We start from the raw sequence: 144179 nt of genomic DNA, 5'->3' as shown, positions 1-144179 counted from the left end.
TGCACATGAATGTCTACAGAAACTTTATTCATAGTTACAAAAAACTAAAAGCAACCAAGATGTCCCTCAATTGGTTATTGGGTAAACAAGTTGTGGTTTGTTCTTTAATGGAATAGCAATCAACTATTACTAATTAATTTTATTATTAATCAGTAATGTTTAATATTATTAATGCTGATGTATTAATATTAATATTAGTGATTAACTTTTATTAATAAAAAGAAATGAGCTATCAAACAATGCAAAGAAATGGATGAATCTTAAATACATATCACAACATGGAAGAAGAGTGTCTGAAAAGTCTATATACTGTATGATGACAGTTACATGACATTGCAGAAAAAAATAGACCATAAGAAGATTAGTAGTTGTCAGGCAAAGGCAGAAGATCAAATAAGTGAAACATGGGAATTTTTTAGAGACACATATTCTGCATGGTAATTGAAATCATGAATACATGATATTACATTTGTAAACAGAACTTTATAGCACAAAGAGCAAATGTAAATTTTAAAAAAATCATTTACAAGGTTTGGAAATCCAGAGATGGAATGCAGGCTATGAACAAAACCATTCTAATTGTGTTACTAATGTATGGAATAAGCTCACTGAAGAATAGGTGTTGACCTAATTAACTTTGGAAATGAGTGGAATCTGACGCTAAAGTAAAAGAAACTGCATAGAAGGACTGTAGTCTAGTTGGTAATATTTCCCACCAGGACACAGGTTAACAGTCCTGGTGCCACTACACATGAATTCCGGAATTCAGTAATTGAGTAAATAGATGGCAGATAATGGGAGCCATGTTTCTCCCTTGGGAATTCACAAATAACCAGAAAGGAGGCTACACTGATCCACATGTCAGTAGATTTTAATTGAACATCAGTATGAATGCATTTGGATAAATATAGATGCACATGAAAAGCATATACTTATATCTATATGCAAACTCGGAGATATAAATGGATTGGTATAATACATATCTCCTTCCTCTGTTGGCTGAGAGAACCTAAAAGCAATGATAATTTAGTAACACTGAGCAAACCTAGTACCCAGGTGTTGGTTTTCAATGCCATTCTCCAATAAAACCCACCAGGGTTCCTTTGAGAGATGGCTGATTCTAGCATGGGGGAAGAAATATCCAAGATGAGACAGGACTTAAATATAGTTATATATTGCATAAACAAGTCATGGTCAATAACAGGCTGCATATATTGGTGGTTCCATAATATTATAGTGGAGCTGAAAAATTACTAGTCAATGTATTTGCTATACTATAGTTTTTATACTGAGAGTCTACTCCATTTATAATAAAAGTTAACAGCCTCAGGCAAACCCTTCAGGAGTCATTCCAGAAGAATGCATTGTTATCATAGGAGATGATGCCTCTATACATGTTATTGCCTTTGAAGACTTTCCAGTGAAGCAAGATACAGAGATGAAAAAAGTGAAACTGATTACTCTGACCTATGAAGGCCTCAGATAATGTGTTTTCATGTAAGTTTTTTTTAAAAAGTTTGAGCCAGTCGTGATGGTGCATATGGGTAATCCCAGCTATTCAGGAGGCAAAGATAGGAAGATCATAGTTCATAGCCAGCCCAGGAAAAGTTTGTAAGATCCAGCCTCATAAACAAGCCAATAATCCAGCCTCAGAAAGACAAATACTATGTTTTTTCTCATATACAGAAGCTAGAACTAATGAAAAAAAAATGGACATGACCATCAATAGAGGACTATTTAGAGGATGTACCAGAGAGAGGTGCGGAGGGAAGAGAGGTGGGAGGGGAAAAGAGAGGGTGAGGGGAAGAACATAATTGAAGTACATTGTATGCATGTATGAGGAGGTCCTAATGATACCCATTTTAAAAAATTGCAATAAATATATAAAAGGTGAGATGGGGGGATAGGAATGAGTAATGGGTGGTGAATATGATCAAAATGTATTACATTTGTATATGGAAATAGCACCATGAGATCCCCCATATTGTACATTTAATAAGTGCTAATAAAAAAGTGTGAGAAAAAAAGCATGCGTAGTGAGACATACCTGTAATCCCAGCAACTCGGGAGGTGGAGGTAGGAGGATCATGATCCAAGTCTGGCCTTAGGAAACAGTGAGAGAACCTATCTGAGAAACAAACTAAAAGCAAAAGAACTAGGAAGGCAGCTTTAAGTGGTAGAGTGCTTGCCTAGCAAGTGCAAGGCTCTGAATTCAATCCCCAGTACCACCAAAAACTTAAAAAAGTAAAAGCAAAATAAAGATTTTTAGAAATAGAAAAATAGCTTATAGAATAAGTAAATAAGGAAAATATTTTTGTATAGTTGTATAATGTGTTTATATTTTAAGCTGTTATTACAAGTCAAAAAAATTTTTAAGTTTATAAAGTAAAAAATATAGTAAGCTAAGGTTAATTTATTATTAAAGAAAGAATATTCATATACAAATTTATCATAGCCTAGGTGTGCAGTATTTATAAATTCTAACAGTGTACATTAATATACTAGACCATCACATTCATATACCACTCACTCACTAACTCATCCAGAATAAACCCCTATCCTGCAAAATCCATTCTTGGTAAGTAACCTGTACAGATGTGCCATTTTAAAAAAAAATTATATCATATTTTGTTTATCTTATCTGTATTTAGATACACAAATACCATTGTGTTACAATTTCTTACAGTCTTCAGTGCAGTAACATACTGTGTAGACTTGTAGCCTAGAAGTGATAGGCTGTACCATATAACCTAGGTGTATAATAGAGGTTATGCCATCTATGTTTTCACAATGATGAAATTGTTTAATGAAAGAGCTCTCCGAATATATCCCCATTGTTAAGAGTTGCATAACTGCATAAAATATAAAACTGTGAAACTTTTAGGCAAACAAGTAGGAAAAAGTCTTTGAATACTATGGATAAACAAATAGTTCTTTCGTTTGACATTAAAAGCATGATCCATAAAAGGAAAGCATTATAATGGGATTCATCTACATTTAAAAGTTTTGCCTTATCAAAGAGAGAATTTTCTTTGTTAGAAGAATGAAGATAATCTACAGACTAATAAAATATATTTGTAAACCTTGAATCCGGAAGACTAGTATCCTGAATGTTAAAACTCAACAGTAAAAAAGCAAAAAATTCAATAAAGTAATGAACAGATACCTTATCCAAGAGGGCATACAGATAACAAATAAGCCTGTGAGAAGATGCCTGACATTACAGGCCATCAGGGAAATGGCAAACTTAAACCACAATGTGCTATTACTGCACACCAATCAGAATGATTACAATAAAAAATAATGACAGCACAAAATACAGGTGAGGATTTGGAAAAACTGGATCACTGTAAATTGCTGATGGAAATGTCAGGTGATACAGCCGCTCTGGAAAATAGTGTGGCAATCTTTTTTAAAACATGCAACTGCCATGCACCTGAGCAATTGCACCCCTAAGCATTTCCCCATATGAATGATATTTTATAGTCATACAAAAACTTATACAGTAACATAGTGGCTTTATTAATAATAGCCAAAACTGGAAACAACCCAGATATACTTTGACAGATGAATGGATAAGTAAATTGTAATACTTCCATATCACAGAACACTACTCAGCATTAAAAATGAACCAATGTTGCCACATACAACAGTCTGAATCAATCTCCAGAAAGTGATGCTCAGTTTTTAAATCCAATCCAAAAAGGCTACATACTGTATGGTTCTATTCATATAGCCTCCTTTAAATGACATGTCATACAAATAGAGAACAACTCAGTAGTTCCCAGGGGATAAGTGGGAAGTTGAGGAAAGTGGATGTGGCTTCAAAAGGTCAACATGTTATGATATGGTAATTGTCTTTACCTTGACCATATAAATTGTCTTTATCTTGACTATATCAATATAAATATCCTATTGACAATATTGTACCACAGTTTTGCAAGATGTTAGCACTGGGGTACACTGGGTAAAGGGGTACATTGAATCTCTGTGTGCTATTTCCTATGATTGCATGCAAGAATCTATAATTATCTCAAAAGTGTAATTGGATTTTAAAAACTTATTGGAGTTTTATTATGAATACAATTAATTTTGATGAGGCCACTACATTATTCAAAAACTATGGAAGAAGTATGGTATTGTTAGCCTTGTAATGGAAAGATTATGGTTTTGTCATTAGAAACCTTGGGTCGAATACAGCCTAACACGTATCAGCTACATGGCCTTGGACAATCTGAGCCTCAGTGTCCTCATGTATAAAATATTAGATTTCTTTTAAGATTTAAATGAAATAGTACTTAAATTTGGTAATGAAAACACTGTGTATTCCAAATCCTTAGCACTGTGCCTAGCATTTAGCACATTCTCAAATGTTAGCTGTCATGAAGAACAATCTTAGCAAGCAACTGTCTCCTCTGTCCTCTGCATTATATGTGATAGGTGATGACTGAACCTTCTAGAACAAGGTATAAAAATGAAAGAGCACCAAGCAGATATCCACAGAGTGTATATATATATATATATATATATATAATAAAAATGATTTAATAAATTTTTCTTATTTTTAAAATAGTATATGGTGATTGAGCCATTGGAAAATTAAAAAAAGAAGTACAGAAAATGGGACAATCAAACAGAATAACTTGCTAACATAATAATTAATTTGGCTTTTGGTATGTACATATTTTTAGGACACTGAAATTATGCTATTTACACAATTTCAGACCTACTTTTTGGTTGCCTGAGTGGTTTTCCATGTCATTAAATATCTTAAAACATCTTTTTCAATATTGCCTAAATAAGAACCCATATATGCAATGGAATATTAACTATTTACCACTGGACATGCTTGTTGATTTCAATTATTTTTCTATTATAGAAACTAATAGAAAAATCTATTTATGTTAAACTTGGTCTGAATTGACTTTAATATCGGGATGTTTTATATAGAGGGAATATTGAGAAAAAGAATATACTCCAAAATTCTTGATTTGCCTGACAAATCCTTCTGAAAACAGGGAAGCACAATTTTTAAGAAGCTGGGTTTTTTTCTCTTTTGGAAGAAAGTATGCGTTCCCTTTGAACAAATTTCACTCAGACCATAAAGTAGTGCCTTTTGAAGGAGAAGTAATAGAAACTTTAAGAGAAAATGAAAACACCTTGAAATGTATTACAACTAAGGAAAAGAATGTCAAGCACATTGTGAAAAATGTGCCAGGTATTAATAAGGTTTATTTCAAAACATTCTATGTTTTTAAATGCCAGGAAGTTTATTATTGTGAAAGATAGTTTAAGCCTTATGGGAGGCTCAGACTAAACTCTGGCACCAGAATCACTTAAGAGGCAACGGAGGACAGGAAAGAAAAACATGTAGGTAAACAATTCAGTGTATAGTATAAGGAAACTAGCTATAATCAAAAGCAATAAAGTATTGCATCAGAAGACAAAACTAGATTTGCAGAAGAAGACAGCAAAAAAGACATGTTAGACCTCACTGCTTGAAGAATAAGATTTTTTAAAATCATCAAGTGAAAGAAGGCAGAATGACTTAACTTTGGTTTGATTTCTTTTTTCATAAAGGAGAAAAATCTTTACTGTGAGGTAAGATAGTATTAATAAGAAGTCAAAGCTCAAGATGGATGGAGAAAAGTGATAGCTAAGGGAGGGAAATTCACACTGCAAAATGTCACAGGGCAGTGTAGTTAATCCCAAAAGCAGTATTCATGACAGAGAAAGTAGTTGTGATTTCTTATCTATAGCAACAAGATTCAAGATAGAAGCAGCAACTTTTCCAGGAGGATGATATAACTCCTAGCTGCACTTCAGAATCAACTGCAGAGATTTTAAACATGTAGTTGTACAGGCTCCATCTAAATACCTTAAATCAAGTGTGTTTTTGTTGGTGGGGAATGGGCATCTGCAGCAGAAGCACAATTGTAGAGCAAACCAGGTTTCAGTAGACAAAGTCAATTTCATGACATGTTTAATAAGACTGATATAGCCTAGTAGAGTCAAACATCAAATGTTCATTTGGGTACTGAGAAAGCTTAATTCTCAGTTAATTACACCAACTTCAGAACCTACAAAATAAGAGGAATGCAGGAAAGTAAAGGTATAATCTTACCAATCATCAAGAACAAAAGGCCCAAGTCCAATAATTAGCTTATGTACAAGGTAAGCCTATTGATTTATTAAGTCAATAATAAAAGCATGGATTGGTAGAAAAGATGTTCGTCTAATTTCAATGTATCTTTATAAAATTCTGCGAATTTCTTAAATTACTGAGTAATGCAAATTGTCACAGGCAATATCAAAATTATTAATAACTGGTATCTACTGCCTCCCAAGACTAAAATGAGGATTTTATTTTTACTGATTAGCCAAAGCTAAATTTCCAGTAAGGATTTCATTTGTTATATAGCTTTGTGCTGAGTTTTAGCTAGTCCCTGAACCAATTTATTTTAAATGGTGGATTTTCTTATCTTCCTAACTAATTTTACTTTGGAAAAACTGGCTTTACTCTGATACCTCTGAATTCTCCAAACAATATCACAAATTAGCTAGCTCTTCAAGTATAAATCACATGGAGATTAAACAAACTGAAGTATAATTTGACACACAGTCATAAGATGTATTTTGGTTTGTCTCATTCATTTTCCTTTGTTTCTTCTGTTTCTTTGCATTTTAACCACTGTGGAGACAAATTAAATACTTCAATACATTTTATTATCTCATGTTCATTTATATTTTGATGAGATTTTTAAAGGGAGATTTTACTTAAAAATTGTCTGAAGAATTGTTCTTAGTGTCCTTCAGGACAAAGGCTATCATTCTTCCCAGTTCTCTTGAGATGTTAGCACATTGCTCTTGAATTGAGGAAGCCCTTATGAAACCATAAGTTACCTATTGAAGGCCATTTAATTGCTTTTGGATAAGAGCTCAGCTCCCTAGTTCCCATTTCAGAAAGGCCATTTCAGGAAGTAAGTTTAGGTTTTATTATTTTGGAATTATATGTCAGACTATACTTGAAATGTTAATCAACCACCTCAGAAGAAAAAAGGACCCTGAAATTGCTTCCTATAATTTATTTGGATAATTACTGGATTTAATTCAGTTGAGAAATAAAAGCAAGTTACCTTATGATACTACCTGAATAATGTGAACTTTTAATTTTATTATACTAAAATGTATGCTATCATATATAAGTTAGTTTTATGTCTATAGTAGTTTTAATGGAAGAAGAACAACTAATTAAGTATCTATGTACTAGGTACAGCAGAACAAGGAAGACTGAACCAGAATTAAATAGGCAATTAAAATACCAATTGAAGAGTGTTATGATTGGTAGATATCCAGAAAGTTACTAATGACAGCAGAACTGTGAATCAACAAAGGAAAGACACTCTATACCTAATGAATTATGTGTACAAGTTAGCAGAAGTCAGGGAATTATTTCTGAGAGTAGATTTCAAAGTGGCTTGATCAAGAGGGTGAGGATATAAAATTGAATAAGCAAGAACTCATTGACTTGAAGGTATGTTCTCAAGACTCAGGATTTAATGCCTTAGCAAGAACTCCATGAGATGGGTAAGCGTACAGCTGTGGAAGTTCCTAGAAACTTGTCTATTCTTGATAAAGTGGAAATATCCCAGGTACCCTAGCAGAAGATAGAGGAAGAAGTTAAGTGTCCAGAGTATACACTCTTTGCCAAGGTCATCAGGAATGCACTAGTGAAAGAAGCATTATCACCACTAAGAAATTCTGTGTTGTTTTCTTCTACAGGCCCAGGATGGTGATATACTAGAAGCAGTCACATACATAGCTGGGTTGATTCAAGTCCATGAAGATGATGGGGTTTTCAAATAATATCAACCAGATGTCAGCACTTATTCTTCATGATCCAGAAGGTTGCAATTACCATAATTACTGGCAAGCCTAGAGGGCTCAACCTACAGGGAGTTGTACAGATGGTTAGTAGAGCATATCTCTAGGGACAAAACAGATGTGTAGCTAACAAGTCTGCTGCTTTACAATACAACCAAATGAAGATAAGAATGGAGGAACAGGACAATGAGAATTGTTGACCAATAAAGTCATAGTCACTTGCTCAGTTTTCAGACCACAAAAAAATTTTCACATCTGTAACCCCCTAGCAAAAGAAGAAGCTGCAGCTTAGGAAGAAGGGTGCTACCCCATCATGGCAACCATGTACCATGACAATACAGTCCCTGTATGCATGATTAGAATTGATATAATTGACAGGTGCAATAATCTCTACACTATATCCTCTAACTGTTGAGTAGGAGCTCTGATAATGAGAACAGCAAAATGGAAATCTCAAAAGTGTTCCTCCAAGATTGCATATAAAAAGCAATCTAGTGCCCCATGGAAGGATGTGGTGAAAATGTGTGCTGGCAGTAAATATCTGAAGGATGCAGGAATAGTAGTTCCTGTCACATATGCATTTAATGTGCTACTCTAGCCCCTTCAAAAACCAAGCTGATCCTGGAAAATGAATTTACTCTACAAAGTCAAGAAGTATTGTAGATTCTTAGAGATTGTTATAGATGCAAAACCAAGAAGTATTGTAGATTGCAGCTGCTATGACAGGCATGGTATGGTTGGTAGAAAAATCATATGGCCTCAGATACACAATATACCACCATGGATATAGTTAATGCATTCTATTCAACCTCAATCAGAAAAAAGGATCAGAAACAATTTGAATTTACATGAATGGAAAACAATATTCATTTAAACTTTTCTCTCAGAGATAACTGTCCTATTGTAATATCACAAAGAGATATGGACTCCAGAACATCACATCAGTCAATTCCATCCATGACAATGCTGATTGAGTGATGAGCAGTATACTGGAGGCCTTGTTAAAATGCCTGCACTTGGCCAGACATGGTTGCCCATGCTTGTAATACTAACTACTCAGGAGGCAGATATAGGAGGATTGCAGTTCAAGCCCAGCACTGGAAAAAAGCTCAAGACCCTATCTGGAAAATAAACTGGAGCATAAGAACTGAGGCATGATTCAAGTGTTAGAGTGCTTGCCTAGCAAGTGTGAGGCTCTAAGTTCAAATCCCAGTACCAAACATGATGCGTGCACTCTAGAGGGTGAGAGATCAATCCTACAAAAATTTAGATGTCAGTGACTTCAGTTAAGTTTTGAGGATCCAATGATTAGGGGCATGCTGGAATGACTCCTCCAAAGTAAGAGACAATTTTCTGTGTCTTACATCCCCTACACAAAGAAGGAGGCACAACATTTGGAAGGCCTCTTTGACTTTTGGAGACAATGCATTCCAAACCTAGGTATATTAATCTAGCACACATGCAGGACAGCTTTAAGTGGGGATGTTGGCCTGTATGCCACTGCACAGTGAGTGCTTCCACCCAACAGTCCTTCCTTTTATTCTTCACTTGGCATCAGTCTTGCAGTTCCAGCCATTGCCAACTCTTTTCCCATTTTCAATCCCAGGCATACAGACTAATAAAATTCATATACGTGCGATCTCATTTTGGCCTCTCTTTCTTGGAGGACCTAGACTAACATAAATATTTTGGAAAAAGATCCCGGGAGAAATAAGGAATCATGCTCATTAACAGAGAGAGAGAGAGAGTGTTGGGGCCAGGGAGAGAGAAAGAGAGAGACTGACTACAGAGGAAACAAAAAGGGAAGACTGGAATTTACAGAATGAAGAGGATGATTACATAGAGAAGGAAAAATGGTGACAGAGTATGTGTAGCAGTTCCTACTGTTACATAATCTCTAGTCTCTATGGGGGTTGAAATCAGACTCTCTGTCTGGTGTGAGGAGGTTAACCATAGGTGCTGTCAGCATGATCTTAATTATGCTAACTACAGAGCCAGGCGATGGTGTAAGAGATACAGAATCCAATCAGCCACCATTAAAATATTGCTAAGAGCTGAGCTGTGGCTCAGCAGGACAGGAAAATTACTACACTGATATTTCAACCAGATAGTGAAGGGTTAATGAAGGAAGTTAGTTGTTAGCTGAATTGCAATCTTAAAGCACAGAGAGGTAATTTAACTATTTTTATTTAAGAAATATGAGGGTCAAATTGGAACCTATTTTAAAACAATGTAGTTTGAAAACTGTAGGCCTAACATCCACCTTATGGTAAACTATAAGAAAGGCTCAGTATGTCTCTTTCTTGTGAGGAAGAATCATCCCGCCATATGAAACCACCTTGAGTCTTAATTCTTGTCAGAGAGCTCAGAACTATCAGCAACTTTAGCTTGTTGGTAGTTACCTTATCCTAGTCATAATTTATTTATCTGGTAACCTCAACTCATTTGAAGTGATTAAACAATTCCCTTAATAGGAGCAGATATGCCAGGAGATTAGTGGAATGCATGCTCCAGAGAGGATCATTTGCATGACACCTTCTAAGACCCTATAGCTGGATTTGAATTCAAATTTTATTACTTTTTCCTCATGAAAAATGCCCCCCTCCCCAGTTGCAGAAATTTCAGTCCTCACAAAGCCCCAATATGTCCCTGGAAGCTTGTATGGCAAGCTAAAAAATTTGAATGCGGTCCAGAATAAGGGAACCATGTAAGGATGTCAGGTATGATGATAACATGTCCATAGTTGCATTTTTAGAAAAACTACTTTGGAAGCAATGGAGACAAAAGACAAATGAGATCTGCAGGGAAAACTCTAAGGAAGTCATCATTGTATTTCAAGCAAGAATAATGACCTTTTTCTTCTTAGTTTACACAAGAAGCTAGTGATTCCTTTGACAGAACAAGATCTTCTGAGGCATTTTTAATTGTACGTATAAAAGTTCCCATTTCAGAAGTACTATTCCTCCTCCAAGAAGCTGAGCAGATTAAAATTTTTCAGTGTAATGGTCTGTCCTTACCTTCTCAAAATAAAATATGAAGTTTTCATATTCAACAATGCTAACTTATTACATGATAAGAAAAATAGCAAGAGTTCCCATTTTAAAATGAACTGTCAGTTTAAAAATAGAAAACAAGGTAATTTTTCAGGAACCTTCAAAAAGAGAGTATGTGCTGTGTTTCTGAATGGTAAAGTCAATATTTTTAAAACCATATGTAGAGTATATATTTTAACATTCAGTAAATTTGGAGTCTATCTGGACAAATAAATGTTTGTTAATTAAGAATACAGAAAACTGAAGAGGTGACTGTTCAATTAGAGCTTTAATCTTATTTTAAAGCCACAAAAACAGCTTTATAGGCATGATAAAAAGCCAAGAGATCCACTGAAGTTGGTATGAAGTTTGAAGTCTAGAAAAGTAAACATTTAACAGTAATAGAAGAAGACGGGTTTGTAGATGGTTAGCCATTTTTTCATAACTATGAGGTGAAGGGAAAACCATCAATCCCCATTCTAAGGTGAATTATGTGGAAAACTTCCCTTCTTCCTGTGGGCTTAGCAACCACATGGTCTATGTACAGTTCATTGTTTACTCTTCTTCAGATAGTTACTCTTCTCTAGGGTACTGGGGAAAAGGAAGAAGTCTGAGGCAAAGCTTGTGAGTAGTGCTCTGAAGTCTTTGTTTACAATTTTCTCTCTTTTTTTTTTTTTTGGTAGGATCAGGGTTTGAACTCAGGGCTTTGCACTTGCAAAGCAGGTGCTCTTCCTCTTGAGCCACACCTCCAGTTCATTTAGCTCTGGTTATTTTTGGAGTTGGGGTCTCACAAACTCAAAAACTAGTTGCCTGGGCTGGCCTTGAACCATGATCCTCCCAATCTCAGCCTCCCAAATAGCTAGGATTACAGTCATGATCCACAAGCACCAGGTTCAATTTACTATTTTTTTTAACAAATGTAAATGTATACTAGGTATGCAGATCAAACAAAAGACCTAGTAAGAAAGACAAGTTGTTAGAGAGTTATAAAAAGAGATGTCAACTTATGCTCTTAATTTATGGCAGTTTTAAAGTGAGTTCTTTAGAATGTACTTAAACGCATTCCAATTTGAATTCTTAGTGGCTGAGCCACAGGTACATTTTATTTTTAGATTCAGGAAATATCTAAGTAGATATGTCAGATCCCTTACTAAAGTTTCTAGGTAAACATGGTCAACTCATGCCCCTGCACATCTAACCAAAGGCACCAGCCCCGCAATGGACAGGATATATGGGAGGAAGAGATCTGCCTCAGATATATTGCTTCTCATATTAATTTCCCCTAATTCTTCCTGACCCTTTGGAGCCAAGGAGGGAAATGAGAGTTCTGAAGAGATAGTATCACAGGATATGGGGTACAAAGAGGAACAACCAACTCTTTTGTGGAGAGTTGGGAAAAAAGATGCATAGAGAACCTTTTCCCAAACCTATTTTACTTCTGTATTTACCAGTGTAGTTGAACTTTCCAAGTTCATTTGTTTACACATTAGAGCATAAGCTATTTAGGCACAAAGACCAGGCTCATAAGACTTTGTATTGCAGAAGCACACTACCCAACACATTATATGTACTCAAATATTATGAAAAAAAACTTAGAAAACTATTCTTTATCAGTATCAAAAAAGCAAAACAGCAATCCCAAAATCTACAGCTTGGACTTTCATGTCCACATCTTCAGAATGAAAAAAGAAAATTTAGCTAAATGCAAAGGCAGATATGTTAATTTTTCTTTTAATGAAGCAAAACATATAACTATGGAATAAGACTTTATCTCCACTAAAGGACAAGAATAAAAATAAAGCATTTGGATTTAACATTTTATTGCTGTGTAATGGTTTTGGCAATAGATTCAAAAACTCAAGACAAGGTGCCAATAACCATTTGTGAAACAATTGGAAAGTCTGGCATACTGAGCACTGAGATAGAATTGTACCATGAAGGTAGGATAATTCCACTTTAGGTAGCATCTATGGGATTTTTCTCTTATTAGGCTGTTGGGTCCCCCATTAACAGAGCTTTCTCCTATGGCATTAATTGTTTATTCTTCAATTTTAATTTTTCTCTAGGGGCAGAATGCTGTCCCAGACTGTAAAGTAAATTGAATCTTTTTTAATCTAGCCCTTGAAAAATAAACCAATTTCTATTTAACCTTCAAAACTCTGACAGGTCAGATCAGTCCTTCTTGTTGTACCCAATATGTACCAAATCAAAGTGTTACATAACTAATACATATAATGAAAAGAAGTCTTATCAGGAAATTATGTTGAATGTTTGGGCATTAGTTGAAAATTACTTACATACTATTTTTCCTGCCTGACAGTTTATACAGTTTATGTCTGTAGCAGATTTGTCTTTTCTTAAAACCTACCTTGGCACACAGTCTATTTAAAGAAACTCAGAAGAGATGCACTTTAATATCAACTACTGTAGCAAAAGTTGCTGATACCTATCCATATCCTTCTTTCCTCAGGTTGATGTAGCCATCCCCCAGCTGTTATGAATGTTGCATGTTCATTCAAAGGTGCGTCTTTCTCCAGAAAATTATCCTTGACCAATGAGTCATCTCACCCATAGATGAATGGGGGGGAGGCTCACAGTTTCCAGTGAGACAAAGACATAAAAGCCCTGGAACAACTTTGTAGTACTATTCATGTCTAGACTGTATCTCATGGTACTAGCTACTAAATTCTGCTAAATCTACTTTCTAAAATTTACTGTCATTTTTTTTCACCATTCTAATTGCCACATATCCCAATTTAGGACCATCTTTCACCTACTTTTAAATTGTCTTCTACATCAATTTTCCCCATCCTGTATTTCCTTCTCTGCATTATTGCCCAAACACTAAGATGCAAATTTCAACATGATCCACCATATACCCATCTCCCCAACACACATGCCTACTTGAATTCCTTAAATAATCATCTCATCACCTATGCAGGGGCTGTAATCTTAAATCAGTTCACAAATGTACTTTATTTCTCCTCCAAAATTTAGGTCATGGAGCTAATCAAAGTCTTGAAACATGTACTATAATTGAAGAGCATTTATGTATCTTGAAAATCAAAGTCAGCAGATAAGAATTAACTATAATCTTCGTGGCATTAGAACACATCCAGTAGTAAAAATAATTGAAGGATGACATAAACCCAGGGCAATAGATTATAAAACCACTCCTTTTTCTAAGTTAGGGAATTAGTTATAGAAAGTTAGGACTTAGTGTGTCCCATTGGTGTTTTGGAAGAATTTCTTTTAAATCTGTGCCTGGAATCTCTTGGCACATTTGATGGGAAACTTCATAGTCTCAGCTTAGAATAGTGATTATTTTCCACATTGGGCATATTTTAATTCTTGAAAGTTGTGACACAAAGTACAATAATGATGAAAGTTAAACCCATGGGTAATCTTTATGTTAAAGAGTAATTTGTGCATATTTGGTACTTAAGTATCTAATGTTTGAAATTTTGGCTTGATAGGAAAACAGACTAATTTGTGATTACAGTTTATAAGGTGTAATTGTCTTATGTCTGTTCTGTGCTGCTATAACAGAATCCTGAGATTGGGTAGTTTATTTTAAAAATGATTTATTTCTTATGGTCTGAAGACTGGAAAGACCACACCAAGGAATCCACATTTGAATGGGCCTTTATATGCTGCATTATCCTATGGTAAGAGGCAAAATAGTAAGAGCACATTCCAGATTTGAATTCTCTTTTATAATGGGCATTAATCCATTTGTGAAGGTGGAGCTCTTATAATTGAAACACTTTCCACTTGGTCTCCCTCCAAATCTGCTGCATTGGGGGATCAAGTTTCTGATGCATGTTTTTTGGGGAACACATTCAAACCATACCAATAATTGAGCATCTTATTTAAACTTTTGGTTTTATATTGAAATCTACATTTGTGTATTGAAACACTTTGTAGAACTTCTCTCTCCTTCATTTTTATATTTTTTAATTTAGGAGATTTATCAGTGTCAGGACTGGTTTGTCAGATACATTTAAGCAAATATAGCAAGTTCATGAAAAATTAAAAATATCTATAGAGATTTAATTTGTAAATCCTCCCTTATACTTGATGGTAAATTTGCATTAATAAATTGAATAAGATTTGAATACTAAGTTAAACTCAAATGTGAAGAACAAGTCTCAATTTTGAACCTTAATTCACTAATAAATCAAGCATATTTAATAACTAAAGTGGCCCCTGACATATCTTCTGTGCTGAAGTAAGTGAAGAAAGTAAAGAAGGTGAATATGGAGCTGGCAGAGTGGCTCAAGTGGTAGAGTGCCTGCCTAGCAAGTATGTGGCCCTGAGTTCAAACTCCGGTACTGCCAATTAAAAAAGAAGGTGAATATGGACCATTTGATCCTGCTGAAATCACCATACGAAGAGGACTAAGGTGGAAAGGGGAATAATGAAGGGGATGAACCAATTTGGGGTATAATACATATAAATCTAGATATAGATATGGAAATGTCAAGGTGAAACTCCCTGTATAACTATCATAAACAAAAATGTATTTAAAAAAAAAAATGAAGGACAAGTAAGTAAAACAATCCTTGTCTAGTGGTTGGTACCAGTGGGGGACACAAGGAAAGGGTGAAGGAGGGTGAATATGATGGAAGTACTATGCATTCATGTATGAAAATGGAACAATGAAACCTCCCAAAGTGTTCTAAGAAGTGGGGGAGCAGCGATAAAGGAGAAAGATGGAGGGGTAAATCTAAGATATACTTTAAACACTTTTGTTAATGTCACAGTGTATCCCCAGTACAACTATAATATGCTAATAAATAAAGAACATTTTAAAAAGCATTAGAAGGGCAAGGTATGGTGGTACATGCCTGTAATAACAGCTATTGGGGGGGGATGAGACAGGAGAATCATAATTTGATGCCAGCCAGGGCAAAAGTTAGCAAGATCCTATCTCAAAAATGAGTAAGGAGTGGTGGTACACACCTGCTGTCACAGCTTCTGGGAAGGTTGTAAGTGAGAGGATTGAGATTTGAGGACAGCCCAGGCAAAGTTAACTTGACACCTTATCTGAAGAACAAATTAAAAGCAAAAGGACTGGGAGTGTGGCTTAAGTGGTTGAGAACAAGGCACTGAGTTCAATCCCCAGTACTGCAAAATTTAAAAACAACAACAACAAAAAAAATTAAGATCTCAAATTACATGAAAGGCCAGGTTTGGATCCTTAAAAATCAGAATACACGGCAAAGTTGTGCTGCTATGCTGTATTCTTACATGACAAAAATGCCCCCCTTTTGAAATGATGAGTTTTCTAATTCCCCCAATTACCTCACATACTTCACTCATATATCTTTACATATCTGGTCTTTTTAAAGTCATTTGCAAGTTCAAGTAATGAATTTAGAATAGTGGGTCTCAACCCTAGTTGATTCTACCCCCAAAGGCCATTAGATAATGTCTGGAGACATTGTTTACTGTCACATCTGAAGGTGGGTACCACTGCCATCAATGGGTAATGTCCTAGGATGTTGCTAAACATCCTAAATTGCACAGTTCTCACCTCACTGCAAAACAATTATCCAGCCTAAAATGTCTGTGGTGCTGAGTCCAAGACACCCAAACTTATAAAACACCTAACATTCTCAAAACAGATTTTTTTAATTTTTATTTTTTTATTAATCATACGTGCATACAATGGTTGGGTCATTTCTCCCCCCTGCCCCCACTCCCTCCCTTACCACCCATTCCGCCCCCTCCCTCTCCCCCCACCCCCTCAATACCCAGCAGAAACTATTTTGCCCTTATCTCTAATTTTGTTGAAGAGAGAGTATAAGCCATAATAGGAAGGAACAAGTGTTCCTGGTTGAGATAAGGATAGCTATACAGGGAGTTGACTCAAATTAATTTCCTGTGCGTGTGTGTTACCTTCTAGGTTAATTCTTCTTTTTTTTTTTAACCAGGTCAAAAGCTTTATTAATTGTCTATCCAAACATAAGAAAAACTCATAAACCAAGCTCATCTGACTGTCTTCATCTGGATCACAAACATAGAGTCAAATGTTTCGCCTAAACAAAATTTTTGATAATTTTTTCTCTCTCTGGAAGTCAATTCTGGCCCATAAAGAGCAATTCACATAAGTCATATATATGTCCTCTGAAGGTCTTTAAGGCACATTGCTTCTAACAAAATGCTGTTGTATAATTATGTGATACCATCAAAGAATTCCTCTGAAAGGCTTGTCATCAGCACTCACGGGCTGTCTCTGTCCTTAACAGAGAATTGTGTCCTAGTCTTCTCCAGTGTTGCATAATCACAGCTTAATTCTTCTTGATCTAACCTTTTCTCTAGTTCCTGGTCCCCTTCTCCTATTGGCCTCAGTTGCTTTTAAGGTATCTGCTTTAGTTTCTCTGCGTTGAGGGCAACAAATGTTAGCTAATTTTTTAGGTGTCTTACCTATCCTCATACCTCCCTTGTGTGCACTCACTTTTATCTTGTGATCAAAGTTCAATCCCCTTGTTGTGTTTGCCCTTGATCTAATGTCTGCATATGAGAGAGAACATACGATTTTTGGTCTTTTGGGCCAGGCTAACCACACTCAGAATGATGTTCTCCAACTCCATCCATTTACCAGTGAATGACAACATTTCGTTCTTCTTCATGGCTGCATAAAATTCCATTGTGTATAAATACCACATTTTCTTGATCCATTCATCAGTAGTGGGGCATCTTGGCTGTTTCCATAACTTGGCTATTGTGAATAGTGCTGCAATAAACATGGGTGTGCAGGTGCCTCTGGAGTAACCTGTGTCACAGTCTTTTGGGTATATCCCCAAGAGTGGTATTGCTGGATCAAATGGTAGATCAATGTTTAGCTTTTTAAATAGCCTCCAAATTTTTTTTCAGAGTGGTTGTACTAGTTTACATTCCCACCAACAGTGTAAGAGGGTTCCTTTTTCCCCTGCATCCTTGCCAACACCTGTTGTTGGTAGTGTTGCTAATGATGGCTATTCTAACAGGGGTGAGGTGGAATCTTAGCGTGGTTTTAATTTGCATTTCCTTTATTGCTAGAGATGGTGAGCATTTTTTCATGTGTTTTTTGGCCATTTGAATTTCTTCTTTTCTTGAGAAAGTTCTGTTTAGTTCACTTGCCCATTTCTTTATTGGTTCATTAGTTTTGGGAGAATTTAGTTTTTTAAGTTCCCTATATATTCTGGTTATTAGTCCTTTGTCTGATGTGTAGCTGCTGGCAAATATTTTCTCCCACACTGTGGGTGTTCTCTTCAGTTTAGAGACCATTTCTTTTGATGAGCAGAAGCTTTTTAGTTTTATGAGGTCCCATTTATCTATGCTATCTCTTAGTTGCTGTGCTGCTGGGGTTTCGTTGAGAAAGTTCTTACTTATACCTACTAACTCCAGAGTATTTCCTACTCTTTCCTGTATCAACTTTAGAGTTTGTGGTCTGATATTAAGATCCTTGATCCATTTTGAGTTAATCTTGGTATAGGGTGATATACATGGATCTAGTTTCAGTTTTTTGCAGACTGCTAACCAGTTTTCCCAGCAGTTTTTGTTGAAGAGGCTGCTTTTTCTCCATTGTATATTTTTAGCTCCTTTGTCAAAGACAAGTTGGTTAGAGTTGTGTGGCTTCATATCTGGGTCCTCTACTCTGTTCCACTGGTCTTCGTGTCTGTTTTTGTGCCAGTACCATGCTGTTTTTATTGTTATTGCTTTGTAATATAGTTTGAAGTCAGGTATTGTGATACCTCCTGTATTGTTCTTTTGACTGAGTATTGCCTTGGCTATTCGTGGCCTCTTGTGTTTCCATATAAATTTAATGGTAGATTTTTCAATCTCTTTAATGAATATCATTGGAATTTTGATGGGAACTGCATTAAATATGTAGATTACTTTTGGGAGTATAGACATTTTTACTATGTTGATTCTACCAATCCATGAGCATGGGAGATCTCTCCACTTTCTATAGTCTTCCTCAATCTCTTTCTTCAGAATCAAAACAGATTTTTAATGATCTATTTATGTGTACTACTGAAGGACAGATTGCAGGAGGTCCCAAAAGGTGATAATTAGCCAGGGAGACACTTCTTCTCAGGAAACTTCTGTTTGCACCTGAGCGACATCTTCGCCCTCAGGCAATACAAAAAGGCTATAAAAACCAAATTTCCAACCTGACCCACAGGACCACCAGTTTCTGCGTCCCCCTGCATGCCTCCTCCCATGCAGCCTTTCTATTCTCTTCTCTACAAATAAAATCTTTCTGACCTCTGCTGCTGGAGTCCACCTGTGGTTTCATTCTCAGAGTGGACTCAAGAACCGTGAACACCTGAAATTCCTGCACGTGCATCATCTACAACTGACATTGTATGCTCATAAATATCTTCTTTCTACACTGTTTATTACCTAGCCCTGTTTTGTACCTGGGTTCCTAAATTTTGATGAGTTCATCTTTTAAATTTTTCTATTTGTTTCTTTTATAAAATCCTTTACTGAAGTTAAAGATACTTTGTTTTCCTCTAAGTACATTGCACATATTTCACAATATTGTCTTTAATCCATCTGGAATTTATGTGATGGGAATCAGAAATATAATTTTATTTCCATATGGATAGCCCAAAGCTTCATAGCATATTGTAAATGGTTCATGTTTCTCCACTAATTGGTAATGTCAACTCTCTTGTATACTCTTTCCATATAAATTCTCATCTATTTCCAGCCCATTTCCTATTTATTCCTGTGATATAACTAAGTTGCACTTTTATTAGGAATCTTGCTATATTATATTTATTCCTTATATTTCCTTAAAATTTACTTTTACATATAAATTTTAGCATCAGCAGTTTTTTAATTTTAGTTGAAACTACACTTAGCTTCTAAATTGGGCAAAGATATTGATTTTTCTCATTCATGAAAATTGTACCATTTGGATTTTCTATAACTTACAGAGAAATTTAACAATTTCTCCATAAAGGTAATGATAGATTTATTCCCAGGTGTTACAGTTTGTTACTGAGTTCATTGTTTAGTTTTCTAACTATCTCCAGTAGCTTTAGTTTGGATAGGATATATGGAAAACTTGCTGAGCTATTTTAATAGCTTATTTCTAGATTCCCTTAGGTTTTGTAGTTACTCATATCACTTTCAAGACTTATTCTTATAGCTTTGTCTCAGTGTACTGGCTAGATATTTTCACCTTGCTTTAAAAGGCATTCTTCTAATGCTCCACATTTTAATATGACATTTTTCTTTGTAGAATTTTGGCAGGTACTTTTATTAGAATGAAAGGGTTTAAAACATGACAACCAGAATATACTGCTGTAGCATATTGTTGGTGGTACTTGAGAAATAGAAGATATGGGAAAGACTTTCTCTGATCTCCCCCTTTTTACTTAAAAGCAGGTCATAAAATTTCCCATGAGAAAAATTACTTCCTTGTACCAAGAAGAGAATATTATTTTTATCATTGGACTTGGAGTGGATGCCAATGAGTCTGTTCAAACAAACCTATTAAAATAACCCTATCTTCCATTAGTTTCAAACACATAATACCTAGTCATTTTCCTACAATTTATCACTCTTAGGAACTTAAACCATTTTTCCTTTATCTTGTCACTTCTCTATAAATGTGTCATTCTTTGTATTTAAAAGAAAAAAAAGGCATATATGCTCTTGATCCTAATAACTTGTTTGGGTTTTTATGTTTCCTATGAAGGCTTGCATGTGCATATAAAATTAGTGTTAAACTCTCCTGATAAATTAACTCATATCAATTTAATTCTCAGGACCAGAGGCTAAAAGAAATGCTTTTCTTCCTTATAGTTTCCAGGAAGATTTATTTAGTTCATGTTTTTCCAAGTTTTTTACATCCCAAGTGAGTGGGACTAACACATTTATAACACAAAGCAGGTACCTTAGTTTCTGTTGTGATAACAGAATAGCTGGGAATGGGAATTTAAAAACAAGGATTATGGTTCTGGATGCTGGAAGTCCAATAAAATGGCCCTGGCATCTAGCTTTTAGTGAGGGCCTCATGCTACATCAAAAAGCAGAAAGCAGAACAGATGTGGAGCATATAGAAGAGAAAAAAGTGGGCCAAACTTGCACTGTACCTTGCCTATTCCCATGAAAAAACAACATTAATACATTCATGTGAGCTCTGTCCCCATGATCCAAACACCTTCCACTTGGCCCCATTCCTAACACTGCAACATTGGAGAACAAACTTCAACGTGAGCTTCTGGTGGCAACAAACTATATTCAAACTGTAGCAGCAGTTTATTCTTTAAGCCTGCCCAGTCTTCTTGCAGGACTTGCTCTTATATTTGGAGATGCAGCTAGAAAGCCTTCCTCCATTTTTGAACTTGCCTTCTTTTCATCCCTAGCCTTGCTAAGCACCTTTCAGGAAAATCCATTTAGATTAAATCAGATGGAAACGATGTCAACGTCAGAAATCCTGGTACAAATAGTGGTCAGTTAGTATTGCCTTAAGATTCTTTGTGGGAGGTATGAATATACCTCAGCATTCCATTCTCTTCAAGATTGAATTTCTTTGTCAACAAATGAGCTAGCTATTCCTTAAAAAATACCCAAAACAATAACAACAACAAAAAAAAACTATTGCAAATGTACTGCAAGCTTCCAAGTGGCTGAGATAACTAGAAGAGGATTTAAGGGTATTCCTTCTCACACATTACAGAATAGACCTTTTGGTGTGTTACCAACTGTTATGGGTAAATAAGGCAACAGCAAAAACAATTCCTGAGACTTATAAAATGAATGGCATTTCAGTGTTCTTTACCATTTTTCCCCCCTGTGGGAAAACATACAAGTGTCAAACAGTTGACTTTTCTTTCATTCTCTTTGTGCCAAAGTTACTGGGGGAACTTTATATTCTAAGTCTTTTCTTTCTTCTCCATACTTACAGGGGAAAAACTAATTCTTTATAATGTTTTCAAGCCAGGCTGAAAGGAAAGGGCTGAGTTCTGGGAGTTTGTATTTCTCCTTAAGTCAAAATACATAAATTAACAGAGGATTTCTTGTCAGTCAAAAAACAATGTCTATTTCATACTGTATTATAAAACTTTCTGAACATGTCAAAATGTCTTATGTAGGCAGCATGCCCTGTATGTACATCTATCTCTCTGGGTGTAACCAATTCATCTCTATAGTCTGAAAGCCTTTTGAGAATCATTTAAAAAGCCACAGGTTGCTTGTTGGTTAATAAAGTACCCATACTCCAAAACATACATCTGAATTTTCTTTCTATTTTAATCCTAGACTCTTATATATCTATCTTGTGCTTGAAAGTTACATAGAAAGTGTGCTTTCTCATTTTTCAAACAAAAACAAAGATCTCCCAGGTACATTTCCAATTTCAGTTGTGTCAACATGACTCCTATTTTAATAGCAGACACAAGAGACCAGAGATTCCTTAAAAGTTTCATTCTAAACACATATTCAACCTCTTAATTATCTTCTTCCAGGAAATGGCCAGGCACCTACCACTTACATCATTTTTTAACTCAGATGTTAGGAAAATTGCTTGATACACTAGTTTTTTGAGAACTGTAAAGCTGGGTCACATCTGTGGCCCGATATGTCCCTTTTCTTGCATTTTCTGGGCCAAAACTGCAGCACACATAGTAAAACCCTGTCTTTAGCCACACTTAAAAGCACAGTGAAATTATTTTCAAGGTAGTCTCTGTTTTGTTGGATTTGACTAGGTATCCCCAAAAACTTTATTGTGCATATGATGTGCTTGGAACAGATGAAGCAGCAGGAGGTTATTTAGTATTCTGGTTTTCCATCCAGAACAAATCTTCACCAAAGGCTGGCCTTTCACTCAGCCTTGGTCTTTCCCCTCCATCCTCTTCCAATCAATCTTTTTGCTAGCACTGGAGTAGGAGGGCTCTGTACTACTTCCAGCTTTATAGTAGCCTGTTAAAAACAGCATTGCCTAATGATTAAGTTCAAAAGGTAAAGTGAAACTGATGGTATCAGCTATCACAACAAATTCGACAACTTTCAACTTTGAAAAATGAAAAAGGAACCGCTGGGCGAGCACAGCCTCCAGTACTGCGCGTTTCGCCTTCCAAACATCTTCTGAGCCGCTACCAGGTGATGCAGATGCCGGATGCGCGCATTAGTAACCACGCGGTCTCGCACGCCCCTCGCCAGCACCCGCAACCAGCGCGGAGCCGCCGGACGCCCTCCCACGCCGCGGTGGGAGGCGTCGCGGAGGATGCTGGACGCAGGACGCCACGCCCCCACGAGGGGGGGCTGCTTCCTAGCCCCCCTTCAGAGGAGAGGAAAGGGGCGGGCACCATGTTACGTCATGCATTAAGCCCATCCTGGTTGGAGGAAGTTCAGAATCGACGTGGAAAGCGGGAAGGAGGCGGAGTCTAGTTTCCCGGGTGACCGGTTGCCCCGCGGTCGCCTGGTAACGCGTCGCGGTGGTGCTGGCTGCTGCCGCGCAGGCGGCACAGGCCGTGGAGGTCTGTGGGCCCGAGCCTAGGTCGATCGGGCTCTTTCTGTCTGGCCGGCAATGGCTGCCGCTGCAGCAGTGGTCTCGCCGTCGGGTTTGGAGGATGGGGTGTCTCGGTCGCGCGGCGAAGGGGCAGGGGAGGCGGTGGTGGAGCGCGGGCCGGGTGCGGCCTACCACATGTTCGTGGTGATGGAGGACTTGGTGGAGAAGCTGAAGCTGCTCCGCTACGAGGAGGAACTCCTCCGCAAGAGCAACCTGAAGCCCCCGTCCAGGTGGGTGCCGTCGCCCTGGAGCGCCCGGAGACCGCCTGGGCCCCGGGGACAGGCCTTCCTCGGTCTGGCTGGGAACACCAAGCGCCCATTAGTGAATCTCACCTCCGCTTCCCAGCCCGAGAAGGGCCCTCCACCCAAACTCGGCCCTGAGGGCCCTGGAGCTCCCGGAGCTTACACTTGGTAATTTTGTAGGGAAAGTAAAGTTTTGGAACTGCAGAGAGGACTGGAAGACAGCCTATCCATTTAAAGCACACACGCTTGCCACAAAATACAAACTATGTTATAAAGGTAATAAAAATACCCACTGTAGAAAACACAACAAAGTCTGATCGCTAGAGATGTAATCCGTTATCATAGTTTAGATCTGCTTTTACTTTATGTTTTCTTTTGCTAGATCTTGTCCCTTTAAACTGGCAATCATGGGTACCTAGTGCTCCTTGCTGAGGAGCACGATATGCATTTAGTAAACTTGTGAACTAATTACTATGGTAGACATCTGCCTTTACAGTAACGGTACCCTTAGAAACAAAAGTGGAAAAGACAAATCAAATGACAACTTTTGGAACTGTCCCTTTTATAGAACCTAAAGTCCTGTGCTTGTTCTAGTGGAAAAGGTTCCTAATATCCTGAAGTCAGTGCCATTAGTTGCTGAAGTTGTAATGGACAGCTAGCACTCTTCCTAATTACTGTAGCATAGTGATAGCCAGATAAATAAGTTTTATTTTATTACTTTTCTTCATTTTAATACTTACATTTGTTAATTTTATTCTGTAAAGCAATAGAGTACCTACTCTCAATGTCAACAGGCAAATCCATATAATTCTCTTTGATCTCATTCCTCTGCTTTCTTCTGATAACTTGAACTGAAAGACATGTAGGCTTTATGTGAACCATCCATATGGCTACGTTATAGTCTATAATAGTAAAAATGTTAGAGGGAATTCTAATTCAACTTGATCCAAGATAAAAATATTAGGATTGTAATTATTACTTAAAATGAGTTGATCATGATGATGGAGACAACCAACATTTTCAGTGTTAATCAAATTGAATTATTTTTCCAAGTGTGTTTGTCAAACTAAGAGAAAGTGGCCTTAAGGTTCTGTTCATTTCATCCTTGTACTATTTCCTCAGAGTTTGAGCAAGATACTTGAGTTATGGATTTGTGTGGAGATAATCCTATTCCAGTGGTTCTCAAAGTATGATCAGCAGGCCAGTAGCATCAGCATCCACTTGGAAATTTAGAAATTCCTCAGACCCTTGCCCAGGTTTATGTTTTCGGAAATTCTAGGGATGAGATCAGGAGTCTTGTGTTTAATCAAGCCCTCTGAATGATTCTGATGCACATTAATTTTGGAGAACCACTGTCCTAAGTCTCAGTACTTACAGTACCTATTCCTCTGTGTTTGAGAAGTACTAGTTGAAAAGGAAAAAATGAGTCATTGGTGGGTGGCTCTTTAAAAGTGTTTTAAGCTTACACTTGGAAGGACTTCATAAACGTTTTTTTCTTCCCAACTTTCTATTATCTTCCTGGACATTTACATTTGTGAAAAGGAAAAAGTTTGGAAAACATGACATATAAACTCTAGCCTTAAATACATTATAAACATAATAATGATAGCTACACAAAGAAAATAAAGCAAGATCTTTGACCAAACTGATTGGAATGTTGTTGCTTACAAGTTTTATTGCTGTCATGTTTTGGTATAAATCATACTGATCCTCATAGAAGTGTTTACATAGTAGAGTAAAGGGTTAGCAAAAGCCAACAAGTGTTTGTTAGACTGGGAATGTAACAGAAGGTCTTAATCCTGGCTGCATCCTAGGATCATCTAGGTAGGAAGCTTTTGAAATATACTAATACTGGGCTTGCATTTCCAGGAGCTGATTTTATCCATCTATGAGGGAAGTAGTATTGTGTGGCTATGTAGCAGTATTTTTAAGGGCCCCTCAGCTGAATTAAACATGCAGCCAAGATGAAAACTACTGTTTAACATAGCTGATAGGTTAGAAACAGTACAGATGCACAGTGGATAATTTTTAAGGTTCTTTTAAACTCTGAGATTCTCCTAGTTCCAATTTACCATTTTAGGGGATGGTCACTTATTATTAATCACTTAAGTGATTTTTGGCAAGTTTCACATGCTGTGTTTTCTAATATAGACTACCTTTCCTGAATGTAAAGTCTTTGATCTAATATTTTCTGTACAGTAGTAATTACTCTACTTCTGGTGGTTCAAAATTTTAATGTGAGTACTGTGGATTACTGCACTTCAAATAGTGATGTATTTTGATTTGAAGGCCAATGGGGGAGCAGATTCTTTGGCAATTTTGGACTTGGCCCCATTGGTTATTACAGATTTATTTGCATTTTTCACATACCCCTTCCCTCCCTTGTTTTGAAACAGACACTATTTTGCTCTGCCTACCAACCCTGGTGAACAGTTCTACATGTTTTGCACTTTTGCTGCTTGGTTGATTAACAAAACAGGACGTCCCTTTGAGCAGCCTCAAGAATATGATGACCCTAATGCAACAATATCTAGCATATTATCTGAGCTTCGGTCATTTGTAAGTGTAAACAGTCTTTTCTTTCTGCATGTTCTCAAGCTATAGATTGTAATATTGGTAATTCAGTAACAAATAATAGCCTTTCAGATGATTCCTCTGTGAATATGTAAATAATCTCTGAATTTGTTTACAAGTAAAACCTTCTCAGAATGGGTGATATTATAACATTAATACTACTTCTGAAAATGTTTAGTATATACTCTTTATAGCCCAAAGTAATAATCTTAGTCAGTCTAAAAGATAAATTTATATGTGGTTAGTTCTTTCTCTAAAACTATGATTAAAAACTACAAAGTTAAAACACAGTGTATTTTGAAAGAGAATTTGATTTATTAAACCATAATAGTTATAATTTTCATTTCTGGCTTTTCCTGAGGACAGGCAGTACGACACTTTTGGTACACATTACTAATTTTTGACAGGTGAATCACTGTGCCCTTCACATACTTGTTTAAACAATACTTGACCAAGCCACTAGTTTTACTGATTTTTTTTCCTCAATATGATCAATGATTTGTTCTGCTACTATGATGTAATTGGCTTTTAATTTGTTAGTTGTAACCATAAAATATCTTTATTTTCCTTCAGCTTTTTATGTATCAAGTCTTAAAAAGACTGAAGATATGGATTTGTAAGAAGCAATGTAATTAGTTACTTTAAATCATTTCAAAAATAGAAAAGTGATACTCATCTTCAGCAGTTTTTGCTTAAAATATTTTGACATTTAGAATATAACTAACAAATAATACCTACCCTGTTTATGTTTTGCTTTTCAGGGGAGAACTGCAGATTTTCCCCCTTCAAAGCTGAAGTCAGGTTATGGAGAACATGTATGCTATGTTCTTGATTGTTTAGCTGAAGAAGCATTAAAATATGTTGGTTTCACCTGGAAAAGGTAACTCTTACCCAACTTGGCAATATTAATTTTATGTGTGTAGCATTTTTCTCTAAGGTGCAGAGCTGTTTAATTGAATGAATAAGAATTGGGTCTTCAAAACAGAAAATACCACAGAAGATTTAAAAAAAGTCAGTATACCCAAAATTTGAATGTCTGCCTTCAAAATCACTTTTGAAGTAATGTTAGATATTATTGTGCCTTCCCTGTTCATTATGGAATTATTAAAGGTTTAACTGTAACTATATATTTTTGTCAATATAGGAGAAATTTATAAGTCTCTTTGTGCATATGTTTTTTTATACATATAACCATAGTATATGGATGGAGGTAACTGATAGCTACATACTTAAAGAAAAATGTAAATTAATGTGGTAATATAAATGGATTTTCCTCCTTTGCTTAGTAGTTGGACAAACATAATGTTGAAGAAACCACCTGACATTCTTCTATACATTGTTTGTTGTTTCTTTCTGTGACCAGGAAGCACTTTATATTTTTCTGATGATACTGTGTTTACCTTATGGTACTAAAATCATTTATTTATAGGCTTTCTTACTAGAAATCCTGTAGTCTTCATATGCACTCTATGGTATTAGCATAGCACTTGGTATAACATATGCTCAAGATGCGAGCATATAAATGAAGAAATAAAATCAGAAACTGTCAATTTATATAAGTTGTAATTTTAAAATATATAAATTTCATCTTTTGAAAATTAAGACTACTGATAGGTTAGAATGTGGAAGATACTATGCAAATCACCAAGCAGTGATTTTGGGATAAGAACTAACTTCTGTAGAAACAAGTATATATTATTCCCTGTTAATATGGTAATATATATTCAATTATATTCTTTTATGTAAATAATCTATTTATTCAGTACTGCTAAAAAATTTCCTTGATATAGATTACTGAGTTGAATCACATTAAATTACTGATATTCATCTACTTTTAAACTAAAACATGGCAATTTCATTCTCTTCAAACATTTCCATCTGGTACAATAAAGGAAATGACTACATAACCATAATGCTTTATTAGACTTTAAGAAAAGATAAGTTATAAGATATAGGCTGTGTTTGGCATTTTTTTTAATTACTAAATCTACAATCTTATGTATTCTAACTTCATCAGAAGCTGTTAGTATCTCAACCACTAGTCAGTTTGCATTTCCTTTGTTTCAACACACATCTGTGTGTTGTAACTTGGATAATTTGTAGGTACTGTATTTACATGGAGAAGAAAAGAGGGAAATTTTAAAAGTAATAAATGTTAGAGAATAAATTGCCTATATCATATAGAAATTACATATTTATAAGTGATTATTTTTATATCTGAAGATACTAAAAAAGTCCTAGAACATTTCTTTTGAGATAATTATCTAATTATAATAATGAAAAATTTAGAAATTTATCCTTTAAGAAGATTAATTTTGCTCACAATACTTTCCTTGCTTACTACTAAGTGTTAATTTTTATATTTTGCTAACATGACTAAGATACAGATTTTCAAAAAAAAGTTATCATAAATGAACCCAAGCATACTTGAATGTTTTTAATATGGGAAATACATGTCATTACAGAGAGTTGATTATTTAATACTTACTGTTAGGACCACTAATCAGATTATTGGAAATAAGAATCAAGGCCATTATCTATATAAAAATAAACTGCAGACCAATCAAAGATATAAATGTGAAAAATAAAACTATAGAAATACTAAAAGAACAAAGGGATATAGGGGATGTGTTTTGAGAGAGCTTTATATATGTATAATGTTTGATTTAGGAACTGTGCAAGAAAATATCACCAAATCTATCTCATTAGAACTGTAACAATATTTAGTAGCCAAAATTATAAGTAATAAAGTAAGGAAATAATTTATTTTCCTTAAGCAAAGGCTTAATATTCTTAATTTGCAAAAAGCCACAGAGCAAAGAGCATAAATGGGCATTGCACTAAAAAAGAAACACAAATTACCAATTAAACTATGCAAAGATGCTCAACCACTCTCATGCCAAAGAAATTCCATTAAGAAAAAGAATGAGATTTTTCTCACTTGGTTAAAATAGCAAAGAGTAAAGTGTAAATATCATCAGACAATGCATGAAAAAGAGATACCATCCTTCACTATTATTGGGAGTATAAATTAGGGTAACATTTTGGAAGCCAATATTTGGCAAGATCTACCAAAACAATAATGTACAATTTGTTGATTCAGCTATTCACTTGTGTAAATTTATTCTAAATAATATGCATAATACAAAGATGATCTGCCCAATATTATCTAGCAAAACCTATAAACATTCTCAATGGTTAGTCATTGGCTACCAGTTTAATTGTAGTACTGCTATTCTGTGGAATATAGTACAAGTGTGTTTAAAAAAAAAATGAGGAAGAGGGCTGGAGGCATGGCTCAGACAGTAGAGCACCTGCTTCACAAGCATGAAGCCTGAGTTCAAACACCAATACTGCAAAAAAAAAAAAGAGGCAGATGTATATGTAGTTAAGTTTGGTATATTGGTAAGGAATGTAGGTTAGGTAACACTATGCATAGTATCATCTCATTCTTGTAAATGTATTCTTTAAACTTGGAGATAAATATTTTTGCATTTCTACACAGAAAATATCAGGAAGAATACATGAAACATTTAGTGATTAAGGGAGAAGGACAAAATGGATAAGATCTGATGTAGAGGGGATCCTTAATATTTCCATTATACTTTTATAACTTCCTAAAATTTTTAAACTCTTATGTTAAGTCTTATTATTTTAGGCCATCATACCCAGTGGAAGAATTAGAAGAAGAAACTGTTCCAGAAGATGATGTAGAATTAACATTAAGTAAAGTGGATGAAGAATTTGTGGTATGTGTGTTGCTGGATTTCCTGATTCTTTTCCTCTTTGGGTTCCTTCCCTTCTCATAATTGTCTCAGACTTACATTTCCTTGGCTGCATTTTATTTCATTGTTTCTAGAAAAGAAAAGTTTATAAATACAGTGCCTAGTATCAGTCCTTTAGGCCTTTGGTTAAGCTAATGTTGGTGTTCTTTAATGAAATTTAGCAGAGATTCTTTAACTGTAAAGAATCTCTTATATGAGTAAATATTGTATTAACACCAAGATCAGTCAAGTTCTTGAATAGACCATGACTAGCTAAGAATTTAGAACAGAAGAGAATTTAGAATTAAGCTAAGCATGGTTAGTACACCCCTGTAATCCCAGTACTTGAGAGGTTGAGGCAGAAAGGTTGCAAGTTCAAGGCCAGCCTGGGCTATATAGTGAGACCCTTGTCTCAAAACAACAAAAACAAGACCTATAAACAAACACCAATAAAACAAGAATTTAGGATTAATACATTCTCATATGATTTCTAAGGAATTACTTTATGTTTCTCAAATTAGAGTGAATACTACAGGAATTTTTAAGTTTTAAAATCACATTATTTAAGTTGTTTGTAGCCTGTGTACCTTTTTTTTTTTTTTCATGTTTAACATCCTATCCATAGTGTGAAGCTAAATGATAAGTCTCTACAACAGATTAGGCTAGTAAGATGACAGAAACCAAAAAGCTTTTTCTTAAGATAATTCTTTCCAGAATTGGAAATGGGTTGCCTCTAGTGTTTTAGAAAGTATGCGTGTGATCTGAAACAGACATGGTGTAAAAACAATTTTATATAGTATTTTTCTGTCATGAATCAATTAAAGTTTTTAGACGATTTTTTAAAATTAATAGAAAATAAACATATTCTTTATTTCACCTTACATAAGTTAATATACACCAAAAAGTGTAAGTTGTTGAGTTATTTTATCATCAGATGCTAAAAAGTAACTATTAAATAAAGAGTATACCAAAATAGAATATTGTATGGCTATTGCAAGTTATTTAAAAACAAGTAGAGGAGGGAAGAGACAAGGGGATGGGATAAGAGGAGGGGAGAGGTGGAGAGGAGAGCATGGTGGCTAATACTAAAATATAGTAGGCAGAGATCGGGAGGTGTAATTTGAGGCCAGCCCAGTTAAAAAGTTAGTGAGCCCCATCTCAACAAAAAATCAAGGCATGATGGTACATGCCTGTCATCTCAGCTAAACAGGAGGCATAGTAGGAGGTTTGCCATTCAAGCTAAAACAGACAAGAAACCTGAGACCCTTCTTGAAAAGTAACTAAAAGCAAAAAGGGATGGAGGCATGTCTCAAATGGTCTAGTGACTGCCTAGCCAGTGCAAGCCCTGAATTCAAATCCTAGTACTGCCAAAAAAAAAAAAGTAGTGACATGGGGATGGTAACTTATACTATACTGTATTTTCCATTATAAAATTAACTGAGAAAATTTTTTGTCATTGTGAATATGTGGAAAAAGAAAAATATCTATGTTAACATTAGTTATAAATGGATAGAAGGATTATAGATTATTCTTTTCACTAGTTCTTGTATCTTCAAAATTTTTACCATTCTATCAGCTGTGTAAATGCACATTTTTAACCATATGGAAAAAAAGATGACTGATACTAACAGAAGGGAAAAGACTATTAAAAACTTAGTTGGTTTAAAAGATATATTTTTAATGTCATAAATTTAAAAATATATTCGTTCATTCTACGTGTATTTATTGAGCAACTGTTATATAGCAGCAGGCCTTTCACTCACTAGGTAAGCACTCTAACATTTGTTCATGCCCACAGCCCTGCTTTTTCTTTTTTTTAATAACTACTTAATAGTTATTCATAGTTTATAATTTCATTATAGATAACTCACCCTAGTTCAATAAAATTCAATCTTAAGAATGATATGTAACTCAAAAGTGCTAGTCAGGAGATGAAAAAAACCCTATTCTTCAGGGGGAAAATGAATCTATAAGGACAGAAACCATGTATAATTTCATTGTTATATTTCCAGCTTATTGTGCATGGCCTGATACATAGTAAGTTTTCATTAAATATATGACAAAATCTGTCAGCACATTGTTATGTAACTTTTAGAAATTAAAGCTAATTCTTTCTATAGGAATTCTTTAAAATTCAAAGCCACATTATTGGGTTTATGAATTTAGAGAAACAAGCTAGACAGCAGCCTCTTCACACATTTCTTCCAGCCACCAGGTAAAGACCTTCCACTATAGTAAGACCAAACTGAAGGAAGGCCTTCTTCCGAGGAGTTGCCTCTGAAGCTCTTTGTCCCATGTGTCATGTCTTGAAATTTTTTTTCCTTTCTTCCTGTTGTCCTCATATTAGATACTCTAAAGGATCTGGTTTTCAAATATAATTTCTTTACCTCCATTATAAAATAGTAGTTCAGTTTCCTCTTGGTAGTCAGGATGGATTATGCCAGCCAGCACAGTAACCCCAACTATTCCTTCCGCCCTTTTTTTTTTTTGGTAGTCTGGGGTTTGAACTCATGCTTGCTATGCAAGCATTCTAGTGCTTGAGCCTCTCCTCCAGCCCGTTTTGCTCTGGTTATTCTGGAGATAGAGTCTTACTTTTTGCCCATGTGAGCCTGGACCATAATTCTCCTGTTTTATGCTTCTCGCCATTGCTGGAATGACAGGTGTGTTCCACCACACCCAACTTTTTTTTCCTTTCAAAAAGTCTTGCAAACTTTTTTCACCAGCTGGCCTAGAACTTTGATCATCCTCCCAGTCTCAGCGTCCTGCATGGATTGGGATGACAGGTGCATGCCTCCATGGCCAGCTATTGGTTGAGATGGGGGTTTTGCAAATTCCTTGCCTGGGCTGACCTTGAACCACAGTCCTCTCTATCTCAGCCTCCCAAGCCAATCCAGCTAGGGTTAAAGGTATGAGCCACTGGCACCCATTGCCTGTTGATTCAGAAGTGTGAGAAGTCCAAAGTAGCCAGGTAGCAGTCTTAACATCTAATTTGTAAAGTCACCTTTGTTTCTCACATTCTTCCATTTGGAACCAAGATGTCTAAGCCAGCAGAGAATAAGGTCATAGGAACCAGGAGCAAAAATTTTACTAGTGGGCTACTAGGAGAAATGAGTGGTGCCATTCCCTTTTCTACCCCTTGGCTCCTGAACTACTGAATCCTGGCTATGGCATAAACAGTTCTACATTTTGGGCACTGGTTCATTCTAGTACTTACTATGAAAGCTTTTTGTTTATTAGTATTCAATCTAGTACAAGTATTTATTGATCACCTGTGTAAACAGCACTGTTAGGTTATTGTAAGAGCATTATAAACTTGTTTCTTCTCCCATGGGTATTAAGCCATTGACATTTTAATTATTTATTCAGGTTTTTAAGTAGAACAAACAGAATGCACTAAGCTGCTTTTCAAAAATGTGCCTCCATACTTCAGACTTAACATAAAAACAGATCAGTTTTGTCTCTATCTCTGTGCCCTAAGAAAAATAAATGTTACTTCTGTATATAGGATCTGCATTTATAGTGTTTCATATTTTACCCAAACTTTTTCAGTTCTCTAAGTTAGTTCACATATCTTACCTTAGAGGTTCTACTCCCAGAGTTTTTGAGTAGATTAGGGTAGAACCTTAGAATTTGCATTCTGACATGTTCCCAGGTGATATTGGTAACTGAGAATCTCAGAGCCACATTTTGAGAACCACTCACTGTCTTACATGTTTCTAAATGTACCATTGCAGCTTTGAATAATTCTCTATGTGGAAGTGTTTACCAGCTAACACTTGTTAGTTTTGCTGGTTTCTTTACAAGATCATGTGACTTGAGGAACCAAGCTCTACTGGCTTTATTCCCAGGTCCTTAAAATTAGGATATTCTTGTTCAATTTGTTTCATGTAGTATGTCTCTTAGCACCATTAAGACATTTAAAAAAAAAAAAGGGAAGCTCATAGAACCTGCTTCACAATTACTGTATATTAGAGAAGGAATTGCCTCTCAAAGGGTCACTTCCAGCCTGCACTGTCTACAACCATTTGGTCTACAGTTTGGAATCCATCTGAATTATCCTTTTAAAAAGACTTAAGGGCCATAGACCAACCAGTACTGATAACCACTACCTTATCAGGCTTGAGCACCCAAGAGATATAAAAAATATGTCAGAGGCATTAGTCCCTGGAACAATTGAGACTGTTTTGTGTCTGTCAGCCTTTGTTTTTGTCTGTTCCCGCCATGTTGCTAAAGATTTCCATAAACTCCCGCCACTATGTATTCCAGTTTTTATGTTTATCCATAATTTGCAGCATTGGCTCCTTTTCATCCACTCCCTTTTTTTTAATTCATTGACTGTGAAAAGATGGTACCATTAAAACTTCAAAGAACATATGAGCTGTTAATAATATTGTGCCCTACTTTATGCATATGTTTTAAATATGCTTTACTGAGTTAGTCTTTATATCACGCTTAGTATACCTAAGTATATTATGTATGTGAAAGCTGAAAATACATTTTTTAAGTTACAATATTTAAAAAATTGTTAATATTTTTATTCTTCTAAGGAAGAGGAGACAGATAATGAAGAAAACTTTATTGATCTCAACGTTTTAAAGGCTCAGACCTATCGCTTGGTAAGTTTCATTGACTATATACAACACCAACAAGCAGTCAGTGTGTGTATTCCCTAGAAATCTAAATGAGTGGAAATCATTGTCAGACATTATTTATATGTCATTTGAAAACTAGTTCTGAAAATTGTTTTCCTATATATAAAATGTTGCATGCAATTATAGCAAGTATAAAATCCAAAGGAGCAAGCAAGGCAGCTTCCCATTTGAACCATGGAAAAATTAACACAGTGTTGCTCTTGCGAACAGAAAATAATTCATTTTCCTGATGGCATTTTTAATTATGGAAAGACATAAATTATTTTATTTCAAGTTATTTTCCATTGAAATAGGTCAGGAATGAATGATCTTGTTTGTAGGAAAATACTTAAATTGCAATTCTTTGAAATAAATTACATTAAGACTGGTATATGGATAGGTAGGCAGACATTCCTTTAAGGCAGTTTTTTTGCTCTGTTTTAATTATGAAATCTATAAAAGAGTACAATATCAATGAGATTTCATATGTACCTATGGGATTTTTGTATTTTTTCTGTATGTATATTGTATTTAAATAAAGTACATGCTTATGTACTCTCAAAAAAGTACATATGTAATATAGTCTTATTTGCCTTTTATTTAAGTTTTCTCATCTGAATCCTCAAGTTTGGACCTGATTTTGGTTTTACGTCAAGGTAATTTCCTTGGCCTACTCTAAGATGATCTCTTTATGCCCCTTATTACCTTTGTATTGCTAGTTTTTATTAGTTGTTATTAATGATATGTTTGTGTATATCCATTGCCTATCTCAAGATGGAATATACAATTGTGGTTAAGTTGCCAGATGTACAACTTGACTTTAGTACTTACTAGGATTCTAACCTTGGGCAAGTTTCCAAACTTCTTGTGTTTCATCTTCTTTATCTGTAAAATGAAAATATTTACCTTTTCATGAGATTTGTAAACCTTAAAAAAGTATTTCATGTAAACCATTATAACAATATCTGTCATATAGAAAGTGGTGGCAAAAACGAAATCCTTTGTCTTTTCCCCATATTCCTGCTCTCCAATCTGGTTTGTAAGTTCCGTCATAATGAGGATAATAACTGTCCTTTTCTATGTTCCTCTTGGTGTAAACACAAGGTACTGAATAAAAATTCTGAAAGTAATGAAGATTTTTTAATTGATCAATTAAAAATTATATGAAAATAATATTAACATGTATCCAAACAAATAAACAACAGATGTAACAGTATCTTACATTTGCTTATCATTTTCATTTTCTTTGTTGGGCATGGTTATATATCTGTTATCCCAGCTACTCAGGAGGTGGAAGCACGATTGTGGTTTGAGGCCAGCCTGGACAAAGTTAGTGAAACCCTATCTCAGAAACAAGATATAAACAAAAGTGCAGAAGGCACAATTCAGCTGGTAGCATGCCAAGTATGAAGCCCTGGGTTTAATCTCCAGAACCACAAAACAACTATAACAAAGCACTTCCTTTTCTTGACCTTGTGAAATACTTGGGTAAATGCTATTATCACCTTTTTATAAATTTAAATACTAAGATTCATATGTTTGGGGCACTTTAATTGTTTAAAAAGCTAATAAGTTCTAGTATCTGAATTTGGACTATTTCTCCAAACTCCAAGATATCCATATTTATGCTAAAAAAAAACCTGTCATTTGTGTTGATTTTTCTATTAATGGTGTAAACAGGTCTGTGAAGGCTGGGGATTCCATCTGGACAAGGTAGCTTGGGTATTGGGAAGAAGGCAAGTAATTCAAGTTGCATCTACCACTATATCCGAATCCCTATTGCTACTAATTTCAATTTGTCATCTCAATTAAGATATATTAGGAAAAGTTTTCTTCATATATGTGCCTTTATAGATATTCTAAGTATTAGATTCTATGGAAAAAATTACATAATGTATATCCTTTAGAGTTAAAATTATGTTTGTTATATTTTCACAAGAGGAAGAAACCTGAACACCAGGTGTTGGTGGATGGTCAACCATGAAGTACTAATGAGATGAAAACCCTTTCATATTTTAAAAAAGCTGGCAGGCTTATACTAAAGCCATCTGCCTGAGACAGCTGTGTCTCACTCCAGCTTATGATGGCTCAGGCTGTTCTTCTCCAAGACAGAATTGCTAGATGAGTTAGTTAGATTTAAGATTTTATGTTTCATGCAGCAGGAGGACTCAAAAAACAGAAGAAATTCCATTTTAGTGAACTTGAGCATGATGAATTCTTCACTAATACAAGAACAATATATACATACTGCTGAGAGAACTGATACAAGCCCAATAATGTATGGATTGCAGTTAGCCTTCGCTGCGCAGGGCTTTAAGATAGATGCTTCTATAGTCATGCCCTGTCCTCACTCTGTTTTGCTTTTCATTGACCCTGGCATTGTATTAATTGTCTCAACCACTAGAATACAAAATGTTCTAGAGCAGTAGTTTTTTAACTGCCTTTTTTCCTGTACCTGGTGTATATAAGTTACTCAGTTACTCATCAATATTTGAATGAATACATGCCTGATTATATGTTATATTTGTAATTTCATAGGCAAGGTATAGTTTAATCTTCATAAAGAAAGAACTTTTCAATAATAATTGCTGTTTCTGTGTACCATATAAGATATGTAGGGAGAAACCTATGTATATTCCTTTGTTTCTTTCATTAAATTAAGTGAAGTCTAGACCCTGAAAAGTATTCTTAAAATGTCATGATAATTCCAGGAGTTGGACAAATGTCAGCATTTTCCTCATGAAAAATGATAAGGTTCATTCTATGGATGATTAATGCTTGCAATGATGAAATTGATTTGTTTTGCAAGTAGATGATTTCCAGAACATTTATTTACTTTGAGATTTAAGAAATATGTTTAAAGCCACTCTTATTATGTGAGCTTCCCCTATAATTTCCTTACCCCCAATTATGACTTTGCCAAGCATAATACTTTTCAAGAAACAACTGCAATTAATAAGGGATTGCATTATATTCCAAAATATCATCTGTAGGTTAATTATTTAAATTTTGAGATATTCTTTCCTAGAAGGAAATATTATGAATAGATAATAAGGGTAGCCCACAAAGTTCTACATTCTCCATATCTCTAAGTTCTTTTGAAATCTAAAATTTAGCAAAAGTCACCCTGAGAATGACCCCGGGGAAGACAGTGGTGCTGTATTAAAACTCTTAACAGTTGGGCAAGACCTGTAGAAGGTTCAGGGCTGTGGGTGGGTGGAAGTAGGGAAGGAGGCTCTGGTGACAAGGTATTAGTGAGGCGTCTGGTTGTTTCTATTTCTATGCCAAGTATGTCAGTTGAGGGAACTGCCTGCACATTGGTGGAGGCTATGCTGTACTAGTGGTTTTTGTCTTTCCCCTCTCCTTTGTAGCTCTCAACAAAATCACAGCAACAGTATTCTGGCATCATAATGCAGATGTGTCACTCTCCTCCCCCAGTGAAAAAAGATGAGAGAGAGCTATGTGCCTCTCTAAATTCTATTTTTAAATGTCCATCTCTTCATTTCAAAACATTTTTTTCAAATATGCCATAGATACTATTCTTCCTTGAGATGCTAAATTTGAGGTTTTAGAAACCAAATCCTGAGTTACACAGTATAATAAAACCAAGTATCTCAAAAGGCTTAAACACAATTGGTTTTTAATTACTTAGCAAAAAAACTCATTGTACCAAGAATGAGAGACTTTTTAGCTTAAAAAGCAAAAACTGAAAGGAAGTAAAAATATGGACTTAGAATAAAAACTTCGTTTTAGTTTCAAAGTCATTCTAGGCAAGGCTGCAATATTGTAATCAAAGAAGAGAGGAAGATGGATCTGCTTTAATTAATACCATCTTAAATACTTCAAATTTTCTTCATTTTACACATGATTTACACCTTCCTTCTGGACAAAACATCCTTTTTGAATGATGCAGGGGGAAAAAAAACTTTACAACATAGCTTTCCTTATAGACTACCATTATTCTGATTCTTGCTTCAGGAAAATATTTTTCCTTCTTTCCTAAAACATTTGAATGGAAGGCATCTTGTGCATGATGAGAGAAGTCTATGGTTGGTATTTCATAAGAGAAATTATTAAAAAGCCCCACATTTGAGTGTGATGGAATACTTTGTGACTGAATAAATGCTTTTATTTCTCTGGTAACTAACTTGCTCCAGCTCCTCCAGTTTTTACCTGAAGGTACATAGGAAATGGCTAGAGAAAAAAGCTGGGCTTCTCACTGCTTAGAGGAGATTCAAAAGGCAGATCTTTGTGGGTGTAAAGGACAGAGTTTTGCTTGATCTTTAGTGTAGAGTTTGAATGTACACTTGAAACAAGAGAGATCCTTATTTCCATCTTGGTTTCATTGTAGGTTTAGCAAGGAAAAGAAGGCAAGGGCTTTTTAAGGTCCCTTCTAAACCTGAGTCCAGAACTTCAAGATACATGTCATAAGTACAATCCTGATTGTCACTAGCCATATAACCATAGCAAGTTAATTAACCTCTCTGTGACTGCTTGTTTATCTGTAATGTAAGAACACAAGTAATTCTTCCCAGGCTTGTTTTGGGGTTAATACAACGTAATTAGTGACCACACTTGGTCTTGTACTGGCATAGAGTATGCATTTGATATATTTCTTATTTTGTACAATTTTTCACCTTTCCTAGAGGTTGGAATTAGTTACTGATCATCCTTTATGTGCATTAGGAGAACAGAAACAGCATTAATCCTTCAATACAAGTAAGTCCTTAGATTGCCATGAGTATTTTTGTGTAAGAAGCTTACATAGGATACAGGTTATCAAGAAGCTTGCATTTCAGTGTAAATTAGGAAGTCCTGGTGATGCCATAGCTTTATTTTCATAGTCTGTCATGTGGATTATTACTGAAGGGCCACTAGCCCAAATTTTCTGTTGTACAGTTTCTCCTCAGAAATGACTAAGAAGAATCTGATAAAAAGTAATCTTTTTTTTCATTTATCATCTGAGAGCTGTCATTCTGTAAATGGTTAGGTTACATTTCCTGAATCAGCACTAATAGCAAATATTTATTACCTAATGCAGTATATTGGATAGATATTCAGAATATAAGCATGGCTTTAGTTGTCTATGACCCTATATTTCTTAAATTTACCCCATCCACTCTTCATCCCCAGTAAGGGTTACTGCTTTGATTATCTGACTGATTCATTCTCATCAAGGACTTCTAGGTCATCACCAAGACCTAGAAATGATGCCATTAGGTCTTGCATTCATCTCTTCAGCTATCTTTCTATCCATCACCCTTCTGGACTAGATCAAAGAAATGTCCTAAATGGTATTCCTTCCTCATTCTTTTTCAAAATATTTTCACCCTGGTCCTCTATCCAAAACATGACTTCTACAAGCCATTCTAAATTCAATAATTTTTAAGGTTTTTTGCCTAATGAACTTGTACTGTACAGGTAAGTCCATGTACATAGATTATAAAACAATATAATTGTGGTCATGCTTTCTTTTAGCAATTTGACAATTGTCTACATAGCCAACTTTGTTTTCTTCCACACTCTTTAACTCCAGTTAAATGAGTCCTCTCCTAGACTTTTAAAGATCTTGTGAGCATATCTCCCTTCTCTTATCATTTGCCTTTTATCTAAAGTACCCTTCACCCTCTCTACCTGAGTCTTAAATGTTCAAGGTTCAGCTCAGATTCTGCCTCCTCAGTGACTCCATCCCTTATTACTCCAACCCTATTGAATTCTATGACCCACAAACCAATACCCATAAATCTTGATGAAACCTAAGTAGAATGTTTTTTTGCGTGAGGATTTTTTGCCATTCACTGTTCCTGGACTAGAACAGTGTGTGGCACTAGTAGACACTAAATAAATATTTATTGGATGAACAAATGACTTAATTTTACCATGCTCATAACTCTGCTTCTCTGGCCTGGAGGACAAAAATTCATATTCCTTAACCCAAATCTTAAGCCGTTTCACAGTGTATGTAATGGGGAGTTGGAATTTGGAGTTTGAGTTCAGGGCCTCACACTCTACCATTTGAGCCACTCTGACAGCCCCTTTTTGTGTTGGTCTTACTTTTTGAGATAAGTTCTCCCTTTTTTTTTTTTTTTTTTTGTGGCCTGGACTGGCCTCAAACTGTGATCCTCCTGATCTCTGCCTCCTAAGTAGCTGGGATTGCAGCTGTGAGCCACTGGTGATTCTTTGCTCCCCAGTATTCCTCTTTCTTACTCTTATTCATTTCTTACTCGTTTCTTCATTGTGATTTTCATAAGCTGTGTTCATTCTTTCTTTAGTATTTTGGCTTATACTATTTCCTCACTGTAAACACTTAGTTTTTCTCTTTTCTACCTTTCTACATCTCATACAGCTTCATATGACTAAATTAAAATCTCACATTGCGCTGAAATATATTTGTCTCATTCAAAACCTTATGCATTTAGACCACATATAACAGCTAGCTTTTGAAAATTAATCAAACATTTTCACCAGCTTGCTAAAAATTTTTACTCTTTTAAAAAGTGAAGTATGTTCCTTGTTTTTTTTTAATGAAAGCACAAAGAAAAAAATGTGAAAATATCTCCAAATCTCCACATGTAGACATAACCATTGTATCCCTTTATTCTGAAAGCACAAAGAAAAAAATGTGAAAATATCTCCAAATCTCCACATGTAGACATAACCATTGTATCCCTTTATTCCTAATTATCCTCACATTGTATAAGGCACTCACATTTTGGATCCTGTATTAAGGCTGTATGGAATTGTTTTGTAAGTCTGAAAAAAATATAATTCATGAAATAGAATAATGAATTTGTTCAGAGTCCATGCAATAATCCAGATATATGGTGATATTAGTACATGAAAAATTCATATCAATGAAGATTACTAAACTATTCAATTAAATGTTGGTGAGATAATAGGCCATCCATTTGGAGAAAAAATAGATTCTTCCCTCATGCCAAGTAAACACCACATGGATCAACAATTTTAAAAAATAAGGCACAAAGATAAAATACAACATGAATGACAAGTGTTATACTCATGGGTAGAATTAGGCATAATAATGCATGTCAAGACAACAAAAAACAGAACAAAAATACTGATAAATTTGCATAAAAATTGAAACTACATTATCGATTATTGAGGTGGAAAACATCATAAAAGGACAAGTGATAAACTGGAGAAAGTATTGCAATCTGTATGACACACAGTTAATAGAGCATGTATGGTAAGGTGTTTTGGAGCTTGTGTTCTTGAACAACACTGCTAGAACCTGCCACTTACTAGTAACATTGAAAAAATTACCTAGCTGCCCTATACCTCAAGTTCCTTACTTTTTAAAATGAGAATAAGACTTTCCATGGTACTATTATTGGGCATGTAGCCCATGTATGAAACCATCTACTACATTTGGTATCTAATAATAATATCAATAATAACTGCTCAAATGTATTGGGAGCTTACTATATGCCATGTACTGTGCAAATCTTTTAAATACATTATCTCATTTAATCCCCAGGAAACTTTCCAGTGGGAAAAATTCTATTATTTTCCTCATTTTATAGCTAGGGACTCTGAGATTTAGAGGCTAAATAACTTGACCAACTGCTAGTGATAGAGGTGGGATTCAATGGAATTCCAGATCCACCTTCTGTATATTCATACCATTACTATTGTGACTCTTAAGACAACTTCATCCCCTTTTTGTAGAGTCTTGGATTATTTAATATTGATAGTTTCTTGTATTTTCAAGTTCATCTCAGTAGGTATATGACTTGAGCTCTTCAAATCAGTTTGGGTACATATATCCATAAGATTGTCATATTTGTATATGCATATACATATATGTTTATATAACATTCATGTATATACAAAATATAGTCGCTCTTTAGATTTTTAATTATTTATTAATGGTACCTGGAAGTAGGGGTGATTACTAACTGGAGCAAGACTCTGAGAAGACTATTAACATTGCATGTTTGATCCTCGAATTGACTGATCATGTGCCCCAATATTTGAGCCAAAAGTTACTTTATGGGATAATTCAGACTATTATCCTTAGTTTTGCCTTTGACAGTCTCAGGATCAGTTCTCATTCTCATTTCAACTATTTTTTCTTCTACCTACAACCAAATTTTACTCCTATTAACTGGCGTGAAATGCTTCCCAGTAGGCTATAAATTCTTTGTAGGCAAGGATTAAATCCTTTTATCTTTCCAATCCAAACACAATACTTGGATTCTTACCTTGAATGTTGTAGGAGCTCACAAATAACCCATTGGTTAAATCAATTAATTTAAATGAAACTACTAGATACCTTGTGTCTCATTGAGCTTCCGATTATCTCTTCCACAGCAGTAACTGGAAAATGTAATTTCCCAAGAGCTGTGCTTGATCTTAGTTAATGTTTCAGAGAAGGACTTTGTCAAGATAATATAAACATTTGATCAAATGAAAACAGAAGTTTATTTCTATTTTAGTAAGATCCCCACATAAAATACCATTGTTAAATGGAGAACCAATTGAGAAGGGAAGTTTTTTCTCAAAGTGTTATAAACAAGGAAAGTACAGTTTTAAAATACTTCATGTATGCCTTGTATATAGAGCGTGGTCAGTTAATGTTACTAGGCAATAAGAAATTTTGTGTGAGGAATGAGGTTCAAATACATGTATAAACGTAGAAGTAGAAAGAGACAGTACAGTTTGAATAAGTTAATGCTGCTTTAACAAGCCTAATATTTTCTTTTTGCCCTTTCTTCATTTAGTAACTAGGCCATTTCCCCAGCATATTAAATATGGCCTATGCATGAGTAAAACTTTTTCAGCCCTACGTTAACTCATTTTAGGACATTGAAAGTAGGAGTTAGTAAATCATTGCTAAAGAGAACCAAGTAATAAGCTAGTAAGGGCAAATGCAACTTACTAAAGGGTCCAACATTAAAACTAATAGCTTATGCATCTGGCTATCCTAAACTGGTGTTTGACCTTCGTGCACCCTACTGTACTAAAAGATTCTGGGTCTTATTCAAAAGGGCCATCACAAACACATTTGCCTCTGTGAAAATTAGAGAAAGATGCCCTTTCTTGAGTAACAACAAAAATGAGCATATTATTCACAACTGGAATAATCCTATGTCCAGACCTGAAGAAAGTATGACTGTGGATGGGTGTCCTTCTGGCCTCATTTTGCCCTTTTGTAGAAGGAAGTGTGGTAATAATGGAATTAAAATTGGGCAGCATTTGCTCTGGGATTTAATCAACAACATCTAGCTTCAATTGACCTAAATGGTGGCTCTACAAATCAAACAGCCCAGGACAAGTATCCTGGTGTGCCAGTGAGTGTACACGTGCCTGTCTCTTCCAAATGTGTACATGTTATGGGTGCCTATGCATATTTATATGACAGAGAAACTTTCGTAATGCTTTAAGTTTCAACAGGGAAACCCAGTATCTCCTTTCTAGCCATGACACATATTCTCACAGAACTTCATGCATCTACCTTATGAATACCTCCCTCCCCAGGTATGGTGTTCTTGTGCTACCTTGAATTCAGTTTATACATGTATACTATACAGCTTTCTATTAAGTACTCAAAACAATTCAGTTCAGTATTTAAATGAGCACTTTGATGTCTCAAATAGAATCTTAAGCTTTTTCAACTTGCATTTTCCATATTTTACTTAAATTAATGTACTTTTTTGTACTTCAGGGCTTTCTAAATAGAATGTAGCTGAATAAATGCACACTGCATATTATAAAGTATAAGTGCACGCATTAGTGAGGCTAGAAATAGCCTCCTGAATTTCTGAATACAAAGAAATACATGCTTAAGGCTCTTAGCCTATTCAGGACTTGCTTCTTGTGAACTAGAAGGAAGAAGAGACTTTCCTATGTCATCAGAGCCCCAGAATCTCAGGAGTGAGTTCAAAGTCACTAAAGATCTCAAGCTCCCACAAAAATGCAATCCCAAAATAAGGTAATCTATGTGTGAAAAGACTAATCTAGCTCATTTAAGAAATTCTTTTAGTGACGAACTCACATTGAGAATGTAATTTCACTATAATGTTTGTATCAACTTTTTATTTTATGTTTAGTCTTTTATTTTTTAATTTTGTATTGCAAAGCATTTCAAACATAGCAAAATTAAAATAAGATAATGAACATGTATACCACTGCCTGACTTTAAGTTATTAATATTTTATCAGTCATGTTTTATCTAAAGTCACCCCTTTTTCTCTGCCCCAAAGTATATTAAAGTAAATTTCTGACATGTCAGTTTGTCTATAAGTTCTCATCATTTGTTTCTAACTTTTAAGGAATTTTATAGCTGTTATGACATATCATACCTATAAAATTGAGAATAATTTCCTAATATCCAGTACCCTCCCATGTTCACATTTCCCTAATTGTCTCAAAAATATCTTTTTACAGATTATTTGTTAAATAGACTTCATATAAAGTTCATATATTGTATTTGGCTGCTTAGATCTCTTGGCTCTCTTAATTATGTATAAATATTTATGTATGTTTCTTTAGATTTACTTTTAATTTATCAAGGAAGCTTAAAGGGCAAAATTGATACCAAAGCTAATGCCTTAGGCTTTATCTTTAAATCATTAATTTGTATATTCTCTATATTTTCTGACCCATACATATTTAATGCTAAAATGTGAAAGCTGAGAAAGATGGAGGAGATCTCCAGGAGATTTTGAATCATAAATCCTTTTGTGATTCAGAAATAGTCCCGGATAGATTTTTTTTGTACTGAAGGACAGAAACCAAATGAAGAAATTTGGCCCCTACCCTGTTTGAGTTCAGTTATGTCTATATTAAATCACATTTTTAAGACATACTATACTTTGACCTAACCAAAATAACACTTTAAATATGAATATAAAATTTGTAAATATGAGCCCTTCTGATACTGTATCTTTTTTGCCTTTCAATTTTGAGTTTGTGTTTCTGTATAATAATTTCAAACTAAGCAATATTTTCCTACCAAATATGAGTGTTTGTATTTTTCTGTTACCAGTTAACGTACCTAAAAATAGCTTATCCATTTGATAGTTATCTCAAAAGCATTGTCCTTTGCAAAATAATTGAATCATATACTTTCGTCTTTTTGTATACTTATTTATCAGGTTATTGAGTTACATTCTTTCAACATGGGTAAGAAGACAGAAAAGAATTTCTGCTGCCACTACAATTTTAACACTACCATCCTTGATTTAAATTGTGCAGTACTGCTAAAATGCCTCAAGATTTTACCATTTCTTTTTATAAACTCTCAATCTTGTGATATCTTTCCTTTCTTAGGACATGAACGAATCTGCCAAACAAGAAGATATTTTGGAATCCACAACAGATGCTGCAGAATGGAGTCTAGAAGTTGAACGTGTACTGCCACAACTGAAAGTCACGATTAGGACTGACAATAAGGTATCAAAGAGAGAACACATTTTGTTCAAAAAAACATTTATAAAGCACTTTCTCCTAATATAAACTGAAGAAAGGCAATGGGATTCTGTTAACAGCATTTTGTCTTAGTATGGATTCAACAAATTATTGAATGTAATAATGTAATATTGTCCAAAAAAGCAAAGAATGATTTGGAACACATGATGTTTTACTGGGATTAAGGGTATTCTCTCAATTCCTTTAAGGTATTTTCTTGTAAATCATATTTTGTTGAGGAAAATAGGAATTTCGTGACTATACCAACAGATTAGAGTTAGGCGTGGAACTTTGCTAGATTACAAAATTTGTTGCAAACTAGTATTATATTAGATAATCTGTTCAACACTATTCTGTACTCAAGGTCAAGAAAACAATCAAGAAGTATATATATATGTAAATGGAAAAATGATACCTGTTGAAACTATTCCAGGAATTAGGGGAAGGGAGAATAAAGGAGAATGGTGGAGGGGGTGCATTCAAGTACGATAAATTTGATATATAGAGTAAGAACTTTTGTAAATGCCACAACATACTCCTACCCAAGCACAACCATTAAAAAAAGAAGTCATATGTAATAACACTCCGGGATTAGACCAAACAATGTAGCTACTGTATCAAATTTCTGCCTTTTTTTAAACCTGTAATTTTATAAGTAATGACTTCAGGGCAACCAAATAGATGAGTTAGAGTGCTTTTCTCATTGCCAGTCTAATAACTTCTGCAAAAAAGACTAAAGAGAATCTAGATAAAAAGAATCTAGATAAAGAAATCTAGACATAAACCCCCAGAATCATGAAACAAGCCTCTAGGGGCAGCTCATCACTGCGGTCCTGTGTCTGCCTCAAAAGTAGTCCTACAAAGATTACTGTTTCAGAGTGTTTTGAAGCTAATTCATCCTTAGAACATCCCAGAGCCCATAATAAGTAGCTTAGACTCCTAGAAACCTGCGAATAGGGTTGGGTAAAAAAGGTCTTACTAGACAATGAAGAGCTATGGAAAAAACTCTATCGAAGGTAGAAGATTCCTGCAGCCATGTGTTCAGCCAGTCACTGTGGAGGATAGCTGTTCTATGACCATATCAGAGGTGAATGCTTTTTTTGTATATGTTATGTATAAATTTCTGTTCATTGAAGAAGAATTTCTTCACTGATTAGATCTCTGACTAGAAGTCTTAATTTGTAAAAAAAAAAAAATGTGATTCTTGTTTGCAAAATGTAATTTCTGATTCTTTGGTTTTGTCAGCAAATTCACTTCATAAAATTAAAAATCACTATTATTGTGATTTTAGTTAGAACATGTTAAAATAATTGTGTAGTTGGAAACAATGTAATCTCAGAAGGAAGCAAATTTAATTTGTTTGCTCTCAAGCTAAATAAACTTTTGAAGTCAAGCATCTCATTTAGAACCTAATAATTTTTTTAAACAGTCATTGATTTTCATGTAATAGAAATAATAAAAGACAAAGAATATAAATGTAGCTGATAACACAATACTGTTTACAAAACTAAGTACAGGTCAAATTCTAGAATAGACCAATATCAAATAATCAAAATCCTGGGTTTGTGGAGAATAACTGTTCTCCTGATTTAGGGAAGAATTAACCAGTTGAAAATTGGACTGTTACTACTTGCCATGCTATCAGTGTTAATCTTATGATTAATTTTACAATTAAGTGTATGGGTACTAATCAAAAATAGCAAGAAAACTTCTCCTTTTTCAGTATTTTTTAGAATATCTGGATGTTGTTTTGAATTTAGATTTTTATGGTTAAAACATACTGACCTGAAGTCATACTTAATTGCTTTGTCACAATTCTTCTGTAGGTTATTTGGTCTTTGTGTCCAGTTATTTCACAAACTTTTTCCTCTAAGTTTTTCAAATAGGAAAGGCAGTGTTAGGGTTAATTCTTTATTCAGCTTACTTAAGAAAAATAAAATTATACATTGGTTTGAGAAAATAAGGGGCTAGTGAATAGAGAACTGTTTCTTATTTCTTAAAAATAAATGTAAAATAATCTGGTTATGTATGAGTTTTCTTTTCACAGACCCAATGTCTTCCTTCATCAGAGATCAGATGTAGCATTATGGTACATTCCTTTTTTCCTTGACTCCTCACTCTGTCAAAACCACAATCTCTCCTTGACTTTTGGCCATCACAATAAGCTTTCTCTCAACCCAGGCTACTTAGGACATTTAGAGATTTTAAGTTCTTATTTAAAGGGAAAAAAGAAATTAAAGGTCGATATTGGTCACCATTGGATTTATTTTTGAATAGCTTAGAGATTGTGAGAGATACATAATAAAGGGCCATATTATTCAAATGCATTATAAATTTCTTTAAAATTGTCTTATATTAGTATTTAATATTCTATATTCTATATTTATTTGGGACTGATCAAATATTTGTTTCGCTTTTTTCTTTCACAAGCTCAATTTATTCCTTATGCTTTCTACCAGGGAATTACAAAAATAAGAAATCTCCTTGTTTATTCTTTTTATATATTAATATATATGCTGTTTAATTTATTTTTATTATTGTGCTGGGTGAGGATACATTGTGGCATTTACAAAAGTTCTTACAGTATATCAAATGTATCATACTTGAATTCACCCCCTCCACCATTTTCCTTTATCCTTCTTTTCCCCCATTCCTGGAATGAGATCCTATTAGATGCCAATATTCTATTTTGTATCCTCTCCATAATGTTATAATCAGGTTTTTATTGCTAAACTAGCTTATCCTTTTTGTCTGGCACCACTTGCTACTGTTGCTAGTTTTCAAAGAATGCAAACTAATTTTAATATTAGCTTAGACAAAATAGAATTAGGAAAATGAATATGTTGCCAAAAATGCAAATAATATGCTGCACAACTGAAGATAAAGGATTTTTGTTACATGCTGATTTGAATGGACTATATTAGCAGTTCTCTTTTTAGTGTTGGTTATAGAGAATGTTCCTAGACCAAGTCAGATCTGCCTCAAATTGGAATAATGTATCTAAAGACATGATCAGAAGTTCTGCTTAAAGAGTCAATAGTCAACCAAATCCTAGTTCATGCCACTCTGTAAGCCTCAGTTATGACCAACAGGTAAGGCTTGGGAGTCTGAGGATAGCTAATGTAGAGTAGTCATTGGTGCCACCTAAAATCGTCTAAAAATGCTATTGATACATTTTGTATTTTTTGTCCCACCTCTCTTCCCCCACCTTTTTTCCTCATTTCTCTACCCATATCTCTTTGCTAAGATTTTATCCCTTTTTAATTATTAAAATGATAGGGAAGCAGTGTTTCAGTAATGAAGAGGACACACAGTATGCTGTGAACTAGAAGCTAGAGATCACCTCCTTAGTCTACTCTAATTCCTGGGCAAGTTAACTCAACCACCCTGTACTTCATTTTCCTCATCTAGAAAATGAAATTTATTTTAATATCTCTCTTAAGGAGGTAGAAAAGAATCAAATGAATAAGCATATCTATAGCACATAGAATGGGGCTTACTGTATGTTGACCACTGTATCTGTGTGCTTTTATTTATACAATTGAGATCATACCTCTTTTAAAAATATAAAATTACCTCAGGAACATCTCCACACATCATCATTAATTATAAACAGTAACTTTAATGGCTATCTGTTGTTCTTGAAGGTTACCATTGATACATACCCAGCTGAATTCCAGGTAGCAGAGCTCGCTCAGCAGGCTAGAGTCAAACCAGGAGGCCCAGGCTTTGGATGAAAAATGGCAGAGCAGAGTAATATAGAAGCTGGAGGTTAGGATATAGGCAAGCATATGAGCCATAAGGTCTAAAAGCACAGAACAATACCAAGAAATAAATGAATTGTGCCAATGAGTCATTTTAGAAGAACAAGTGGTTATTGAAGGCAAAACATGGAAGGGAGAAAGCAGAAAAAATAAGATTAAATGGAAACTATATTTAGAAATCTATACTACTCACTGCTACAGTAGTGTGCAGTCAGACCAACCTGTAGATCGTAGCTACTGTTACCTGTTTTCATTTTGTGTGTGAGGCTATTTTCCAGAATACTTTATAACAATTATTGAATGATAATATTTTCCTGCATGATTGAAAATTTTTAATTTCATAATAGTAACATATTTTTTTAAAATTTTAAGTGAACCAGTGACAGTTGCTGAATTGAATAGTCGTTGAAGCTGAGTTGACAAGGAATTCTATGTCCCATATTTCTGAGATGTGAATGAATATTTATATTGACTTTTACTTTCTGTGTTATTAATTTTGAATCTCTAAATAAATAATACTGTTTCTTGAGGAAAACTATTCTATTTCCTTGAGTTTTCTTAATGTAAACCTTTATTTGACTTTGTTGAAGCAATGGAGACTCAAATGAGAACAAGCAAAGGCTACTTATTCAGAGCTTGCTATAGCAAGGGAATTAGTCACCATCATTTGCATTTGGCAGAGACTCAAAGGCCAGTGGAGGAATTTAAAAGTTTTTTTAGCAAAACAAATGCATGGCTTCAGATATGTTCAGATATGACTAGAAATCTGGACGTGGGCTAAACCTGAAGCAGACCATCCCATGCAATTTGTTGTAGGGGAGGATACTTGGCTTTGGGTACAGGTTGGTCCTCAGTAGGAACTGGATGCCACCATCATTGAATAAGGTCTGACTTTTCAGTTGATTGCTACAGAGACTGTGGTTTGGCTTCCTGGACTAGTTACTGCATGTTGTGGATCAGAATTCTGATTTTGTACATTGGTTGGTATTGTGTATTATCCATTTATATATTCAATCTCTCAATTTCATTCATTGACCCAAATCAAATTGGCTTCCTGAAATCACCAAACTTATTAGTATTTACCAAGGGAAAGATTTTTTTCAAGTCAGTGTTCTTTTTAACACAATAGAAACAAAGTAAACATTAGTAATATTTGTTATTCCTCAAAACAAGGAAGAACAGAAAGTGTGAAATAATTTTTGACTAAACCTTATCATAGGCTTTTTCTTCAGTTGCGTAGTACTTATTCCTAAAAGGTTGTTCATTACAGTGATTTAAATTTAGGTATTTAATTCAATGAGCAAATACTCTGACATGCTTTAATGCCCTATGAATATTGCAATTAAAATTTTGATTAATGACTTAAATAAATTTTTCCAAATTAAAATTAAATGTTTCCTGCTGTGTTGTTTTAAGTGCTAGCTGGGTAGGTATCCCCTTCATTCTACCAAAATGTCTCTAGTAATTATGTAAATCTTCAGGTTTATTACAAGGAATTTAGATAAAGAGATTATGTTTAAAGGCTTTGGAAGTATTACAGCATATGTTTCTAATTATTTCAAACCTGATTCACTGAACTGCTTTTTTACATCCTTTCCTGTTCTTCAGTATCTGACTTTCTCAGAGTGCAGTTGTAAAAAACCTCAAACTTTAAATTTAAACTTCAAGCAACTGGATTTTGTTCTAACTTAAACAAACCACACAGGTGTTGCCCTAGGTAATTTACAGCAGGAAATCTTTTGGGACCAGTCATTGTGCTAAGAAGAAAATCATTCCAATTGTCTTGAGCCCCTAGGCTCTCCAGTCACTGTGAGAGTTAAAACCTAAGAGGGAGGAGAGGTAGAATTCCATTTAAATGAACCTGGAGGGACCTCAGAATTGCTATATTAGATCTAGTCTCTTTGAATTGGAAGCCAAATCCCACAGAAAGTTACAATGGTAGGCTTTCTCCTTTTACTATTGTAGACAAATCTCTATCTGGAGCAATAGAAGATATTTTTCTCACTCCAAAGCAGCTAAGAGAGTAACTTGCTTTAGCCTGCCATCACAGTGTTTGGAATTGACATAAGGTGTTAATAAAATTTAACTTTTCTAAATATTTCTGACCTGTAAGAATTTATAAGTTGCTATAGTTTGGGAATAAAAGGCATTTCTTAAGACTTATGTTCTGGTTGTTAGACAGGAATTAATAGAATTCTTGCATCCATGAGCCAAGAAGTATAATGTATTCTGTAGGCTGGGATACAGGAATACATTATATATATATATGTAATAGTTATTAAAATGAGCTTCTGCCTGTTACTTGAATAATGGAGAAACTACATTTATAATTTTTACAGATTTTCTGTTAAACCTGTTAAAAATTGTTCACATAACTTAAAGAAAAATAAGACACCAAATAAAAAAAATCAGCTTTTACAATTACAGTAATAAATGTAAATACAGGTGGCAATAAGTTGATCTCCATCAGGCTCCATGCAGGAGTAATAGCTCCAATTACTGTCACAAATGTTTGTAATTGTATCTATTGCTGCCAGACAATAAATGCTTTTCAATATACCAAGGCCATAAATGTATATGCTGCTGTTGTTTAAACAAAATACAATTTTCAGCAAATTTATCCTTGAAACACCTGCTATAATCAAAAAGCGGTGAATGCTATCAAAATAAACTGCCTAAATTAACTAAACACACATTTTTAGAGCAGCCTGCATGATTACTCAACTGCCACATCATCTCAGAGTGAGGGAAAATATTCACTGATGGACTTTTGCAGCAAGCTTTCTTAAAAGAGACCACACAAAACAGAACATTCTTTTGGGCTGTTGTATCATTTTAAACAAGGTGTTACTTTGTGGACTGAAAGTTGTATTTGCAAGGTCAGCCTTTTATTCTTTGCTTTTTTGCATGTGAGTCATGCGGGGTTGCAGGAAAGAATATTGTGCTTAAAATTGTGCTATAAAAACACAGCAACGAGTAGAATAAAACAACTATCCTTAAGCAACTGGAAAAGATTTTTAGTTTTTTCCGTCATCATCTTGTTACATTCAGGATATTCTTTGTTTTAAGATAGTTGATGATGCCTTCCTTTCCATTTACTCTGAGTGTGATAAATGTTTAAATAGGATGGAGGAAAGGGTCCATTTATCACGAGTTAAAATTAAGGAACAAGTATTTTTGCTTTAGAGATTACCATTAGCTGTAACTAAAGAGCATCAACAGTGGTGGCAAATTTTAAGGAAATAAGCAATAAAGTATTTATAAAAAGCATATTTTGTAAATACTGCAGAGGCAAGTAACTAATGCCTCACTGCTGATACACCTCAAATAGACTTTTGTGATTGAGAGCAGTGAATTAATACATATTGATTATAATTAAAATGTCTAGACTGCCTAAATATTTCATTATTGTAAAGTGTGATTTAATGTTTCCTTTGAATTGCTTAATATGAAATATGAATTGAAGCAGAAACCGTTTGTCACACGGACCTTCCTATAAAATGTACTTTTTATTGGATTTACTCATTTTTCAAATCAACCATATTAGTTCTATTACTTTGTTTTATTTCAACTTTCTTCATATTTGGAAAAATTGTATTTTTATGTTTTTTTCCCATTTTATTCTGTTTCATTATACCAAAGTAATAATTTATGCTTCTTGTTTCTTTAAATATGCAGAACATGATTCTATTTTTGTTTGTTTATTTGTTTTTATTTGGATGAGGGATGTTCAGTATCATTATTAGATCCAAGTTTTGGTTAGTAGATGGATGGGACTGTCAAGGTCATAGGTCCAGCTCTTCACAGTAGTTACTCAGCATTCTGTGAAATAATTAAGTTCTGATTTCTGATTTTACTTACAAGTATTTGCCTTGCCATCTTGTAATTCCTAAAGCCTAAAAACCTTATCTGAAATCTGTGTGGCACTGTAAAAGGGGTATGAGTAGAGTGATCATAAATAATAGGTTTGAGTTAACATATGAGAACTCTTTAGTAACAGATGGTAGTCAGTAGAGCAAGATGAAGTGGAGCAGCAAAGATTTTTATCATGTTATTCAGAACAACATACAATTTAAAACTTATGAATCGTTTGTTTCTGCAGTTTTCCATTTAGTATTTTCAGATCTCATTTGGTCATGGGTAAATGAAACTGGAGAGAGTAAATCCATGTATAAGGGGAGACTGCTCTATGCAGTTCTTAACTCGTTTGTTTAATTCCTTGAACGTATAAAAAGAAAAATCATACTTTCACACATCACACAAGGTATACAGCAGAAGACTAAGCTGCTGGCAATGGAAGAAAAATGTCACATTTAAAAATTCAGGACAGTTACATTCTGTAATTATCCTCCAACCCTATGAGCATTTTTCATTAAGAAAGTAATTCAATATCATGAAAAAGTTTTTTAATTGAATGGATAATTTCTCTTTTTTCTCTTTTTTTCTCACACACACATACTCGTATACATACACAAATGTGAGCAGTGATAAAACTGTAAATGATGACAATGAGAACAAGAAGAAACTGCAAATCTCGTGCAAAATGATGAAAAAATACAAATAATTTTCTCTGAATAAGGAAGGGATATACTGTGCTCATATCCTTGAAGAAAGCACGATAGACTTGTTTCAGAAAAATTATCTATGGTGAACTTACCAAACCACCCTCCCAGTCCCTTCACTTAATATGATTTCCTGCTATCAGATTTACAAGAATTCTATTATGGACCATGGATGGGATTTTAAACATGCCACAGGAAATTAATATTCCACATTGAAATTTTTAGAGTGATTATTTTTGAACTGCACCTCACACTTGGCCCTACCTTTCTACTACTGCAGCTACAATTATAATTTTAATAACTAAATCTGTTTCCCTGAGGGAAACAGAGATTTGCTATCCAAATTCCCTTACAAGCAAGGGCTTGCTGCCGAGCTGCAGAAAGTGTGATGAGCAAACAGCCTCTACTGTCCACTCCCTTCATTGGCAGATAATTGGCTAACCCAAGGTCTCATCTTTCCCCCGGATAGCTTATATCTGGGCAGGTGTGAGATGTTTCCAGTTTGGGACCATTATAAACGCTGCTGTGAAAATTCTCTACATGTCTTTTAGTAAACTTATGTACACATTTCTACTGAGTGGAATTGATAGGTCATGGTGCCAGGGGAGATGAATGTCAGGTTCTATCAGGGGCATACACAGGAGTTTTTTTTTATCAGAGCGTATCTATTTAAGCAAAAGCTAGGTTTTATTAAAGCAGAAGTGCTTGCAATGTAGGAAACTGCTTGCAATGTCGGGTAACTTAACCAAACGAACATTGAGCTCTTAGGTCTTAGGCACTTTAGGTATAGGGTTTAATGATTGTATACTAAAGATATGTACGTAATTGTGGAGTTTTCTAAGAAGTGTGAGGGCATTTCCAGTAATTCCGAAACAGGGAATGGTTTAGAATAAGATACCCTTAGAAACAAGATGGCAACTTGAGGGAGTTGCATTCATGTAACTGCAACTACAATGAGATGTACATGAAATCTTTGTCTAACTTCTTGAGTTGGGAAAGTCCCTGTTAGTGTTGTTGCTGGGGTTTGTTGGCTGCTGTACAAGAAGTAGCCTTCAACTGGTCAACCATTACTCGAGGACAATGGTGGAGTTAGGATGTTAGGCAAAATATTCCTGGATATGGTGCTGTACCTGCTCTTTGGATCCTTTGTGTTATTGTTCTTGTTCTACCTGCCTACCTGGTATCAGTGGTGAATGTATATGTTCAACTTTAGTAGATCCTGCCAAATAGTTTTTGTGAATGGTTATCAAAATTTATATCCCTCCAACAGTGTATGAAAGTTCCAATTGCTTCAGATCTTTAGCAGTGTTCATTATTTAGTCTGTCTCATTTTAATCATATGTGTATAGGTATATTATGATATCTTACTATCATTTTAATTTGCATTTCCCTGTTGGCTAAGGAGGTTAGACTCCCTTTAATATGTTTATTTGGCATTCAGACATACTCTTTTGTCTTTTGCTTTTTGGGTTACCCTTTTCACTTTGTTTTATTATGTTTTATTTTGCTTTGCTTTTGAGACAGGGTTTCCCTATGTAGTCCAGGTTAGCCTCCAACTCCCAATCCTTCTGCAACCTCCTAAATGCTGGAATTACAGGTGTGCACCACCACACTCGGCTTACAGACTTACTGCTTTTTTCTTTTCATTTGGAGAAGTTCATTTATATAATCTGAATATGAGTACTTTGTCAGATAAATTGAAAATACCAATTCTTCAGCTTTTTTCATTATCTTATTTGTGTATTATGATAAACATTTGTTTAATTTTAATATGTTGAAGTGACTTTTTTGAGGGGGTGAGTTAGCTAATAGTTTAAGAAATCTTTGTTTACCCCAATGTTGTGAATTAATGTATTTACCTGTATTATTCTTGAAGCTTTATTGTTTTCCCTTTCATATTGAGTTCTACAATTCATCTAAATCTTGATTCTCCTGTATGGTGTGAAGTAGAACTCAAGATACATTCGGTTTTTACATGTCACATAGTTATCTGACTGGATACTTTATTGAAAAAGCTGTCCTTTCTCCAATGCACTATTCTGCCAAAAGTCAAGGGAACATGTATGCGTGGTTCTGCATCTGGACTTTGTTTTATTACATTAGTTATATTTGATATTATTGAAAATGCCATCTTTTAGATTTTATTTCCTGTTTATGTTTTGCTAGTATGTAGAAATCCAGTTCTTTTTTATCTTTGTAACTACAAAGATAAATGTAGCAAACTCACTATATTTAGTTTTTCAATCAAATAGTAGCTCTGTAGATTCATTTGCCTTTTCTGCATGTACAATTATGTCATCTACAAATAATATCAATCTTATCTCTTTCTGTAAAAACATATCTTTTTATTTTGGCTAATATACTGGTTAAAAACTCTAGTCTTACCCTGTATGTAAGTAATATTACCTACTAGAAACCATGCCATATTCCAGTTTCACCATTAAGCGTGATGGTAGTCATGTGGCTTTTATAAATATCACTTAGTAGATTTAGGAAGTTTTCTTTTGTTCCTAGTTTGCTAAGAATTTTTTATAATGAAAGTTTGTTAAATTTTTTCAAATGATTTTTTTCTTCATTTGTTGAGGTGCTCACATAATTAATCTCTTTTTCTCTTGTAAATTATATTGACTGGTGTTTTTATTTTAATTTACATATAATAATTATACATATTTATGGGACATAGTGTGGTAATTTGATACTTATGTAATGTGTAATGATTAAATTAGGAAATCAGCATCTCCATCTCCTTAAACATGTATCATTTCTGTTAGGAACATTTTAGTTCTTGAATTTCTTTACAAAGTATATAGTAAGTTTTTTTAAATTTTTTTAATTCATTTATTTACATGTGCACACATTGTTTGGGCCATTCCTCCTTCCTGCCCCCCAGCCCCTCCCTCTGTTTTACTATATAAAATATATAGAAAGTTATTTATTTTAATAAGTTTTTATTAGGATATATTCATGATACAGGGGGAGTTTCAAAGTGACAATTCCAATTAGACTTATGTTGTACATTATTTGCATTGCCCCCATCATCTCTCCCCCCTGCCCCTCCCCACCCCACTTAAAGCAATTGCAAGAGGTTTTCTAGTTCTGTTTCATATAGAAATATGAAGTCCATCTCCTTAGTTTACCATCCCCCCTTCAACTCTTAAACCACCCCCCACCCTGCACACTGTACCTATTTTACAGTCCTGGTTTGCATAATTAATATTTGAGATAACGTTCAGTGGGGTGTCTCAATGTATGCCCTCTGTGGGTGTGCTTTACTTTGTTCTGTTCAATCCCTTTGAATACTCTTCCTTATCCCTTTACCTCCCACCCCCCCAATTTTCAATATCTTTCAGTACACATTCTTATATCCTCTACCTTCACGTCTTGTGGTATGTGATATTACTGATGCTCTAGTGAATCTTTTCCTTTCTCTCTTTTCCAAGTTCCATAGAGTAGTTTTGTTTTTGTTTTATTGTATATGTTTATGTTTGGATCTGTCTTCCATGTATGAGAGAAAACATGTATTTTTTTGTGTTTCTGATCCTAGCTAACTTCGCTTAACATGGTGTACTCCAATTGCATCCAAACCCCATGTCATTATTCCTTGTGGCTGAGTAATACTCCATTGTGTATATATACCATAATTTCATGATCCACTCATCAGTTATAGGGTATCTGGGTTGTTTCCAGAGTTGCGATGAACATTGGTGTACAGGTGTCTGTACTGTATACTGTTTTACATTCTTTTGGGTAGATGTCCAGGAGTGGTATCACTGGATTGGATGGCAGTTCTATCTTTAATTTTTTGAGGAATATCCATACTGTTTTCCATAATGGTTGTGCAAATTTGCTTTCCCACCAGCAGTGTATGAGGGTTCCTGTGTTTCACCACATCCTTGCCAGCATTTGTTATTGTTATTACCCTTGATTTTGGCCATTCTAACTGGGGTGAGATGAAATCTAAGTGTTGTTTTTATTTGCATCTCTGTTATAACCAGGGAATTTGAACATTTCTTCATGTATTTACTGGCCATTTGTACCTCTTCCTTTGAGAATTCCCTGTTTCATTCATGTGCCCATTTCTTCATTGGAGTATTGATTCTTTGGGGGCTGAGTTTTTGAGTTCCCTGTAGATTCTTGATATTAGACCCTTGTCAGATGAGTAGCTGGCAGAGATTTTCTCCCATACTTGGACTGTCTCTTGAGTCTGGTGATTATTTCTTTTGCTGTGCAGAAGCTCTGTAGTTTAATGCAATCCCATTTATTCATTGCTTCTCTTAGATGATCAGCCTTCGGAGTTCTGTTTAGAAAGTTTTCCCTACACCTATCCGTTCTCGTGTATTTCCTCTTACTGCTTCTTGGAGTTGTTTCAGAGTTTCAGGCCTTATATTAAGGTCTTTGATCCACTTTGAATTGATTTTGGTTCAGGGTGAAAGACAGGGATCTAGTTTCAGTCTTCTGCATGTGGATATCCAGTTTTCCTAGCAGCATTTGCTAAAGAGGCTGTCTTTTCTCCATCATGTGTTTTGAGCACCTTTGTTGAAGATCAGCTGGTTACAGATGTGTGGGCTTATGTCTGGATCTTCTATTCTGATACATTGGTCTTCCTGTCTGTTTTTGTGCCAATACCATACTGTTTTTATTGTTAGGACTTTGTAGTATAGTTTGAGGTCGGGTATTGTGATGCCTCCAGTATTGGACTTTTTGCTCAGAATTGCTTTGGCTATTTGTGGTCTTTTGTGTTTCCACATGTACTTCATGATTGTCTTTTCTAATTCTGTGCAGAATGCATTGGAATTTTGATAGGGATTTTGTTGAACATGTAGATTGCTTTTGGTAATACGGCCATTTTCACAATGTTGATTCTACCAATCTATGAGCATGGAAGGTCTTTCCATCTTCTGAAGTCTTCTTCAATTTCTCTTTTCAGTGGTTTATAGTTTTCATTAAAAACATCTTTGGTTTCTTTTGTTATATTTATTCTGAGGTACTTTATTGTTTTGGAGACTATTGCAAATGGGTTTGTTTCCTTGATTTCTTAGTCTGTGCGTTGTTGGTGTATAGAAAATCTACTGATTTCTGTATGTTAATTTTGTATCCTGCTACTTTGCCAAAAAAGTTTATGATTTCTAGTAGTTCTTTGGTAGAGTTTTTGGGGTTTCTCAGGTATGGGATCATATCATCTGCAAGTATAGTTTGACTTTTCCTTCTGTATTTGAATCCCTTTTATTTCTTGCTCTTGTCATATTGCTCTGGCTAGGAATTCCAAAACTATATTGAATAGGAGTAGAGAAAGTAGACAGCCTTGTCTCATTCCTGACTTTAAAGGGAACTTTCAGTTGTTCTCCATTTAGTATGATGTTGGCTGTAGGTTTGTCATATATAGCCTTTATCACGTTGAGGAACGTTCCTTCTATTTCTAGTTTCTTCAGAGCTTTTATCATGAAAGGGTGTTGATTTTGTCAAAGGCTTTTTCTGCATCTATTGAGAGGATCATGTGGTTTTTGTCCTTGCATCTGCTTATGTACTGTATTACATTTATGGATTTATGTATGCTGAACATCCTTGAATCCTTGAAATGAAACTGACTTGGTCATGGTATATGATCTTTTTGATGTGTTATTGAATTCTGTTTGCCAGTATTTTGTTGAGAATGTTTGCATCTATATTCCTTAAAGATATTGGTCTATAATTCCCTTTTCTGGTTACATCTTTATTGGGTTTTGGAATGAGTGTAATGGTGGCTTCATAGAATGAGTTTGGTAGTGTTCCCTCCCTTTCTATTTCCTGGAAAAGTTTGAGCTGTATTGGTGTTAGTTCTTCTTTTAAGGTTTGGTAAAATTGGGCCATGAATCCATCAGGTCCTGTGCTCTTCTTTGTAGGGAGACCCTTTATTACTGTTTCAATTATATTGCATGTAATAGGACTATTTAGGTAGTTAATACCTTCTTGGTTCAATTTTGGTTGATTGCATGCATTTAGGAATTTATCCATCTTGTCTAGATTTTCCAGTTTACTTGAATATAAGTTTTCAAAGTTCTCTAATTATTTTCTGGATTTCATTGGTATTTGTGGTTATGTCCTTTTTTCATCTCTGATTTTATTAATTTGGGTCTTCTCCCTTCTCTATTTTGTCACATTGGCTAAGAGTTTATCGATCTTGCTAATCTTTTCAAAGAACCAACATTTTATTTCATTGATTCTTTGTATAGTTTGTTTGGTATTGATTTCATTAATCTTGGCCTTGATCTTTGTTGTTTCTCTCTGTCTGCTAGTTTTAGGTTTGTTTTGTTCTTGTTTTTCTAGGAGCTTAAGGTGTATCATTAGATTGTTTATTTTTTAATGTAGACACTTATAGCTATAAGCTTTCCCCTTAGCACAGCCTTTGCTGTGTCCCACAGATTTCTGGTATGTTGTATTTTCATTTTCATTGGATTCTAGGAACTTGAATTCTTCCCTTATTACTTTGGTCACCCATTGGTTTATTAGCAGTGTGTTGTTCAGTTTCCATGTGTTTGAGTATTTTCCGGGGATTCTTTTCTTTTTGAGGTCTAGTTTTATTCCACTGTGATCTGATATGATGCAGGGAGAAAGTTCCATGAGCTGCAGAAAAGAATGTGTATTGCATAGTTGCTGGGTGAAATACTCTTTAGATATCAACCATGTCTATTTGGTCTAAGTGTGCAGTAGCTCTGAAGTTTCTTTTTTATCTTTTGTCTGGATGATCTAGCTATTGGAGACAATGGGGTAACTCTATCACTGTGTTAGTGTCTATCTGTGCTCTCAGGGCCATTAGAGTTTTTTCAATGTAGATGGATGCTCCTGCATTTGGTGCATATATGTCAAGGATAGATACTTCCTTTTGATGAATTATTCCTTTCATTAATATGAAGTGACCTTCTTTGTCTCTTCTGATTGATTTTAGTCTGAAGTCTACTTTGTCAGATATGAGTATAGCTACTCCTGCTTGTTTATGGGGTCCATTTGCTTAGAAAACTTTTTTCCACCCTTTGAATCTGAACCAGTATTTATTTTTTACAGTTAATGAGTCTTTTGTAGGCAACATATGGTTGGGTGTTGTTTTTAATCCAATTTGCTATTCTGTGTCTCTTGATTGGAACATTGAGGTCATTTACATTCAGTATTAGTATTAAGAAGTGCCTGTTGTTTCCAGTCATTTTTGTTTCTATTCCTTGTTTATTGGTCTGCTTGCTCAAAAGAGCTTATTCTTTCTTGAGTCTTCCTGGCTCACTCTAATTTCTTCTTCTATATGTTAAAGTCCTTTAAGTATCTTCTGTAGTGGTGGCTTGGTGGTCACAAATTCCTTTAGTTTTTCCTTGTTGTGGAAGGTTTTAGTTTCTCCTTCAATTAGGAAAGATAGTTTTTCTGGGTTGATAGCAGTTTTCTTCAGGTCCTGGATTATGTCTTTCTATGACTTTCTTGCATTTAGAGTTTGAGTTGAGAAATCTGCTGTTATTCTAATAGGTTTGCCTTTATATGTGACCTGTCTTTTCCTTTTTGCAGCTTTCAGAATTCTTTCTTTGTTCTGTGTGCTGAGTCGTGTCTGGGGGTGTTCCTCTTTTGGTCCTGATGGTTTGGTATTCTATAAGCTTCCTACACCTGGGGGTAACTCTCTTTCTTGAGATTAGGGAAGTTTTCTACTATTATTCTATTAACTAGATTGTCAGTGCCTTTAGCTTGTATCTCCTCTCTTTCTTCTACACCCATGATTCATAGGTTTGGTCTTTTCATGATGTCCTAAATGTCTCACATATTCCATTCATATTTCCTTAGCTTTTTTTTCATAATCTTTTACTATTTCAACTAATTCCTCTACTCTTCTCTTTAGTTCCTGATACTCTGTTTTCAGCTTGCTCCACTCTGTTTGCTAGGCTTTCAATTGAGATATTTATTTGGGATATTGAGTTGTTTATTTTGGATTGATTGTTTTTCAGGGTTTTCATATCTTTCCTCTTTCATATCTTGGATAGTATGCTTAATTTCATTCATCTGTTTGTTTGTATTTTCTATGAGCTCATTTAATGGTTTGTTCATGTTGTCTTTGAGGTCAAATACTAACTTTTGTGTTTCTTCTTTGAGGTTGTTAACCATTTTTACTATTGTTTTTTGGAATTCATTATTTTATAGCTCTTCCTTTACACAGGTTTTTTGATCCTTAGTGGTGGAATTGGCTTTTGATCAAAATATTCTGTGTTAAATTTACACATCTAGAGTTTGTTTTTTGGTTATGGTTTTAATCTCTTGTGCACATGTAGTTGGTGTGTTGAGGTTCTTTTTTCCTCCTGGAGCTTCAGCAGTGTTCAAATAAAATAAGTTACTCCTCTTAGGGTTCTTGTTTTGGTGCCAATTATCTCTTTTCTCCTCTCAGTCAGGGAGCTGGAGATCCTGCTCTTCCTTGTGTTCCACTATTAGAAACATGTTCTACATGAGTTCGTATATGATAATGTTTGATAGAGCATCAGCAATATAATAATAAGTAACATCTGTGAAAGTAGAGGATAATGGGATATGTATTTAAAGCTGCTGAAAAAATGGGGGATGGGAGGAAAGAGGTAAAGGAGAGCAATGAAAGGGGTTGAACTGACCAAAGTAACAGTGGGGATACATCAAGAAACCCCTTGAACATCAACTTAGAAATTAATAATAAAAGACAGGACTATAAAATAGGTCCATTGTGGGGGTACTCAGGGGGCGAGGGTGAACAAAGATTAAAGTGAGAGAATATGGAAGATGGACTTCCTATACTTACAGGAAGTAGAACAATGAAACCTCTTGCAATTGCTTTAAGTGAGGCAGGAGGGAGTTGAGGGTGAGAGATTGTGGGGGGAGAACTAACCAATGTACAGTGCAAGCCTATTCAGAATTGTCACAATGAATCCCCCTGTACAACAAATATATGTTAATAAAAATATTAAATAAATAAATAGTAAGATATCCTCAAAGGCTCATGTGTTGAATGTTGCTCCCCAGCTGGTAACATTGTTGATAGGTGATTGAATCTTGATTGAACTAACTTCATCAATGAATTAACCCATTGAGTTCATAGTTGAATGGACTAGTAGGAGGTGGGTCCTAGTTGGAGGAAGTAGGTCACTAGGAGCATGGCTTTGAGGGTATATCTCTTTTTTGTTTTTTGGGGACAGGGTCTCACTATGTGGCCCAGGCTAGCCTCAAACTCATGATCCTCCTGCCTCAGCCTCCTGAGTACTGGGATTATGTGCATCACCACCATGCCTAGCTGAAGAATATATTTTGTCTCCAACCCCTTGCTCTCTCTGTGCTTCCTGGCTACCATGAAGTAAGCAGCTTTTTTCTACACTGTGAGGTTTCTGCTTTGCCACAGGGCTAAAAACAAAGGAACTAGCCAATTGTGGCTTAAAACCTCTGAAACTGTGAGCCAAAAAGAACCCTTTCTTCCTTTAAGTTGATTTTTCACATGTATTTTGGCACAGTGACAGAAAGCAGATGTGTGTGCTAGCTTATTTTAGTTAATTCAATGTCCTCTATTCTACAATGTTACTGCAGGTATCAAGATTTCTTTCCTTTTAGTTGCTAAATAGCATTCTATTGTGTATATGTACATTTTCTTTATGCAGTCATCCATTGATGAACTCTAAGGTTGATTTAAGATCATTACTACTATAAATAATATTGTAATAAACATGCAGTGCATATGCCTCTTTGACATACTGATTTCATTTCTTTTGGATTCATAGCCACGGGTTGGATTGCTGGGTCATACTTCTAGTTTTTTGAGGAACTTCCATACTGGTTACCATAATGCTGTGCTAATTTACATTTCTTCCACCAATAGCATTTAAGAGTTGCCCTTTCCCTGTACCCTATTTAGCATTTGTTGTTTTCTTTTTTCTTAATAATACCTATACTGCCTGAGCTGAGATATCTGCTGTAATTTGGATCTTAAATGTCCCACAAAGGCTCATGTGTTCAAGACATTGTTGCCATCCTATGACATTTCTAGGAGATGGTGGGAGGAAGGTAGGTCACTGGAGGTCATGCCCTTAAAGGAGTTATTGAGACCCTATCCTTTCCTCATTCCTTTTTGGCTCCTGACTACCATGAGATGAGCGGCTTCCTCTACCAGGCACTTTCGCCATGATAATACTTCCTCACGATAGGCCCAAAAGCAGTGGGTCAATTGATCATGTACTGAAATACCTGAAACTGTGAGCCAAAATAGGCCTTTCCTCCTTATAAGTTGATTTATCTCTGATACTTGTTATAGTAGTGGAAAGCTGACTGACACACTATCTTACTGCAATTTTGATTTGCTTTTCCATAATGATTAGTAATAGTGAACACTTTTTCATATATTTGTTAGCCATATGTACAGCTTATTTTGAGAAATGTTTACTCAGATGATTTGTCAATTTTTAACCATATTATTTGGTTTTATACTGTTGAGTTTTTTGATTACCTTATACATTATGGATATTAATCCCTTGTCAGCTGAATATTTTGCAAATATTTTCTCCCATTCAGTAGGTTCTCTCTTCATTGTTGTTTCCATTGTTTGCAGAAATTTCTTAATTTGATAAAATCCCAGGATGGCTATGTTTGTTTGTGTTACCTGTGCTTCTAGGATCTTATCCAAAAAAAATTATACCTCTACCAGTGTCAAAGTGTTGCCTATATGTTTGCTTATAGTGATTTCATAGCTTTGGGTCTTACATTTAGATCTTTGATTCATTTTGAGTTTAATTTTGTAGAGTGAGAAACAGGAGATCAAGTTTTATTCTTCTGCATATGGATATCCAGTTTTCCCAGCAGTATTATTGAAGATACTGTCCTTTCCTCAAGGTGTGTTTTTAGCAACTTTGTCAAGGACCAGTTGGCTACAAATGTATGGATTTGTTTCTGGGTTCTCTATTATGTTCCATTGGTTTGTGTGCTAGTTTTTATGCCAATAAGATACTGCTTTGTTTGCAATAGCTTTGTAGTATGTTTTGAGGTCATGTGTTTTGATGACTCCAGCTTTGTACTTTCCCTCAAGATTGTTTTGGCTCTGTTAGGGTCTTCTGTGCTTCCATGTGAATGTTTTTACTTATTTTTTCTATTTCTGTGAAGAATGGAAATTGATGTTGTGAAGGAGATTGCATTGCATGTACATAACTTTAGGTAATATGAATATTTAACCATACCTATTCTCCTAATCCATGAACATGGAATGTCTTCTCATTTGTGAGTGTATTTGCTCATGTATGTGTGTGCATGCATGCACACATATCAGTTTCTTTCATCAGTGTTTTGAGATTTTCATCGTAGAGGTCGCTCAATTATTGAATTTTTTGTAGCTATTGAGAATGGGATTGCTTTCTGGACTTCTTTTTCAACAAGTTTGTTATTGGTATACAAAAATGCTACTGATTTTTGTATATTGATTTTGTATCCTATAACTACTGAATTCTAACAGGTTTTGTGTGTGTGTGTGTGTGTGTGTGTGCGTGTATGAAGTGACTACATTTTTCTTTACACAAAATCAGGTCATCGTAAACACAGATAATTTGAGTTCCTCCTTCTATATTTGGAAACCATGTTTCTTTCTCTCATTCAATTGCTCAGGCTAAGACATCTAGTGCTATATTGAATAAGAGTCATGAAAGTAGACATCCTTTGTCTTATTGTAGTTCTGAAATGCTTTCAGTTTTTCTCTATTAAGTATAATGTTGGCTGTGAATTTGTCATAGATAGCCTTTGTCATGTTGAGGAACTTCCTAGTATAATTCATGTGTTGAGATTTTTTTTTATTATGAAGAGATGCTGAATTTTATTAATACTTTTCTGTTCTATTGAGGTGATCATGTGGCTTTTGTCCTTTGTTCTATGTATGTGATATATGACTTTTACTGATTTGCACATGTTGAACTCTTTGTATCCCTAGGATAAATCTTACTTGGTCATGGTGTATAGTTGTTTCTTCTGTGCTGTTAGATGTGGTTTGCTAATATTTTGTTGAGAAGTTTTCAATCTGTGTTTATTAGGGATATCATCTGCAGTTTTCTTTGGAGGGGAGTGTCCTTGACTGGTTTGGGCATCAGGAGAACACTAGTTTTATACAATGACTTTGGAGGAGTTCATTCTCTTTCACTTTGTGGGGGAAGTCCTTTGAGAAGAATTTATGTTAGCTCTTCTTTTAGAAGTTCAGCGATTTAACAATGAAGCCATCCAGTCCTGGACTTTTCATCATTGGTAGACTTTTAGTAACTGATAGAATATTGTTACTTAGTCAAACTTTCTATGTCTTCATTATTTAATTTTGGCAGATTCTATGCTCAAAAATTTATCCATTTCATTTAGGCTTTCTGAATTATTAATGTATAATTTCTCCTTTTTTCATCTCTAATTCTGTTTATTTGGGGGGGTCTCTTTTCTTTCTTAGTCTAGCTAAAGATGTCTTGATTTTGTTTATGTTTTTGAAAAATCAACTTGTTTTGTCTTTTGTACATGTTTTTAGTCTCTGTTTCATTTATTTCTTCTCTGATTTTTATTTCTTTCCTTTTGTGAATTTTGGGCTTGTTCTGCTTTTCTAGCTTTTTGAGTTTCATTATTAGATTTTATTGCTATAAATTACCTTCTTAGTAATGCTTTCGCTGTTTTTTATAGATTTTGGCATATTGTGCTTCTATTTTCAAGAATTTTTAAATTTTTGCTGGGTGCCAGTGGCTCTTGCCTATAATCGTAGTTACTCAAAAGGTAGAGATCGGGAGATCAGGAGGATCACAGTTTGAAGACAGCCTAGGCAAATAGTTTGTGAGACCCTATCTCAAAAAATACCGAAGGAAAAAAAAAAAGATTTGGTGGTGTGGCTCAAGTGATAGAGCACCTGCCTAGCAAGTGTGAGGCCCCAAGTTCAAGCCCCAGTACCACCAACAAAAAAAGAATTTTTTAATTTCTTCTTTTGATTTCTTTGTTGACCTAGTGATAATTCAAGAGCACGTTTAATTAGTATGTACTTATACAGTTTCTAAAGTTGTTCATGTTGTTTCTAGTTTTGTCCCATTGTGGTTAGAAAAGATGCATGGTGTTATTGTTTTTCATTTGTCAAGACCTGTTTTGTGTACTAAAATATGGTCTAACCAAAAGAATGTCCCGTGTGTTGATGAGAAGATTATTCTGTAGCTGTAAATGTCTGCCAGGTCCATTTGGTCTTTAGTAGAACTGAACTCCAATGTTTCTTTCTTGGTTTTTTTGTCTGAATGAGTTGTTCATTGATAAAAGTGGGGTGTTAACATTCTTGACTATTGCTGTATTAGATTACTGTATTAGAGTTTGTCTCCTCTTTTAGAGTTTTAATAATGCTTTATGTAATTCAGTATTCTTGCATTGATTGCATATATATTTATAATTATTATTTCTTTTTACATAGTCTCTATCTCTCTCCTCTTCCCCCCCTCCCCCCCGCCTCTTTTCCTTCCTCCTCCTCTGGTTTTTGACCTAAAATCTATTTTATGTGATATAAGTATACTGACTCCTGTTCACTTTTAGCTTCCCTTTACTTTCCATCTATGTGTCTTTAACTGTGAAGTGAGTTTTTTTATAGGCAGCATATCATTGGGTGGGTGGGTGCATGTGTGTGTGTGTGTGTGTGTATGTATTTTTTAATACAGTCAATTTAAATCTTTTTGTTAATGAGATTAATTCATTTACATTTAAGATTATTATTAATGAGTAAGACAATTTCTGTCATTTTGTTAACTTTCTCTGTTTTGTTGTTGTTGTTGTTGTTGACAGGGTTAACTTTATCTGTTTTGTTGTTGTTTTGAGACAGGGTCTTTGTACGTAATCCAAGCTGTCCTAGAACTTGCTCTGTGACCCAGGCTGACCATTAACTTGCAGTCCTCCTGCCTCAACCTCTGAGTGCTAGAACAACAGGTCTGTACTACCATACTCAGCTTTTCTGAATATATTGTATATCCTTGGTTCCTGACTTCTTGTTTGTGGTTTGGTGGTTTTGTGTACTGATAAGGTTGATTCTTTTCCCTTTCTCTTTTATGTATCTGCTGTCCTGGTAAGCTTTATATTTTCATGTGTTTTAGTAATGGTAGGTGTCAAACTTTCACTCCTAGATCTAGAACTCCATTAAGTATTTATTGTTAGCATTCCCTCAGTTTTTGCCATCTTGGAAGGTCTTCACTTGTCATTGATTTCTGAAGGATAGCTTGCTAGGTATAATATTCTGTTTTAGCAGTTTTGTTTTTTAAGACTTTGACTATATCATTCCTATTCTCTCCTGATATGTAAGGTTTCTGTTGCAAAACTACCGTTAATCTAATGGGGATTCTTATGTGACTTTATGCTTTCTTTCTGCTCTTTATAGAATTCTCTCTTTGTCTTGGGCTTTTCACAATTTAACTATAATTTGCTTCATAGATTACCTTTTTGGTCAGATCTAACTGAGATTCTTTGAACTTTCTGAACCTGAGTGATCATGCTTTTCCTGAGATTTGTAAAGTTTCAAGCTATTATTTCATAAGCAGGTATTCTCTTTCCCTTTTTCTTCTCTTTCTGCAACTCAGTAGTGTGGTGTCCCACAAACAAAATAATTTGTTTGCTTAGTGGTGTCCCATAACTCTTGTTGACCTCCACTTCCTCCTGTTCCTCCTCTTCCTACTCCTCCTTCTTCTCCTTTTCTTCATCATTTATTTATTTTCATCTGACTGGGTTTTTCAAAAGACCTTCATTTAAGCTCAAAGCTTATTTTTTTGTGCTTGATCTTGTCTTTTGTTGAGGCTCTTGACTGCATTTTTTATTTATTTTATTGAGTTCTTTAGCTTCAAGATTTCTGTTTGATTCTTTTTTATGATGTATATCTCTGCTGCATTTCTCAGATTATGAGTTGTTTTTCTAATTTCACTGAATTGTCCATCTATATCTTCTTTTATTTCATTGAGTTTCCTTTAAAGTCATTATTTTGGATTCTTTTTCAGACAAGTATCAATTTTTTTTCTTTGGGGTTCTTTGCTAGAAAGTTATTTTGGTCCATTGGTGGCATTACATTGCCTTCCTGTTTCATGCTTCATGTCTTCATTGATATTTCTGCATATGGGTTGATTATCTCTACTAGATTTATAAGGGGCCTTTCATAGTATAAGACTTTTTTCTTGGTGATGTGTCCTAAGATATTAGTTGTGTTTGGACATATTAGCTTGAGTTTCAGATGGGCATATTAGCATAGCTTCTGTGTATATTCTTTAGCTATAATCAATACCAGTGTCTGTGAGTGTCTCGGTAGCCTAAGCTACAGGAGTATATGTGGGATGGCTCTACTAGCTAGTATGCAGCTCACTTAGATAAGGCCTGTGGCTCTCACCATGATACCCAGCCAGGATGCCCATCAGTTTCTGAAGGCTACACAGAGACAAGGTAGCTTAGGCAGTCTCAAGCAGGCATAGTACAGTAGGTTCAGTAGTGAAAGTGGGGTGTGTATTGGTATCTGAGGGCCCAATGGGGAAGTACAATGTTTCTGGTAGCAAGAATTAAGTGTTCATCAAAGTCTATAAGCCACATAGGGACCAAGCCACAATAGTAGTCCAGAGCCGGGGGAGGGACATGTCAGTATCCAAGGATTGTACAGGTACCTTCTCAAGGGCTGCAGTTGGGTAGGTGGTGCTATGGTTGCTTTCAAGGATCTCTACAGACCAGTTTGTTTGGGGCAGACTACTTCCTGGTGCTAAGGGTGAGCAAGGTCTCAAGATGGCTCTGTGCAGAAGAACCTTGGGAAGGTGTAACATTGTCTGGACTCTTTCTCTGAGCTACTGCAATAATGTACATTCCTCAATAGCTCCCTAAACTGGGCTTAGGACCTCTGAGGGCTACAGGTTTCTTCAGTAGCATGTTTCAGGTGTCCATGATATTAGTGGAGACTTCTGGGGTGCTCTTGCTTACCCAGTTCCTACTATGTGAGTCCCTTATAGTTCAGATTTATCTGGACTAGGGAAATAAAATGGTAGATGCTGTGTACTTTATTCCTTTCTTTCTAAAGCCATTCTGGGTCTCTGTGCTTGGTGGCATCTCTGCTACATTTCTATTGCACCCCAGTAATTTCTCTAAAACATTCCAGTTGAATATCAGTTATTTTTTCCCCTTTGTTTTGGTCCTTTTGTGTGGAGGGAGGCAAGCTAATTTGGTAATATCACTTTTTTATTTTATTGATTTTTACATGTTAACCAACCCTGCATTTTGAAATAAATGCCACTTGAACTTAATTATGATAAATTAGCCTCTTTATATATCACTGCATTTGATTTGCCTAATATTTTCTTTAGAACTTTTATACCTATATTTATAAAAGCCATTGATCTGTTATTTGTTTGTTTTGTTTTTTGGTTTTCAGATATTTCTGTCAGGTTTTGGTATAATGTTACATAGGCCTCATAGAACAAGTTGGCAATTGTTCACCTCCTCCCTCCCCTTTTCCCTATTCTCCAATAGAATCTGTGTAAGGTCATTATTTCCTTCTTAAATGTGTGGGAATATTCACTAATGATGCCATCTGGGTCAGGGTATTTCCTTATGAGAAAAGTTTTAAGTATTCTTATTCTAAGAATGTTTAAACTCATTTTTACTACAACTAATATATAAATTAATTCTTATAAATATTCAAATATTATAAATGATGCTAGCTTTCAGTTATGGTAACAGAAACGACATATTCAACTTACAAAGAGAAAAGGGTTATTTTAGCTCACAATTTTGGAGGCCCCATTGATTTTGGCCTATAGCAAGGCAGCATATCATGATTAGGAATACATGGTAGAGCAAAGCAGTTCACCTTATGTTTGGAACATGGAAAAAAGAGAGAGAGGCTTGAGGTCCTACCTTCTCTGTCAGAGTCATTCCCCTAATGATTAAAAGGTCTCCCATTATGCCCCACTTCTTAAGCTTTCCATCACCTCCCACTAGGGGACCAAGCCTCCAACACAGGGGTCTTAAGGGAAAAGGAAGATCCTTATTATCACACAAATAAAATGAAAGGTATCCTTAACTATTTTCCCTTTAAATTTTTGCTTATATTTTATTGCATTTCACCAGGGAAATGATTTTACAGTCCTTGCAAGTTTGTTCTCTACTATGAATTTACCTGTGTGAGCTTGGAAAATCTACTTAAAAATAGCCAAATCTTAACTGGGCAAATAGTTTGCAAGACTTTATCTCAAAAATACCCAACAGAAAAAAGGGCTTGCAGAGTGGCTTAAGTGGTAGTGCACCTGCCTAGCAACATGAGGCCCTTAGTTCAAACACCATACTACCAAAAAAAAAAAAAAAAAAGAAGAGAAAAAAACCTAAGTCTTAATTTCTTCATCTTTGTAGTTTTTAAAAAGAATTATATGTGATCTGATTTATCAGTAATGCCTAGCATAGAACCTAACACATACTAAGCTGGCTGTGAATGTTGAGGTACTATTCTACACCAAAATGAAGGAGAAAGAAAAGATTTCTGACTAGACAAAATATCACACACACACACACACACAAATGTACTATAAAGTTCATGCATTTTATTTGTAGGTGAGTTCTATAAATCCTTCTTTGGAACTTATTTATCCTTGTTTTCTAAATAGTTCTAGTGAGGTTATCTAAATGTTCATCTGTATCAAATTAGAGGCAGCAAGTTTCTATATTATCAATACCATAAGTAAACAACCAAGAATTGTATTTAAGGTGCAACTTCAAATTGAGAGTTATCAGAATTTCATATGATTCTTACTAAAATTGGGTGACAAGGTAAGAAAATGAAAAGGGCTGCTTGATGTAATGCAAAATCTATAAGTGAGAGAAAGGGTACTTGGTTTCTTATTCTTTTAATGATTGACAGTGTAATAATTATTCATAATGGACTTAGGGGCAGTGAGAATAGAAGAGAAAGGTAGGCCCAATACTCAGGAGGCTAAGGCAGGAGTATTGCATGTGCAAGGCCATCCTGGGTAACATAGCAAGACCCTGTCTCAAAAAAAAAGATAAGGAAGGTGGTGGAAAGTGATTCAAGGTACATCAGAGGTGGAGCACCACCTCTGCTCTACAAGGGGAGAAGCAAAAGGTTCCAATAGATCTGTGAACTGCTAGTATCAACTGCGTGCTGACATGGATTTGTCCTGAGCCTAGGAGAAGCATCCCAGCACACAGCAAGTCCCTTTTTAGGCTTTATTCTATCAAGACTTCTTCAGCAAAATATAATGGAGGGAGTGAACTCATTCAAAGTACATGGTACACATGTATGTAATTATCACAGTGAAATCCTTTTACATTATTAATGTATGCTAATTCAAAAATAAAGTATTTTTTTAAAAAGACTCCTTAGCTTTATGACTCTCCACATGTAAAGAAGCTCACACTTGATATTTTTCTTTAAAAAGGAGGTTTTGACATTTTACAAGTTAGCACATTAATGAAACATGCTTAGATATATATTCCATTTACCATCCCTAGCCCATGATTTAGTCTCTCTTTCTCCTATAGTTTCAGAGAGAAGCTTTAAGCATTGAGTTAGAGATCCAGACAGAGAAACAAAATATATCTGCATATACAAAGGAAACCAGTCAGGTGGTGTTCTATTTAAGTAAAACTCAGAGAACTATATATTACTGATAGTCACCTTAACAGCTGCAACTAGATCTCATACATTTTGATTTTACTGTGTACTATGAATCACCATCTGTAGATACTTCATCACAATTCTCCAGTTTCAGAAAAGGAGAAACATATAATTTAATATAGTGCTGAAGAATTTGGAGTGGGGAGGGGATTATAGTTACAACAGTACCTTTGCTATTTACCTTCACAAGTGACAAAATTATACATGAGATTTTATATGAGAGGATTTTGAAAAATAAAAGGTCTCAGGAGCTGGTGATGTAACTCAGTATTAGAGTATTTGCCTAGCATGCACAAGACCCAGAGTTCAATTCCAAGCACTACAAAAAAATAAAATGTCTAAGGAAATGATATACTGTATCATTATTTTTCTGAATTCCATTGAGAGACAATATGCAAAATTAAGTGAAACACTCACCTTCAATAGAGTGGAGAAATACTTAATGAACACACTCTAGAGCACTTCAGAATAGGTGACCAGTATACTCCAGTGGCTGACATGGTCTCACTTGACATGTAACAAATAGAACTTAGTCTACTTTCTAAACTCTTTAGTAGTCTATTTTATCACAAAGAAAACCATTACATAATATGTGAAAAATGCACAGGTTGGGGAGTGCTTTCCATTTTGCTGACATGAGACTTTGGCAAATTCATATAGACTAGTTTTTCTCACAACCCCAAAATCACATTGGCTTGCAATAACAGTAATGCATTATCCTCACTCAAGATACTTGTCTGCTGATGTGTGATAAGCTGTAACTTTATTCCAGCTGGGTCCCATGTTTCTCACTCCCAGGTGCAGGCTGAAAGTGAAGTAAGCTCCCTATCATGGATGACAGAAAGGATAAGGGATGGATGCTTCTTGCAGCTTCTACACAGTCCTGGCATACATAATGTCCACCATCATTCCACTAAGGAGAATCTTGTATAGCCAAGGTCAGCTTTAATGGAGCAGAGAAGTATATTTCTCCGACAACCAACCAGAAAACCTCAGAACCCTCTTGTTGGGAAGGTAGAAATGGGTAAGAAGGGATGACAATATCTGCTTATCTCACCAAACCTTTGTGAGTCTCAAGTAAAGTTACTTAAAAGCTCATTCTCCACTAATGTTAGAATTGCTAAGGTCACTGAATAAATAGTTCCTTTTAATGTTACTTATTTCAGGAATCCAGGAAGATTTCAAGTCCTTACATACCATTAAGCCCATCGCTTTTCTACTCTTACTAAGAATCTTTGTAAAGCTTTTAACCATCTCAGTTGTAGATTTTCAAAAGCTATGTATTTTGTCTTTTCATTTTTAAATGCACAATTATAATCATTTATATTTATCTCTCACTATAACTATACAAAAATCCTTTGAGAAGTTCTTAGGCATCCTTAAATTTTTTTCTTTTTTGTTCCTAATAATTAAAGTGATAAAATTCCTTTTGTAGGAAATTTAGAAAATTTTGAAAGGATCAAAATAAAATTTAAAAGCCTTCCTATATTCAAATATCTGTGTTAATATCCAAACATCAAGGCATATCCATAACACACACAAACATACACAAATACTAATTTTCACTAAAGCAAACATCTAATGAACATTCTTTTTCTTTATTTCTTTCTATTTGTTTTTCTTTTTTCTTTGTATATATTAATAATACAAAGGGGTTTCATAGTGATCTTTCCATACATGCATGTAATGTACTTTGATCGTGTTCACCCCCTCTATTCTCTCCCTTTTTTATCGTTTTTAATGGGCTTCCATTATTCTAAGGAATATTCTTTCAGAAATAGCATCTTCTACTTTCCTATGTTATTAAGCATAAATTTTTGCTGATCATTAAATATTTTAATGGTATGAATTTAGCATGTTAATATGTAATATTTCACATATGTGTATATCTCCAAATGGTGTAACAGTGAGTTTGCTTGATTTGAGCTTTACAAGAATGGTATCATACTGCATTATTTTAGTAGTAGAATGAACATTACAAAATTAGTTTAAAGTTAATTACCCTATAATTAGATACTTTCGTCTGCTGTTTTACAAAAAACCTGTATACTTCCAATTAATTGGCGGGGGGGGGGATAATTTCTAGAGGTGAAATTGCTGTATCAAAGGGTAAGGAAGGCTTTTAAGGATTATTTAAAAAAATTACTTTCCATCAAGAATTATGTCCATCTAGACTTTTTTTAAATATTAAGTTCTGCCTGTCAGATAATTATAAATCATTATTAGCTTTCCACTAATGGGCTATAAGAATACAGGAATGCCCCATTGAGTTACCAAAGTTAACAAATCCAAAACCAAATTCCTTAATATTTCTGGCTTCCCTGAAAACAGTGGTATTATATCTTATTCATTCCTCAAGCTACAAACCTTAAAGATTTATATTCTCTCTCTCTTTCTGTCTTCTGTCCTCTCCTTCCCACTCCACTTCAGCCATCCCATACTCGCACTTTCCCTTTGGTCTTTAAGTTCTGCTACTTGTACCTCTGAAATGACCCTTGAATGCATCTCCTCCCTTCCATTCTTAGAAGCACGGTTCTAATTCAAACCCTGCTGATCTATGTATCATGGATCACTCCTAACTAGTCTCCTACCTGTCTTCAGTCTCTTGCTTTTGTAATAACTCCTTCACTTTATTACTTTTTCAAAACACAAAGTTGACTTTAAAATTCAAATCAAAAATACTTCATTGTGCTCCATTATCTATTTAACATCCACACTTCTTAGTTGTTATGGGCAAAGCCTTTGCTCTAATTTAATCTATCTCACCAGCTTTATTTCTTCATGTCCATCCTCTTGACCCCACCCCAAGTACTTAGTATTTTATATGTGACCCAGTCTCAGATACATGTTGCCAATGTTTTTTTTAACTGGCATGTATTGTATAACGGATTTCATTATGACATTTTCATACATGTTTATAATATACTTTGATCATATTCATACCCCACTACCCTCTCGTTGCCATCCGTACTCTTACTGATTCCCTTCCTCTTCCCAAATAATTCCCCTTCTACTTTCTTGTCTTTTTTAAATCTCGATTCCATATATGAGAGAAAACGTGGTATTTGTCTGTCTGACTCTGGTTTATTTCACTTAACCTGATGATCTTTGTTGTTCTTGCAAACAACATTTCATTCTTTTTAATGCTGAATAATATTCCCTTGTATACTTATTCCACATTTTCTTTTTTGCAATTTTATTTTTTATTACCATATAATTGTTATACAGGGGATACACTGTGATATTTACATATGTGCTTATAATATATCTTAGACTTACTCCACTCGGTTCTCCCTCCTCCCCCTCCCCATTCGTATAACAATTTCAACAGGTTTCAGTCTTCTATTTTCATATATGAATATGAAATACATCCACCATATTCACCCTTATTCACCCTTCCTGTATGCCCACCTCACCTCCCACTGGTACCCACCCTCAGAAAAGACCTGTTTTACCCCCCTGTCCTTCATAGAATTTTGATAATCCAAAGGGGTTTTGCCTTGATACTTTAGGTCTGTATATATTGTGCTTTAATGAAATTAAATGCCCCATTACTTACTTATTCTCTGTCACTAGACTCCCCTAATGTTCAATAGTTTACAGTGCATTATGTTATTATATTCACATATAATGAGTTCTCTTAACATTTTCTTTCCCTTCCTGCCTCCCATAATCCCTCAGATAGACCCACTAATACTGTCTTGTTCTTTCACCATATATATATATGTACACATGTATGTGTATGTATATACATATATGTGTGATCTATATATGTATTTATAAATACATTAAACCTATAGGTCTAGCTTCTACATATAAGGGAAAACATCACCATTGACTTTTTGAGCCTGGCTCGTTTCACTTAACATGATGTTCTCCAGTTCCATCCTGCAAATAAAATGATTTCATTCTTCTTTATGGCAAAATAAAGCTCCATTGTGTATATATAGCACATTTCCTCAAACCATTCATCATTCATGAGGCATCTGGTCTGTTTACAAAGCTTGGCTGTTGTGAATAGTGCCGCAATAAACATGGGTGTGCGCGTGGCTCTATTGTTTCCTGGAGCACATTCCTTCCATTCATTATATGCCAAGGAATGGTATCACTAGATCATATGGTAGTCCTATTTTTAGTTTTTTGAGGGACCTCCATACTGCTTCCCCTAGTGGTTGTACTAATTTATATTCCCACCAATAGTGTACAAATGTTCCTTTTTCTGCATGTCCTTACCAACATATGTTGTTATATTATTGATAATAGATGTTTTGACTGGGATGAGGTGAAATCTCAATGTTGTCTTGATTGCATTTCGTTTATGGTCAAGGATGTCAAGCATTTCTTCATATATGTATTGGCCTTTTGTACTTCTTTTAAGAATTGTCTTTTTGGTTCACTTGCCCATTTATTCAGTGGGTTGTTGATTCTTTGAGAGGTTAGTTTTGTGAGCTCCCTGTCTGGTTATTAATCCCTTGTCAAATGTATAGCTGGCAAAGATTTTTTCCCATTTTGTAGTCTTATGTCCAGTCTGGTGACCATTTACTTTCCTGTGCAGAAGCTTTTTAGTTTTATGAAGTCCCATTTGTCATTCTTCCCTTAATTGCTAAGCTATTAGGGTTATAATTGTAAAGTTATTACCTATGCCTGTGTGGTCCAGTGTGTTCCCTATTTTTTCCTCAAGTAGTTTCACCACTTTAATCTTTAATCCACTTTGAATTGATGCTAGTACAAGGTGAGAAACTGGAATCTAGTTTCATTCTTCTGCAGGTGGAAATCCAGTTTTCCCAGCACCATTTATTAAAGATGCTGTCTTTTCTCCAACATATGTTTTAGGCTCCTCTGTCAAAGTCAGATGGCTGTAGTTGTGTGGGTTTGTGTCAGAGTCTTCTATTCCTTTGGTCTTCATGTCTCACTTTTTGCCATTACTTTGCTGTTTTTATTGCTATAGCTCTAGTATAGTTTGAAGTTAGGTATTATGATACCCCAGTGTTGCTTTTTTGGCTCAGGATTGCTCTGGCTATTCAAGGTCTTTTGCGCTTTCATATGAACTTTAGTGTTGACTTTTCTAGCTTGGTGAAGAATGTCATTGGAATTTTGATAGTAATTGCATTGAACATACAGATTGCTTTCAGTAGTGTAACCATTTTCATAATACTCCTTCTGCTGATCCATGAGCATGGGGTGTCCTTCCATCTTCTAATGTCTTCATTGATTTCTTTCTTTAGTGATTTGTAATTTTTATTGTATGGGTTGGTTACCTTCATTAAATTTATTCCTAGGTATTTTATTTTTCTGAGGCTATTGTGAATGGTTTTGTTTTCCTAATTTTTTCTCAAACTGCTCATTGTTTATATATAAAAATGCTACTGATATTTGTGTATTTATTTTATATCCGGTTACTTTGTAGAACATATGTATGAGATCTAAGAGTTTTTTGGTTGAGTTTTTAGGGTCTTTCAGGTATAAGATCATATCATATACAAATAGGGACAATTTGTTTTCCTTCCCTATTTGAATCCCTTATGTTTCTTTCTCCTGTCTTACTGCTCTGGCTAGGAATTCCAGTACTAGGTTGAATAAGAGTGGGGAGAATGGATATCCTTGCCTCGTTCTTAATTTTAAAGGAAATAGTTTTGGTTTTTCCCCATTTATGTTGGCTGTAGGTTTGTCATATATAGCCTTTAGAATGTTGAGGAATGTGCCTTATGGTCCTAGTTTCTTCAGAGCTTTTATCATGAAAGGATGTTGAATTTTGTCAAAGGCTTTCTCTACCTCTTTTGTATGAGGATGTGGTTTTTGGCCTTGATTCTGTTTATGTATTGTATTACATTTATTGATTTGCATATGTTATATCATCCTTGCATCCCTAGAATGAAAACCACTTGATCATGGCATATGGTCCTTTTAATTTGTTGTTGAATTGTGTTAACAAGTATTTTACTGAGGAGCTTCATTATGCACATCAGGGATACTGGCTTATAACTTTATTTGACATGTCTTTTTTCCTGACTTTGGTATTAGATATTAGGTATTTGGTATTAGGGTAATGCTGGCTTTGCAGAATGAGTTTCCTTCCTTTTTTTCTTTCATCTTTATTCCACATATAAGAGAAAACATGTGACATTTGTCTTTCTGACTCTGGCTTACTTCACTTAACATGATAATCTTGGGTTCTATCCATTTTCTTGCAAACATGATATCATTTTTCTTTATGGCTGAATAATACTCCATTGTGTATTTTTTCCACATTTTCTTTACCATTCATCTGTTGATGAGCATCTAAACTGATTCCATTACTTGACTATTTTGAATAGTACTATGATAATTATGGGTGTGAAAACTATCTTTACTGTATGCTGACTTTGATTCCTTAAGGTACATTCCCAGGAGTGGTATAGCTAGATCATATGGTATTTCTATTTTCAGTTTTTTAAGAAACCTCCATATTGATTTCTGTAGTGACTGCAGTAATTTACATTCCCACCAAAAATGTATAACAGCTTTTTTCTTCCACATCTTCATCAACATTTGTTGTTGTTTTTTTAATGATGGCCATTCTGACCAGGGTGAGATGGAATCTCATTGTAGTTTTGATTTACATTTCCATAATGGCTGAGGATGTTGAACATTTTTTATGTGTTCATTGGCCATTTGTACTTCTTTAAACACTGTCCATTCCATTCATTTATCCACTTATTGATTGGATTATTTGTTCTTTTGGTGTTTAATTTTCTAGATTTAATTTCCTATCTCATATATGGTGGCAAAAATTATTCTCCCGTTCTGTAGGCTGTCTCTTCACTCTGCTAATTGTTTCTTTTGTGTGCAGAAGTTTGTAATTTGATGTAGTCCTATTTGCCAATTCTTACTATTATTTTCTATTCTACTAGTGTCCTATTCAGAAGGGTATTGCTTATGCCTATGTCTTGAAGTATTTTTCCTATGTTTTCTTTCAGTAGTTTCAGAATTGCAGGTTTTGCAACTTTGATCCATTTTGAATTGATTTTTGTACAGGGTGATAGGTAGGAATCTAGCTTCAGTTTTCTTCCTGTGTTTTTTCCTTGTTCATATTATTCTTTCAGCCTAAAGTTCCTTTCCTCTCCTTCTGTTTTGTACACTATTGCAATGTTACTTATGCTTCAAGTTTCCACAAAAATTCAAACTCCTCCATGAAGTTTTATGACAATGAAAGTTATCATAATTATACATAGAGTCAGGCATGGTGCTTCTCTCAAAATATTTTGAATGTCAGTACATGTAGAATATATTTGTGTGTAACACTGGGTAGAAAAAGGAGACCATGAACTGTGTTAAACATATCAATTATAATAAATAAAATTATATATATGATATATTAATATACTTACATACATGTTTGTTTCTGCATACATATATTTGTAGAGACACAGAGGCGAAGACTGAAACAGAGACTGATAAGAAGAGGGATAAGAAATGTAAAGCTTAAATGTTGATATTTATTAAGCCCTCTGAATTTCTTTTTGGAACCAGGCAGAATGAGTACTTTTTCAAAAAATTAATAATGATACTTGTTTAATTCCTTTCATAAAGATCCTTTACTTGGGCTCAAATAGGTTTCCATTTTGAGGCTTAACCATATTTGACCCACTTGTGCAAGGCCAGCCAGTTGTTTCTCCTCCCTATTTTCCAAGATTAACTAGCTGAGCTAGGAAATACATGTTGTGTGGAAATTAGTACATTTGGCTTCTGATCCACATCTGATATCTTCACAAAATAGTATAATTGTATCAAGATGAAGCATGTAGGTATGGAAACAGATACGAGGGATTAAGAAATATCTTTCTTCCATCTTTTATTTCATTTTACCATATTTTTCTCTTATGATGGGTATCTCTCAAGTCTTTTAAAAAATTTTACTTACAAGTATTGTTAACTAAAATATTTTGAAGTTATTTTCTAAGGAGTTGAACTGTTGGCATAGATTTCAAGTCAGTCTAGTAATATACAGTATTTCAAAATATGTGAACCCTAACAATCATTATAGACTTCCTTTATTAAGGGGGAGATTCAAAAGTCATACTGAATAAGAAGCCCATTTTAATTTCTAACAAAAAAACTGATCTTTGATATTTATTTAAATTTGAGAGTTGAGAATTGTTTGTGGAAAACATAATTGTTACTGCTTAAACAAGTATTTCTTTTCTAGTAATTAGATTTTTTTCATTTTGATGGGTGGTCATAAATATTAACTACCAGCAAGCAGTGCAAGAGAAATCTATATTCAAATTATCAGGAATCATTGTGTGAACCCATAAAATAATTTACATTTTATCCTAAAGTGCTCTACACATTTTTCTTTATAATCTGATTGCAAGATATATAAGATTCTCCCACCTGAAACAGAGTACCAGCCAAAGTAATGAAGACAACTTCACAACAAATAGAGAAAAAAAACAGTGTAGTATGTTTTACTTTGTTCCTATGTACTCTTACACCAATAGGATTGGAGAATCCATATTGACCAAATGCACCAACACAAAAGTGGAATTGAATCTGCTCTAAAGGAGACCAAGGTATGTGAATTACTTCAGAGTATTCAGTGTGTATTTATTCATATGTGGAATATATGGGAGAACATGAAAAGAAGACACAATTCTTGACTTTCAGGAGTTTATTAATGAATGTACCATATTACATTTAAACCAACTAAAGAAAGAAAACTGGTATAAAAGCTAGTTATATTTTAAATATACTACCTACATTAAATATGTAATATATATATAGAATAGATATTTTATAAATATTTCATCACTTTCCCTTCAATCTCTAGGGATAAGAGAATTCTAGGCCAACAATGCAGAGAACTTACAACTTGCCCAGCTTGCCATGGCAGAAATAGGATCATTTCAAGGATGCTACAAAAAAAGTAAAGCTTGAGTGAAAAGTTACAAGTTCCAGGCTAGAGCCCTCAGTTTAGGGAACTACTTCCAAGTAAAATATTCCAGTTATGTTTGAATTTGCAACAGGAAAGTCATGTTATTCCTTATGTACTTTGATTTTAAAGTTTATATGAAGCCAATTATGGCCACATAGATGACAAGTGAATTGACTAATCCTACCAGCTTTTGTTTTAAGACAGGGTCTCACTTTGTAGCCCAGGCTGGCCTCGAACTTTTGATCCTTCTTCCCCAGCCTCCAGAGTTCTGGGATTATAGAAATGCACCACCACACCTGCTTTATTTTTTCTTTTTTCTGCAAAGTATGACTAAAATATTTCTCATCATAATTTCTTTTTGTTATTGAAATTTCATACTGTCTTCTTTTTTTTACATGCGGTTACTCATTTATGGATTGGATTGAATGATATTTAACTAACTTTATTTTCAAAAAAATGTATTTATGAGTTCTTTTATCCACTGAAAAAAATCCCATGAAATTTCTAGGCATTTTTGGACAAACTCCATAATGAAATTAGTAGGACTCTGGAAAAGATTGGCAGCAGAGAAAAGTACATCAACAATCAACTTGAGCACTTTGTTCAAGAATATCGTGCAGCTCAAGCCCAGCTGAGTGAGGTAATTTAAGAATGATTTCCAGAGATTTATTCCAATTCATGAGCCTAATCCCTAAACTTGACACAACACTTTTCATTTAAGAATTGTGAAATGCTTTTCATAAACAGAAACACATTGATTCTCTCCCCTCTTTAGGAAGCCAAGTGAGGTAATAGAATTTATCTCCATTTTACATGTAACAGAAATCATAATCCTCTAGGAGTATTTAAACACACTTCATTTGATTTAAATAAATGAAGGTATATGTTGTTGGGGAACATGACTTAGAACAGGAAGAAGGGTTCAGGGAACCTTGTTTTGTTTCTACTGACTGTTGTTAATTTACTATAAGAGTGAAGGAAGAACAATATGCATATACGTGTGTCAGAGGGAAAAGACAGTCCTGGCTATAATGACTTACCACATAATAAAGAACATGAGAGCAAGGTAGCTACAAAGACAGGCAGTTTAATTAATGAAATGGGACAAGTTTTTGATTCTTTCAAAGGGAGAATTTTAGCCAAAAATAAAACCACTAGCCTTTGAAAGCAGCAGTTCTTTTTCCCAGCAGTAGGAATCCTAGTGGCTTTTCTTGGGGATTTATGCCCCCTATTTCCTGATGTGAAGGCAGACTAGTAAGAATATTTGCAAATGTCAGTAGAAGATATATTTTTTCAGCAGACAAAATTAGAGACAGAAAAAAATGGAAATAAATTTGAGATAACTTCTGTACTTTTAGAAGTTCTCAAAGACCAAATAGAAAGTAATTTTCACTTTTATATTCTTTGTTTAATCTATTATTCCTTCATATACATATATATTATGAATATTTTACTTTAAAATGCTATAAAATTCTCTAATTAAAGCCACCATACATCTGTATAACATTAATATTGAATAATTGATTGTTAGTTTCCAAGAACGTATTCCACTTGATTGTACAGTCATACTGTTTGTTAATCCTTATTAATTGCTGAGCTTGATGCTCTACTTTAATTGATTTTTTTCTTTTTAGAAAAAATTTTTCTCTGCATAGGATGCAAATTAGATTGACCAAGAGCCACTCTCCTAAAGTGTTTCGAAATGACTGAGGACAGTTTTTACCGTGAACTTATCCATGCAAGTCACACAGTCAGCACGTGAAGGTTAAGGTAGTCCATCATGCTGTAGTGCTTTAGTTAAATACATAGTGCCTGTTAGGGACATGAAATAGCTGCAGTTAAATGTCACTTTCATAAATGCATTCGCAAACAAGAAGGGAGTTATAAAATGATATGCAGAAGTTGCAAACACAGGTCATATTTAAGTAATCTTCTATTTTGGATTTGTTATTAAACAAAGTGTTCTTCCTCAGGCAAAGGACCGCTACCAGCAGGGAAATGGTGGAGTGACTGAAAGGACCAGACTCCTGTCGGAGGTACACACCAGCGTTCTTGCTGTACTTCTCAGCCATTCAGAGCCATCATGTGACAGAATACTGCTTACTTTAAGAAGTGCCTCCTCTGGTTTCAAATCATCTTCTTTAGGAGAAAAATTCCTGATTTTCTTATCAGTGAACCAATTATTCATTTTTTTCCTGTTTCCATAAGATGCCTAAAGTTTTACTATAAATTCACATAACACTTTATTAGCAGACTGATAACCTTCCTTAATCTTTATTTTTACACACTCAATATATAGAAGAGCAGGGAAAACACTGACTAAGGACTCTGTAACAAATTTTAATGTTAGTGTGCAAAATACAAGATTTATTTTTTAATTATGCATGATCCTGGGTATATCTGTCTACAACTGAGTGGCTTTTACTGTCTTCATTCTAAACTTCTACAATATTTGCCTATGTCACTGCATTTATTGTCATGTTCTTGCAAGAGAGGTAGGGCCTGATATATATTCTCCTTTTTCACCAAATGCTGATGGGGAAAAAAATCCCGAAGCCAACTTAGGACTAAAATCCAAGACTATCTTTAGTTACAATCTAGAATACTTTTCACAAACTTTACTATTTTGATAGTAGAAAATTAAACTTCTTTTATAGAGATTATTTCAGGAATAGTTATTTTAAAATACTCAGAATATAACATTAGAAATATTTAGACTCTAATACTATGGTGCTTCTAGGCAAATAAAATGTTATGTAGAAGTAAAGTGCTCACTTATGTTAGGTAAATTAACACTTGAAGAGAGTCCAGGGAACCATTTAGTTCTTTTGGAATAGGTAGTTATCTCCAGTTGTAATGTTTCAGGTGCCTGAAAGAAATTAATTTGCTTTACTTGGATGAGCACTTTGTTTCCTGGGAAGGTTTTACTCACCAGTATGATAAAAATAAAATCTACTAAGTTAACAGTAATCATGGCTTAGTTATAGATTATTTAAAATTTTTTCAACTTTTTAAAGATTATATCTCCCACCTATGTTATAAAACTGGTTTGGAATTTTGGTAATACAGCAATAGTACTTATAACCTCAATGGATAGAGAACGAGTATATACAACAGATACATCTAGAACCAATATGACAGCGTCATATGCCTCTTTGGAGTTCATGGTTTGGATAGAACAATAAAATATTTTTATGTAGCCATATGTAAAACATTTTCTTAGTGTCCTAAGAAAAAAAAGGTGACAGTCTCTTCCATAAGCATAGTATTTTAAAAGATACCTTGAAAACCTTTAGAAAGCCAAAATTTCTTTAGGGTGTTTCTACTATTTTATTAACTGATAACTAATTCTTAGAGAGTGGCATGGAAGTGATATGAGATAATTGCATGGTTTGAGGATTTAGTGGCTAAACAACCTGGTTTTTGTTCTATAATTTCACAACATGATAAAACTAAAATAAAAGTAATTTTGTAAAGTTTTACATTACAGGCATTGCTAAAGATGAAAAGCTTTGTATATCTGTATATGTCATCTTATTTGAATTATGTCCATAATTTTCCTAATGATTTCTTTCCTTTCATATCTGATACCTAAATTAATTTTTCTCAATACATCACTGAAAAATCTTGAAAGTTAATTAAAATTCAGCCTCATGAAAACTTTTTTTTTTTCAATGAAAGGTTACAGAAGAATTAGAAAAGGTAAAACAAGAAATGGAAGAAAAGGGCAGCAGTATGACTGATGGTGGTAAGTGCATGTTCATTCAAGAAGAAAAAGTGAGAAAGAGAAAACTGGCTCTTAAGGAGCTTTCTTAAGCTGGGTAAAGCACCTGGCTAGCAAGGGCAGAGCCCTTGAGTTCAAACCCTAGTATTGCCAAAATAAAAAAAGAATGGCAGGAGGGAAGGAAACCTACTTAACAAAGTAGTATTAATAGGGAGTCTTCTTTTTAAAATTTAATATTTGTTACTTATTTCAAAAGAGATACATGATGCAAAAATGACAGCTGATAATTAGTATGCTGTGTGCCTTATAAATCAGCTATGAAGAGTAGAAATTTTTTTACTATTATTTAGGAGATTTTTAAAAATTCAACTGTATTGATTCAAAGATAGAGTGGAAAATATTTAAGTACTTTGTTCTGCCAATTTAAAAAAGATTTTTTCATTTTTATGTACAAAAGGGCATAATGTATATGACCAAGTGACACTAAGTCAATGATATGGTGACCTTTGTGCTGTTTTTGTTTGTTTGTTTTTGTTGTTGTTATTTCCCTCCTTTCTAGAAGACCTGACTTGGCAGAGGTCAAATGCAGAAGAATTAATAATCCCAGTAATTATCATCCATTTTGAGCTATTTACTTTGACATTGGCCAGTGCTTGTTGCTTAAGACTTTTCTATGCCTAGAAAGACTTTCTAGAATTCGAATGGTATATACTGACTTACTTTTTGTAAGGAGATATTTAGGGCTTTTATGCAGTTTTAAATAGCCTCATTCTGTCTCTTAATGAATTCACTCATGTCTGTTCTGACCCTTTTCCTATAGAAAAGAATACAGTTCCATAAAATCATATCAAACACATCCTTAAGTACCCATTTAGTCATTCTTCCACTAGAAAAATTAGAAAGTTCAGCCTCAGTACATCAAATATTGCATTAGTTCCCATCCCAAAAATCTCAGGTGTTTAAAATGCCACAGTAAAACTGTGTGAATGTCAGTGAGTTGTTGGCTGTGTTTTTAACCCTACTTTTGGCTTAAGACAAAGTGAAGAAAACGTCATACAATTCTATCATAAACTGATACTTCAAATGAACATTTTTATTCCATGCTATTTTCATTGTACAGCTCCTTTGGTGAAGATTAAACAGAGCTTAACAAAACTGAAGCAAGAAACTATTCATATGGACATTAGAATCAGTGTTGTGGAACACACCTTACTCCAATCAAAACTGAAGGAGAAGTCCAACATGACTAGAGACATGCATGCCACAGTTATCCCAGAATCCGCAATGGGCTCCTATTAAAGCGTACTGTTTTTCATGCTTCTGATTATTTATTTTTGTATCAAATTCTTTTTCATGTTGCATAGATTTTCAAACACACTAATACCTCTGAAAGCATGTTCAGTGGGCATGTTTGCATATACACACACATATTGTATCATGTTGATTATATTGGTCAAAACCTTAATATTGAATATAATGATTAATAAAGTTATTTAAATCCTCAAGTTCAAAGAAGCTTTCACTAGTGATTATCTATTTCAAAACTTCTACCTAGTAGCTCATTTTTCTTAGCATACCTTATGTAAGCCAATGTATATAACCCATGCTTCCTGTGGATACTGGTGCTGTCACCCCCTGGACTGTTGACCCAAGACTGGTCCCCAGAGCTGGTCTCCTTCTGCAGTGACTGCAAGTGCTTTTGTGCCCAGAGGGTCTGAGAATGGGTGGAGCACTTCTTTATTGGAACCCATATTACCCTTGCCTCCACCTCACAGTAACCTGAAAGTACCACTTTAGGTTAAAAGAAATTCATATCCCTATTAATATTTGAAGACTATTACTTCTCATGAGTAAGGCCTCTGTTTTATTTATTCAGTTATGTTTTATGCAGAAAAGGTGAGAATGTGCCTTTTCTGTGTGTCAGTTGTGCTCCAGAGCCATGTCTGGTAATGGACATCTTCGTTTAAGCATCTTACTGAACACTTTTCTAAACTAGGATTTGTAAACTGGTGAAATAAGGCAATATTAGAGTACCAGCCTTAAACCTGGGAAAAACTAGTCAGAGGAGCAGAAAACAAGAGCTAGCCCATGTTATTTTAAAAAAAAAGCCACCGATGATAAATTTTGATTAAAATGCTTTATGTTTAGGACAACAAAAATAAAATCTCATCATTTTAAATCCTAATACTTTTCTCCCTTGAATTTTATTTTTTTCTCAGCACTTTTTAGACATACCCCCAATACATGTGCACGCACATACACACGTGCACACAAATCTTTCCCTAGAACTCTCACTAATTTAAACTTAGATAAGAGAAGATCAGTATATATAAGCTACTACCCAAGAGGGTGACAATCAATACAGTGACAATCCTGTTTATTTAATTCATAAAGAAGAGCAGGGAAATTCACAGTGGGATACAAGCAGTATGAAAGCCTAAAATTATCTTCTCCTTTATGGTCATTGGGAGGTGCCAGTAGAAAATCTGAAGCATAACCTTTAGTCCTGGGAACTTATTGCATAGGTATTGTCATGGCTGAAGTGTTTGGTTAATTCAATCAAGGAAGAGGGCCCATCTAGATAAATCAGAACTCTGCTTAAAATATTTTTTGCTCAGAAGCAAAGTACACTATTTCATGCAAGCACACAAAAATCTAAGAGCTCTACCAGTATTGAGCAGTCTATTTTTATTTCCCTCTCTAAAATAATCCAATTACTCAGTTTGGGCTATGAACCTCTTCCCATCTTTCTATAGAATGCTGTATGTATCTCAAATAATGAACTCATGCTGCATTGTAATTGTTTTTTTTTCTTTTGTCCTCCCTAATAAACTGAGCTGCTTGAGAGTAGGACAAAATCATTTTCCTTTCCCTATTTCCAAGTGCCTAACACATAGAAAGTGTCCAGTAAGTTATGTTAGTAAGTGGATGGGTAAATGGCCACCGTTACAGAGTTCCAGGATATCTTCTAGCTCCTTTTCTACAGGGTGAAGAATTTACTGACTTCAAGCCTGTGTGCCTGATAGTTTTAAGATAATTTGAAATTATGGGTTTTTTTTTTTTTCCTGTAGGATTAAATTGTGAGGCAGGGTAGGTTAGGGATAGTTGGGACTGCTCCCCCCTCTTGGCTCAAGGGCTCCTCCCCCCTCTTGGCTCAAGGGCTCCTCCCCCAAAGCCCATATGTGAGAGGAGCCAGGTGATGATGTAAAGTCTCCCCACCTCCAAGTTCAAGGTGATATAAAAATGACATATAGAGAGACCCCTGGCTCTCTTTCTTCATCCCTTTCCTCACCTGGCAGAACAGGTGACTCCCTTTTTCTCAATAAAGCTATCCTACCTCATCCCATCCACGTGCTCTGCTTATATTTTTCCATTTGGAGCACAAAAACCAGGATCTAATCACAGACTGTACCTGCACCATTAACATTTGTGGTGAAGACAGGAAAAACTGTCACGTGAGATCCCAACATCCCACACACAGTGTCCCAGCCGCCACTGGCACCTGGGGATGGGCATGCACACAGGGCCTCCTGGGCTACCCCTTAGAGTGGGCACTCATGGTGTGGTACAGGCCGTGTGGTTTCCGGTCTGTTCACTAGAAGGAGCCAAGGACGTGGTTTGCTATGTACTCGCCCGGCTTCCCATTTGGCCACTAGAGACAACCTTGCAAGTAGTTTGGGACAACCATGCACGGCTGTCCATTGGGTCTCTTGAGGAGACCACACCCACGGTTCACGATGCATGTGCATGGTTTCCTGCTTGGTCGGTGAGACAACCATGAGGGCATCCCTGCACACAATGGTGCCCACGCACGTGTGTTGACATGCACGCAGTTCTGTTAGGGTCTCAGTCTGACCCTTGAAGCAGACAGAAGTCATGCACCCGGAAGGCAGAAGTCCCGCCTCCAAAAATCATCCCTCTGGAGAGCTGAAGTCTCTCCTTCAGAGGGCAGAGATTCCAGAGTGAACCCTTGGCACAGACCCCTGGGACGCTCAGCACCATTCAGCCGAGCCTCTGGGCCCATGGCCTCCTGGTGCAATTCTTCAGCCTACACGTGGCACAGGCCCAGGCCCACTTCTCAGTGTGGGCTGGAAGCCTGGTCTAGCCAGCTGCAGGTGATAAAGCACAGCCACCATGACCTCAGGGGCAACAGTGGCAGTAGCATATGTGCTGCAATAGATACAGCCTAGGCTGTACCATGCAAAAGGGGCACCAGTGTATACACATGTGTATGTTTGGGGCACTGTATGGGCCGGCAGACTCCGTCCAGCATCCTCCATGGATAAGGCTCCCAATTCCTAAGTTGGCTGAGAGGGGAAGTGCAAAGGCATGGCATCTCTGCCACCAGTGAAAAGACCAGGGGAGCTTGGGGCACCAGAGACAGGGCAGGTAATGGCCCAGAAGCTCCTCCAGACCACATGTGCTCTCCCCACTAAGCAGCCCAGCCCCCCAGCTCCGTGGCAACAATGGCGACAGGAGGAAGCTACATGTCCCTAAGACTTGGGACTATAGCCCCTGTTCCAGGAACAAAAAACAACAAAAGTGGGGAGAAGAAGGTGGCAACACCTCTGGTGACCAAGGTCCTGCGCCTAACCAAACCTCCTTCTATCTGCGAACTTCTCTGTCTCCCTCCTCTAACCCACTCTCTTACCTGTCTACCTGCCATGACCATCTACCCTAGTCACCCCATCCCAATTCTTGTCCATGCTTACCTTACCCCCATAGCCTACAGGGAATTGAGGAAACACCCATCCAAAGGTCAGATCTCCTTGCTTCAGAGGCACACACCAGGGGCCTACCTACAAGTAGATGGCATTGAGATTAAATCCTAGGTTCTAGTGATGATCCCTTAGTCTCCTTTCTTTAGGGAAACTAATAGGGGCTGACAATAAAATTCTTGCACTGGAAGCCTAACAAAAGTAGGGCCATGGGTTCAAATTCCCCCCAAGTGCATTTCTATTATCTGGCATATTTCTCTCATCTTCATTTTCTCCTCACTAGGATAATAATTGGGTTAGCACACAGGAACCCTCATGCAGGGGTGGACAGACTGACCCTTTAGGGGAACAGTTGACTTAGAAGACAGGGTACCCTGCTACTCACTTGCTCCACAAGAGTGTGATGGAAACAGGTCAAAGGGACCTGTGTTGAGGCTTCCTAGAGACATGGGGGACACTCCAAAAATCTAGAAGTTCTCATATTTCTCTCTCCTAATTGAAAATTTCCCCTTTCCTATTTCTGAATCTCTTCACACAGGCCAACATAGGGTTAGCCAACTCCGTTTCGACAGATTCCCCACCTGGCTGTATCCTTAAACATTGGGAATGCTTTGACCCCGCTAACCTAAAAATGGAATGTTTGCTTTATTACTGTAATGAGATTTTGCCCCAATATCAACTGGGGACTAAAAGGTGGTATGAAAATGGAACTCTTGATTATGACACCATCTTACAGTTAGATCAATATTGTAAAAATCCAAAAAGATGGTCAGAGATACCATGTCTGTAGGCCTTTATGGCCCTATATCAAAACCTAACCCTCTGTAAGGGGCTTGCTAGACCTCAACGAAAACTTAAGGAAAGAGACGTAGATATCCTTGTGATCCTCTGCTATGAGGAGCATCGCATGTCTCACAAAGGGAACTCCCATTACCTCTCCCTTGTGCCCCTAACACTGAGTCAACATCGCCTGCCCCCCAAACTCCTCCCCCAACTCGTTCTCCCTCAGCACCCCCAATGCCAATAAGCCCACCACACAACTTGAAATGGTAAATCTTACTCAGAAACTCCTCAAACAGTGCTCCCATTACTAGAAGTGTCAGGGCCCAAGGGATCAATTCCTGTTCATGTGCCCTTCACTGTAAATGATATCCAACAGTGTAGGGAAATGTTGGGGAGGTATAATGAAGACCCAGATAAATTTACTGTCAAATTCCAGACCCTGGAATTAGGGTTTGATCTTACTTGGAGGGACATTCAGTTCCTCCTGGCCAACTGTTGCACTCCTACAAAAAGGGAAAAAATTCTCACTGCTGCCCATAGGGAGGCAGATGAGGTCTTCACTAAGGATCCCATAGTCACTGTCCCAATGACTGAGCCTCACTGGGATTATAATACCCCAGGAGGAATGCAGAGGAGGGCACACATGTTTGAAGCCATCCTTCATGGAATGAAAACAGAAGGCACAAAGCCTGTGAATTATCCAGAATCAAAAGGAAAACCTACAGCCTATGATAGACTAGATGAAACCTTTAGAAAATATACTACTCTTGATCCTGACTGTTGAAGGGGCTGCCCCGCTAAATCACCATTTTGTCAATCAATCAGCCTCAGACATTAGATGAAAGCTTCAGAAGCTAAACCTGGGGTCCCCTAACCAACAAAACTCAGTTGGTAAATATCACCTTTCAGGTCTTTAACAATTGCAACCTAAAAGAGGAAAGACGGGAACAGAATAAGGAAAGAAGGCAATCCAAACTTATGGCTGCCACAGTTGGGGTCACTTCCAATGCCCAAAAGGCATCTTCAGACAAAAAGGCTGGAAAGCTACCCTGCTTCAAATGCAAGAAGCTGGGGCACATGGTGAGGAATCACTCAGAGGCATCCCCAGGACCCTGTCATGAATGCTCCAAAACAGGAGGTTACCAATGGCACTGGAAAGAGCCTGGGCCAACCAAGACTTTGGGTGTACTGGCTGAAGCTGCACATGACTGAGAAGGCCCAGGGTCCTCTCAACAGCCCTTGCATAAGTTTGCCATCACTTCTGAAGCACCTCAGGTGGCCTTGGAAGTCTTGGGTAAACAAATTCTATTCCTTATTAATATGGAGGTGCATTATTCTGTTCTCCCTGCTTTTGTAGGAAAGCCATTCTCTCAGACTGTGATTGTGATAGGATTTGATGGAAAAAAACAAATTAAAAACTTTACTTTTCCCTTCCTGTGCTGTATTGAAAGTCAGTTTTTTTATGCATAGATTTCTTATAGTCCCTAGTTGCCCCACCCTACTCTTGGGCTGGGACATAATGAAAAAATTGGGTGTGGTACTGGTAATGAGCCATTTGCCAGGACTCCTAATGCTTCATAAAGGACCAAGAGCGTCCATAAAATTCTCTTAGAAGTGGACAAACAAGTAAGCCCCTCCGCTTGATATATGGGATACCTAGAAGGGCAAAAAACAGCTATCCCAGTTAAGATACAGCTCAAAGACCCAAACCACTATCCCAGTTGTAGGCAATATCCTGTTAAGCAAGAGGCTAAAGAGGGACTACAACCAATTATTAAGTTTCTAAAACATGGATTGTTAAAACCTTGCCAATCTCTCTGTAACACTCCTATCTTACCTATAGTAAAACTAACAGGAGAATAGAGGATGGTACAAGGTCTGTGATTGGTAAACATAGTTAATAAATGTGGTTCCCGTTTACCCTCTGGTGACTGATCCATATACCATCCTATCCCAAATACCTGAAGACAGCAAATGGTTCAGTCTTGGACTTAAAAGATGCCTTCTTTACCTATCCCCTTGCACCAAGACTCCCAATACCTTTTTTCTCTTTTGTGTGGGAAGATCCCTTTATGAGGGAAAAGCAACCGTGTATGTGGACAGTACTGCCCCAGGGATTCTGAGATAGCTCTCACCTGTTTGCTGGGGCATTGAGAAAGGATTTGAGAGATCTTCAGACTAAAAAAGGGTGACTTATTCAATATGTAGATGACTTCCTGATCTGTAGTACAACCCAGGATATGTCCAATGCCAACACTGTTTTGGTTCTTAATTTCTTAGCTGATAGGGAATATAAAATCTCAGAGATCAAGGCCCAAATCTCCTTACAGGAAGTCCACTCTCTAGGCTACATCTTTATCCCTGGAGCCTGGAGACTGTACACTGAAAGAATAGGGACCATCTATACCCTATGGGTACCACTGACTACACACCAACTCCATTCATTTTTGGGAATGGCAGAGTTCTGCCAGATCTGGATACCCAACTTTGGAGTCATAGCAAAGCCTGTATATGAGGCCACAAAGGGAACAGATAATGAGCCTTTAAAATGGATTGGAGAAACAAACCATGCTTATAAAACACTTTAAAAGGCCCTCACTGAGGCCCCAGCTTTAGGAATTCCCAATTTAGCAAATCCTTTGTGCTGCATGTATCAGGAAAAAAAGGGAATTTCTGTGGGAGTCTTAACTCAAAAATTAGGAACAAAAACACATCCAGTAGCCTACCTCTCAAAGAAACTAGATGGAACAGCCTTAGGTTGGTCAGGATGTCTAATGGTGATAGCTGCTACTGCCTTGTTAGTGGAGGAAGCAATGAAGACAACCCTGGGCCAGCAACTAGAAGTTCTAACTCCCCAACAGGTTACAGCTAATCTAGAACTAAAATGTCACTGTGGATGTCTGGGGAAAGGCTGACCAAATACCAAGCCATTCTTTTGGAATCCCCAGAAGTGACCAGAAAGACTTGTAATGTCTTAAATCCTGCCTTCTGAACTACTAACTGAACACACTTGTAAGCAGGTGATTATACAGACCTATGACAGCAGGCCAGACCTGACAGATCAGTCACACTGTGAACCTGAGGCTCAATGGTTTACTGATGGAAGTAGTTTTGTACTATGTGGAGAAAGAAAGGTAGGGTATACAGTGGTGAGTCACAAAGAAGTCATAGAGACGCAGCCCTTGCCAGCTGGGACTTCTGCTCAAAAGGTTGAACTAATACCTTTAATCAGGGCTTTAACTCTGGGAAAGGGAAAAAGGCTCAATATCTATAGTGACTCCACATATGCCTTCCTGGTATCATATGCTCATGCAGCCATATGGAAGAAAAGTGTACTCCTCTCCAGGAGAGAATCCCCAACAAAACATGGAAGGGAAATTCTCCAATTAAATTCCATTTACATTTAGCTTACATTACAGAGACCTCAGTCTTCTGGGAAGTTGGAAAGGGCTAATCAAGTAATCAAATGAACCCTGACTAAATTTTACCAAGAGACCTCTGGAAAATGGACCCAGCTTTTGCCTATAGCCTTACTAAGAATTAGAAATGCTCCAAGGACCAAGATTCATCTTATCCCTTTCAAAATGCAATATGGAAGGCTATTTCTCTCCAATGACTTAGTGACTGACCCCAAGACCAACAGTCTTTTAAAGAATAGAATGGTTCTAGGGAAATTTCAACAAGCAATCCAAAAGCTGAGAAACAAGGTCCTACCTGCCCCCAATAAAAGTGGGAAAAACTCCAAATAGAACTGGGAGAAATGTGTTAATAAAATCCTGGAAAGAAAGAGCCCCAGCTAATCAGCACCAGCCCAAATGGAAGGGCCCTTATCCAGTGATCTTGGCCATACCCATGGTTGTCAAAGTACAGGGAATACACTTTTCTAGAGTAAAGTACGCAACAGAAGACTCCACCTCCAACCAAACACAGCCTGGGGACACTTACTCCTGTGAGCCAATAGAAGATTTAAAGCTCATCTTCCAGAGGAACTGAAAGACTTCAACTTAAACAATAAATATAAGCTCTAATATGGACTACTTGGCTATACTTGAACCTCTCACCCCCATCTCCCAAGTGCCACCATTCTGCTTACTGCAGAATCTTGGGATACTTCTTTTGGGCATTCTGTCTTATTCTCCTCTTAGAACTGACATCTGGCTTCAGCCAGCTCCTAGGGGATTCATCAAATCATATCCATCTATTAACTATCCCAAGCCTCATGCCCCTACCTCTAACAAAACCACAGAGGTCATGTTGGCCATAACCTTACCCAAATGGACAAATAAAAACAATGGATTCGCCTACATGCTTTCCATAAAACCCAACTTCTGCCAAAAACCACAAAAAAGCATTTCTCCAGTGCAAAACCAGTTTTATCAATGTATATCTCTGATGCCATCAATCCTTTATTGCCTCAATTACAATGGTAGTTCAAATCAGGAGGGCCATTCAACTTACCAAACTTTTAATTGGGCAAAAAACAGCTACCAAAACAAACACAAAAGAAATAAATCCAAATTCTTCTCTCTTATATTACCAAAGATTATTTTAAAACTTTACCAGTAACCAAAAGAAATTAATAAAAGCTACAGTCACACTTCAAAATCAAATAACCTTTCTAGTGGTTGTTGTTTTTCAAAATAAAGGAAAACTAGATCTTCTATCAGCCAAAGAAACTTCCCAAATCTGGCAACAATCCTTTACTCTCTGGAAAATGTTATTTGAGCCTTGGAATCTGTCCTCCTGGGTAATGCACTTAACAGGGCCCCTTATGGTTTGCCTGTCAGTGTTTATACTTGGGTCATGCCTCTTTGACTCACTAACTAGATTTATTTTTTCCAGAATTAAGTCCTTTAGGGACCAAACCACAACACAATAGGGTTGTCAACTTCTAGAGGTGGACGGGACACTCATGAACAATCTTAATTGGGCTGGGCAAAAATTCAGACAACAAATGTCACTGCTCAAGTCCCCAGGGACACTGATAGGAAAGGGGAAATATTCTTTATAGGTAGGGTCTACAGCCCCTTACCAGCTCGAAGCAGCTACTCCAAAAAAGAAGTGTTAGAATATTGTCCCTTAGGTGAAGTTTGAGGCAGGCTAGGTTAGGAATAGTCTGGGGCTGCTCCCCGTCTTGGTGCAAGGGCTCCTCCCCTTAGCTGACAGGTGAGAGGAGCCAGGTGATGATGTAGCATCTCCCCACCTCCAAGTTCAAGGTGGTATAAAAACAATGAATCAATGAATCAAGAGACCCTGGTCCTTCTTCTTCTTCCCTTTTCTCAAATGGCAGAACAGGTGACTCCCCTTTTCTCAATAAAGCTATCCTACCTCACCCCATCCACGTGATCTGTTTGGGTTTTTCCATTTGGAGCACAAAAACCAGGATCTTCTGTTCACAGACTGCACCAGCACCATTAACAACTGGAATTGGAAGCATGTGTATGAATTCATTTTTTCATACATATAGGCTAGTATAATAAACCTATATAATTTGTAAATAAGAATGTTTGCAAATGGAGAAATAATTACATACACATGTGTTTCCTAGCTCTGTCCTCTGAGAGACCTAGAAGCAACCATAGCCCAACTACAAATATTGCCATACATATAGCCCTCAGATCTTGGTGTCTAAATTTTCTACTTCAAAAAAAATTTTTTTAAGTTATTTAAAAAAATGACTCCTGAGCTGGGGTAGGGAAAGCACAAATGCACGAAAAAAATGTCTGGCTCTGCTAGAAAGTAAGGAAGTACTCAAGAATGAGAGGGGAATGTCTAAAGCACAAAGCCAGATTCTGGAACAACTTGAACATCAAAGTGATTCCTAATAATGAATTACAACCTCTGGAATAAGCATGAGTCCATACATATATAACTGAGTAAGCGGGTAGATGATAATTGTCCTCTTTACTACAGAATGACAGCTATTTAAAAAGGAAGCTGGGCTTAGAAAATTACCAGCTGGCAACTACCCTTGTAGCTAACAGGGCTGAGAATTATCAGTGAATGTTAAACCAGTCCAGGAAAGTTCCATGAGAAACAGGTATTTAACATAGTTTCAGAATGTGAAAGACACTCTACAAAGAGAAAAAAAAAGGTGCAACTTTACGGTATAAAGAGCTGACATACACCACTTTAGGTGATCAAAGTTAATATCACCAATAAGGGGACAGACAGACATCACATGCCTTCTGAAAAGGGCACGCACTTATATGGATCCTACTGAAAATGCATAACCTGAATCTAATCATGGGACATCAGACAAATCCAAATTGAGAGATTTATACAAAATGCCCTTTATTCTTCAAGAAATGATAAGGTCATGAAAAACAAAGACCATGAGCTGTTTCAGACAACTTGGAGACTAAAGAGACAAGGCAGCTAAATGCAACAAGTGATTCTAGCTAGGATTTTGGGCCAGGAAAAAATGTATATTTTGTTCTAAAGGATATTTTCATATAACAGGGAAAGTTTGAATAAGGTCTATAGATTGGATAACAGCATTTTAATTATTGAATTTGATATTTGTGCTGTGGTTACAAAGGAGAATATCCTTGTGTTTAAGAATAGAAATAAGAATTTGGGTAAAAGGGGCCACTGTGAAACAAGCTAAATGATTTAGGGAACAAGAACAAGAATGATAAAGAAATGTGGTCTAAGAGTTAAGTGCTAACTACCCTGGTTTGATTAGTACATGTTGTATGTATGGTGTTGAAATATCACACTGTATTTCATTAATATGTTTAATCAATACATGATAATAAAAAAGATACGTCACTAGTGGAGTGGCTCAAGTTGTAGAGCTCCTGCCTAGCAAGCACAAGACCCTGAGATGAACCCCCAGTACTGCCAAGAATAAAATTAAAAAATGAAAGGAAGAACTAAGAAAGATATGACAACAAAAAAAATCCTCATCTTTTTTTCTAAATGATTTTTATGCTATTTCTCAGTTATTTTGTCAGCAAGTGCCAACATTACCCTTAATAAAAATTAGTGTGACACAATACTAGTGGTTAATCATTAATAGTAATTCACTAAAAATAATAGAAAATGTGGTAAATAAAGTCTTAAGATTTTGGGAGTCTGTGAAAAGGATCTATAGAAATTATACTTTTTTCAACTTTGTATTCTTCTTTTTTAATTGATGGTACAGGGGTTTGAGCTTAGGACCTTGCTTTTGATAGGCAAGTGCTCTACCACTTGAGTTACACCCCAGCCCTTGTGCTTTTTGGTATTTTTAGAATATGGTCTCGCCTTTATATCCAGGCAGGTCTAGTCTGTGCTCTGCCCAGATTGACCTTAAACTGTGATCTTCCAAATATCTTCCTCCTGAGTACCTGGAATTAAAAGCATGAACTACTGCACCTAGCCATACAACTTTTCTCTAAATCTAAAATTACTGCAATATAATAAAGTTATTTAAATACTAGTTATTAGAGAAGACATGCTCTAGATAGAAGTCACCCTCTGAGTAAAAATAGCTGATTTGCTGAAGTATGATCTCCCCCATAAAATTCTGTGGCTCTGTGAACAAAACTTAAAACTTATCATTTTATTTACTGACCAAGTAGAACAAATTTTTTGATCACTCTGAGGAAGTTTTCTATTGTCATCTAACTTGTATAGGTCAGCATTTCCTGAAAAAAAAACATGCTTAGAAATTTGATAAATATTATTTCCTTTAGGATTTCCTGTTTATATTGTAAATCTGCAAGCAGTGAATGTAGTTCCTTTTTTTTAAACAAATATTTGATCATAGTCCCTTTTCTCATAAGAACCCATTGGAAATGTAAGCTTAGGTAAGGGAGTGTGTGAAAATTATGTGTAAATCTTGGATCATTTGCCAGCCCTTCATTAGATTTGTGTAACAAGACAGGGGACATATGCCGCTCTGACTTGTAAAACTCCCATGTAGATGGTTAACAAACCTGCCATGCTCTTTAAATACAACAGAATTTGAGGTTACAGGGCATTTTATAGCAAACCTAGGATTACAGGGCTTAAAACTTTTATACAAATCAAAAAGGTTTGGGGGCACAGCTCAGTGGTAAAGTACATAGCTATGTGGAAGGCCCTGGGTTGGTTCCCCAGCACTCCCTAAATTGTTTTTTCAATTTAAATCAGCCTTTATTATAACATGCGATGTAGTTAGAATGTATGTCCCTATTTGGAGTTAAATGGTAACCAATGTCATAGCTTAATCTTTTTTTAAACTTAATGTGTGTAACAACCAAATCATAAATCTTAAACTTTATATTAAAAGAGAAGATGGCTTCTAAAAGAGTAAAAACAGTTTTGAACTAAAAATTTTATGTTTTTTTAAGAATTTAAATACAGGAGAGAAGACATGAAAGACCATTAATATGTCTAAATAATATATCTCAAGTGTTAGATTTCCATAATTTTGTGCTCTTGCTACAGACATACAAAGTTCAAACCTGAGATTCACTGATTCACCACCAGTGCCTTGTTTCAGCCCTTCCCTGGTCTCCTCCACTGTCCTTACCCTGCTGTGTACTGCACTCACCAACTGGCCATCAGACAGTACCCTACAGCCATCACCAGCCCCTTGAGAAGTTTTTGGATGTGCTTGAAGAGCCTGTGCTCTGCTCCCTTTCTATGATTCAACAGCAGTTAACATCTGGCTACCACCTGCTATCTCCAAAGCATTCTCGGGGCTAGCACCCTCCTAACTCTGCTGATTCATCGAAACCAACCGGACAACCTTTTTAAACTATCTAAGAGCTCTGCCACCTGCTCAATCTTTACTCATAGGCTTGGGTGAGAAGTTGGGGTGGGATGAATATCAGACACAGCTCATCTAAGAACTACTTTAGGGACTATCCATCTAACACATTTCCCTGGTTACAAGTAAACACCATTTTAAATCTGAAGAGATCCTTAAAGATACAAAGCAGTGTTTCTTCAAGAATGACCTGTGAATCACCTTGAGATTAGCCCCACTTTGATAGATATTAATAAATACCCTAGATGACATAGTACACACGCAAATTTGAGACATAATAATATCAAAAACTTATTCAAGGAGCTGATGTGATAGTGTACACCTGTAATTCCAGTTACATGGGAGGCACAGTTTGGAGGATCATGGTCTGAGGCTGCCTCTGAACAGAACCTCATGTGCTTATACAAAAAAACTAATTAAAGCAAAAAAGGTTGGGCCTTGGCTCAAGTAGTAGAGCACCTGCCTAACAAGTGTAAGGCCCTGAGTTCAAACCCCAGTTACCACCAAAATATATATATCAGAAAACCAAAGCCCAGAAAGAATATGTGACTTGCCCATATTCTTGTAAGCCAAAGTTACAAATTTCTATACAGTCTTCCAAATAGTATCTTGGTACAGCCCTGTGAGAACTTCAGGTCCTCAGCTCCTCCCACTCATCCTGTCTCATCCACATGCCATGGCAAGATTGTACACCCTGATTCTAGTGCCAAAACTGCTAATAAAAAGAAAAACCATTTTTAAATTCACAACACTTTTGACACCAAATGCATGGAGATTTTTTTCACACCAAAAACCAGTTTTCCAACTCTCCAAACAACTGAGCGTCCAATTCAATTCTAACATTAACTACACAGAGTTAGTGAAGACTCTATGGGGTAAGGGATCAGTTCCCAAGACTATCCTTAGCTCACATACCAATCAAAAGTCCTTCTGACCATCAGCGATAAACAAGTTCCCCAAACCTCCTTCTTAGGTTCAATAGTTTCCTACAACTAAGGGAAACACTTACATGTACTGATTTATTATAAAGGATATTATGAATAATACAAATGAACATCCAGATGAGGAGTGCTATTCTTTGAATTTCACCTATAAAGCTCATATTGAAGTTTAATTGCAATTGCAATGCTACTAAGAGAAGAGGTAGGACTTTCAGAGATAATTAGGTCAGTTGGCTCTGCCCTATTGAATGGATTAATGTCATTACCATAGGAGTGGGCTCCTTATAAAGGATGATTTTAGCCCAGTTCCCTCTCTGTCTTGCACATGCTTACTTGCCCTTCAGCCATGTTATAACACAGCATGAAGGCCCTTGCCAGATCTTGTTCTTCTCAGCTAGAACCATGAGCTAAATGAACTTTGTTTGTTAGTTACCCAGATTGTGATATTCTATTTTAGCAGCAAAAAAGAGACTAAGATAATGAGGTAAACAGGACAAGGTATCAGAAGGGGTATTGAACTTTGATGTCCTCTTCAGGCACATCTCCACCTTAGCACTTCTGTGTGTTCACCAACCTGAAAGCTGTATGAACCCCTTCATTTAGAGTTTTTATAGGCCTGATTGACTCCAAATTTCAGAAAATCATAAAGGCCTTAGGAGCTCCATTCCAGGATTCAAGGATAAAGACCAAATATGCATTTCTTCTTATATCACAATATCACAGCTAGTAATTTTCTGCAAGAATTTTAGACTCAGTTTAATCTTTCCTTCAGCAACATTATACAGTCATGTTTCCATTCATGCCCAATGAATATTGTTTCTTATACCTTATGTAAAGGCTTCTGTGTAGAATATTATACCAGGAGTTCAAACATGTTTATTTTAATCTTAAATGTGCTAGTAAAAGGAAAAAGCATTTGCAAAGAAAAAGTTCTGTAACGTTAAGTATAGGAATCAAATATTCTGAATTCTTCTAGTCTTAAAATTGCATGATTTTGAATCTTTGCAGGCTCTCTCCACTGTTTACAATTGAACCCACAATGGTGTGCTAGAGTCAACTCTTACTGTCTCTGAAGAGCTGTCAAATGTTCAGAAATTTTGAAAACCAGTTAAACTGTAGATATCTTAAAATCAGTCCATTATGAGTATTTATACCATGGAAATAGGAAAATGCAACAGATCAGGGTTTTAACAGAATCAAAACAAAATAGAGCTACTTTACTACCAATAATGAGTATGATGATTCACAGACCAACACCAAACACCATAAATATATAACAGGATGTTCCACCATATTTTAAGGTAGATTATTATAGTACTAACTGAATTAGGCCAGATTTGTAAATTGTCCTAAAAGATCATTAGTCTACACAAAGCCACTTGGTGTGTCAAATGTGCATCCTCTGCACCATTTTATTGATATTACTTTACTGCCTTCCTGACTATCACCAGTTCCTTTTACTACTTCTCAAATCAATAGGCTAAAGTAGGCCAGGCATCTCCCTACATGATAGATTCAAAGATCCTGCTTATACAACTGAAAGAATGGAGAATGCAAACCAAGTCCAATTATTTGACCATAAAAAAACCTAATTTAGCTCACTGTATCATTGATCCTTTTAATTGTATAGCAGCTTCTATTGATAACAGGAAATGTCACTGACCCAACCGCACTGAAATGAAACTGGCCAGTTTTCCACAACCATAAATTTCAATAAGGATTCTACATTATACATAGGAACTGAAAATCATATCCAGAGTTTATTAGATTGTTCTTAGTCTTACTGACCTATATGTCTTGCATATGATCTGGTTTCTCTTACGCTTTCTGGACTTCATTAGTCAATAAATGTTTGCCTCTGCTTATGTTCATGATGGATATTTTATTTCAGATAGAGATTGTAATAAAATTTAAACCATCTATTCATTCTGCTCTTGGAAGCCATTCAGCAGCCCACAAGCATTGTAGAATGTGCTGTTGACCTGGAAGTGCTACTTTCAGTCATATTTTTGGCCTCTTGGGTTAGGCAGATGCTATTTACCACATCTATGTAGTGCAGATGCAATACACTTTTAGTGGATAACTATTTTGAACGCACAGCATCAGGTGTTAAGAGACTTAAATATGAATATGGCATAATCTTTCCGTCCAAAAGGTCACAGTCCTGTGGGAAAGATATGTGTACATAATTTAAATGTTACAATTAATGGTAAGTTTCAGAATGGAGAGATAATCAGTGTTATTGAAGCTGGGTTGAGAAAAACAATTCTAACTTTAAGGAAACAAAAAAGAATTCATAGAATTGGTCCTTGAAAGTTAAGTAACATTACAGTAGCAACGGAAAAGAGACACTTCAGACAGAGGGCAAGACAATAGTCATGGGGTGTGGAAGTGGTATCATGGATCAAGTAGTAGAGAGAGGTATTAAAGATAAAAGAGAGGGTTTTGAAAGTCAGACTAAGGAATCAAGCAGGAAGAGTAGATTAAAAATGGGCATAAGGCAATAAAATGTGGAAATAAGAGTTATGTGTTCTGGAACACAGTTGAGAAAACATGTGAATCTGGTCTTTGAGAATTTTTCAAAATGGCAAACAAGAGAAGTAGTAGGAAGAGAAACCAACATAAGAAAAGGCACAGTGATAATTATCATCACCGTGTGTGCTAAACATTTGGTTTTTAGTGGCTTTGATCACAAAGGTTCTTCAAATACCACATGTTAAAAGATTGGTCCCTAGCTGATGGTGCTATTGGGAGATGATAAAAACTCTAGGAGGTGGGGCCTACTTGAAGAAATCAGGTCAGCCTCTGAAGGGTGTATTTGTATTCTGGGTCTCTCTCTCTTTCTCAATTTCTGCTTCTCAATTACCATGAGGTAATGGAAGTACTCCTCCATGCACTTTCCACCATAACGTTCAGCCTCATGTCAAGCCCACAGGGCCAAGCAACCATAAACCAAAGTAAATCTTTCCTCCATTAAGTTGTTTTTCTCAGCTATTTTGTCACAGCAAACAAAAACCTGGTGAACATATTTATTTTATCACATTTTACTGTGTAATTGAAGGAGGTATTATTTCCATATACAGATATGAAAATGAGATCCAAAGAAGCTAAGGAATGCACCCAAGGCCACACTAGAGTGGCCTTAGGATGTGAACCCATCACATCTGATACATGATATAAGAGGGCAATAATAAGTCAAGGTTATAATATAAAAAGTTATTTAAAATTATAATTACCTTTTATTGTGTGGCTACTATTTCCCAAGGAACTTTATATGTGTTTTAAATTATCACAACAGTTTGAAGAAAAAAATTGACCGAAGTCACCTAATTACTAGGTAAGCTACAAATTCTTCGCACACAAAAAGAGCAGACAGATCTGGGCAAGGGAGAGAGAGAGAATGTCACACATAACTTTCCAAAGAGGTGTAACTGGAGAAGCAGCTAAGAAGTTTGGGGTTCTGTGGATGACTACTATATTATTCCTGACTTTTCTAATATAATGTCCACAAAAAAGGAACCAGATTTGAGGTCAGGAGGCAGACCCTATTCAATTTGAATGCTGTGAAATTTAAAGTATATTGGAAACACCCACGTGATTACACTAAGCCAGACACCTGCAGATACCTTCAGTCAAGAGTTGGCATTGGATATCTGATAATGAGAGATGGTGGGACAACCTAACCAGAAACTAAAACGGAATATGAGAAGATGGACCAAACTTCATTATCCTTAGATGAGGCCAACAGCAAAGAAAAGTCTGTCCAAGGATATCATGACTAGTTCAGTTCAGAATCAGAAAATAGCATTCCAAGAGTTTCAATCCAGGGATCAGAGCAGAGTTCTTATGATACCAAATGCTGATCTTTAGGTAATGTGAGATCATAGAGACTGAAAGAAAGATAGGGTCTTCCCGGGGTCTGGGAAATAAAAAGTAGCTAGGATACTAGGTAGAATCACCCCCATACATACATTTTGGAGGGTTCAAAAAGTCCATGATACCAGAAAATTCTTCATGGCCCTCGGAAACAATTCAGCAGCCCATGAGCTTTACAGAAGATGCCGTTGGCCAGAAAGTATCACCTTCACTTGTGTTCCTGACCTCTTCATTTAAGCAGCTACTGTTCAGTCCTAATCTCAGTGAGATTCTGAAAGGGTAAAGTGTCTGGCCCCAGCACTCACCAGTTTTCTGTGAGCAATTAGGCTCCACTCACATGTACAGCTGTGAGCAAGCAGGGGTTGCCAAGGTTCTGCAATGGGGTAGAACTAGGATAGAGATGGGATTCGTCTACCTGGAGGCTCACCTCAAGCCTGAAGTGAGTTGAGATTGTTCAGAAATAAAAAGAGAGAAAGGACCAAGGACAGGAAATTCTTACCCTTAAGATTTTGTCAGAGGAAAAATATTAAGAAAGATTCATCAGATAAATTAAAGGCAAGTGAGGAGAATGTAGCTTCTAATGTTCCTTTTCCTATCTTCCCTCATTTCCTATATATCACGTTTATTTTTAGTTTTGATTTGTAATTGGAACAAACCTTTAAAAAAGAAAACTCTTCACTGTAAAATGAAGGTAATGATGCCTCCCTCATGGGGAAGTTGCAAGGATTAAATGGGATAATATATGTAGCTGCACCTGTTAGGTGCTCCATATGTGTTCCTTCTCACCACCCCAGCACTGCTGCCCACCCTCCCCCTTCCCTGGGGTTACATGCCCCGGTTTATTAGTCCTTTGATCTTATCATAAAAACAGAAACAGGTTTGATTAAACTGGGTGTGAGTGATTTCTACATACAGTTAAAGAAAAGAAAAGAATCAAGCCTTTAGTTTCCAAATCAGCTTTTACAGTGTATTGAAAAGGTGTTCTTTGGCTCTGCCCTTTTATGGGTGAGAAAATTGAGGTAATCAGCTGAACAGAAGTGCCCTCTCCAAATTCATAGCTGCAGTCTGTGCCCTGCCGGACATTTTCTTTCCTGTTGCTGAGCATTTGGGAAATTTCAGGGAGTGGAAAGAAACAAGACAATGAATCATTTAGTACTACTTATCCTTCCAATTGTGGAGCAAATCAGTCCCCCTGAATCACCTATGAGAGATCAGTTGCTTAGCTATTACATTTCAGCGCTGCCATTTTACAAGTGCAAAGGTGGTAATCATTGGCTTGTTACCTTTTCCCCCTTATTAGAAGTAGCTGGTGTTTATGATTATTATAGGGATAACCATTAGTTCCACTTCATGGACCCCTGTTACCTATATTATGGCTCATATAGTTTATCTTAGAAACTCACATGGCCTTCGAAGCACAGTTCCATTATATACATTAACTCTCATATGGCCGGGGGACCCATAATATTTGACAATACAAATGGGGTAACTTAAAACAGTTCTAAAGCAACATTGCTCAACGACCAGTCCCTAGGAAGATGATACATTTTTATATTGAAACCAAGAAGCCCCTCTACCTCTTCCCTGGAAGTTGGGCTGAGTGCCAGTAGAGAAGAGGAAAGCAGGAGCTAATGCTATGTTACCCCTTGTGTGAGGCTACCTATATCCCAGGCTTCCCATCCTGGCCAGGTATAGCCTTCTCTCCACCACTAGAGGGTCCAAAGGAATATACTCCAGTTTGTTATATGTAACAAATGTGGTTGTGCATGTATGGGTATGTGTACACACACACACCAATATTCAAAAAAAAGATATTCACATAGAAATCCAGATCACAGATTTCAATTAAATATAAAAAGATGCCATAACACAGAGCCTGTAACAATCAGATCAAGCAGAAAGTTATGCACCCCATTGTATCTCAACCCACCCCATTCCCTATTGTCTTCTTGAAATAAGACAGTTGCATATATGAATACTAAATATAATGAGGCCAGATGCAGTGGCTCATGCCTGTGATCCCAGGTACTCAGGAGGTAGAGATTAGGAGGATAGAGGTTTGAGCCAGTCTGGGCCAAAAGTTAAAAATTAGCAAGACCCCATCTTGATCAATAAGCTGCGTGTGGTGATGTTCATCTGTCATCTCAGCTATGTAGAAGGTCATAGGTAGGAGGATTAGGCTCTGAGGCCAGCCCTAGGCAAAAACATGAAAATCTAACTGAAAAGTAACTTAAATCAAAAAATGACTGGAGGTGTGTAGATCATCTGCCTAGCAAGTGGGAAGCCTTGAGTTCAAACTGCAGTACTACCAATGCATATATACATACATCTGTGTATATATACACATACATATATACATACATATATATATATACATGCATGAATGCATACATATATACAAATATAAAATGATACTGGATTATAAGCCAGCTGGTCTGAATTTGCTCTACTCTCCTGCATGGCTTGCTTAACCCGGTAGGCATGTAAGTGGAATCTGGTGAATTCTTACTGCCTACTAGACTCTAAGCACCACCATAGCTAACAGCATCACCAGCCCCCATTCAGCCATCCATGTTCTAAAAAATAAAAAATAAAAAACCCAACAGGTTATTTTCCTATCATTGCTTCATTAAAGTTCTTGGAATAAACTGCACCTGGCTCCTAAGGCTGTCCAAAAGCCATGGGATTGTTCCCCAGGGATCAAATGCAAACTAATAGGGCCCTCTGAGTTTCCTACTGGTATCCTTTGACATGTCCTAACTCTTCCAGAAGACAGAAAAACTCTCCCTTCATACACCAATTCAATGTGATCCAAGTGAAAAGATTTTTTGTTATTGCTATTCCTCAAGTATTGATATCCTTATATTTTTGTATCCCTACGTGTGTATTTTACATATGTCTTATACTTTACACATCTATAGGCACATCTGATTTTGATATAGCACAGTAGAAAATGTAGACACATTACTGATCAGTTGGAGACAGGAAGTCATAATCTAACTGTTTTGGCTTTGTTTCTCAACATCTCAGTTTTCTTTACAATTTGAAAACATACTCTGAGTAGATATTAATAATAATATAAATCCTTAATGGACCATAATCTTCTGAACATGCTTGTCATCCATTCTCACTAAAATTTCTCCCTGACCACAGAAATGCATGGGCATTAGCCTGCATACGTATGAAAGCCATTTTACCCTGATTTAATGAAAAGGAAACTGAGGCACAGGTGAATTGACCTGCTCACAGCCATTCAGGCAATTGGCATGGAGTCAGAGAAAAACAGGCCTCCTGGCTGGCAGCCCAAGGCACTTTCTGAGACTCCAGAACTGAGTGGACATTTGAAACATATCTGCTGAATGAACAAACTCCCACAGTCCCTGGTAGTTAGTACATAAGAAGATAAAACAGAATTTTAAAAATACATATGCACTCTAGCAAAAGTTCCTAGGTGTTACATTGGTGTGAAAGGCTGAAAGCAGCTGTCAAGGTAGACTATAATGAAAAATGGTCATGGTTTGAATGTGCTCCTTTATCTCACTAATTCTATAACCCAATTTTATCAAGGACTTCAGGCCTGAAGAACTCTGACTGTATTTTGAAGGGAATGTCATTAATATTCACCACCATACCCTCCAAGGGGGTGGGTATGTGTTTTTATCTTCACATTTCAGATGGAAATTCAGCCTGAAAAGAAGCATGTGTGTCTGGGTTAAGGATTCAGAGACGTTTCCTTTTAGCACCATCACCCACGTCTGATTCTACTTTGCCCTCTCCTGTAAAAAGCAACGCTGAGATAAAGCAGAGGGGATGCTGTCATTTCAGCCTCAGATCCCCAGAGTCAGAGTCTGACCAAAATAATAAGATCAAAGCCCTAAGGCTATGATGAAAATGAAAGGCTCTGATGAAGCAGGATTGGCAAAGAAGCCATTATGTATTGGCCTGGATGCTCAAATGTCCTTTGAAGAATATTAAAAACACAGATGTGTATTATAACACGATGACATTAAAACCTAAACCTCACAGTGCAAACAGCCAGCCAGGAGATCCAACAGAGTGGCCACCCATAAGCTGTGATCATTCAGCATAATCCTGAGCAGCTGTAAGTCAATTTCACTGCTTCCAACACTTCACTGTTCCTCATTCTGCAAAATTTCTCTGAGGTTTGAAAAAAGCAGACCAAAGACACCTGACATTAGCAACGTCAGTGCCTACTGAAAAGACTATAAAAAGTGTCATGCTGGGTAGATCAGTGGTTCATCTGATTAAGAATCCTGCCACTATTATCTGAATCACTCATTTGTAGAAGGGCATGGCTTCTTAAAAACTGGTTTTGTGGCTGGGCATCATGGTTTATGCCTGTAATTCCAGCTACTAAGGAGGCAGAGATTGGGAGGATAGAGGTTCCAGACCAGTCTGAGCAATAAAGTTAGCAAGACCCCATCTTAGTCAATAAGCAGGGTGTTCTGATATGTGTGATCCTAGCTATTTGAGAGGCCCTAGGTAGGAGCATCTTGATCTGAGGCCATCTCTGGGCAAAAACCCAAAACCCTACCTGAAAAACAAGGCAAAAAAGAGCTGGGGTGTGGCTTAAGTGGTAGAGTACCTATCTAGCAAGTGTGAGCCATTAGTTCAAACCTCAGTGCCACTATAAAAGTAAAAAAAAAAACAAAACACACTTAGTTTTACACTTCTGGCAGCTTCATCCCAGAGATCCAAAAATCATACAAGACTATTCATTGCAGTGATTTGTAACAGCAAAATCTCAGGAACAAACTAAGTGTCCATTAATAAGAAATTGGTTGGATAGACTGTGATATATCCATACAATGGACATAATTCAGTTCTTTAAAAAGGTGATGAACAAGTTCTTTGTGTATCAAAAGAATGATCATAATGATATATTGGTGAGTAAATAAAACACTATGGACACATCTAAGTGGATATAGGATGCTACTATTTGTTTTAAAACTGTAGGGTGAATATTTTCAGACATTTCACATATACTTGTTGAACAATTTCTGCACCCCAGGAACTGTTCCTCTTTGAGGATGTGGTAGTGAAGAGGAAATATTTACTTGAATAAGGATTTTTAAGATCTTTGAAAAGATGCAAGAAACCTTTAACAGTGATTCCTACTGAGAAAGACAGGGACTGTGTAGGTGTGGGCAGGTACAAAGGATAGGTTTTCACTGTATGGACTCTTATATTTTTTAAATATTTAAATCAAGAAAAATACAAATTTAAAAGCAGGTAAATATTAAACATCTTTCCTTATTAGTTTGGTATGGATTTGCACTCACTAATTTATTCAAACTTGTCTTCATCTTCTTTATTTATATTAAAGATTATGCCCTGTTAGCATAGATTTTTCCATTATATTTACTTGTGGGATTTAAATAGAGTAGCATTACTTTTGCTTATCCTATGGAAATTTCTTTCTTAATTTCAAACCCCCTTTCATCTATATTCTGAAATTAAGTAAACATATTCATGTTTGTTGCCCTCAAACCATGCATTATTCTATAACCCTTAATGAAATTTCCTTACTGCCTTTGCCTCCTTTCTCTAAAGAGTTCTGATTCCTGCTAATAGACTCCTTATTTCTATCCTGTTAATTACATAAATTGATTTAAATGAAAGCTTCTATGCTTGTAATTAAGGTGACTGGGACTCCATTTCTTCCTCCAACTAAAGCATCAGCCAACAGCCTCAAACCACCCCCCCCCAAACACACACACACACACTATTTTTCACCTCTACTTTTATCCTTGGTCTCAGAAAATATCCATAAAATGATCATTCTAACCCCAGAAATTCTTTTTTTTTTTAATTCTAATAATAAGTTCATCTTTTACTATCCCCTACCCTTCCTCTAACTCCCAGTTTGCAGCCTGTCTCTCGTTCACTTTATATACTCATCTGAGGATGATGTGTGTCTATTGTTGAGTTTCATACTCTAGCCCAAATCCAAGGTGTACCAGTGTGCTTTCTGCCCCCCCTCCTCTCTCCCATGTCTCTATTTGTCAAACTAAAAGACTTTTTTCCATTCTGAATGTCAGCCTTTCCAATGTTTGAAACAATGTAAAACATTCATACTTGTCATAGATCACATGTAGCCCTCCAGTGTACCTGGCCCTCAGCTCTGAGGGATCCTGAAGATTCCATTCACTTCAGTTTAGAGATATTCATGCATTTACCACAGAAGACGCTATTGGGCTCTGTTCATGTCCCCTGGGATCCCTTTCTAGCATGACCACCTGTTCAGTTTGCCCAGGACTCACAGGGTTTCCATGATGTAGGACTCTCTCAGTGTTAAGTGTTGACAATCTCAGGAAAAGTTGGTTCCAGGTGGGCAGACATTTTGGCGAGACACTATTCAGCCCACCTCACCAGGTGGTCTCTTTACAAGGACTGTCAGAGAAAGAGAACAGCCAGTTCAAGTTTCTCAGAATCAAAAATGTTGAGGCTTCAAGGCCTTCTGAAGCCTTAGCAAGTGTTGAAATGTTACCATCACTATTTTACATGGCAAGGTTACAGTGGAGAACAACACAGGCAAGGGACTTAATGTCAAACAATTTCTACTGTAATAAAGACAGTATCATTGACCATTTCCCTTGCCTGGAACTCTTTGACTGAACTTTGCGCCAGCGTAGAAAGAGTAATGAACTATATCTGACACCTAAACTCTAGCCCTGCTTTCGGTTCCAGAAAGAATAAAAGATAACATAGCCTATCTCCATGTCCCTGGATCTCCATTTCCTCATTTATATAATGGGAGTTTGAGCCAAACAGTCTCAGGTCCTTCCAACTCTTGACGTCTGCACATTTATACAAGTGCTTTCCTTTGTTCAAACAGCTTTCTAATTTTCACTCCCTTTATAAAGTCTTTGGAGGTAGCTAACACTTTGGGGATGAGTAAAGAGAGGATGAGAATTTACAAAGGGAAAGGAATAAATAAGGTTTCTGGGCAGTGCCAAGCTTCTCCACTTTCTTTCATATTTTTGTAATTTTAAATTGTGACACTTCCCTAAATTATTAATAGACAACTGATCAATTTGTGGTTTCTATTTCAACTGACCCATTTGGCAGGCGTGACAGGCTGCAAGTTTGATCTGGGTCAAACATCATATGATTTTTTACCATTGCGATCTCTAGCATACACCTGTTACAAAGAATGCCAGGTGTTAGTCAACAGATGTTCCTGGGATTCACAAAGAAAAACAGGTTAACTACTCTTCTATGCATCTTAGCACAAAAACATAATGATACCCATTAATATGCTTTAGTGGAAGGACCCCAAGGATCAGTCCATGTGAGGGCAGGTGTGTATGTTATACCAAGCAAGTCAGTGAAGAGAATATAGGAGGCTTTTTTGTTTTTAATTTTTTTGTTTTGAGAATAAGTATTGATACTGTTTTGAATAAAATGTATCTCTCTTGTTTTTCTTAAAAGAAAAACCCTGCAATACAGGGACCATGTGTATAGTACTTACTGGGGCTGCATTAAAATGCAGATTTCTAAGCCAGTCTCAGAGAATGACTAGTAGGTCTGGCACTTAATCATTTCCTCAATGCACACTGAAAATAGTGTATCCTAGTATCTCACCTTCTGTGTGAACACCATTACTCCCTATTCTTTTTTCTACGAAGCTTGGATTTCAGGTTAGAGCTTCACATATTCCCTTCCTGCTATAGTCCAGGAAATAGTTTAGACATTAGTATTACACCATTACTTCCTTACCTCCAAAGATCCCGCACTCCCTACAATCAAAGTTGCAGTGACACAAAATCCAAAGGTGAAGTCAAAAAGAAAATCTGAAGTATTGTCCCAACCAAGTAGGTCCTGACATCAAAGCAGGTAACTGGGATCCTAAGAAGGTGGAGATGCAGAGCAGGACAGTGGGGTGTGTGATGGAAAGGGGTCAGCAGTTAGTATCTTGGAGTAGTGGGCTCTCACTGTCACACACTGCAGTGAGGACAACTTTCAATGACAAAGACCAGATGCCACTGAGAAAAATTAAAAGGATTATTTATACAAGGAGATCTTCAGAGTGTTACTCTATAATAAGATATCCAAAGTGTGTTTAACAGATCATAATAGATCGGTGAGATTGTGAGCCAGAAAATTTTAACTACCTTAAAATTATGCGTTATCACCCAAAAGAGATTTGGTTTTTACCAACTAATCTTTTACCTAAATACTTATCAAAGGCCTGCAGGGAATACAATGTTCAGCAAAAACAGACCTTGTCCCTGCCCTTATGGAATTTATAAATTCTATATGCCGATGAGTAAATAATCACTTAAATAACAACATCCTCACACACCATACAGTTTTATAACAGTGGTTCCTAGTGTTATAAGGGAATGTAACAGGAGAACTTGGACTAGTCTGGTAGGGGAGGCCATGGAGGGTGGTCACACAGAATTGACATGTAAACTAGGAACTGAAGAATGAATAAGAGTTAACCAAATTTAGGTGTTGAGGACATTTCAGACAGCAAAATTAGCATATGCAAAGTCCCTGTAGTGGGATAAATGTGTCAAAATGAAAGAGGGTACATGTGTTTTGCATGAAGAAAGTACGAAGGGTCCCAGATGAGTGTGGAGCTCCAGGCAGAGACCTAACTTTGCAGACCCTTCTGGTTCCTTTTGGTTCTCTTCATCTGCTCTTTATATTGAAGTCTAAGAGATCTTTTCAAAATGCAAATCCGAGCATATAAACTCCTTCTTCAGCTCTTAGATTGTTCTCATTGTTGTTAGAGAGCAATGTACATAATAATGAGTTTTGATGGCTAATTTTATGTGCCTATTTGGGACTAAGTGACACTCAGATAACTGGTAAAACTATTTTTAAGTTTGTGTGTGAAACTGTTTCTGGAAGAGAAGAGCATTTGAACCAGTAGACTGAGTAAAGAAGATCACCCTCACCAATGTGAGCTGGCAATCATCCAACACAATGCTTTGAAGGACCTAGTTTAAAAAAAAAAAAAGACAGAGGAAAGGTGAATTCGCTCTCTCTGCTTAAACTGGGAGATCTATCTTTTTCTGCCCGCAGACTCTGGTTCTTGAGCTTTCAGATACTGTTGGCTGCCCTGATTCTCAGTCCCTTGTACTCCTGCATGCCCTAAACCTCCAGTTTACAGGCTTTGCCTCCATTATTGCATGAGCCACTTCCTATAAATCTATATCTCTACATATACTATTGGTTCTGATTATCTAGAGAACCCTGAAAAACACAGAGGTCTATGGCACTAGTTTGGATGACAGATAATGGTAGTTTAGACAAGTTGGGCAGCTGTGGAGACAGAGAGAAGGACCATTTTGAAACATATTTCAGAGATAGCAATGATACCACTTAATAATAGATTGGAAACAGAATTAAATGATAGGGATGAGCCAGCAATGATACCCAGTTATATTAGTTTCTCATCACTGTGACACAGACCTGAAAAGAAACAGTTTTAAAGGAGAAGAGGTTTGTTTTGGTTAACAGTTTCAGAGGTTTCAGTCTATGGTCAGCTGGCTCCATTGTGCTATGGTGATGGAAAAGATCATGGCAGAACGGGTGTGGAGGAGCAAAGTTGCTCAACTCAGGACAGCTGGTATGCAGACAGAGAGAGAGAGAGAGAGGGATCAGGGTCCCAAAATACCTTTCAAGGACACATCTCCAGTGATCTACTTCCACCAGCCAGGCCTCACCTCCTGACGTTTCTACCACCTTCTAAAATAGTGCCACCAGCTGGGGACCAAGCTTTTAACACATGAGCATGTGGGAGACATTTCATATTCAAACCATAACAATAGGGGTCTGGCACACACCACCAAATAGAAGATAGTGTCCTTTACTGATGGAGGAATACTTAAGAAGACTGAGTTTGGAGTGTGGAGTACTTGAGTTCACTTCTGTATGTATTTAATTTGAAGTTACTGTGACATTTAAATGGAGACTTTGAATAGGCAACTGAAGTTTGGGAGTCATTTTTGCTTTGAAAGCAATTGAACTCTTAAGTGTTAATGAGATCACTTTGAGATCACCATATACCCAAGTAATGGCTGGATCCAGTGGCTTTCACCTGGAATACCAGCTACTTGGGAAATGGAGATAGGAGGATAGTGGTTGGAGGTGAAACCTCAGTACCATAAAACATAAACAAACAAACAAATAAATAAACCCATACTGGTTCAGAGCTCCCTATAGTGAAGCTGTGTTTGTAGCCTAGCTTTGTTACTTCCAAGTTGTACAGCCATGAAGAAATTACTCAAATATTCAAAACCAAAATTTCCCTACCTATAAAACAGAGACAATACTATCAATCTTATAATGCCATTAGGAACATTAAATAGCATAATTCATTTAAAATATTAACCATGGTTCTCAATGTCTAATAACTATCCTCTTAACCACTCAATAACTGTAGATTTCTCTTCTTCCAGGGGGCACAAAGAGTTAGTAAGTAGAACTCGGGGCCAAGACTTAAGAAAACCCAATACTTACTTCATAACTATGGCCTGGATCTGTATTGTTCAAATCTACCTCCCAAGTAAGAGAGAGAGAAAAGGAGCGAGAGAGAGAGAGAGAGCAAGAAAACTTAATTAAAACCATATTTGGATTGAGACCAAATATACAGCAATAGAATTTACATTATTAAAAAAGTACTGATATTGGCTTATGCTCCTGGAAGTCTATTCTCATTATTATGGTAGCTTTTATTTTTCCCATTAGATTGATGAATTGCTGAAGGAAGCAAAAAGTAAATTTGTCTTGGTAAGCGAAAATCATTTCATTGCACATGAATTTCTTTTGGTCCAGCCCCAATGCTAAAACAGTCACAGGTTGAATATCAAGTGGTCTCTAGCCTTGGCCATTTTCAGTCAAAGGTAACCATGCAATATTGGTTTACAGGAAAAAACAGTATTGCATGAAACTTAACAATGGTCTTAAGAAATATTTAAATAGACTAAATCTATTTCTAAGGTTTTTTTCCCCCAAGTAGAAATGTTGTTCTGAAAGGTCTTCAGGCTGACATTTTCTGTTTCCTTATTGATTGCATATTTCCCACTGTGCCAATAGCATTTTAGTCTCAGAGATAATTTTTGAATATAGCTGTTTTATTTCCTTAATCAGGACAATGTACTGTATTAAAAGCAGGCAGCAGCTGAAAGTAATTATCTTTTCACACGTACCCATAGGTATACACATGCTTCAATGATTTTCCCTTTCCCATTTCCAATTCCCTTCTTGCTACCCTGCCTCTCTTCAGGAGCCTTTGCTTTTTGTTGGAGTTAGGATAAAAAAAAAAAAATCACTCATCCAATCCTCACCTTCTAATTCCATACAGTTAAGAACTTGGCAAAAGGAGAAAGCAGAGGATCAAAGCACAGCATCAGGTTTACTGGGTAAAGCTGGATTGGGTAGCACTGTGCGTTCCAAGCACACTTTCAGCTTTACGTAATGGGCCAGAGAGCACAGGGCTCTTTGTTAAACCAGGCAGAAAATACAGCTGGAGTTACTTCCCCTCAGTTGCATGTCTCCACCTGGGGACCCACTGGGCCATGACTTGCCTACAAGTGAGAAACAAAAACAAGAGACTTAGCTGGTCCCTCAGTGGCAAGTTGACCACGTGGAGACTTAAGATAGACATATTCAGCTCCTAGGAGGGATGCCAAGGTTAAAAAAAAAAAACCAACAAAACCAAAAAAGTACCTAGCTACACTTTTCTCCCAGCTCATCAATCAGAAAATCCATCCTTTTCCCTGGGAAAAAAAAACAATGAGTAAGCAGAGAAGAGAAAGTTGTTCCCAAGAGGCCAACGACAATTTTGGTTACATATGGAGAAACCACTGTATTTTGTCAATGGATATACAGGCTTAATTGTTTTTCCTTTTCATATCAAGCACTGGTTATAGATGACCCAGAAATCTCTGATGGAAAAAAAACTTTACTGGGGTAAGTTTAATTTTTTTATGATCACCATCTTGGTGATTATTAACCCTGTTTTTCAACTGGAAGTAAAGAATTTCCAAATTGTCTAAATCAGTCTCTCTGAGAAGCTGATACAATTTGTTGTAAATGTGTTTTGCTTCGCAGACAATAGTGCTGTGATGGAATGGTTAGTCCAGAGTCTGTGAATAAATGAATAAATCACACACCTGTTAAATTGTGTGCTGCACATAATGAAGGGGCTGTGATGGGTTTTTTTTTTAAAGCAAAATGTTGCTGCTCTCCATTTGCTGCTCCTAAATAATTTCTAAATATAATGCTTTGTATATCTCCCCTTTTAGTGAAGCTCAAAGTACCTCATCGTGTTCACATACATGAATTCCAAACCCACTTATTGCCCACATCAATTCTAACAGTTGCAAATTAAACCACAATTTGGCATAAGATCAAATTAAAATATATGAACATTCTTTTTATCTATTAGCATATATTAACTCTACAAAGGGGTTTCGTTGTGGTATTTCCATACATGCTTTGATCATATTTATTACCCTAACCTTTCACCATCCCCCTCCAAAACAATCCCCTTTTAAATTCATGTTATTTAAAATTTTTTTTGGTCTAGATTCAGCATTAAAGATAAAATGTGATGCTTGTCTTTTTGAGTCTGGCTTATTTTGCTTAATATGGTGGTGCCCAGTTCCATCCATTTTTCTACAAATGGACATAGTTTCATTCTTCTTTATGGCTGAACACTACTCAATTATGTATATATGCCACATTTTCTTCATTCATTCATCAGTTGATGGGCACCTATGCTGATTCCGTAGCTTGGCTATTGTGAATACTACTGCTATGAACAGGGGTGTACAGGTATCTCTAGAGTATGCTATTTCACATTCCTTTGGATATATGCCAGGAGTAGTATACCAGTATCACATGGCAGTTCTATTTTCAACTTTTTGAGGAACCTCCACACTGATTTCCATAGAGGCTGTGCTAATTTATATTCTCATCAATAGTGTATAGGGGTTCCTTTTCCTCTACATCCTCCCAGCATTTGTTGTTGTTTGTTTTCTTGATAATAGCCAATCTGACTGGGGTGGATAAAATCTCAATGCTATTTTGAATTGCATTTCCTTTATGATTAAGGATTTTGACCATTTCTTCATTTCTTTATTAGCCATTTGTACTCCTTCTTTTGAGAACTGTCTGTTCAATTTATTTGCCAATTTATTAACTTGATTATTTGTTCTTTTAGTGTTTAATGTTTGGAGCTCTTTATATATTCCGGATTTGATTCATTATCCAATGAATAGGTAGCAAAGATTTTCTCCCATTCTGTGGACTGTCTCTTCACTTTGGCAACTGTTTATTTTTCTGTGAGAAGATTTTTAATTTGATGCAATACCATTCGTAAATTTTTCCTATCATTTCCAGAACTATTGGTGTTCTGTTCAGAAAGTCATAGCCTATTCTTATATCTTGAAATGTTTTCCCTACATTTTCCTCTAGTATTTTCAAAGTTTCCGGTCTTACATTAAGGTCTTTTATCCATTTTGAATTGACTTTTATCAATTTGTCAAGTGAGAGATATGTATCTCTTCTACATGTGGATAACCAGTTTTCTAACACTATTTGTTGAAGAAGCTGTCTTTTTTCCAATGAGTGTATGTGACACCTTTGTCAAAAATTGGAAGGCTGTGTGAGTTTATCTCTGGGTCTTTAATTCCATTGGTTTATGTATCTAGTTTTATGCCAGAACCATACTGTTTTTGTTATTATGACTGTGTAGCATAATTTCAAGTCAGGCATTGTGTTGCCTCCAGCATTACTCTTTTTGCTCAGTATTGCTTCAAATATTTGGTGTCTATTATACTTTAGTATTGATTTTTCTATTTCTGTGGAGAATTTCATTGGAATTTTGATGGGGGTTGCATTGAATCAGTAGATTGTTTTTGGTAGTATAGCCATTTTCACAATATTAATTCTGTTGATCTATAAACACAAGGTCTTTCCAACTTCTTCAATGTTTTAAATTTTTCATTATACAGGTCTTTCACTTCCTATGTTATATTTATTCCTAGGTACTTGTTTTTGAGGCTATTGTGAATGGAATTGTTTTCCTGATTTTTTTCCTCAGCTTGTTCATTGCTTATCTATAGACAATCTACTGATTTTTGTATGTTGATTATGTATCTTTCTACTCTGTTGTGTTTATGACTTTTATTTATTTATTTATTTTTATTTTTTTATTCACATGTGCATAAATTATTTGGGTAATTTCTCCTGTTTATCACTTCTAAGGAGATTTTTCGGTGGAGTCTTTAGGGTCTTTTAAATATAATATCATGTCATCTGCAAATAGGGATAATTTCACTTCTTCCTTTCCTATTTATTCCCCTTTTATGTCTTTCTCTGGTCTTATTACTATGGCTTAGATTTTAAGCACTATTTTCATTGTTCCTGACTACCGAGGAAATGCTTTCAATTTTTCCCCATCTAGTATGATGTTGACTTTGGGTTTATCATACATAGCCTTTATTATCCTTAGGCACATTCCTTCTAGTTCTAGTTTCATTAGAGTTTTTTTTTTTAATTATGAAAGGATGTTGAATTTTGTCAAAGGCTTTTCTGCATCTACTGAGATGCTCATGTGATTTTTGTCCTTTATAATGTTTCTGTGCTGTGTCACATTTACTGATTGGAGTATATTGAACTATTCTTGCATCCCTAGAATGAAACCAATTTTATCATGGTGTATGACCTTTTTAATATATAGTTGAATTCAGTTTGCAAGTATGTTATTGAGAATTTTTGTGCCTAAGTTTATGAAGTGAATTCATCTATAGTTTTCTTTTTTGTTGTGTCCATATCCAGTTTTCATATCAGAATAATAATGGCTTCATATATGAAATTTGGTATCATTCCTTCCCTTCCTATTTTATGCAGTATTTTGAGGAACATTAGTGTTTATTCTTCTTTAATGATGTGGTTGAATTCAGCAGCCTTTATTTGTTGGGAGACTCTGTAATACTATTTCTATCTCATTGTTCCTCATAGATCTGTTTGTTTATATCCTCTTGGTTCAGTTTTAGTATATAATATGCATCTAGTTATTTATCCATTTCTTCTAGGTTTTCTAGTTTATTTATTGTAAAATAAAAATATCCTGTAATTATCATGTGAATTTCATTGGTATTTGTTGTGATATTCCTTCTTTTCATCTCTGATTTCACTGACTTGAATCTTTTTTTTATTCTGGTTACTTTTGTTGAGGGTTTATAAACCTTGTTTATCTTTTCAAAGAACTAACTTTTCATTTCATTGATTCTTTGTGCCATTCTTTTAGTCTCCATTTCATCAATTTCTGTCTTTATCTTTACTATTTCTTTCCACCTACTGATTTCAGGTTTGGCTTGTTCTTATTTTTCTTGGAACTTGAAGTATATTATTAGGTTATCTATTTGAGATCCCTCTTATTTTTTAATGTAGGCACCCATAGGTATGAACTTTTTGTTTATCACTGCCTTTGCTGTAGACCCAAAAGGTCTAATAAGTTGTGTTTTCATTTCCATTTGACTATAGTAATTTTCTGATTTCCCCTCAGTTCTTCAATGATCCACTGATCATTCAAGAGTTAACTCTTCAGTCCACATGTGTTTTGACATTTTCTGTAGGTTTTTTGTTTGTTTGTTTTATAGTTTCATTCTATTGCAGTCTAATAAAATACAGGAAGTTATTTCAATTTTCTTGTACTTGTTAAAGCTTGTTCTATGTCCTAAAATATCTATTTTGGAGAAAATTCTGTGAGTTGTTGAGAAGACTATATATTCTGTGGTGTTGGATGGGATGTTCTGTAGAGTCCATTTGATCTATAGTGCTATTTAATTCTGAAGTTTCTGGATTTGATTTGTTTTGGTCTGGATGACCTATGTATTAGTGAAGTAGTATACTGAAGTCACCCACGACTATTGTGTTGGGGGGTCTATCTGTGTTTTTATGTTCAATAGTATTTATTTTATGGTGTTGGGTGTGACAACATTCAGCATGTATGTTTAGAATTGTTATAGCCTCTTATAGACTGCTCCCTTTATGAATATTAAATGATCTTCCTTATACCTTCTAATTAATTTTGGCTTAGTCTGTTTTGTCAAATGTGAATAAAACTTCTTTTACTTGCTTTGGGGAGTCTATTTTCTTAAATTATCTTTTTTCACATTTTGCTTTAAGCCTGTGTTTGTTTTGCAATGAGGTACATTTCTTGTAGGCAACAAATGGTTTGGTCTTATTTTTTAATCAGATCCACCAATCTGTGTATTCTGATTGGAAAATTGAGACCATTATCATTCAAAATTATTATTGAAAGATGTGTAGCAATTCTTGTCATTTTGTCATTTGTGTAGTTTTTGTTTCTTCCTTCTCATTTGCTCATCTACTCATCTGGTGTGACTTTTTCTCCCCCGTATTTTCATGATTGTGTTTATCTTCCTTTTCTGTGTGTATGGTTCCTTTAAGTATCTTTTGCAGTACTGGCTAGTGGCCATGAATTCCTTTAGCTTTGTTTATTACAGAAGATTTTATTTCTTCTTCAATTATGAAAAATAGCTTTACTATGTATGGTAATCTTGGTTGGCAGTTATTTTCTTGCAGGATTCAAAGTATATCATCCATGCCCTCCTTGTTTTGGAGTTTCTTTTGAGAAATTTGCTGTCATTCTGATGGGTTTGCCTTTGTTTTTGTTTTGTTTTGTTTTTTTATTCATATGTACATACAATGTTTGGGTCATTTCTCCCTGGGCTTGCCTTTGTATGTGACTTAGTGCTTCTCTCTTGCAGCTTTCAATATTCTTTCCTTATTCTGCATATTTAATGTTTTAACTCTAATATGAAGAGGTGCTTTTCTGATCTTGTCTATTTGGTGTTCTAAAATTTTCCAGTGATGAATAATGATATCTATCCCAAATTAGGGAAATTTTCTGCTATTTTTGTATAGAATATATTTTCTGTGTTTAAACTTGCACTTCTTCTACTTTTAGTTCCATGACTCATAGGTTTGGTCTTTTAATAGCATCCAAGAGGCATTGTATGCTCTGTTTTACTTTCTGATTTCTTTATTGTTGTTTGAATACTGTAATTCATCCTCCTTGTCTTTGATACCTAATAAATTATTTTCAATTTGATCTAGTAAGTTGGGGAGGTTTTCATTTTTCTTTGACTTATTGAGCTATCCATTTCCAGACTTCAATTTGATTGTTTTCAGGATTTTTAATATCTTTATTGAACTCTTCTTTTATATCCTGCCTAGTCTTCCTTGCTTCATTCAACTGCTTATTTGTATTCTCTTGGAACTCTTTAAGGCATTTATTTTTTTTCCTCTTTAATTTCACTGATGATTGTTATAATCATTCTATTGAATTCTTTGAGATTTCATACACTTCACTATTATTAGTATTATGGTATTGTTGACTTTTGGACGAGGAGTCATGTTACCTTGTTTTTAAATATATTTTTGTGTTTTTTGCATTGGGATTTGCACATCAGTTGAAATATTCTTAGTATTCAGTCAGTAGTGCATAGTGGCAAGGTCTACCCCAGATTGGGGAGCATAACTCTAGTCAAACACTTGCCCATGTGTTCAGGTCATTAAGACCAATTCCTAGCACTAGTCAGAGAGAAGAAAACTAGCTGGAGTCTCTTCAGTTCCTAGGGTTCAGGTGATGCTGTATGTGGATTAAAGGCAATGCCAGTTGAAGGTAAGTTATCTTCTTCAGGGGTTCTTTTACTTTGGAAGCTTCTCTTCTTTGTGTACTGGATGCTGTTGCTGGCCATAAGGAATCTGTGAACTGGACAGGTTCCCACTTACTCTACAGTCCTCTCCCCTCCCCAGTTTGTGTCACCAGGGAAAGCAAATGTTCAAGTCCAGCAGTGTATCCCAAATATATCATTGAGTGGGGAGAGCAAACAGAGCACTGAGTTCTGGACAGGACAGGGGAAGGAACTGAAGAAGTCAGGCACTCTGTTGCCAGTTCATTACTATCAGACCCTGCCCAATAGTGTACCACCCTGTTGGGGGGAAGAGACTGGGAAAATCCCATGGTCTGTGGAACCTCAGCTCAGAGCTCTCAGTTCCACCTGGTAAAAACCACAATACAGCTGGGAGGTTCAGGCTAAGCACTCCACCAGTTATAGAATGGGAACTGTCTCCACATTGATCCTTAGGTAATGGTTCTTGCACATCTTCAGAGGGCAGGTGCACCAAACATCATATCCATCAATACCTAAGATTCTCACTGTTTACCTTTCTCAGCAGGTCCATGTCAGGCCCTCCCCCTCTCCACGACACACCTCATAGCTTTCTCCCTCCCAGATACTATGGTAGAGTGTCCCAAGTGTCCCTTAGCCATGACTCTTCCTTGTTTTCAGGTCCCCAGAGTAACAATCTCAAACAACAGGCCCCCTCTCAAGATAATGTCTTGCTATAGCACTCCAAGATATGAGAAGTGACAAAATGTCTTTCTTCTTCAATGTTAGACTGTCATAAAGGAGCAGTCACTGCCACACCAAATCTCCACACTGTATTTAAGGCTTGTGCAAAGTATGGGATAATCCCATAACTAGGTCTGCCAGTATGTCACCAGGGCCACCAGATTTATATTGTGGTTGTCTTTGGCTCCCTCCCACTGCCATCCCAAGGAGACTGTTTCCTACTTTTCTTTGTTGTCTTTCTGTTTCTCCATGCTTTTTTTAGATGACCTGTCCCTCCTTTGTGTTTTTCAATTACCAGGGCCACCTGACTTACCTTGTTTTTGTATCTTTTCCCTTCTTCTCAGGGAGCTGGAGTTGGGGCTGCACACTATTTCCTTCTTTTCTCTGTCACCTTTCTGTTTCGGCATTTTTTTCAGCTGTCCTTTCCCTTTTTCATGAATCCTGATCTCTCTCTCTCTCTCTCTCTCTGTCTCTCTCTCTCTCTCTTTCCCCCTCCCTCCCTCCCTCTGGAATATAGTCTCTTCTTTGCTACCTTGACTCTTCTCATTCACAGAGTCAAACAGAGCTATATAAAATTCTAATCCTGTCTAAGATCACAGCATAAGTCAAGGATAGAAAAGCAGGAGCAATAGAGTCTGAAACGGTACCTGAAGAATGCCACTCAACTTGGCAGGTACACCATGGAAGGCCATGAGGAATGTATGATGCTGGGGAACCCACCGCCAAAGACTTAGAGCCTTAGGCCCCAATTCAGGAACACTTACTGTGGCTAAGGTCTCCATCCCAGTAGTGTGGCCACTGTGGGCCACTGACTCAGGTTCTAAAAGAAAGAAACTATGAGCTTCTGTGTTTTAAAACTTGTACCGCTGGGTCCTCAGTTATATCTTATAGCTTTAAAAGCAACGTCCTCACCCATAGTGGAGAAATGTACTCTCCATATTAAGTGAAGATATCATATCATTATCTCAACCAAACAATTATTATAACGCTGATTTTTACCTACTTTGTACCTATTATCTCCCAAGACACACAAGAAAAAATTACAGGCTTTAGAGCAAGACTGTTTAGCTTCAAATTCATGGTCCATATTCTAGTTGTTTGTTATTGGTCAAATCACTTAGCTAACCTGAATTCATTTGCTAATCCAAAACAATAGGCATAAAAATTTTACAAAGTAAGTATCTTGGGGGAACTAAATGTGTGTATGTGTATGTCTGAAATATGTAACATGCAGAGTGAAACAGAGGTGTAGAAGTTAGATGCTTTTATTTTATTGGGCTTTACTACTTACTTATTGGTTCACCTGGTCCATACATATTTATCTATATCTGGAGATGTTCTTTAATTTGAAGTGTTTTAAAGACAGAGAAAGAAAAGGAGAATGAATAAAAAAAGAGTAGGAAAAGGTGGAAAAGAATGAGAAAGAAAGAAAAAGAAAAAAGTGGGAATTGAAATGGACTGAGCACCATTTCCCTGTGAAGTACATACACATGATTATGCAGTTGCCTTGCCACAATTAAATTGTTAAAGTATGTGCTATATACAGCACAGCTGCAGCTATAATATAGAAATTCTCCTAAGAACGCAACAGGACTCCCATGGGAAAGGTTAATAGACTAATCTATGGTCTTAGATAAACTTTCCTTTCCTCCTTAGATTAATTCAGCTGAGACTTCCCTGCCTGCTCTTAGAGGTTAAGTTCTTCTTAGCCACTCATATTCACAGTGTTTTCTCATTTACTTCCTCCAAGTTCACTTACCCTTAGGAGCCTGTATCACAGTGTTGCTAAGGAGGATGCATGGCCTCCAGTACACTGAGACAAAATCCTAGCCAGTATTTACTTGGTATACCATTGAAACAATTCTCTCATATTTTTGTTTCCCTGAAGTCTTCTTTCTAGTTCCTATCTTATCATTTTGTGTAGTTACTATAAAGATGAATTTTTATTTTTATCTTTGTTTTCATTTTCTGTTCCTTTTGGTGGAAGGAGTTATTTCCATATTGGTTTCAACTTAAACAATGGGTTCCCTCTGGAAAAACATGGCACCATGAAAATTTCTGTATATTAAAATTACCTATGACTAGAGCAGATCAAGGCTACATGCCTTACTCATGCTGAGTGGACTTCTGAAGCACTTTAAGGCATCTTGAAACATGGTATTTTCAGAGGTTTGTCAGCAGTACTTTCTAGATTTATAAAATTACTAAGTAGGCATCAGTGAAAGGCCTGTAGTCTTCAAATACTGCCTTCCTTTCCCTCACCCCATCAATTTTCTAAAGCTCCTGAAATCTTCAGTATTATTCATTCATTCTTTAATCAAAGGTATTTACTGAGATCTCCCAAGTGTTCAGTTGGAGAGCTGTATGGTAGGAATTAGAATAATGATATATGTATATGAATATACATGAAGCAGTACACACACAGAGCTCACAGTTGAACTGGAAGGGGGAAAATTAAACAAGTGATCAGGATGAGGGGTGCCAAGTGCCACGACAGGAAAAGCCTTAGTAGAAAGGTTTAACCTGTAGGGGTAGAGAGAGGCAGGAGAAGATTTCTGGAGGAAGAGATATTTTCAACAATCCTATCATTGATCCTTTTCAACCAAGGTTTGTTTTTTTTTTAATCACACTATATTTATTTAAAATTTTTATTTTATCATTTTTGCATTTACTTACATGTGTATACATTATTTGGGCCACCTCTCCCTTCCCCCGCTTCACCCCACTTCCAGGCAGAACCTGTTCTACCCTCCTGTTCTCTGACTTTGTTGAAGAAAAAACATGAAAGATAAAAAGAAAAACATAGTATTTTTGCTAGTTTGAGATGAAGATAGCTATACAGGGAGATTCCTTGTGTTGTTTCCCTGCATATGTATATTACAACCTAAATTGGTTCATGCCTACCAGACCTCTTCACTACTTCCAGTCCCCTTCTCACAGTTGCCTCTGCCAGATTAAGATTACTATATTCACTCCTATACAGTGAGCATATCAATCACATTCAAGTTTTTGGTTTCCTTCTCTTTCCCCCTCCCATGCACAGTGTCCCCTTCATGTGTGACCTGTGTCCAATAATATTACTGCATTTGTTTCAGGTCTATAATCCACATATGAGGGAAAACATGCAGTTTTTGGCCTTCTCAGCTAACTTCACTTAAGATGATGTTTTCCAGTTCCATCAATTTACCTACAAATGACAAATTTTCATTCTTCTTTGTGGCTGAATAAAATTCCACTGTGTATAAATACCATACTTTCTTAATCCATTTGTCAGTAGTGGGTCATCTTGTTTGTTTCCATAGTTGGCTACTGTGAATAGTGCTGCAATAAACATGGGTGTGCAGGTACCTTTGTGACCTGAGTCACACTCCTTTGGTTATATCACTAGGAGTATATTGCTGGATCATATTACATCTATTTTTAATTTTTAAGAAACCTCCATATTGTTTTCCATAGTGGTTGTACCAGTTTACATTCCCACAGCACTGTGGGGGGGTTCCTTTTCCCCCGGCATTCTCACCAACATTTGTAGTTGTTAATGTTCTTGATGATAGCTCAATTCTAACAGGAGTGAAGTGGAAACTTAGTGTGGTTTTGATCTACATTTCCTTGATGGCCAGGGATGGTGAGGATTTTTTTCATGTGTTTTTGGCTATTTGGACTTTTCCTTTGTTGTATAGCTGGCAAAGATTTTCTCCCATTCTGTGGGTGGACTGTTCAATTTAGAGACTCTTTCTTTTGTTGTACAGAGGTTTTTAAATTTCACGTAGTTCCATTTGTCGATCCTTTCTCTTAGTTGATGATCTGCTTGAGTTCTACTGAGGAAGTCCTTGCATATACCTATTGCTTCCAGTGTACTCCCTGCTCTTTCCTATACTAACTTCAAAGTTTCAGGTCTGATATTAAGGTCCTTAATCCACTTAGAGTTGATACTAGTACAGGGTGACAGGCATGGATCTAGTTTCAGTTTTCCATAGGTGGATAACTACTTTTCCCAGCAACATTTGTTGAAGAGGCTGTCTTTGCTCCATGGTATGTTTTTGGCAACTTTGTCAAAAATTAGGTGGGCATAGCTGCATGGATTCATATCCGTGTCCTCTATTCTGTTCCACTGGTCTTCATGTCTGTTTTTGTGCCAGTACCATGCTGTTTTTATTGCTATGGCTTTGTAGTACAGTTTGAAGTCAGGTATTGTGATATCGCCAGCATTGCTCTTTTTGCTCAGTATTGCCTTGGGAATCTGTAGTCTTTTGTGTTTCCAAATGAACCTCAGGGTAGATTTTTCAATCTCTGTGATGAATGTCATTGGGATTTTGATGAGAATTGCACTGAATATGTAGATTGTTTTTGTATAGAAATTTTTACTATGTTGATGCTGCCAATCCATGAGCATGGAATAACTTTTTACCTTCTGTAGTAGTTTTAGATCTCTATCTTCAATAGTTTGTAATTTTCCTTGCAAAGGTCATTTACATTCTTTGTTAAGTTTATTCCTAGGTATTTGCTTTTTTTTGAGGCTATTGTAAATGGAATTGTTTTCCTATATTCATTCTCAATCTGTTCATTATTGGTGCAGATCATGTCATCTGTGAATAGGGATAATTTGACTACTTCTTTACCTATTTGTATTCCTTTTATTTCTTCTTCTTGCTTTATTGCTCTGGCTAGGAATTCCAGGACTATGTTAAATAGGAGTAGGGAGAGTGGGCACCCTTGTCTTGTTCCTGACAGAGAAATGGTTTCAGTTTTTCCCCATTAAGTATGGATGCTGGCTATAGGTTTGTCATATATAGCCTTTATAATGTTGAAGTACAGTCTTTCTATTCCTAGATTCTTTAGAGCTTTTATCATGAAATGGTGTTGAATTTCATCAAAGGTGTTTCTGTGGCTATTGAGATGATCAAGTGGTTTTTGTCTTTATTTCTATTAATGTGCTGTATTACATTTAATGATTTATGTATATTGAACCATCCCTGCATCCCAGGGATGAAGATGACTTGGTCATGATGAATGATCTTTCTGATATGTTGTTGGATTCAGTTTGCCATTATTTTATTGAGGATTTTTGCATCAATGTTCATTAAGGAGATTGGCCGATAGTTCTCTCTTTTGGATGTGTCCTTGTCCGGTTTGGAGATTAGTGTAATACTGGCTTCATAGAATAAGTTATGCAGTGTTCCTTCCCTTTCTATTGCAATGAAAAGCTTAAGGAGTGTTGGTATTTGTTCTTCTTTAAGGGGCTGTTAGAATTCAGCAGAGAATCTATCTGGTCCTGGACTTTTCTTTTTTGGGAGACTCTTAATTGCTGCTTCAATTTCATTACATGTTACAGATCTGTTTAGGTGGTTAATATCCTCTAGGTTCAGTTTTGGATGGTTCTAAGTATCTAGAAATTTGTACATTTCTTCAATATTTTCCTACTTATTTGGACATAGGTTCTCAAACTAGTCCCTGATAATTTCCTGGATTTCCTTAGTATTTGTTATCTCCCTTTCTCATTTTACTAATTTGGCTCTTTTCCATCCTCATTTTAGTCAGATTGCCAGGGGTCTGTCAATCTTGGTTTTGTTTTGTTTTTTCTCAAAGAACCAGCTTTTTGTTCTGTTGATTCTTTGGGGTTTTCTTGGTCTCTATTTCATTAATTTTGGCCCTTATTTTTATTATTTCTCTCCTTCTGCTTATTTTAGGTTTTCCTTGTTCTTATTTTTCTAGGAGTTTGAGATGTAGCATTAGGTTGTTTATTTGAGATTTTCTGTCCTTTTAATATATGCACTCATGACTATGGACTTTCCTCTGAGGACTGCCTTTGCTGTGTCCCATAGGTTCTGATTGGTTGTGGTTTCATTTTCATTAAATTCCAAGAACTTTTTGATTTTTTCTCTTATGTCTTCTATGACCCACTGATCTTGAGCAAGGTGTTGTTCACTCTCCAAATTTTTTAGTATTTTCTGCTGCTGCTTGTGTTGCTAAGTTCTAGTTTTATTGCATCACGATCAGATAGAATGCAGGGGTTATTTCAATTTTCTTATATTTGTTGAGGCTTGCTTTGTGCCCTAAGATATGGTCTGTTTTGGAGAAAGTTCGATGGGCTGCTGGGAAGAATTTATATTGTGCTGTTGCCAGATAAAATATTCTGTAGACATCAGTTAGGTCCATTTGATCTGGTGTGAATTAGGTCTAGGATTTCTTTGTTGATTTTTTGTCTATTGGTGATAGAGGGGTATTAAAATCTCCCACTACCACTGTGTTTGGGTCTATATGTGCTTTTAAGTCCCTTACTGTACATTTGATGAAGTTGGATGCACTAACATTGGTTGCATATAGGTTGGTAATTATTATTTTCTTTTGATCTATTGCCCCCCTTTATTTGTATGAAGTGACCTTCTTTGTCTTGTTTGACCAATGTAAGTTTGCTGTGTACTTTGTCTGATACAAGTATTGCTACTTCTTCCTGTTTTGGGGGGCCATTAGCTTGGTAAATCTTTTTCTAGTCTTTCACCCTAAGCCATACTTCTGTCAATAAGGTGGGTCTCTGTAAACAACAGATTGTCAGATTTTTTTTTAAAGACACCACTTTGTCAAATGGTGTCTTTTGATAGAGGAGTTAAGTTTATTGGCATTATTAATATTTATGGGTATGTGGTGACTCCTGCCATTTAGTTGTTTTTGTTGTTTAAGTTTTGATTGTGTGCAGCTGAATCAATATTACTCTCTGATAACTTGTCTTTTCTTCTCCTGCAGTTTAATACTTCCCATTCTCTCATGGTTTTGTTTGCTTTCATCTTCTGTGTGCAGAATTCCCTGGAGAATCTTCTGTATTGGTGGCTTGGTGGTCATATATTGTTTTAGCTTCTATTTGTCATAGAAAACTTTTATTCCTCTGTCAATTTCAAATAATAGTTTTGCTGGGTAGAGTATCTTATGGCTGAAGTTATTCTCATTCAGTGACTGGAATCCTTCACTCCATGTCCTTCTTGCTTTTAAGGTCTCTGTTGAGAAATCTGCTGTTATCTTGATGGGTTTACCTTTTTACATTATTTGTTTTTTCTCTCTTACAGGCTTCAATATTCTTTTTCTGTTCTCTGTGTTAGTTTTTTTAATGATAATATGATCTGGAGAGATTGAATTTTGGTCAAGTCTGTTTGGTATCCTGGTGGTTTCCTGTACCTGAATGGGCAAATCTTTCTTGAGGTTTGGGAAATTTTCTGTTATTATTTTATTGAATATATTACATATCCCTTTTGCTTGCACCTCTTCTCCTTCTTCAATGCCCATGATTCTCAGGTTTGGTCTTTTGATGGAGTCACTGAGTTCTTGCATATTTCTTTCACAGCTCTTGAGTTGTTTGACTAAGAGTTCTTAGGTTTTTTTCTTTAATTTCTATTTTACCTTTGAGCTCTGAGATTCTGTCTTCCACTTGTTCTAGTCCATTGGAGTGACCTTCCACTGTATTTTTTGTTTGACTAAAGGAAGTTTCTATTTCCAGAATTGCTATTTGATCCTTTTTTCTGAGGTTTTCCATATCTTTGTTCAATTCCTCTTCTATGTTTTGTGTTGTCTTCTTTATTTAATCTCTCTCTCTTTTTATTTACTCTGGTGTTTGTTGAAGTCCTCTCTGAGTTCATTTAGTTGTAACTATGTCTTTTCAAGTGCTTTATTTGTGATGTCTTGATTCTTTGGTGCATCCTGTACTTTCTGATCAACCATGTCTAGCATCTTCTCCATGAGTTTTTCAGTGACATCTTCCATGATTTCCTTTTTGAGGGATTTTTTCAGTGGGCATCACTGGGCTCAACAGTGACTTTTATCATTGTTTTTTGGGGTCAGGAACTGTGTATCCATTTTCATTTCCCAGTAGATTCTCCACTGAATTGTTTTTCTTGAGGAGTGTAGTTTCCTTCCAGTCTTCTCTTCATCACTCTATTTGTTGCTGTGCAACTATGTTCTTGATTGGCTTGTTGGTGGTTTTAATTGTTTGTTTTCTTTTCCTTGATTTAGTTTTTATGTTGTGACTGACTTAGTTAGCTAGGTTGATGTGCAATTTCTGTCCCTGGCCTGGAGTTGTAAATTAGTAATATCAAATTACAGGTTCAATGCCAGACCAGTTGTTTACCTATTATATATAAAACTCCTTGGTGATAATATCTATAAACAGTGGAAGTTGGGGGGGGTGATGGTTGTTTGGCTAGTGATAGAAACCTGGATAATTGGTAAAGGTAATGCTAAAAGGGGGGAGTGGAAAGTTAGGTGCATAGGGTAAGTGGTATGGGGACTGTTAGTTTTTGTGGCCCTTGTGTACATTTGGGTATATTTCTGCTGTTGTAGTGCAGTGTGCTTGTGTCAGGGATTGCAGGGGCCTGGGCTGTGTATGGATGCTACAGTAGGTTAGTCAGTGGGTGGTGAGTGTATAGAAGGGAGGCGTAGCATGGTGACAGGTTAGGGAAGGATAGGAGTGGGAGGCAAAGACAGGGGGAGAGAATGAATGAGAAAGGGCAGAAAGAGTAGTTGGGAGGGAGAACAATGGATTATATAGGGATATAAATTATATATAGGGATATATAATTATATATATAAATTATATATAGGGATATATAATTATATATAATTATATATAGGGATATAAAAATAATGATGGTAAAGTTAATAATACAGAAAAAGAAAACAGGTACAGCAACAACAAAAATTCAGTCTTCTTGGTAAAAGGTCTGGACTTATTCCTTTGAAATCTAGTCCTGGTATTGGCACTTGGTATTCTGGGCTTTGTGGAAAAGGGTGCTGCCCCTATTGTTAAACAGCTTGGGGTACAGACATCTGGAGGATTTCTTTTTTCTTTTCCACTTTCCTTGGTCTTATGGGCCCATCCATTGCAAGTGGGAACCCTGAAGTGGTCTTGCAGGTGAGGAGAAATGGCATGTCACTTTTCTCAAGGCAGACATTTCCCAGGACTGGGTTCAGTGTGGTGAAGCATAAGGAGGCTTTCAACGGGTTCAGGATGTCTCAGAGTTCAATTCTGGTTGACACTTTATCTTCCATGTGTAGTTTCTGCTTCCCAAGGTAGTTTCTGGAGTCACAGAGCTCAGGAATTCTGATTCCCTACCCTAATTGCCATCTTGGATCTCCCCAAGATCCTTGGGGAAATCCTTGTTAAAATACTAAGTACTTGCCACTTACCCAGATGATTAACACTTTTAAGTAAGAACTCTGGGTATATTAGCACAGATTAATGTCCACAAGCTGAAGCCTTGAGGAAATAAATATTAGAATCATTAAATTTTAAATAGCAGCACTTATGCTCACTGCCCTGTTTAAAGAGCCAGAAGCCACTTCCACGGGGGAGGTGTCATATCTGCAGAGATTTGGGGTGCCTGGGAATAAAGGTTGAGCTTAGGGTCAAGGCACTAAAACAAGATGTAGAATGCAGCAATAATTTCACCTACATTACAATTTTGCCTAAAGCCAGCTCTACTCTTGAGCTAGTCCTTACAACTCCCACTCATCAGGGAAAACACCTCATCTTGGCTTCCCCTTAGTGAAAGTGAAGTGTGAGAGGAAAATATCTTTATAAAATTGGTAGTTGTGTGCCAAGACAAGTTTGGCTGCAAAAATTCACTTTCTGTTGTCCTATTGGTTATCTCTTTGACCCCTCCTTATGTGTAAATTGTAAGAGTGTGACTCAAAGATTTGGCATAAAAATTTGTTCCATTGTTTGACATGAGCATGTGCTGGCACCTGCCTGTCCTCATTCCTGTAGCACTTTAAAAGTGCCAGTAAAGGAGTCTCTTATTTATCATCTAGATAAGCTTTCAGCTAAAAATCACCACAGTGTAATTATACAGGCACTTGGAGATGTAATGAAAACCTCTAACCCTAATCTCAACCTGTGTCCTTTTTCGATCCAATTCAAGAGCTAATGTCAAGTGATTGACTGGAGAGGTGCCCTCTATTAAGCAAATGCAGTTGGGGGGGGGTCTTATAAAAATGAAGAGAGTTCATAGATTATCACTAACTAGGAATTCTGCCTTCCTACTGTGAGCTGTACCTTGTGAGCCAGGATCTCTCTTTCTTCCTGTGTATGTGCATACAGACATGTATTTATGTTCAGAGTGAAGAGGAAATTCAATTTAGAGTTGCCACTTTTTCTGTGGGACAAGGGTCTGTTCCTTGTGCCTGAACATGGACCTGTGGATCCTGGGCATACTTCATGGACATGATAACAAAGATTTGAATAACATTTTACAATTTAAAGATCACTTTCATCTTATCCCAATGATAAACCTGTAAAGAAAGTAGGTTAGTTATAGACATTCTTCTGCTTACCAGCTTTCAAACTATGAATGTTCACAGAAAAAAACATTTCAAACTATGAATGTTCTCTGAGAACACACTACTTGAGACCAGCAATGATGTCAAAATGTCTTTTGCTGCATTTTGGACTCCAAACTGTAATGATCACCATCAATGCATTTTGTTCTGTTTGTGAGGCTTTTTTGAGAAGTTTTTCCAAGCATCATTAATCACATCAGATCCAATAAGTTCAAGAGCAGTGAGAATGTTAAAAGTCCTTATTGAGATAAACAATTACCATGGAAACTGAAGAGATTTTTAAAAATTAAAAGTGATGAGAAAAGGAAGTGCATTTCATATGCATGTAGAATGAATTTTTCAGGCGTAAAAATTATTCTGAAGGGCAAAGAGCAGATCGCACAACATACAAAAGTGCCACGCCTGTACCAATGGACAGTATCAGCAAAGAGGACAGAAGAGAGATACAATGGAAGACTTCTGGAGGTTGTGGCTAGTCACTATGTAGGTAGGGGCATCTTGTTAATTCCAAGGAGAACTAGGCATCAGAGAAGTGTCCTGGGACACTTAGGAGATCCCAAGGAGGGCACTTGTCTGCCTCCATAAATTGTCATTAGGTACAAATAAGGATGATTTAGGGAAAAATGCTATTTACTCACTCAAAAAATAGATTTTCATAGCCTTCTATATGCCAAGCATTATTCTATCACAATACAATTTTGCCTAAAGCCAGCAAAATTCTATCACCTAGACATACATGGCTCAGAACATGTCTGAACAAGAGGACAAGCCTTAGGTAAAAGTTTTGAGAAACTAATTCAGGCTCCTGTTCTTGGAAGGCATTTGGGACTGCAAACTTTTGACTTTGGAATTTTCAACAAATGGATTCACTTATAATCTGATTGTAAATACCGGAGTTCTGCATTAGAACTGAAGTCTTCTGATGAGAAAACTGGGCTATGAATAGCTCTATAGACTTACCCCCAAGGAGTCAGAGGTTGAATGGAAATCAATTCCAGCTATTGACTTCAACCCAGTGCTCTCTTCTGCTACATCATGATTCTTTACCATTTGTAGAGACCAAAAACTGATCCATGAATTTCCTTTGTTCAGTTATAGGAAGCAAATGACAAGCAATGTTTTGTATTTTATTTTTTGCATATGATGAAGAGCTACTTTCTAGTAATTTACTACATATTTACTAAAGATTACTAAAATAGTATCTAAAATTAACACATTATTAGAGTTTACTCAGGACTTAATTCTAAGAAGATTACATAGCACCAAAGGATTGTTAATTGTAGTATGTGACTCACTTAAAGACATGGAAACAGCTTGGAAATGTATTCTTTAGTAAATCTGCTGTACATTTTGAATGCTATTATCATGCATGGGCTGGAAATTTCTATTTCTTCCATTCTTACCTTTAAGTATTAGTCATTAATTTAATTATAAATTCTCATTTAGTTTGTGATGAGTTGTTGGGATGATCTTACAGTGAATAATAATGTATTAATAGTATTTTGGCCTTTAAATTATCAAACAATTAGATTTTTTAAGATACAGGTCCATTGAAACTCAAAGTAGATATTTTAACAGGTATGTAGAATCCACCCTTGTATACAGAAGCACTCATTATTTTTAGCAATTTTTTTTTTATTTTAAAGTAGGAATGAGTCAACAGAGAGTATTTTCTACCTATACTTAAAAACATCTGAGGGTCATTTTAACCTCTAGAATATAGTTACTTCTATCTATAGGTCTAAGTGCCATTCACTACTGGTTAGCTATTCAAAAACCACTCCCAACATTTTCTCCCTTACTATATCTCACCAAAGAAAGCATAAAATGTGTGCTTTGCTAAATCTTTTTAAAGCAAGGAACAGTCATGTGATCCTGTTTTGTCCATGAGATTTAGTTTTGTGTGAGGCTACTGAGATTTTTACTTCCTGATGTAGTGCTCCCACCTTCACATTCTTCTATCATTTGAAGCAATGCTAGAAGCCATTATGTTGAAGGCAACAATTGACTCACAAGGTATGTTCTTAAAACTCTGAACCTATGCTGAGAGTTGTCTACCTACAAATTTCCCTTTATGGTAGAAAAAAAAATCCTTTTATCTGTTAAGATCAATGAGTATTGAGTTTTTGTTAGGATTCAAAAGCATCCTCACTAATTCTTATGTATGGGTAAGTAGGGATCTAGATGCTGACTTTTGTATATAATACTTACTTATACATTGCTTCTAGGGAAAAGGTGCTCTAGATGCAAACAGATTTATAATGTAATAGCCCTGTAATTCATAAGCAAGTTCAAGTTTTCATTTTCATTATTACTCCCTCAAATTCAAGCTCTTGCTAGCTAGCCCTCACACACACATTTGTGTGCACACATATTCACACCTGCTCAAAGACCTATATTTGCCTCTATTACCTAGTGCTGGGATGATAAATTGGTTTCATCTCAGGTGCCAACATTGATAGATGGGCAGTGAGTGTTTGTATCACTATGTTGAGAATAATTTTGAGGCAGACAAACACAACTCATAAAGAAGAGTGTTGTGATCAATTGGCCAAGTCCACCATGGATGTGAAAAATGGAGTGGCAGCACCTGTGTTTTTGTAACAGTTGACCTGGTCCAGCATCTAAAATTTTAATTGCTCAGCCTAGTGTAATCCTTTCTCTTCTCTTAACCCTGAAGATAGGAATTTAGTACTTTCAAGCAGGGACATTTAGTCCCTACGTGGGCTACAGTTTACTAACTAGAAAGACAGAATATGATAAATAAAACAATATACTATTGGAGTATTAAAGTCAGAATTGTAGAAAAATGTAACAGATACTGCACTAGCCATGGGGGTGTGCCACTTGTCACCTTCTGCAAGAAAGAACTTGCCACTCACCTACAAGAAGTGCAGTCAACTGATAGCCTCCAGCAGAATCCACCTCAGTTTTCAAACCAAGGCCCACATACTTCCTAAGCAGACCCAGACATTGACAGAATGTGGTGGAGGTTCACATCCTGGCCATTCCTACCCAAATCAGGGATCATCTTTAGGCAGTCTTTGCTCTGGCACTCCCATTGTATTGACTAAGATTTCATTAGATTGGTATCATGGTCTGAGGCATTCTCAGGTGGATTCTGTTCCTTCCATCACTCCTCGCCCAATGCCAGATCAGCGTCCCTTTCTCATTCTATTCTCTCACCTACATTGTTCATAGGTGTGATCTCCCCCTATCCCATGCTCTCCTAACTCCATCTGGGGGTCCACTTCCTGGAAAATGCAAACTGATATACATGTCTACTGCTTTAGTTTGGATCTGAAGTGTTCCCCAAAGTCCCATGTGTTAAAGGCTTAGTCCCCAGCTAAAGGCACTATTGGAAGGTGGTGGAAACCTTAATAGGAGGGGCCTTAGGGGTGCTTTCTGGTCACTGAGGGCATGCCCTTGAGGGAGACTGTGGAATGCTGTCTTCTTTCTCTCTGATTCTTGGCCACCATGAGGTAAACAATTTTGCTCTGCAACACTCTCCTTGCCATATGCTGCTTCACCTCAAACAATTATGGACTAAAATTCTCAAAACTGTGAGTCAAAATAATTACCTTTCCTCTTTATAAGTTGATTATCTCAGGTATATTGTTACAGTTATGGAAAGCTGACTGCCTACCTACTATGAATACACCTACTTAAATTCCTAAAGCATTTACATTAAATGTATAACATTCCAAAAGAGGCAAAGTGCTATATCGGCTTTAGCATCAGAGAATATTGATTTAACTCCCAAATACTTGTCAAAAAGTAGCATTGAACCAGTGTCTTCAACTTTAAAATGAGGGCAGTAACAGTGATACTTAATGGAACTGTGTAAGGATATCCATGAAACTGATTTCTAAACTATTAAGCACTATATATTAAATTTAGTTACCATAACCATTGTTATTATTTCAAGTAATTTTAAATATCTATTACCAGTTGATCAATTAACAGTCCTTTAAAATATTTACTGAGTCCTTACCATGGCACTGATGCTAATCTACAAAATGAAGAGGGCAAAGTTCCTGCTCTAATGGAGCTTACGTTTTCTAAATTAACCAAGTAAATATGAGTTTTATTTAAAATGCACTAATAAGTTAACCACAGCTCATTAACAGGAGCAGCCATGTCCCTGGCTTGGTTAACTCTAAAAGCAGTATGGCCTCGTTCCAAGACCTGTCTTTGTTGATCTTTCCTGCTGAACTGCCTTGTCTTTGGTTTAGTTCCATCATCCTTGATGCTGTGAATCCTGCAGGGGATTAACAGACGAGGGAAATAGCTTCTTCCTATACCCACAGCTCAGCTGGCCCAGATACTTGCCTTAGATACTTTCTATTTTTTCTCTTTCCTATTTGTTCTTCTCTTCTTTTTGTCCTACTTCCTTTGCCTGAATGCTTGCTCTATCTTCCCTCTCTGTCCTCTACTTCTCTTGTCTTTACGTTGGCATTTCTCCCTTTGCTATCACCCTCCTTGGGAGATGTTTTCTGTTTCTTCAGGTGGTTGCCCAGAAGGACAAACTTCCTGTAGCAATAACAGGAAGACACACCACCCAGGAAACACCTCTGCTACTAACATTTCCTGGAGCCTGATAACCATAGAAATACACTTGGGTCTGAAATACTCAACTCAGGCCTCAACAAGGCAGAGAGGGATACAGCCATCCATTATGTGCTATAGTCAGGGCTGGCTGGAATTGCCTGCACTGGTTATACGAAAGCAATTGCCTGCACAGAAAAGCAGAACACTTTGGTGTAAAATGTGAATGAATAACCACATTCCTCACTCATGGTTTTAAAAATGGATTATTTAATCTTTATTGTCCAGTAACCTGCAAGTTATAGGTTACCAATTTTTTTATCGTGTTCTAAAATTAGAAATAAATATACTTGCATGTAAATATCTATAGAGGTGCATATATTTAAGTATATTTACACACAAAATATTTGTATACCTGAAAGAAAAGCTTCACAAAACAATACTTACCCTCATTATATGCAAGACTCATGTTTTCTCTTTCATTTTATTCTATTCTACCTTTTCAAAATGGTACTTTTGAAAAAAAGATTCTCCACTTTTTTTTTTCTTTTGCCTATGCCATTTCTACCCAATGTGGTGAAGGTTATGGATCCCTTCTTGGAGTAATGTCTCACAACACATAAAACAAAACTCATAGGATTACAAGGGAAATCAATTATATTGAAATACAGTCCTATCCTTAGTTCTCTTGGGAGGGCAGTGTCCATGGACTCCAGGCTAAGCAGCCTTGCATGACTAAGTCAATTTCACACTGAGTGCTGAGGTATAACCTGCAGTTTGGAAAAGATGGCTGTAGACAAAGCCTCTGAACATTTTGTAGTGATTAAATATTCCAGATTCTTATTAAACTGTCATGGTATTAGCATTCTCTTTTCCCTCCCTTTCCCCATGCTTCTCCAACACAGTCACCCACACACATACAAGCATGCACACATCTGTACACACAATCATAATCATGCAATCTTAGGTCACATTGCTGGAGTGAGACAAGGCACTAGACCACTAGGTCCAGCTCCTTCTATTTCCTAGTCCTGCTCCCCTATGGCCCCTTGGTTCTCTCAGAACTACTTCTGTGGCTTATTATCTATATAGGATGGTGCTCACCATCCTTGCTTTCTTGGCTTCTTTCACAGCACTGTGAACTGATAGGTCCCTTCTGCCATGAAATAATGGCAGAGGATGGTGGTAGCACAGCCCAGAGCCTTTGACCTTTATTTTCCCAGGCTTCAGTGAACCTTCTGTGGCAGATGTTTCCCTTTGATAGGTGTATCTCCTCCCACCACAAGGCAGTTACTCCATGTGTCACGCCCAGCCTGCAGCTGGAGCTCTGACTTGGCTCACAGTGGCCAGGCTGAATACACTGTATCCCCAGCATAGAGCCGTTTAGTCAGGGGACGTTGGGAGGAAATTTAGCTATTGCCACAACTGAATTATGCAGTTGCTTTCTTGAATGGCTTCTAACTGCAATTTCCTGATGCCACAAAGCAAAGTGCCCAGGGTGAACTGTTTTTTTTTTCCTTTACATGTAGGAAAATGAGATGATAGCTGTCTAAACTCATTCCAGGCAACAGATAGTGATAGGAAACCCCTGTCTCATGAGGCATACTATAGGTTATAGGTTAAATTGTTTTCACAAAAAGAAAAAAATATGTTGGCATCAGTGTTAATGCCCAGTGTCTCAGAATGGGACCTTATTTGAAGAAAATGTGTTTACAGAGATAATCAAATTAAAATGAGTTTGCTAGGATGTCTAATCCAAAATGACTGTTATTTTTTAAGAAGGTGACGTTTGGGCACAGAGACAGACATATATAAAGGTAAAACAAAGTGAAGAGGCACAGAAAGAAAAGAGTCATCTACAAACCAAGGAAGGAGGCCTCAGAAGAAACCAATCCTGTTGACACCTTGATTTCAGACTTCTAGCCTACAGATTGTGAAACGATAAGAACAATAACTGTGCCTGTGTCAAAATGGGGAACAGAATGCTTTTTCTCTCTGTATGGCTACCCTGCAGCCTGGAGTTTTGAATGACAGATCAAGGGCTGATCACCCCTGAGTTTTAATGCCCTACCACTCCAAGAAGTTCACGTGTTATATGTTCAGCATTTTGTGTTGCCCAAAACTTTGTGCACTCCCATGACAAAGCAGGAAACAGAAGAGGAAGAAGAGTTTCATTCACTTCCTCTTTGGGGTGCAAGCAAGTGAGATCACTCTAAAATTGATTCTGTTAACAGAATTCTTTGTGCCAAAATAAGAATGTTTTTGTTACATTCAGCACTCCTAGTTTAAATAATAGATTTCCTGGGTTTTACCCTAATGACTAGCCTATAAACTACTGGGTATCATTTTTTTTTTTAGCATGTTCTACAGTTAGAAATGCAGACATAGAAGAGAGGCTCTGATGTGTTCAGTCTCGTAACTTCATGTAGGTAGGAGGACATTGAGGCCTGAGAGGGGAAGGGACCTTTTTAAGGTCACATAGTAGGAAGTAGATCAGGTCCTTAAATCCACCTGCTCCTTTTCTCCACAGATCTACACCACAACCTGGCTGCCAAAGTATATCCTGCTATGGAGATTTCAACTAAAAATTATATGATTTTTCATCTGTGTCTTACCACTCTTTTCTCATGCAAAGAGTTGAAAGTTGAAAAATAAAATAAAAAAAAAAACCTCATGAAATTATCTAAAAGAATTGATAAGACAACTGATGATGGAAATCTTTATTTCAAATCCCTTGCTTTTCATGAAGACAGGATTTCCCTCAGGGGGAAAAAAATAAATTTTTCTATCCCTTTCTGTATTCTTCTAATTGTGCCTAGATCTTCTTTTTAAAATCCATTTGAAATAGTTCCTTCTGTACATTAAGTGCCTTTTAATGCTTTCTTTTTAGCCAATGAAATTTTTATACCTTTTAAATCTTCATTTTTAATCCTCAGTCCTTTTCCCTTATCATAATTCACTTCTCAATGAATTATATAGTTAATTACCTTTTGAGCTTCTAAATGGGTTGCTGTTGCGAGTGTCATAGTTTTCTTCTGGATGAGAAAACATTTATTTCACACAATAGTGCCTTTTCTGTTATAGAGGGGAGAAAAGATCAAGAACCAAACAATAAGACTCTTACTTACTGCCACTGGAGAGCTGTCCTGAAAGTTACTACAAGCCTCTGCCATTGTGTTCTTCCATCTTGGATGTGCCATCTGAAAGGCATAGAATAGCAGGTATCTTCAAGACCATGGAGACTAATCCCCTCAGTTCAGTATTGAAGGAACCAAGGAATATAGGTCTTATAAGGGCCACACAGCTACTTAATACCGATCTAGAACCATGCTTCAAGTCTCTGCCCCAAACCCACTCTTTTCCATTATCCAAGGAATCCCAGGAATTCCTATTGAACATCCTGAGTTCGTCGCAAGATAGGGTTGTAGCCCAATTGTGTTCATCTCAGTAATACGGAGGAAAGGAAGTATCACGATTCCTGATCTACAAAATAATTTGCATGATATGGTTAATTAGTTTCAAGTTGCTTCAATTTTGACCTTCAAACAATCCTCATAAGTTCTTCCATGTGTCAGAATCCAAAAGCTGTCAGCAAGATCCCATATAGGGCCTTATGGGAATAAGAGGATGGGGCTCTGGCATCAGATATAGACAAGTTGTAAACCTTCCCCTGCCTCATTTTTCCCATAGTTAAAATAAGGTTATTGATGCTTTTTTGAAGATTACATGAGATAATGCATGGTAAGGGCTTACTATTCTAAACAACTCAATAAATATTCATGATTGTTATTCTAGCTACCAATAAGGAAATACCACTCAATAGCAGTTTAATGAATGTTTATAAGGAAATGTAAAAGATAAATTAGTATAAATGCAACAAGTACAAGATAGGGCAATGGCAGTCATTTGGGGAAATCTATGCTACAGATAAAACTCTACCACTTAGGGGCTGTGTGGTATGTAAGAAACAGTCACTCTTCAAAGTCTCAATTTCTTAATCAGTCACTCTGACTCTAAATTCAGTGGGAGAAACTCCCTGAGAAGTCTGACATAACTGACTTACAAAGCAACCCCCTCTCAAGCCAGAAGATGCACTCCTGCCAAGAATTACTGGCCTCTCTGCAACAGAAAGCTGGTTCCTTGGTCCACCTCCATCTAAAAAACAATTACTGGGCCATTACTCTGAAGCACCCTGTCCCCAAAGCAGAAATTATTCCATCGTTGCCTTCACAGGAGCCACCTGCCCAAGCTCAAGCCAGAGAAGGGAGCAGATGAACAATGAATGTCACGGCAATTAGTTTTGGCAATTAGGCAGGCAATTAGTTCTGCAGCATGTAGAATGGGAGGAGAAAGTAAATCAGCACTGAGAGGTGACAGGGAAATATGAGTAAGGATTCAGGTCCCAGTGACAACCAGGTGAAGAGGGAGGCATTTAGGGTCCTAGTCTCCCTCCCCCACCACTGCCAGAACAAAGGAAAGGATTTTCCAGAGGCCCTGGAAAATAGCTGCTTTTAGCCTCCTGTTCTAGTCTCTTTCTGTGGGATGTCTCACATATCCAGTGTTCACTTCAGCTACCACTCTTGCTTGTTTCTCCCCAGGAAGTCTGGTCACAATACTAAATAAACAGACCAGTAGTTTCCTGGGGACTGTCCTCTTTCAGCTGAGAATACATTTGTTGTTTTTATAATTTTGTAGCTATTCTCTAAGGACAAATTAATTACTCATTTTTCTTGGGGTAAGTGGGAGGTGGATATTATCTAATTGTATGATACAGTGAGCAGGGGAAATCAAACAATGCTTTGAAGCCAAAGACCTGGGCTTGGATTCCATCTCTGCTCCTTACTAGGCTCTGACCTTTAGTTTCCTCACCTCTAAAATTAGAATAATAATAGGGTTACACTCCAAGTAGATCTTGTCCAAGGAAAACTTAATTTCACATTTTGGAGGGGACATTCTTATATTAAAAATTATTTGTTTTTATCAGAAATTCAAATTGATCTAGGCATCCTCTTCTTTTATTCACAGCTCTAAATGTTGATAATAATAACATTTAGAAATATTACAAACTTATTGAGATTAAATCAAACTCTATTTAAAACCCCTAAAAGAATGTCTAATAGGGAAATAGAGTAACAGCTAAAATTCTTTCTTCTCACTTTCCTCTGCCATTATCATCTGAAAAGTTAACTTGTTCCACTGAGCCCCAAGGTATACAGTAAACCCAGGAAAAATGCTTTTGACTCCAGACAAGTAAAAACCTTCCTAATGAGTTACCTCTGGCATAGGGTTCTAGCCCAGGCCCAGAAGGTTCTTGAAGATAAGCGTCAAGCATCAAAAGAGTGGCTGGAAAAGTCCCTCACCTTCCCACTCTGAGATCCTGTACTGGTTTTTTCAAGCTGCTTATCCTCATGACTAAGAACTAAGAACAGTTTAGGAGGATAGATAAGTAAAATCAGGGAATGTGGTGATATAGAAAACATGAGAACTGAAGTAATTTGTCCACTGCCTTGACAGGGATTCTTAGGAAAAGTCAGGGATGAAACCACTACTAGACTTCATATTTCACTGTGCTTAGCTGGTGTTCTGATGACCTACCTAAACCAAAGGCACCTTCAGATTCCATGAGACATGATACTTAACAAATTATAGGAGCTCTCACTAAGAAAAAGATGCAGAATTACAAACACAAAATTAGACATGATAGTGAATATTTACTTGAATGAGAAATGATATCATGACAAATTACAGGAGTGCTGGAGAATTAGAGCCCTTTGTTCTGAGATCTCTATAAGTGATTTACCAGAAATGCTGACACAGAAATGTTTCCTGATTGTAACCCAGCTTCCTCTCTCCACCTGGAACTCTTAGCAACCCAGGCAATCAAAAGGACCTTATATGTGAAGGAACCTGTAACTTACACCTTATTAGTTTCATTATATATCTTCCCTTACACCTTAACTGAATACTTTTACAACCATGTTTATTATACAAGCAATATTGTAAGAGTATAACTTGAAAACAAAAGAAAAAAAGAGTTTAACCAATCATCTGTTTCTTTTCTTCACATTCCTTTTTTAATCATGTTCATAACTGCACAATTTATGTGCTTGAAATAATGGTGTCTTTGTCAGTTTTCTG

The 144179-nt window shown here is 36.2% G+C and overlaps 1 protein-coding gene across 1 annotated transcript; it reads left to right on the top strand.

Annotated features, from left to right (window-relative positions):
* The first annotated feature begins 23318 nt into the window (after window positions 1-23318).
* Ift57 (intraflagellar transport 57) lies at window positions 23319-87180 on the top strand. Its single transcript, XM_020170962.2, has 11 exons — window positions 23319-23666; window positions 26075-26237; window positions 27014-27132; window positions 29911-30001; window positions 34564-34632; window positions 45943-46065; window positions 81518-81589; window positions 82460-82591; window positions 83925-83987; window positions 85633-85699; window positions 86796-87180. Exons 1-11 carry the CDS (start codon window positions 23455-23457, stop codon window positions 86972-86974), a joined length of 1290 nt encoding a protein of 429 aa, XP_020026551.1. The 5' UTR covers window positions 23319-23454; the 3' UTR covers window positions 86975-87180.
* The last annotated feature ends 56999 nt before the right edge of the window (window positions 87181-144179 follow it).

The sequence above is a fragment of the Castor canadensis genome, chromosome 5, assembly GCF_047511655.1.
Source record: "Castor canadensis chromosome 5, mCasCan1.hap1v2, whole genome shotgun sequence".
Lineage (NCBI taxonomy): Eukaryota > Metazoa > Chordata > Mammalia > Rodentia > Castoridae > Castor > Castor canadensis.
Note: the sequence above shows the minus strand (reverse complement) of the source record. Positions and strands in the feature narration are given on the sequence as shown.

Coding starts and splice junctions, on each gene's coding strand:
- Ift57 (XM_020170962.2), top strand. CDS start 23,455: ATGGCTGCCGCTGCAGCAGTGGTCTCGCCGTCGGGTTTGGAGGATGGG. Junction 46,066..81,517: donor CGATTAGGACTGACAATAAG/GTATCAAAGAGA, acceptor TTACACCAATAG/GATTGGAGAATCCATATTGA. Junction 82,592..83,924: donor CTCAAGCCCAGCTGAGTGAG/GTAATTTAAGAA, acceptor GTTCTTCCTCAG/GCAAAGGACCGCTACCAGCA.